General features: G+C 40.1%; 8 protein-coding genes across 14 annotated transcripts in view; 4 read left to right on the top strand and 4 right to left on the bottom strand.

Moving 5' to 3' along the window:
- Positions 1–7, top strand: part of LOC119734600 (NMDA receptor synaptonuclear signaling and neuronal migration factor-like) — a 10,295-nt gene extending 10,288 nt beyond the window's left edge. The window contains exon 14 of the mRNA XM_038208135.1: positions 1–7. This exon is cut by the window's left edge and continues 747 nt beyond it. The gene's annotated coding sequence lies outside the window, so the exon portion shown is untranslated.
- Positions 3–12,054, bottom strand: LOC119734606 (peroxiredoxin-6-like). Its single transcript, XM_038208141.1, has 6 exons — positions 11,740–12,054; positions 9,140–9,296; positions 3,421–3,558; positions 2,356–2,429; positions 2,104–2,176; positions 3–1,462 (listed from the first exon to the last, which is right to left on the bottom strand). Exons 1-6 carry the CDS (start codon positions 11,823–11,825, stop codon positions 1,331–1,333), a joined length of 660 nt encoding a protein of 219 aa, XP_038064069.1. The 5' UTR covers positions 11,826–12,054; the 3' UTR covers positions 3–1,330.
- A 582-nt stretch (positions 12,055–12,636) lies between these two features.
- LOC119734605 (phospholipid phosphatase 6-like) lies at positions 12,637–14,411 on the bottom strand. The gene is made up of 2 exons (XM_038208140.1): positions 13,942–14,411; positions 12,637–13,611 (listed from the first exon to the last, which is right to left on the bottom strand). Exons 1-2 carry the CDS (start codon positions 14,258–14,260, stop codon positions 13,241–13,243), a joined length of 690 nt encoding a protein of 229 aa, XP_038064068.1. The 5' UTR covers positions 14,261–14,411; the 3' UTR covers positions 12,637–13,240.
- A 553-nt stretch (positions 14,412–14,964) lies between these two features.
- LOC119734221 (protein FAM78B-like) lies at positions 14,965–43,430 on the top strand. Of its 3 annotated transcripts, none has more exons than XM_038207589.1 (3): positions 14,965–15,068; positions 21,833–22,136; positions 40,275–43,430. In XM_038207589.1, exons 1-3 carry the CDS (start codon positions 14,999–15,001, stop codon positions 40,810–40,812), a joined length of 912 nt encoding a protein of 303 aa, XP_038063517.1. In that variant the 5' UTR covers positions 14,965–14,998; the 3' UTR covers positions 40,813–43,430. The 3 variants fall into 3 exon arrangements, with proteins under 3 accessions (XP_038063517.1, XP_038063516.1, XP_038063515.1); XM_038207588.1 differs by lacking the exon at positions 14,965–15,068 and adding an exon at positions 19,101–20,330 and having other exon boundaries at positions 20,479–22,136; XM_038207587.1 differs by lacking the exon at positions 14,965–15,068 and adding an exon at positions 19,101–20,336 and having other exon boundaries at positions 20,479–22,136.
- A 13,848-nt stretch (positions 43,431–57,278) lies between these two features.
- LOC119734311 (nuclear pore complex protein Nup214-like) lies at positions 57,279–89,289 on the bottom strand. Of its 3 annotated transcripts, none has more exons than XM_038207741.1 (35): positions 89,182–89,289; positions 86,845–86,911; positions 86,076–86,208; positions 85,280–85,351; positions 84,441–84,595; positions 84,105–84,303; positions 82,893–83,018; positions 81,938–82,035; positions 80,689–80,795; positions 77,729–77,925; positions 76,563–76,712; positions 75,750–75,816; positions 75,067–75,427; positions 74,746–74,959; positions 74,072–74,592; positions 73,792–73,941; positions 73,331–73,599; positions 72,730–72,906; positions 72,034–72,113; positions 71,807–71,884; positions 70,890–71,183; positions 70,040–70,340; positions 68,798–68,897; positions 67,960–68,590; positions 67,437–67,814; positions 66,936–67,247; positions 66,118–66,744; positions 65,602–65,730; positions 64,106–64,213; positions 63,855–63,929; positions 63,575–63,652; positions 63,250–63,436; positions 62,361–62,479; positions 58,981–59,023; positions 57,279–58,720 (listed from the first exon to the last, which is right to left on the bottom strand). In XM_038207741.1, exons 2-35 carry the CDS (start codon positions 86,887–86,889, stop codon positions 58,684–58,686), a joined length of 6,618 nt encoding a protein of 2,205 aa, XP_038063669.1. In that variant the 5' UTR covers positions 86,890–86,911; positions 89,182–89,289; the 3' UTR covers positions 57,279–58,683. The 3 variants fall into 3 exon arrangements, with proteins under 3 accessions (XP_038063669.1, XP_038063671.1, XP_038063672.1); XM_038207743.1 differs by having other exon boundaries at positions 67,437–67,811; XM_038207744.1 differs by having other exon boundaries at positions 74,749–74,959.
- A 60-nt stretch (positions 89,290–89,349) lies between these two features.
- LOC119734315 (vesicle-associated membrane protein 4-like) lies at positions 89,350–95,306 on the top strand. The gene is made up of 7 exons (XM_038207749.1): positions 89,350–89,478; positions 89,579–89,722; positions 90,229–90,338; positions 90,634–90,734; positions 92,410–92,489; positions 93,524–93,575; positions 93,840–95,306. Exons 2-7 carry the CDS (start codon positions 89,657–89,659, stop codon positions 93,872–93,874), a joined length of 444 nt encoding a protein of 147 aa, XP_038063677.1. The 5' UTR covers positions 89,350–89,478; positions 89,579–89,656; the 3' UTR covers positions 93,875–95,306.
- Positions 95,303–99,422, bottom strand: LOC119734314 (calcium load-activated calcium channel-like). Its single transcript, XM_038207748.1, has 6 exons — positions 99,236–99,422; positions 98,247–98,324; positions 97,830–97,889; positions 97,565–97,679; positions 97,017–97,161; positions 95,303–95,979 (listed from the first exon to the last, which is right to left on the bottom strand). The coding sequence occupies exons 1-6, from the start codon at positions 99,294–99,296 to the stop codon at positions 95,887–95,889; spliced, it is 552 nt and encodes a 183-aa protein (XP_038063676.1). The 5' UTR covers positions 99,297–99,422; the 3' UTR covers positions 95,303–95,886.
- A 2,882-nt stretch (positions 99,423–102,304) lies between these two features.
- On the top strand, positions 102,305–142,119 carry LOC119734312 (retinoic acid receptor RXR-alpha-B-like). 3 transcript variants are annotated; one of them, XM_038207746.1, is made up of 8 exons: positions 102,305–102,500; positions 114,544–114,591; positions 124,280–124,666; positions 129,390–129,569; positions 137,574–137,725; positions 138,313–138,439; positions 139,161–139,385; positions 140,997–142,119. In XM_038207746.1, the coding sequence occupies exons 1-8, from the start codon at positions 102,479–102,481 to the stop codon at positions 141,245–141,247; spliced, it is 1,392 nt and encodes a 463-aa protein (XP_038063674.1). In that variant the 5' UTR covers positions 102,305–102,478; the 3' UTR covers positions 141,248–142,119. The 3 variants fall into 3 exon arrangements, with proteins under 3 accessions (XP_038063674.1, XP_038063673.1, XP_038063675.1); XM_038207745.1 differs by having other exon boundaries at positions 137,559–137,725; XM_038207747.1 differs by lacking the exon at positions 114,544–114,591 and having other exon boundaries at positions 137,559–137,725.
- Positions 142,120–144,179: the final 2,060 nt, after the last annotated feature.

Here is a 144,179-nt window from a genome sequence, read left to right as displayed (position 1 = left end):
AATACAATCTTTTTGTTTTGTTTATTAATCTCACAACAAACAAGCAAAAGATGCATTTTTACATCAAAATAATTATGTCCATAGACCTACAATAGCAATACAATCCAATCAATTAAGTTTCAACTAAAGAATTATGACACTTTTTTATCAGAGAAGAAAAACAAGCTGCTACCATAGCACACAGTGCAAAAGATATAAATGCATAAACAAATTCCACCACCATTTAAAAAATTAAGGATTGGGAGTTAAAGGGAATATACAACATTTGCAAACATCGAAAAATAAAACTACCAAGTTTTTACGAAATACCTTACTAGGATGTTGGTAAATGACAGTCTAAAGCATCCTGTAAAATTATGGCACATGGTGTGAAGTCGTTTTCAAGAAAATGGTATTTTGTATACATTTCCAACAGTGGGCGGCCGACCACCGTTGGAAAAACCTAACTATTTTTCAACTACTGCTCCTAATTAACCATTTTGTTTTTCAGTCCAAATTTTGTTTGCTATTGGTTAGATGTTCATGAATGGGTACAGGCCAGCTACTGGTTCCCTTACCTTACAATTTTCTGGCATCTATAAATTGATCGATTTTATCCTTAGTGGAGTCAGGGAACCAGACTACTTGAACATTTTTGTTTTTTCTTGGTTTTTCCAGCATTTTCGAACACAAAAATTCAAACATGTCAGTGTAAAACAATATTTGACCTATTATACCAACCCCTCAAATGTAGTTCATTTCTGAAAATTACAGCAAAAGCCAATGATGTGCATTCCCTTTAAACAAAAATATGGCTTGTTAGATTGAATGAACCACTGTGACAGGAAATATGGAGCCTTGAAGTTATATTCGTCTCAACGGAGCAGAACCCTCAAATATACATGTATTCCTCTTTTTTGACATGTCGCCGAAAAGGGAAAATTGAATAGGAAATCAACTTCTTGAAGAACCAGCAGAATGCCCTATAGAACAGACTATAAAAATAATGCGACTCGCTTGCTATGCAAATTTATTGAAATAATACCAGCTGAAAATGAGCTGTATTGCTTGATTTACAAAAATACACATGTAGAAAAATATTTTCTAGTTAGCGATTCAACAGTTCTGGTCTGGATAAAGCATAATAAACTATATCAATAAAAGCCAAAGATGAAATATAATCAAAGTTGTTGATGCTATATGAGTAACTAGATTATGATTACATGTTACATGTGTACATCGGAGCATTATTTGTAAGATCTGGTGGAAGGTCATCCCTCTCAACATACAATGAGGTGAACCCACACACTTGCAGTACACAATGAACCCTGTCTTCACTAGGTGGGCCATTTCACTCTGGCTGAGGGGTGATTCGGAGGTACTTCTTGTTGGAGGGGACAGGTTTCATTGTCACCCCCTTGGGGAAGAGTTTTGGAATGTCCTCTTGCTGGACGGAGGGTAACACCATGCAGTCTCCTCCTTGCTGCAAAGATTGATAACAAAAAAATGATGAGAACAAAATCAAGTCATTTGACTGTAGGTTACAAATGCAGTTTTTATTTTGTCTCTCAAATACGTAGAGATTGGTTTCCCATTGTGGAGAAAATAATTTAAAGAACTCCCTCATGCTGTGCTGTACTCTATTTGATATTGAACAAAAAAATCCAATCCCATTTCCTTTTTAACCTCCTTTTTTAATCACAAGTAGATTCAAGATTTGTCATGTGATTAATTTTTTTGGGTGTTTTTTTATGTCTTTGGGAGCAATTTTGAAATATTTTATAAACTTGTTAGATATTGTTACTTTAGCAACGGACAAAACCATGGGCGTTGCCAGGATTTTTTTCTAGAGCGGGGCAAAGCCAATTCCCCCCCCCCCCAAAAAAAATCCCTATACTTTCCAGCATTTTCCCGATTGATCATTTTTTCAAGGGTGGGCACGGATATTTCCCCCCCCCCCCATTAAATTAAAAACAATATGATTTTGCGCCTTGTTTAATTTATTTTTTCCCTTTTTTTCTCCTTTTTTTTTGCTTGTCCAGGGGGGCAAGCACCCAAAGCCCCCCCCCCCCCCCCCCCCCCGATGCCCATGGACATTACATATATATCTAGGGGTCATCTTACCTTCCAGTTGACTGGTGTCGCCACTTTCTTGGTAGCGGTCAGTTGTAGGGAATCTATGACACGTAGAATCTCACTGCGGGGAAAAAATGAAATGAGGTCAGCATTTGTCATTAATTGATATCCAGCTGATCAAAAGTTTGTGAAGCAACAACCCTGAACACCAAAAAAAAAAAATGTCAATATGCTTCCCCCAAATTTGACCCCGGATGGCCAACAAGTTGTTTCTTTTATTGCATTTTTGGTCACACTTACTCAAAGTTGCGGCCGGTGGTTGCCGGATACAAAATGGACAGCTTGAGTTTCTTGTCGGGCCCGATGATGAACACCTAACAAATGCAATCGAAAAAAATGAGAGAGCTATTACTGAACGAGCAATTTTATTTTTAACTCTTGAAGGGCCTGTTACAACCTTTCCCAAGTCAACCTTCTCTTCATTAGGATCTGACTTTAAAAAAAATCTCCTGTCTAGGGTTAGTGTCTAGGTCTTTGACAAGTACACTACATGGAAAGATTTAGACAATCAATCAATCAATCCATCAAAAGAAATTTATAAAGCACCAAAATCAAAAAGTTTACTCTAAGGCGCTGATGGGGCACCAAAGAGAAGAAAAATTATTGATGGTACACCTCCTGAAACAGGTGAGCTTTCAGGAGTGTCTTCAATGTATGCAGTGAGGTGGTATCTCTAATGTATTCTGGAAGTTTGATCCAGATTCTGGGGCCGTATACACAAAATGATCAATCAGCAAAAGAGACACAATGGGTTCTAGGCTCAACAAAGTGTAGTGAACAGGAGGTTGATGATCGAAGTCGTCTCTGTTGAGAACTAATTTGGAGCATGTCCGTGATGTAAGCGGGAGCTTGTTTCCAGTACGCTTTAAACATAAGAATGATGACCTTGTAGTTGATTCTTTGTGGGATTGGAAGCCAGTGTAAATTGATAAGTTCAGGAGTGATGGAGTCGAACTTCCAATGTAGCCGTAGCTCTGCAAGCCTGTTTCTGCCACGGCCTTAAACCCATCAGAGTCATGAAGACATTGGTGAGCAAAGAATAGACAGTAGTAATGAGCTGTCTGATTACTCCTTAACCCTAACTCCCTATAATGATTTACTAGGAACCATACCCATCCTGGCAAATTCCAACACCATATTGGAAACTGCACACACATACATGTATGTCTGACTTTGTTTCTGGAGGTGTGCCAACCCAATGTAAAAGACTGTTTGTTTAGGGGTACCGTACCCATCCTTACAGATTCCAACAATACATGCTGTTGGGGTTTGATGGGTTGAGTTCTGTATGGGTTAATGACTTACACAGCGAGCTGTCAGAGGCATGCCAGCCTTGTTCACCTCATCCGGGTCCAGCATGCCAAATTTGACTGCCAGCGTACGGTCGTCAGCAATGATGGGGTAGGGGAAGTCCCCAGTCAGCTTGCTGTTGGCCTGAATGTCCTGCAGAAAAGCAAAAACAACATTGGAATTTAACATAATCCTCTTTGGGAGATAAGGGTTGAACCAAGTTGCTAAGCTGTAGCTCCCTACTGATTTTACGTTACCCTGGGGAGGGTTACATCAAGGTTTAAATAATACAATTAAAAGTTCAAATCATGACATAGGAGTTAGCTAAGAGCCTTTTCATTTTAAACTAACAAGTGGAATTTCTTTTCGTTTTTTTTGTACGATATGCTAATTGGCTCGTTGCAGCACTTACGTCAGGTTACGCAATCAAGAATGTTCACCTAATCTCCTTTATATAGAGCTGCTTTAGTTCTAAGCATTCATTCTCGGTCAAGCGACACACCCTGCTACACCAGACTTGCCCACCCTTCCCAACCCATTTAAATTAACTCAATTAATAATGGAAATCGGTTCAGGGGGAGTGCACCTCCGCCGAGGGTCCGGGTTGCACCCACGTTTCCCCCACAGGGGTTTTTTCGTGGCCACCGAGTAGCAGGCCAAAACCTGTTACGCCGACACTCGGCATCGAACCGATAACACTCCTCAATCAAAAATATTTCTTTCAACAAATAAATAACTCAATAAATAGTCTAACAGAACTCAACATGACTTTGTTCTTCGATTCGGCTATTTGTTGCCAAAAAATTGCCGATTTGCGGCTATTTGCACAATTTGTCGCTTTAAATCCAGGCACTGAAGAAATGTTTCTCTTTGAAATTGTTAACGTTCCATTTTTGCAGGAACATATGTTTATATAAACAGACGAATTTGTTCGTCATTGTTACCCGTACTGTTGGGTGGTCTTTTTCACTTTTCCCCTACAGAAATATGAAACAACTATACATCTACCCTCCGCGACCCATCCCTCCGTGAACTAGCAAACAGCACACTGCCGTCTCTCTTGATGTCAGCAAAGGCCGAATCCACCACGACCAAGTACAAGGCTTCATGGACAAAGTGGGAGACCTGGGCTTCATCAACACCAGAGATTACCAAGGTCCCGGTCAACCCATTCCAATTTGCACTCTACATATCGCATCTGTCATCCACCGGATCCAAGTCCACCGCCGAACTCGCTGCAGCAGCAGTCAAATGGGTGCACAGTTTGGCTGGTCTACCCTCACCAACAGACAACAGCATTGTCAAGATGGCACTGCAAGGCTTTAAAAGGCAGAACTCTTCACCGACCATCCGGAAAGACCCAATCACACCAGACATTCTGACAAAGCTGCATATCAACCACGGTCACTCCTCAGCAACACTGGCAGATCTGCGCATCCTGTTTGTTTGTTTCATTTCCTACGCCGGATTCCTTCGCTTCCATGACATAAGAAACATTAGCAGAAATGACTGTACAATTTCTTCAGACCGGCTTACCATACACCTTTGCAAATCCAAGTCTGACCAATTTAGGCAAGGGACAGATGTCGTGATCGCTAGAACTTTCAAACCGACTTGCCCAGTGCTCGTGGCTGAACGGTATTTTTCGGCTCTAGGCGATTCCAACAACTCAACCTTACCGGTGCTTCGCAGACTTGTTGCCACCAAGAAAGGCCTTACATCGTCCACCAAACCACTCAGCTATACACGCACACGCGAGATAGTACTGGACGCTCTACGACCCATCGTCCCCGATGTTGCCACCTACGGTCTTCACAGCTTGAGATCAGGTGGGGCATCTGCTGCCTTCAACGCAAACGTTCCTCCATTCCTGATATCCGAACAGGGCAGGTGGAAAACGGAGAGCGCCAGGAATGTATATTTTCAGTTAGACAACAAGTCTAATTTACTTGCTACTAGGAACCTTGGCATTTAAGACACAAGCCTCTTTTCCGGCTTAAAACCGATTTGCGGTTGGAAACATGTTCAAGTCTTACTTATAAGTATTACAAAGGCTGATTGAATACTGAGTAATAGAAAATTAAATTAATTAAATTAAATTAAACATTAAATTTAGTCTTGCAAGTATAAAAAAATAAATAAATAAATGAAGCACGGAGAAAATAATCCGATGCACAAGAATAACTTGTTGCTTTGATTCGTTTATCTAATAGAATGCTTTTTCTCGAAGATTTTGTGGAACTGTTAAAATGCTATTACGCATAATTTAAATAATAAATTACGATATTGAAGAATATTAAACATTGTTCAGAAGATCTTGTAGAAGAAATGTTTAAAACGATACCGTGAATAATGTTATTAATGGAATTATAATATAGAAGAATATTAAACAGCAGGGTTCGCTCACGACCGATCCCAATGTTCACCAAAGCAAACCTAAAATTGTTGTCATTTTCCTTTTTGTCCAATGAATCTTCGCTGTTCACATGAGGTAAAAAATAGAAAAGAAATGTACTTTCTGACGGGAGAATGGAGGAAGAAAGATTAATATCTTTTAACTTAGCCGACAGAAAAATGAACTTTGCTAATCAATGCATAATATTAATTAGGTGAAAAGATCAAGTCCGCAAAATCCATCACTGACTCTGCTTCACATAATGCTTCAGGACCAAATCCGCCGAAATCCACCACAAATCCACCGCTGCTATAGATGGATTTCGTTGGACTCCTACTCATGGCTTGCCCACCAAAATCCTCCAAATAGGGGATGGATTTTGATGGAGTTGGGAAGGTTAGGCCAAAAAAAAAAAGTCTCCAGTTTCTGGTATGCGCGTCGCCGTAGCCATGTTGGTTGGCAAAATTATTATTTTTTTTTTCAATGTAAAATGGTGTCTTAAAACTGCCAACGCACTGGTTTAATTGTAATCCTGCTGCTGCACAATTTTAACGTGTTTTTAGATGGGGTTACGATCGAGTATAAGCTTTATGTGGCCTCTCTTGGCTCCCATTTATTTTGCATTTGTTTCATTTTCATTCATATTTGATTCTTAACCACAGTCCAGTCACCCAGGTGATGGCTTAATCCTTTGAGTTTTCCTTGGATAGATGTTATTTAACCAGCGACCTAGGTTGAACATCCTTGAGTGCATGATGCGTAGGTAATGTCCGTGCACTGATCGTGACGATAGCCGACCCACACTACTGTACATTTCAAATTATGCTGTCGTCACCAGAAGTGCCTTCAGATAGGAGAAATGTTGTAAGAGCTTGCCGACTTATGCGACCAAAAAATACTTGTGTTGCCTGTTTCCCATCCGAACTTAGAAAATCATGCATTTTTTCATAAAGTGGTCGACAGTGCGGTCTTGCTGTGCCGTGCAGGGAAGCTTGATCACAGCACGGGAAATGCAGAATGAACAGTTAATTCACATGGTACCTGTTACAAATGCCGGCGAAAATAAATTGACTGTCATCCCACCCTATTTTTCTGGCTTTAACCACTTTGAAGACCCCACCCCCCCCCAAAAAAAACCCCGGTAACTACAATTTATCCACCCACATTTTTTTGTTAATGTAATAAGTCCTTCTGATTTGAAATCACAGGCGTGTGGAAAGCAGCACATCTGGATTTTTTTTAGGCGTGTGATTTTTCTAGGCCTGTGATTTTTTTCTAAGCGTGTGATTCTGTGGTCCAAGCTGGGAATAAAAACTCTTGTATTTTATTAAATAATATTTATCTTGGCTAGAGCCGAGGTGTGCGGTACAGAGGGATTCAGGCGTGCGAGTATTCTCACTTCTCGGGCATGCAATGGCGTGGAGGTGCAATGGCACATCTCAAATCGCAAGAACTGTGTCATAGGAAACACATTTTCCCTCCTTGTTTAGAGGTCTTACCAGACATTTACCCAGCGTGGTTCAAGCATCCAGGGAGCTAACTGTTATACACACATACTTGTGTTTATTGCAGTGAGCTGCTAATGATGCACTTGGGTCTTATCAAGCTTGTGTAATTGGCTATTCATCCATTGACATTTTGTTCAATTCAATTACATTTGTACATGTACTTCAATTGACTGTGGGAGCTCGGCAAATTTCCTGGATAAAACCTCAGTGAGTTCCTTGTGATTTTCCCTGCTTGCGTAACAAATTGGCTGCGTAATTGGATGGCATAGAGGTGAGGTTCGGCACTAATTTTAGAAGGCACAAAAGCATAAAAATTCAAATATCTATCGGGAGAATTTTGGTGGGTGAACAGAAATTATCATACTACAAGTGCTTCAAAAGTCCAGATTATTTCACCTAGTGGAGTAAAAAAAAGTGTCTTTATACAATGTAATAAAGAGAAGGAAAAAAACAACCTGGCTTTTTTACATTAAGTTTACATACAATAAGCAGAAAACTGAATTTGAGTCTTTAATTATATTAAAATTCCAAACTCACTACTCTCTTTTAATCACTCTAGCTCTTTACACATGACTGTACACCCATGCAGGGAAGGGCTTTGAAAAATCAGTGTTTTCTCTCATTCGATATATCACACTGTGCCCTGGTCAAATTGCCTTTAAATGACAAGAGAAGATCCAAGGTGACCCACTGGCATTTAGTGCCAAAAATAGTTTCAAAAGATATGCAAGTTTTAGAGCACAAAGAGTTGACATGGTTGAAAAAGATTGCATAACAATGGCCAAAGCCGTAAGAGTGCTAGCCCAGAGAGTTATGCTTGGTCGTTGAGCTGTGTGCAGGGGTGGGAATATTTGTCAAGTGGCTATCCCACTGATCCTACAGCAGGGAATAGACAAACACACTGCATGCAAACTGCAACTTTGCAGCATCAGTCTATTGTATCGGAACTACCGCCGGCCGGGAACTTGAAAATCTATTACATGTACACCTCGTCTACCTGCCTTATTGGATGATTTGAACAAAGACAACAACGTCATGCCTGAAATTCATGGTGGGGTGACTTGTTTGGAGTACGGGGGAGGGAGGGGAACTTCCATTTATATTATTCTGAAGTAGGATCTACAGTAGAGTGTATACATATAATTACAGTCGAACCCTGATAAGAAGAGCACTGTTAATACAAGGTACTGCTTATAAAGCAAAATTCTGGTCCCAAGTTTTTCTTTGTTTCTCTTTGTTTTCCGTTACTGTTAATACAAAAGGTACCTGTTATAACAAGGTAATTCGTAAAGTCCCAAGGACCTTGTTATAAAGGTGTTCGATTCCCTTTTCCTTCCATAACCCTAAATCCCTGAGTTTTAGTCCAACTTTTCTGGACTTGCTATTGTACAGTCTCTTGTTGTTCCTATTTCACAAAGAATGTGTCTGCCATGGAATGATAGATGTTCCTGGGCAAGATAATTTACTTCAATCGCTTTTGTTTTCGTAAACTTTTAAAGCGGCACAATAATCTCGTGTGGGTAGACTATATTGCATGTTCATAAAGGGATAGGATTCAGGATTGAACAAATCACAAAGCAAAATTGTTGTTACCAAATTTAGTTTTAATAGATTAATTAAATGAGGCAAAAGCGTGTATCTAATGCCAACTAAACTCTTACTAAGAAGACAATATCTTGTTGCTACTTCATTCACCATACATAACCTCAAAGATAGGTCAATAATTACGAATATGATATCTGGACTTTGAAATGTTTCCCATGTTTCACCTTCCCAACTTCCCTAACTTGTTTCCTTCCATTTTCTCCGCCCGATCATCTGAATCACATACCTTGATCCATCCCAGGTGACTTTCAACACTGTCCACGGAGAGGGCGATCATTTTGACGTTCCTCTTGGCAAATTCACCAGCCAGGTTAGCAGCTGCACCCAACTCTGTGGTGCAGACGGGAGTGTAGTCAGCAGGGTGAGAAAACAAGATGCCCCAACTGTAGAAGGAAATAGGCAAATCAAATTCATTTTTTTTACAAACAGGCGGTAGGCATATTATGGTAATCCTTACTTTTAGGACCCCGTTCCTATATAGGAAGGGAAAGACTCACCAAAACAGTTGACTAAATGACACTCAAATTGACATTCTGATACTTCTTGGCACATCTGAACAATGACACCTTCTTGAATATCAGCAGGTTTAATTTTGTGGAAAGAGGGCAGGGCTTTGATTTATGAGGGAAATTCAGGGGTAAAAGACGACGATGACAACCAGAAAACAGACTCAAAAACCAAGATGGCAAACGTGAAAGCTCAATTCGATGAAAGCTCGATGCTGATTGGCTGATAAAAAATAAACATCTTATTTATTTTTAGTCTGGTTCCCAGACCAAAAGATTCAGGAATAGTCAGAATCTTAAAATTAATTTTATTAGCAGCCAATCAGCATCGGGCTTTCATTATGTAGGGCTTTCACGAGTGTAAGAACTACAACATGCACGTCTGACTGCGAAAAAAGGTAGGAAAGTCACATTTTCTTCAAAAGTGCTTTCAAAACTACAACTAACATGAGTTTATACAAAGAAAAAAGACTGCTTTAGCCTGCAAAAGTCACTTTGGTACTGGACAGTCATCTGCAAAAGTCAGTTTTGAACAGAACTTGTAAAAAATAGAGGTGTCCTAAAAGTAAGGATTACCCATATGATGTTGTTGCACACATGGATGTTAGGCCAAGCGAAAAAAATTAACCAGTTTCTTGACCCCACCCGCTTCCCTTTTTCCCGGCGGTCTCCTTTTCTACATTTTTATAATTCAAAGATTTGCAATATACTTTACACATTTATTTGTCAATTTGTTTCCAACACAATTGTAGCTTTGTAGAAAGGATTATGGCTCCTTTGGATACAATTTTGTATGATCAGCAAAATATTCCAGAAAATTAAAGAATCTCGGGGGGGGGGGGGGGGCAAAAAACAGTGCCTCCTTCATTTAAAAACAAGGCCGGATGATAAACTACTGATTTTTGTACTTGGCCTTTACATGAAGAGTAAGACACTAAATATTGTCCTGTAAATTCTGTCCTTCTCTTTCACCTGTACAAAGCGCACCTCAAATTCCTTTTCACTTTTACTAGTTTTAGTTTTGGCACCTTATCCATCTGGCTGTTGACGTCACCTCTATACAAGTTCCCAGTTTAGCCTAGCTGGAGTTACCCAGCCCTGAGTTTTATCATTGGGTTGTCTATTAGGGCTGGAGCGAATTTTCTCGTAACTTGTAGTATAGGCAAAATTTTTTGGAAAATGTTCAATTTTGTCCCCGTTACACACTAATTGCAACTGCAACTCACCCCAAACTTGCCTGGAATAACCATTACACAGGTCCTTAAAGTAAAAAACGATCCACGATGAAGATTCAGCCTACAATTGCAGTGAAAACAGGAGGAATAACCGCTAACTTGACAACCTTGCTGGATTGGCCAGGACCGCAATTGGTTTGTGCACAAAAAAATTGTGTACAATGAATGGCGGTCGATTAACAGGCACAGAGAGCGATCGCTGTCAACTACTCGTTTTTGCCGGCTGCGCTGGCTGTTGGCGCATGACGTCACGCGGAAGCGTAACACCCGATGACTGTTTCATGCACTATTGGTTGCGGTTCCAGTACCAAAGCTGTGATGCGAGTGGTAAACCTTATATTAGTGCATGAAACAGTCATCGGGTGTTACGCTTCCGCGTGACGTCACGCGCCAACGCCAGCGCAGCCGGCAAAAACGAGTAGTTGACCGCGATCGCTCTCTGTGCCTGTTAATCGACCGCCATTCATTGTACACAATTTTTTTGTGCACAAACCAATTGCGGTCCTGGCCAATCCAGCAAGGTTGTCAAGTTAGCGGTTATTCCTCCTGTTTTCACTGCAATTGTAGGCTGAATCTTCATCGTGGATCGTTTTTTACTTTAAGGACCTGTGTAATGGTTATTCCAGGCAAGTTTGGGGTGAGTTGCAGTTGCAATTAGTGTGTAACGGGGACAAAATTGAACATTTTCCAAAATTCTTTGCCTATACTACAAGTTACGAGAAAAATTCGCTCCAGCCCTAGATGACAACCCAATGATAAAACTCAGGGCTGGGTAACTCCAGCTAAGTTTAGCCCAAATTGGGTTACAATGGGATAACAAGTAAGTACCAATTAAGTACCAAAATAACTCCAAAAAGTCAAATTTAGAACTTGTACAATTACATGTAGTACTACTAGTAGTAGTAAAAAATACATTCCTGCTGAGGAGCCGAGGACAACCACAGCACGGTCATGATTATCTGACCATGGACTGACCATGGAGGAAGGAAACAGTTTGTGTTCCTTCTTCCACGGTCTGACCATGGCCAGGCGGAACGCCCGTAGGGTTTGAATGAATTATGAATACATTGACTGATTTAGCCTACCTGACACCAAGCCATTCGTGGAAGTTGATTTTGCCCGTGCTGGTGTCAGCCTCAAAGTCGGGGAAAATTTCTCCGAGATTCACCATCTTGACTGATTGAGAATGACACAAAAACCCTGTGTGGACAAATGGTGTAGAAAGGCTGGCAACAGGAGTCAGTACACACCCACCACAAACGGTGTAGTCAAGAACTAGAGTGGAGAAGACAGTCGAAACTTCCCGTCACGTCACACGGCGATTGTGCCAAGTCACCGTTTGTCGCATGCAAGAGCGACCAAGAACAACAAACCACCCTCGAGTCCTTGACCACATGGGGCTTTAATAGCAAACAATATGGCAGGTGCCTGGATGCAAAGGGATTACAATAATGCACGAGGAGTCTGGGTGTCGTACTTAGAATAGCTCGCCAACTTACGTCGTACGTGCTGCGCATCACGTGCGCCACATCAGTTGGCAGTTGCATCATGGTTGCACGTATGCACTGATGCTTATCTCAAAGGATTAAAGCATGGCCATGATTTAACAAAGATATGAAAAAATGGTGTAAGAAGTGATTTTTGGTATTCTCTTGAATTGAAATTTTCAGGAGTCAAAATTTAAATGCAGCCAAAATACTCCCTCCCCAAAAATCTATGGAATGGTTCGAATATATTTCAAATTTCAAACAATGTACGCAGGGATGCTGGCCGATCATCACAGCCAACACTTCATTTTTTTATTGAATAAATCCAACACTGCTTATGGGGGATTCATACAATGAGGGAAAAAAGGGGCTGTTAAAACCTTTTTAACATAAGAGAGTAACATAGCCCCCACCCCCATCCGGCGAAAAAATCCTCTATCCCCACTTCATCTTCAGTCAACCCTTAAAGAGTAAAACATAACACATAAACCTGTATATGCAACGTGCTGAGAAAATAGTCCTTTATTTCACTGAAAAGTCTGAATACAAATTACATAGTAGAGGCTAAGGAAACAATCATTCTCCAACTCAGTGCATGTACAATGTACATGTATTTCATTGTGTCTTCAGTGTATTTAGTAATTATTCAAGTCACACTGATCAGTTTTTGATCATCATTCAAATTGACAACACCCGCTCTATATCATCAGTGGATCAACATTCCTCTAGTAATGGATGAAGAGGTCTCACAAATTGTTCATAAAAAAAAAACTGGTATAGAAATAACAAATATGCATTAATCTCTTCAATACCTGGTGGTGAAATCCAAAAAGATACCAATAATAATAAATTGTGCATCAAAAAAGAAGTGACTTTCGATATGTACTTTTAACAGAGCTATTTTCTCTAAAACCAGACGATAATTGTATGCATCTAGCCAAGTCAAAACAGTACATATAATTCCAGCATGCATATCTATGCCCATAATTACAAATCAATTTAGGCACACTTATATCTTTACAATACATGTACATGTACTTTGCTTTTAAAACACTTACTAAAAGCTAATACTCTGTTATTTAAAATTCCATGTTTTCATTTAAGTAAAATAAGTCTTCAGATAGTAGAAATTTTCAACAGGCATCCAATAATGCTGAATAAAGATTCCTTGTAAAAGACCTATGAGTATCCCACAAGTAACATCGGTGACATAATGACGACCTAAGCAAAGTCTAGATGCAGCAATGCCTACAGTCCATAGTAAATACAGTGCCATTTTGAACACTGTGAGATTGAGGTTTGCAATGAAGAAATACGCCAGCATGCCGACGCGTGTGCAGTGGCCGGAGGGGAATGAGAATTTGTTGTCCACTGATACTGCAAAGAACATGTCGTTCTGGTTGACGGAGGGTCGGTGTCGCCTGACAATTGCTTTCAGAATGAAGCTGACGAGAAGATCTAGGAAAATACCTGACAAAAAAAAATTAATAGATAAAAGAAAACAGAAAAGTAAAATTAACTTATAAAGATTTGGGTTTACATAAACAAGATGAAACCCAAAAAAATGTATATGAAAGATCAAAATGTTATAATAAAATAACTGGTGAAAATTAAGTAACTTTACTACTTTGGAATAGGATTGTTAATATTATAACATTGAAATCTGTTGAGGATGCTTTCTCCAAAGTCCAACTTTGAAAGTCTACCCTTTTCTTTGCCATCATTTACATATTAACAGGCAGTTAAAAAAAAATCGAGTCGTTTACACAGGCTTACTAAGCAACCAGAACAGTGCCTAACCTGCCAAAAGATTCAACAACAGTTCAAGCAGCCACGGGTCGGCAGAGTAACACATCAGGGCGACGGGAATTGCAATCCACGGCACACCATGGCCAGATATCTCCAGGAATTGGAAGAAATATCTGAGGTAGCCAGAGTCGGATGAAGCACAGATGCTGCATGTCAGTGTGGCCGCCCTGTCCCATTCAATCAGGCGGTGGATGAAACTGCTGCTGCCGGCTGATTTTGCATCCGCTTCATCTTTGCTATTTTTCCCTTCGGAATTCAAGGCTTTATCGCCGGTAGATTTCAGTTTACGTGATCTCAGTTCAGACACCATCTTTCGAGCAATATGTTTATACTCTTTTCTCTTTCTTAAGTCCCAAAATGATGTTAAAAAAACCCAAGGAATTTCAAGTGTGGAATACAAATGAAAAGAACTTGATCACGGAGGTCGCCATCTTTAAATAGATACATTCGCCAAGCCAGAGGTGGCGCCCTTCAAAAATCATGGTCATTAATTAGAGAACGAAAATCTGACGAAATGAGACGCGGCGCGTCTATTCGCGGCGCTTTGACATTGCGTAGAAAAACCAAAAAAAAATCCGATTTAAACCATACCCGTTTAATTGTTAAACCTCTGGGAGGATGCTCTGATTTTTATCACTGTATTGAAACAGTTTCATGAAGGAATTATTTTGCTGAGCTGAGGGGGTCACCAAGCATCTGCGCACGCGCACAGATCTTTCGACCTGCGCGCACGTACGTGTGTAAGTGTGCGTAACGCGTTCAGTGACAATTTCTCGGTTGTGACGTCACAAATTGAAAAATATCCGCGAAAGCCGCGTAACACACGTGATCGACTGCCAAACAACGGCAAACCAGTAACAAAATTTGTACTAAAACACCTCACACAAAACACATGGACATGTACGCATTTTTGGCCACACAACTTTTTATTCCTCCTAGAATTCAAATTTGGGAGTTTTTTCTTTGATTTCAAAGTTTATGAATTGAAATGTATAACCTGGGAAGAAACAATATGGCTGATAAGCGCGGGGATGATCGGCTGGCGACAATGAATGCGTGGTGTCAGGACTCGGATGAAGTGTCCTTTCAGCTTACGGACTGGGAGGAGGAATCGAACGGTAAGGCGGCAATGTCAAGAGAGTTGTACAAAACCTGTGAAATGGCGTGAAACTCAGACACAAATTGTGGCGAGTTGCAAGCTGACTGAGGACAGACGCTAAATACCACGACGTATTCACCGACAACGAAATTGATTTTACACAAAGAAAACAAACATTACATAAAACTTTTTCCTGAACATAACGGGAAAACACTGAAAGCAGAACAATTATTCAGCCCATTACGGCAACGGCAAGCAAGAAATTGTTAACAAAGTGAATGACTCTGTGAAGGTTAGTGAGGGTAGTGAGGGTAGTGGTGAAATAATCGTGAGAAAATGTGTGGTTCGGAAAAGGGGGTCTACCCGATGTTCCCCAATACCTATGTTCCCCAATACCGATGTTCCCCGAAATCCTTAGGATTAGGGTTAGGGTTAGGGCTAGGCTTAGGGTTATAGGGTAAGGATTTCGTTGAACATCGGTATTGGGGAACATCGTTATTGGGGAACATAGGTATGCACCCCGGAAAAGTACCGGTTCGTTTTTAAAACCACACATCTTCTCAAAAGAGTTATATTCTTCCACATGGTGTCACCGCAAACCCTCACTAGTTTACACTAGCGCCATGCAAAGTTTCAAATCTCATCGATGAAGGTTGCCTTTGATCTAGTGTGAAAACTGACCCTGCAATTTTAGATGAAAACAGTACATTTTTGCATACCGTAAAACTTTTCCAATGAAATTCTTAGGATAACGTTTTGTGTGTTTTTGGTTTTCATTGGCTATCACAACTGTATGTGGAGCTTATTTTAAAACAGCGCCCTCTATAACAAAGGAATTAACGCTAGCGAAAAGCACTCGTTGAACGGACAATACAATAATTATTGGTCTCCTCGTTTGGGTCACAGTCCTGTTTATAGTTACTTGTTGGTTATGGATCACACAAATAATTCCTGTAATCAACCTGTCCCTACTGAAACATGAAGGGAGAATGGTCCGCTCACATCGACAGCCAGCCTATGCTGTGGACCCACTTTCCATGTTAACATTTTAACTAACTGACTCTACGACAAACGAAAAGTAGGCTAATAATTTGTTTTGTGTAAAAATGAAATAGATTAATCCACATACAATTTCTACACCCCACGTAGACAAAACCGCACTTTTTAAACTGAAATACTTGCGATCGGGTGATCCTTTTCATAAAATTATAAAGAATAATACAAAAAGAACTTAAATTAAAAATTTCAGTTCGGAACTAAAATCAATAATCAACTTAAACTTCAATTTCAGCACACGTTTAAAGCTTACAAGATACCGATCTAAACAATATTAGTTTCTTTCTCTAGAAACAATAACCAAATTAAAGTTATTGGGCAGTCAAACATATCAGCCTTTCTGAAAAAAAAAACCCGGTTTTTTTTAATGCAAACCAAATCAAATACATTGCATGTGTGCTGTGGACCGCGTACAAGCTGCACCACGAATGCCTTTGCCATCAAACTGTTTATGAACTCGAAAAGATCGCACAAATTTGAATGTACAACACCGCGCACGAGTCCGACCGATATCTGATCACACCGATATTCATCTTTTTAATAGCGAGCGCACGCCAGCACCGCGGGCCGTGTTTATTGAATCACGGTCGGTCAAAGGGGTGCCGGGGAGGTCTTAGACGACTCGCGTGCATTCCGTTCTCGCAATTCAACTCCAATCGAATTGGGGCATCACACAGAGTACGCCCCTGCTGTCAGACAGGAACCATATTATTATCTCAACATCGGTTATTTCTGGAGATAAATTGCCGAGAAGACTTCCTAATAACTAGGAGCGCAACACTTGTGATGCTGGTTGAGATGTCCAAAACTAATTTACATAAAGTTTAGTAAAGACACAATGAAAATGTGAACGACAAATTAATAAAAATTTAAATTATAATTCGTGAACGCGATAAGAAAACGAGATATTTCCTGTGTTGGCATAATCATTTCAAATTAGTGATAACCAAACGGCAACCTACAAGAAATTTACCAAACGCGGAAAATTAACTAAATTCTTGCTCTGCGCTAGGAAAACAACAGAGAAACAGAACGTATAAACACAACTCCAAGACAAACAACCCGACAGACAAATAGAAGGCTTGACTGACAATCGGACCACCCATGATAACTCATCAATTTATGTCTTGATCTGCTATACAGTGAATAAAGACTCCTCACACGTATACCAATGATGCAAGCACAGCATCCTGTACGAGCCCGTATGGCAATGTATGAACTATTTTATTAGTCTGGCCTCCAGTCGTGGAGACAAATTATGACCGTCATCAACTCGAACTTCTCAGCACGAGCACGCGACCTCCAGCTCGCTCCCGGAGATCGCGCGTCACGGCGGGGGAGGGCATGGTATATACACCAGATGTAAATATCATTTGTTAAGATTGCTGGCCTAGAGAGCAAGTGAGATTGGGAAGAGAAAAGAAGAAGATGGGCCAAGGACAAGGTCCGTGTGGATGTATTGCTGGCCTTTATCGTGATCTGTGGCGTGACCGAGCTATTTCAAACATGTCAGCGATGGGGATGATAACTGGCTAGCATCTCTTTGGAACACAGAAGACGTCTTGAAGCTGAAGTTTATGTTCCTCAACATTGATGTGCGAGTTTTTCATCCAATAAGATGCTATTAGATTCCTATTACACCGTTAGCGGTATAGTGTTATGAATCCGAAGAGGCAGTTTCTACTTCAATATACCGCCGAGATTTGCGTACACACAGTTCTCTGGCAAGAGTTTTCCCGAGAGCCGAAGTTTACATATGGCAAGATGATGTATGGATCGTCATGACGCATGAGGCACACATCCTTGCCAAACAAGATAACCCGTTTCTCCTCCTCGAGCTCCAGCTCCCTGGGTTGCATCACTGCAAAGAAGATGAGACAGTTTACGCCTGATGATGGGATGCCGTCCGCTAGCTTGCTTATATCATCTTTCAATAAACAACATGAATGTTTTAATAGGTCGGTGCGGGGCGTGAGTTACGAGGGGTGTCTTTGAGAAGTCCGTGGTTTACGGGGAAGAAGCTTCGATGTCATCGCCGGGGTTTCATCGATGACGAGCACGGTTAGCACTTTAGTCTGCGTGTAGGGATGGACGGGGTGAGTTGTTATCAACCCGGAGGTGCAACATCCCCAAATCACGAATTACCAAACAAGACTGGATCCTCTAGAGGCACGACTGTCAACAGTGTACAGAGATGGGGGAGAACATGCATCAACTAATGAATGCCTGGATGGAATTTTGACTCTTATTTGGGATAGACTCGGTTGTGCTTACTTTCTTGAACGGATTTGGCTCGATGGAGCAGTCAGCACGCCGTTCAACCATCAGTGAATTTACTTGATCCAAAGCCAAAGTTTCGACCCCGAGTTTTGGTCAAGATTTGCTTCGACTCGTCTTCCACTCATCGGGGCAGGATTTTAAGGAATCATAAATAACTTTCCTTTTGATCCTATTTTGGGTCAACGCTGATTGGGGTCGGAAGACTTGGGAGTCAACTTTGATTTGGATCCAGAAAATGATATTCATTTCCTATTTTGCCTTGAATACGGTCACTTGGAACTGAACATAATAAACGGAATTTGCTGATTTAGATTTTTTTTTTAGTTTTCTCTGACTCAATTTAGTCAAAAGGACGATGGATCGAGTTTCTTCTTAAGCCTCAGTTGGAATTGTTGGACCAGGCGTGATCTTAGAAAAAAAATCTGACGTTCCAAGATGCTGTGGACATGAAATACCACCGAGGATTCACAGTCAACAACATGCCGGCTCTTAATGATGACAGATCTTCAAATTAAGAAGCCGGCTGTGCGAATTCATCCATATTAAGGGACCGCATGCACGACTGAGGAGGATAATTCTCATCGTCATCTGATCAAGCCAGATCGCATTAAAGCCTCTGTGCCGCTCGCTAATCGTATTTGACCGGCGTGCGAAAACACAAGTTCTCATTACATTACGCGTGGGACTAGCACCACAAGTATACATGCGAGCATTGGATGGATGAAATTGAAACTCATGTGTGCGATGGTGCGATATTTTTTTATAACGACCATTAAAACACTACTCATAGAGCTCAGCGCACTCTATACAGGCACATTGCCACAGGTACTTCAGGGAATCGTCAAAAAGCACACAGTATACTGCACACGACCTAGTATCAGCGTACAGAGAGGTTCTTGACATGAACTTGACCTGAATCTAACCCAGGCTCAGCGTTGGTTCAACCAATTCAACTGCGTGGAAGTGGATGGTATAGTTTGCCGAGTTGCTACCATGTTGAAGGCTCGTGTGCATGTTACCCGGAAATGCTGTATTGCTACTGCGGATCCACGAACAGCACATCAACCACGGTATTATGTAATGGTGTAGTTCTGGATGTTTGTCATCAGATATGAATTGATTACTAATTAATTTGCACACGCGCGTTGCATGCGTAATAAGCTCGGCTACACCAGACATTATAAATCTTGAATTCATGTTCTAGAGTTCGATGATGTGTGTTCGCTGAATTGATACGATGTGGTGTGTTTGTACAATGCATATGGTTTCTCGGTTGCTGAATATTGCATGAAGCCATGCGTGTCATTCCGTTCCTATAGCTACCAGTATTAAAAACCGTGTGCAAATAGACACACTGGCTATCGAGACCATCAAAATCCTGCTGCTTTGTCTGCACTGTGCAAGTGTTTATATTGGAATATGTTTAATGATAGTCAATAGGCGTATACACCAATGCTGTGGTCTGCCTCATGCCTCTTAGGCTCTTGTTACACGGTGATGCTAGCGAGCTGAGTAAAACAATACACTTGAGAGGAAACTAGTGATGTTGCTCCAAGATACAGACATCCAATGTCTCCTGTACAATTTATGTGCTTCTGTGGACTTGGCTCAAGCAGTGAAACTTTGAGGACCAGCGAGTGAACCCAGTCAAGGTCACCACATGCGACAACCATTATGCACTGATAGTTACCCCGTGTACTATTTATGAACTGTGTACTTTCTCCGCTCCGTGAATATCCCAACCAAAAAAAAAAAAAAACCTCTCGGCCTCGCCTCCACCCACGGGCTCCATTGTTGCCATCGTGGGCCGGTCTTTTGTTCCCTGGGCACCCGACCGAACACACAGAGCACAGCCCATGTTGTTTGTTGCCCACGGAGTCTAGAAACTGGTACACGTAATTCGTGTATGGATCATGCAATACAGCTCAAAGATGGAGGACTGCGGGTAATGGTACGTACGTTCTTTGAAGAACTCATGCTCGTTTGTGTGAGGATTGTACGGGGGAGGAATATTGGGGTGTTTCCTAAAAAGGATTGATAGCTTATTACTCATAATCATATAACTGTTTTATAATCTCTATGCTTGAATGTAGGCTTACTGAGTGAGGGGTTGAAAAGTGCAGCAGGAACTTATAGCACGCACAATGACGCAGATGCTACTCCACTCACTTCTCGTGTACACGTAAACAGAAAAAGGGTACTACTTAATGCACGAACGGAACCTGTGTAGTGACTTGGTGGCTATAGCTACTACTTTGGCCTGTGAGTTTAAACGGCCTCTGTAAAACTGAGCCCACTCGACTGGGCTTCCTGGACATATTAGCCAAGGAAAACATGGCCTCCCTGATGCTTCCTGTACATGGTCTGGTAGCCGACATTGGCCGGATGCTGGGAATTAGTATCAACTCTCCTCTGACCAGCACTAGGATTGGTAGTGTTCCAGCTCTGAAGCCGTCGGGTTCGCGACTCTACTCGACATTGGCTTCCTGCACAGGCTTCTATCTCCTGATCCACCCGTTTCCCCATTAACGCCGGTGGAAATGACATCAGAGGAAATACCAGTTTGTGGCTCCTTCGACAGTTGCTGCTGTAGCTGTGCCTGTTGTGTACACCGTCAGAAGCTGCTGGATCCCGGCCCAGATCTGAGCAGCCCACCAGACGACCTAGTCCGCGCGCTAGGTTGGCATCGGGAGGACATAGGGAGATTTGGACTCCGAGGACCCGCTAGCCTGAGCGTGCCGTGTCGCTACAATCCGGCCGAATTAACAAGGCGTACCCATTCTCAAAGGGTACCTCATCATCTCCACAGTCATTGCAAGAGTCACCCGGAGTGTCCAGCAAGGCTCGTTGTTTGGCTAGCTATTGTAGGGCTGAGCCCTCTTCTACTTTCCGTGATCGCAAGCTTGCAGTTCCTGTGCTATCAACGAGTGCAGTGCTTGGATTTTATACGCGAACTTTTGATAGGTGTTTTCTCCGTGTTGTTTCTAGTCCCGAGAGACTACGGTGAATCACTCCAACACACTTGGATCCCGTCGTTTGTACATGTGTTTCTTGTAAACTTTGACAAGTTTTCCATTCGAGTTGTGAAGCCCGCTTTCGAAGCGTTTACGTCGCTTACTCGTGAGCTTAGAGTGTTCCTAAGCTTCATTCGCCTTCATGATAAGCTCCCAACTTTGGGGATCTCTCGCAAACCTGGATATACCAGTGAAAGAAATTGTGTTAAAACTAAACCACAAATATTCTTACCACCGCTGCTTCAAGTTTACAACATCGAAATTCCACAAACTTTGACCAAGTTGTGGGATGACAGCTTAACTTTGATTTCAAACGTGTGTGACATAAAGACTAAGGCGCGGACTTTGACACGAGAGCGCCTCGAAAGTGGCGTGTTTTGTCGTTCCTCTGTGCCGTCACTGACCACCATATTTCCCCTGGTCGCCACCCTAGGCCGAGCAAGTTACACCCCGCGACTCCTACAACACTTGCCGATGGGGTGCATACTGCCCAAACGCCAGAAGAACCTCGGTCTTGAAGGCGACATCAAAGTCTACGATCTGCACGCCATCATTGACCCACACCCGACCACGCTGATCGAGAACTCGCCCACCGTACTCAAGTATCAGACGCCGCACTTTCGTGCCTCGGCCAGGGTTCGATTCCCGCCAGTCAGCGGCAATGACACCTGGCAGATTGGATGGGTTCAGGGATGCAGTAACATGGACTTCAGCATTTCCTATGGAAACCTGGGAACGTAAGTGTATAACAATTATTATCCTCTACTTTGATGCAATTCAGTCTTTAGATATACCGGTAGATATGTCGATCGTTGTTTTGATAGAATAGCGACCGTCAGTTTCAAGTTTCGCAACTTGACAAACTATCTCAAGAGTTCATTTAGGACCTTATTAAACCGCCATTTAAATTTGTCTCGACGGAGAAAGTCGAGAAAATACACAAAAGATATCAAAGGACCTACGTTTGGTTCCTTCAGTTGTTAAAAAATATCAATTGTTAAAAAAGCCCCTTTAAATACATCATGGGTCACACTTGTTAATTTGCATAGGAAAATATTCCTGATTTCCTTGTACGTAATCTTTACTAATCTCTTCATCCCTGACGTGCTGTAAATAATACTATTCTTCCTTGCCATGAGCGTAGTTTATATGAATGCATTGAAGTTAAAAAAAAAAATGAGGTTGAAGGGACTTTTAAGGTATAGCAACTTCGGGGTTTGAGAAAGCGCATACAACGAGTGGTTTGTCCTTATGGATTTCGATTGTTTGCTTTGTACAAGTTTTCGAACCAGATATTTGGGCGTCAAAGCTGGGTGATACTACTTTTCCAATCAGTTTACCCGACTGTATCATGTCGAGTGCGTGTTCAAACTCGCTTAAAATATTGGTCATTTCCCGGATGTTATAATAATGTTTCCCACCAGCCATGTATTTATATATGAGGCGGTTCTCAAGAATGTCTTAAACTCTCGCAAAGTCTCGTGACTTAACGAGGTCAAAGTTCAATTTGTTTGTTTCATTGAATGACTGCGGTGATCTGCCTCGTCATTCACCAGTCCTACTTGTACCTCTTAGAAACTGTCTAATTTCTCATTTCCACAGCTGGAAATGACTGTCCCTTTCTGTTTGCTGATGATTAACAATTTAGGACGAGCTAATAATAAGCTGCAACACCATTTGGTAAAATGTGTTTTGTGCACATCTAGAGTAAGCACGACATTTGGAATGGGTGGGTCATATTTTAGGCCGAATTCAAAGTAGGTCAATTTGTAGATTGCGAATAATTTCTCTCTGAAGACATTGGAAATGTGTTCGCTTTTTGTTGCTGCCGCTAATGTTTGATGACGTCAAGTATACGTCAGCCTTTCCCCTATAGATTTAAGTGACTCATGTTACTGTGCAGAAAGTTCAGGGGAAAGTTATAGCATATTTCTGTAGAGCTAGGATCCATTCTTCAAAGGGGTTTACGTGTTTCGCCTCGGCATTTTTAGCAGCCGCAACTGTAACATTCTCACTAAGTTAGGCATATTGGTCGCTACAATATGCTCGCATATCTGCCATCGTCTAGAGCTATAAAGACCCGCACGCTAGGGAACAATCTGCCCAGCTGATTTCACCGTATGGGATGTGATAAATTACAATGTAAATCTGTCTAAATGCAGATCGCAAGTGGCATAATGAGTTGCAATTACGCGAGCTGGTGATTACCAGCTGTTGACGGGATACCAGGCTGTATTTGTTTTCTTGGGTAAAGGTTACAGAGCTCTGTGATTACTTCAGTAATTAAAGAATTAATAACTTGACTGAATCCGTTTCTCGATAATGCATCAGATTAGTAGACATGTGCGGTACTTATTATTCTGACTGAGTTCTTAGTTTTAATATACGCGTCCGTATGTCTGGTACCTCGGGTATGTCATGACTATCATGCTGCTGGTAAAGCTTCGTCATCGGGGCCGGGCTATTTTCCCCCAGCACATTTCGCAAGAGTTACAAAAAGCGACAAGTTGAAGGTCGATCTAAAATTTAAAAAAAAAAGCAATATTTTTGAACGAGTTAATGCGAAAGGTTTTACAAAATGATTGTATGGAACCTTTTATAATTGACACTACAATATTGGCACCCCGGGCAGTATTACGTTACAACATAGTTACAATACCTAGCTCAGATCCTCAACAAAACGTTACAGTTGCTCTATAATTTGTTATGTATATGGAACCATCTGTTTCCTGGTTTTCGAAGAATGTTGCTTTAAATAGTACTATAGAGAAATGACACATATAATACGACGCGAGAATGACTACACGCGAATTTTCACAATGGCTTTTTGTCACCCGGCCTTGAGAAAACAAACTGTATTAAGTACATTAACATAAATGGTTGCGCTTAATGTGCAGGACAATATGGTAGGCAGCATTCAACATGTGCCTTGCTGTACAACATAATGGGTGTCCTATCTCGATAAATTTCGTCGTAATATTCAATAAATGGCCCTTTAACGTTTTCAGTCTTATGTATAGCAGCGCAACTCAGCAATCTCTGCTAACAAAATTAGAAACACGATTATTAAATTATATCTTATACTGGGAGCAATACAGATAACGAAAATCGATAATGTGATAAAATGAATCATACCAAAGAAGTATTGCGCTATAAAACCCTTGAATGTAATATAAAACGTGGATCCATAGCTTTCAAATTGTGTTTCACGAACAGGCAAAGTTCCCTACCATTTAATCAAACTGTTTTTAGAACTAAAGTTCAAGTTTTCGGCCACCAAATAATGATTAGATGTCGAGCTGATGTTACCTACGCTAAATCCCGACAACACCAAAACAAGTCACTGGTCGGCAATACTGTATATTGAACACACAATGGGTACTCATGTTGTGAATGGTTGTTGTTGTTTACCAAGTTGTCTACCGCCAGGAACTGTTCAAATATGACACTTTGGTTTGCCAAAAAAAAAAGGTAGCAACCCAGAGGGCTTGGGACCATTATGTGTATAAGGGTTTTTTTTTATCTGTCGCGAGTTCAAGTTGTAATATTCCATGAGCAATCATGCAGACTCTACCAGCCCCACCAGCTTTGCGTGTGCCACTGCCCTTTTTATGCAGTCCATTTTGACCAACACATTTGGGTGGTGCCAAATGGGAAAATAAATAAAATCTCCAAGTAAAATAGAAAGCAGAGGTTTTCGTGTTGACGAACCGTGACAGACGTTCCAAATGGAAAGAAATACACATGGGAAATGAACTTCTGTGCTTGAGGGTGATTAAAGTCGATGAAGTTTGAATATTTTCCCGAAATCTCAATCAACAATATTCTATGCAAAGTTTTCTCGGATGACTCGAACACCCCAGTTCATCACCGCACATAAAACGAATGTCTTACATGTGAAAGAAAAAAAAACTGCCAGCATTATTTATTTTAACTCGTTGGTCAATGTCCTCATGCGCATAATGATTTCACGTGCGTCTGTTATCGACTTTTATACTCCGTATAGTTGTCTTCGCGAAGCAAGTTTTCCGTGAAAATTTTAAATCATTTAAAACAATACACTGGACACCGTTGACCTCACGGAGTGAAAAAAATAGTAGCAATTTGATGTCAAGAATTTAGACGCAACCTTGTCAGAATTTAGACGGAACTTGTCACAAAATGCCCAAGACTCGCTTTAAATAGAGGAAAATCATGTTTACAGCGAAACAAATCAAATTTGAACAGAACGTACGTTGCCAAATTGTATTTCCCGAGTACTGCGCACTAGTCAACCATGCGTTTTTAGATGCTACACCGGGAAACCTGCCCATCACCAGCAGGTGGTTTCCAGCAACCCAATGAAGATGTCGTCAATCTCTGGAGTGTTTTTGCGGTAGACTGTAACATTAATGACGCAGCGCGGGGTTTGTCTGCAGACGCTGATAATGATGTGCTTGACCATTCCACTAACTTATTTTACCTAGTGTTGGTATTATCCAATGTGACGGTTGGGCACGCGCATGCGCCTTTTATCCGAGGGTAAATCCATCCCAGGGGAGCTTTCAGCAATGGACCTTATTCACAAGTTGGCCATTTTTGTCGAGTTTCCTGAATGTATTTCATTAATTGTTAACTGTTGAATGGGATGGCGCCAGACTATTTATGCAGGCACAATGCAGCCTTATTTTACTGTATTTGTTTTTTTTTTAAATATGGCTTAAACATTAGGGAATATTTAATTACAAATTTTAAATTATTCATTGAAGCAGACTGGAATTTATTAAAAATTAATGCTTTCATTTCTCTTCGCAAGTTCAAAAAATTAAGATCTTACCTAACTTTCAATTCAATATGGCCGATTCGTGCATAAGGCCCATGGACCATGGTTCACGCTCGGACTACTCTGGCCCACTTTAATAATGTCTGAGTTTGCCAATCATCATTGGGTAAAGACCAGGTAATAATGGTTGTCACAATATTAAACTTTGTTTTGATTAATTCCATGGCAGTTTAAAGACATGCGTCCCACTGCGCATATTACGTCCACCTCGAATAGTAATATTACAGTGCTAGCACTGAAACAACAAGGAGTGTTTCAGTTACTAGAACGGGCTTTCTAGATAGCGTAGTGATATCGACGAGAACGAAACAGCTCGCGAGACTGATAACATTGGAAGAAGTATATTCAGTGTGAACTGATAGGATAAACGATATTTATTATGTATCAAATTAAAGATAAATAATGAGAACATCAACTGTTTTTATTTTAAAACAAAATGTTTAAAACATATTTTTCAAAATTCAAAACAGCTAGACATTTCCTAAGGTTTCCTCTGAATACGGGTCAGAGAAAAGCTACATTCCCGCAACATTAGAACCGAGCTCAGCAAGAGATTGTACGGTATACAACACGATAAGCAAAGGTAAAACGGGGTTGAATCTATACACTTAAGACGTAAAATGGATTCGCGAAGAAAAAAAAGAACATTTTCAGCAAACGACCATGGAACGGTCGACATAGAAAACAGGAAACACTTGTGCGTGAGCCCGAGGTTCTAGCGCGGTTTTGTTTGAACAGAGCGGGGATGGAGCAGGGACTGTACGGGGCCCGGGGCTCCAGAGACCCCTTGATCTCATTGCGCTACTCGCTTACAACACTCCCGGACAATTTAGCAATTTGCTCCTTTTTTTGGGCTCGCCACCCGGAGGCACAGCGGCTCTAATGAATAAATTAGGCAGGCCGCGTTGATTTATTACCGAGCTATTAAGAAAAATAGCAAGGCACACCAACCAAAAAGCGATATTCACGCAATTTCTTTTTACCCAAAATATTGAAACAATGTTTTTTAAGCACTGCATTGCTTGAATCTTTGAGTGAGATACGTCGTCTAGACAGAAACCGAATCGTGTTTGATGAGCACTCGAGAAGAGATATCCACATTCAACAAAAACATGAAGTGGGGCAAATATTGATTTGAAGTAACGCGAGATCCAGGATTGACATACGAAAATGAAATCTGGAAGTAGACATATACAACGCAACATACATTAACCTTTTGATATACTCATTCATCCTCATAACGATGCCACAGATTACATGTTTGTGTCGGTGCATGATGGTGTTGCAGATAGTGCATTCATCCCATATTAATATCCGCGTATTCGCAAATCATTTAGATATGCAACTGGCTGAATATTGAACTTATTCAAATCGATACGTCCACAATTCAGACTAGTAACATAATTAAAAATACTCTAATTCTTAGAACGTGATCAACGGTTGGAAAAGAAGTAGGACGCATTTGGGCGAGCTTATCGAAGTTTTGTTTATCGTTCGTGATGGTTCAGCCCGTTTTGCAAAACACGCTCGGTTTTCGGAACTGTTTTATCGCTTACCGTGACGCGTTTACTCGGACGAGCAAACATCAAACTCGTGCGCGGACATGCTTTATGAAACGGTTAAACATCGTTTCTTTTGCGGCAGCCGGTTTATTTGTTCAACGCTGCCACATCGCCAAGAAGCGGGAAATCAGTGGAAATGAAAATGTATATGCTGTGTGCTTGGATTTGATGTTGGGCAAGCAGTTGGAGGCATTTGCGAAGGCGAAATCTGTGGATGTAACGGAGGCTTTTTAGTTAATTAGGTTTCAGAACGGAGTGGGCACTGGCTGACATAGAGAGGAATGTCACGCTATAGCCTCTTTTCGTGCACCCCGATTGGTTGAAAGACAAATCCTACACAAGTCAAAGGCTTGTAAAAGAGGCTAGCGCGAAGCTCCTTTAAGTAATGATCGAAGTGCTTCTTTCGTAGAGGATGTTTACAGAAATGACCCTTCCTTATCCTTTTGCCCCACGGAAAGGAATCACATTTCCCCTTTTGCAAGATCACACAATATGAGACCAAGATAAAATTTTGAAAGATGGGATTTTTTCCTTCTAGTTTTGAAAAGAAAATGCATTAACTTATGCTTGGACTCCATGCTAAATGGAAATATGATCCCGCACATTTTCTTTTAGTGGTTATTAAGTGTATACTGTCCACGCTCCTGTGCCATTTCAAAAGGAACGGGGTACGAGGAACTTCATTGTGAGAGTGGTAAGAAAATCCTTGCAGTCCATGGGTTATAGAAAATGAAACTAAATCCGAAGTAAGGAAACACTGCTGAGAAAATTGAATTCCCCATGTACTCCCAAAGTGCAATTAGGCTTAATAAAACGTAAAGTCTGGACTTCTAAAGCCACATGCATACTGAAACAAACAAAAGCAAGCCCGCATATTTATGCCCCAATTCTGTATAGGCCTAAACATGTAGTGCAGTTAAACACAACTTCAGGCACCTGCTGCAACGACGACAGAACACATGCAACAAAAGTGATTCAGCAATCAGCGACATGGGAAAAACATCGTTGGCGACTGCTAGTCTGTCGCTGGCTGCTACAAATTATAATTTCCCTAATATCCAGAAATAACACGGTGTCTTTAATGGTCCGTCTCACTTTTCTCTGCATGCCGGTGATATAGTTGGCATCATTTCGTGTCTGATTCCCGCGCTTTCTTCCCTTAGCCTCTTAATGACACGTGACACTTAGACTGGCACCTGTTTCTACTTATCGTCACTCGTCATTCTTATAAATATATATTTATATACAAATCCGAACATTCGGTAGACTTTCTTCTAGTCCTATGGGTGAATTAGTGCTCCTGATATGGGATGGTGTTCTGTGCCAGTTTCAATAACCCCAGCCACAAAAGCTAGCATTTCGCTGGATTGAAGAGTAACTGTTTTGTAACGTGGCCCTGGTCATTGGTTTTAATTTGACATTTTGCTGCTGCGTAGACCGACAGAGTGATCGATTCTGTCAAGTCTAAACTCGAAAGTCAATCATTTTGTCATTAGAAAAATACTGAGGGGCACCTTTCTGCTTCACTTCCGTTGTGTAACTGGTTTGAGAAAGTCTAACTTAACTAAATTATGGCACTTGAATGCAAAAACGGCTCTGTCCTTCAACAAATATAAACAAACAACACCAACTGCAGACTAATTTAATGTTACCTTTTACAGCCACATCTTTTATACGGTACCAATAAAAGGTGTTACTAATATAACCTACTGAACGCAATTCAAGTCCACGTCGCCGTATTGGAACAGTGTTTGTGATTTGGGTAAAAATATCCCAGTTATCCCGCGCCACTGTTTACAAATGTTAACAATTACAATCTGCGACCTAAAAAATTGCTTTACCTGACAGCTCATTACATGTTTAGACATGTACCATGATTCAAGTTAACACACGGTCTGCTTTCAAGCGTTATGTGAACAAAATCTCCGCATGACGAAACCCAGAGACAGAAACACTTCATCAATCATGTTTTGCGTCTGGAATTCTGAGCAGTCATGTTTCTTGATCGTGGTCGAGTGGCACACATAACCGTGCACGAAACGAAATAATTGGAGACCTATATAGCATCGCTCATATCGGAAATGATATATGTTTGTGTGTGCTGCCAGAATAGGGGGCGGATCTAGCTTTCAGGAAATGGGGGGGGGGGGAGGGGGAGGGTGAGAGTGCTAAGGGGTCCGTCACTGCACAGAAAATAACCCAAAAGATCAAACACACACCGGGACTTTAATCTCAACCGAATGTTGGATCCATGAAGGCACCTGTTCTTACTCTGAATGTCACAAATCACCTGTTGCAACTCCCCAAATCAAGTGTATCAACGTCACACTTAAAATATTGACAATATTCTCATTTAAAAAAAAATGTGAACAGAAAAAAACACACCTTAGTTTACATTAAAAAACTGATTTTAAACTAAGCCCTACAGAAAACATGGTGGTTCACTGTTTTGTACATAATAAGACTCTTTCTCTATCCCACGAGGCAAAACAGTAGATAATCTTTCGAAATAAAGCTTTCCAGTCTCAAGTGTCTTGATGGAACTTCATTTCTTGGCTGCAAAAAAAATCCCCAAATACCAATCCTTCATCAGTCCACTGAGGATCAGATTTTGGGTTCCACCTCCCCCTACAATCTCTCTTTAAGCTTCGCACTTGGTGCATTGTTTGTGTTGTACTCAACTATTTCCTGCTCGAACTCTCTGCGTCTATCTGTAAATCACCAAGCAGTCATAATTACCCACCGGACAGAGATTTAGTGCCTCTCTTCAAGATGTCCGTGTCGGTTGTAAACGCTCGGGATAAATTTCATACCGTTTTTTTTTTACTGGAGGTCGGATGAAATATTTTTGCCTGCTGATTTTTCTCTCATTGTCTACTTTGTTTCACACGTTTCATTTTGTTTCACATGTGTCATTTTGTTAGCACTTTCTCTATGATTCAACATTAATAATTAATTTAACTGTTATTCTCATGGTTTTTTTTCTTTTGAATACTGGTTGGATTTCTTGAAGGGGGGTGTCACAGACAGGGCAGGGTTATAGCTGAAGCTTCTTTATGAGAGAACTAGGTTCCATGGATAATGAGGACAATGAATTTTCCAAGTAGGGTTTAGTAGGTATGCTTTTGGTTTTATTAGCTCTTGGCACTGAGGGGACACCATCCGAGTAAATAAGACACATATTACCCGCATTTTCAGATCTGACATTTTGATGATGTTCGTACAGTTTTACCAACTGTTTAGGTAACAACACTTTATGAGAAATAATTTTGCTACTTAAATGGTTTAGTCCACTCCACTTACATGTAGCAGCATTACTTTTCTGCTTTGAGATTCAACAACACTGTCGCGGGACTGTTGAAAATAACCTCAAAGTTAGGCACGTCATAAAAAAAAGGTGCAGGTCGAGATAACTCAGCTGTCTGTAACGAGATTTGAGTTCCCCTCTAAACTGCTGAGCCAACGTCTCTCCTCAAATAATGACACGGTGGGTGCACTCACAGTACAGTTCACCCCCAAATCCCAGGCAAGGAGCTATATGTGCAGCACTCTGAGTTGTCAGCGTCCATCGCAGGGAAGTGCCCAGCATTGATCAAGTTAGCCAGTTACATCCAATTGTGCGGGAATCCTGCGGAAGTGCCGTCCTTTTTCGGTTCCAAATATAGCAAGGACTGAGACAATTCCTACGAGCAGCGAAAGACTGCAGTGAGCATTAATTTACAGTGGGTCAACATAAAACAATGTGATGCAGCATTTTTCCTTCGCCTCGTGTTAAAAAAATTAGAAGTTACATCAGGTGCTCTTCCTCTTGACTTCATTTTCTGGGGGTGGAGGGTGTGATGGGAGGACTTAATTGATGTTAATGTCTAAAAGGTTTCAAGACATGTAAAAAAAAAAAAAATTGCTGGAAAGGTATTCAGCATTTGGTGAGACACCACATTCTTCCTGTCGGTACTTACAATCATTTATAAATCGGATAAAAACCTACATGACTGTCTAAAAATTTACCCAATGATGGGTTTGATCATAGTGCTGGCTGTGCTCTAGCATAACATACTGTAGTTCCGTTTACCATCGCTTGTAAAACGTCAAAACACAAATACAAAGTGACTTCGCTTTGGGGAAGTGTGTGTTACAAATCACGTTTCATTCCATTCGCCGACCAAAGACTTGGCTTCAGGCTTCAATTTGGAGTCGCCAAACTAGGCGGACGCTAGATTGGAAAGAAGAGTAATTTTCAAATTTGATTCAGCACATGCTATCTGACAGAAGGGCAATAGTTCAGTTCAGCACTTTTGAATATTATAAGAAAATTTGCAGGGATTTTGTTGTTGTTGCATTACAGTGCAGCCTGACTGAATCGGAAAAAAAGTGCAGCGAGGCGACTAGCCGACTAACCGAAAGATATTAGAAGTGGGTTAGACTTGGTTGAATGAGGCCAATCTTGTAATGCAGCTAACCTAATAATTGAGGCCGGTCTGCCCTGCTTGTGTCAATATCTGATGGACTTAGCCTAGCGGTAACCTTAACCACAGAGCAAGGATGCAAGCCTGTAAGCCTGTGCAGGGACATTTATGTTGCAAGATCCTGTAGTTATGTCCCCGGTTTTCTTAAGGGTGAGCTTCGGTTACGATTCTAGAAGAATCAGTGCAACGCTCAAGGAATGGTGGCATTTCAAGCTCAGTAAAAAAGGACAATCTTGAGGCAAGGTCTAATCTGAGTGATGTATGACATTACTTGATTGAGGCATCCTACTTAATGGAATAGACCAATGAATTGCTGGGGGCTAGTATTTTGTAGCATGCACAGATACTACACCACTGAACTATGTGAGATATGAAATGAAAGTGGACAAGTATTCATGTCAATGCTCACAGCTGTGTTGATAATCACTTAGTCTTGACACCAGGCTCTCATTTGAACAATGAACACTCAAATGAGAACATTGTTGGCCTATGAAATGAGACTAGCAGCATCAGACCACAAACAGCCTGCTTGCTTTCCAAACCAATATTACAAGTGCAAGAAGCTGACTTATATTCTCACGTGTCAACTGCTGAGTTGTGCATTTTCCAGGGGGGCAAAATCAACAGTAACTGAATCTGTGGAAATGGACAGTGCCTTTAACCTCATGAGAGCCATGAACCTTTGCAGTGCAGGCCTACAACGATCCTTCCAGCATATATGGATTCTTGTGTGTTTTAGTAGTTGCTGCTGGCGTGTCACTTTTTGAGATGCACCTACGTGTAAGAGGACTTGACTTAGCAGAAGATGTATTGATTTTACTCTCTGACATTCAGGGAAAAAAGGTGTTATGGTTTTCTGGAGTGAAAATGTCCTTTTTTGTGCAACTGCATATCAGCTGCAATATACCATTCACCTTTTCCTTGTGGGCAAATGAATAGTCATCTTGTGATACAAGTAATATACCATGACAGTTGCAAACATCAACAGCCAAACTACAAAATTATAATAAAATACCTTACTTGACTGTATCAATTTCCAACGATGGTCAGCCGACCACTGTTGGAAAAAACAGACATTTTTCAAACACTGCCAATTTACCAAATTTGGTTAGTCCACATTATGTTTGCAATCGGTTACACATCCGTGAACGTGTGCGAGCCAGCTAGTCTGGTTCCCTGACCTGACCATTCCCCAACGTCTATAAATTTCTCCATTCATATGAAGTAGGGTCTGGGAACCAGAATACAACAAGACCAGCATTTTTCCCTTATTTTTTCCCCCGCATCTATGAACACAAAACTTTGAACAGACAATATTTGCTGTAACCTGTAACTTACCCCAAATCCGTCCATTTCTGAAAATTACAGCAAAAGCAAATGCTGTATATTACCTTTAAAGGGAAGAAACAACATTTGCAAACATCGAAAAACGAAATGATCAAATTATCACGAAATATCTCACTGGATTGTTAGGGAATGACAGCCTAAAGCATCCTTCAAAGTTGCGGCTCCTGGTGTGCTGACATTCTCAAGAAAAAGTGTATTTTTCCAACCCTGGTTGGCCGACCAGCGTTGGAGAAAACTGGCTTTTTTTTCAAAAAGTACTCCGAATTTTTCATATTTAGTTCGTCTGCATTTTCTTTGCAATTGATTACACACCTGTGAAGACTACGAGCCTGCTAGACTGATTCTCATAATCTTACAATTCCCTAAAGTCTATAAATTGCTCCGGTTCATCTTAAGTGGCGTCAGGGAACCAGACTACAAGAATATGATTGGTTTTCTTGGTTTTTTCCAGCATCTACGAACCCAAAACGTGAAACAAGTCAGTTTAACAATATTTGCTATAGCATACTAATCCTCCAAATCCATTTATTTCTGAAAATTGCAGCAAAAGCAAATGTTGTGTATTACCTTTAATGCTTAGATACAGACCTATTCCAGTAATTACTCAGTGTTACGGACTCAGCCTTGAAAGACAGACAGCCACTAAACAGCAGGAAATTGCCCCTTCCTGTGGAACTGTGGGACGTATCATATCCATGGGTTAGTCATACGCAGACATTAGGCGCATGATCATCAGGTCACAGTTTGAGAAAGAGATTTTTTCTTCAACATCTGACATTTTGGCACTGAATTTAAAGGGAATACAATATTTGTTTTTGCTATAATTTTCAGAAATGGATGGATTTGGGGGATTAGTATTTTATAGTAAATGTTGTTACACTGACTTGTTTGAAGTTTTATGTTTGTAGATGCTGGAAAAAGAATCATGTTCTTGTAGTCTTGTTCCCTGACCCCACTTAAATTGAAATGGAGCAATCTATAGACGTCGGGGAATTGTAAGGTCAGGGAACCAGTGTAGAAGGCTTGCACCCGTTCATCTAGATGCGTAATCGATTGCAAACAAAATTCATACCAGCTAAATATATGGTGAATTGAGGGCAGTATTTGAAAAAAGCCAGGTTTTTTTTTCAAACGCTGCTGACCAGAGTTGGAAATTGATACAAAAATACCACTTTTCTTGAACATGTCATTACACCAGGTGCCATGATTTTAATGGATGCTTTAGACTGTCGAGTGTCATTCACTAACTGTCCAGTAAGGTATTTCATAATAATTTGGTATTGTTTTTTGATGCTTGCAAATGTTGTATATTCCCTTTAAGCACATATTGTCTTTGTTGTGGGGTTCCTTCTGCAGATTGATTTAAAAATATACATGTAGATCCTATTCATATCTCACAAAGCTTGGCAAAGCAAAGTCAAGGAAATGGAGTGAGATATGAAAGGGGCATTCCCCTTTAAGAAGTACCACATTGCCTCGCCTTTTCTACTGTGCCATGGATAACAATGCACTATTTTTGACTACCAAATGTTAAAGGGCACTGTACTGCTGACATCCATTCAGGATGCCAGTACCCATCTGCATACAGATTTAGCCAGCATCCACTTTCGTTTTAAAATGTCACTGGAGTCAACCAAAGAGTTTGTTGGACAAGGTATCACAGGTTATTTTGTGAATGGTGGATTATTTTGTTAACTAGTCTGCATCAGCACACCTACGCCCCCCAAAATAAATATTGGATCATCTGATATTGCAGTTTAAACATGATTATCAAACAAAGGAAGTCTGTTTCTTTCACTTTTTACTTGTTATGTCTGTTGGACTTTGGAACAGAGTATGTGTGCAAAGAGTCGACTCCAAATGCACTTATAAAGTAGGATCAACCCAAAGATGTTGTACATTATTAAACAGCGATATATAAAGCGTTTTATAGCTCCATGATTAAACCTAACAAATTGTGTTATTTACAATACAATGTGGTTTTAGAAGAAGGGATAAATTACTAAATCCCTTCATGTTCGATCAGGCTTGAAACACAGCTATTTATACCAACAAGAAACATCTGTTCATGAAAACATAATTTGTTACTGTCTGACATTTTTAGCTCTCATAATTTGAGAGCTTGGAGGTCATACCAGGTAATGTAACACAACAAAAGAAAGTTGCACAAAATGTGTCCCTAAGAAAAGTTCATCTCCTGGCCTCTTTAAATTTCATGGATCAGTGTTTGCCACCGTTTGCAAAATGCATATCCCTTTATAGTCGTTCCATGCATATAAATTACATGTGTCTTTAGAGGGACAACATGCATAATTTTAGATTGGCAAAATTCCAATCTGCGTCAAGTTACATGTCATCATTTTACACAAAATACACACTTGCTGGCACGTACTGTTGTGCTATGCAAGAGAATTGTGTAGCAGACTGGATACCTAGTTCTCTCACAAGAAGTCTAGTGTGTCGTCAGTAAATCATTCTCAGAAGTGTCTAGATTTAGTGTTGTCATGGCAGAGGTGAAGTTAGACCAACAGACTTGAAAGATTCTTGGAAAATATTCTCAGCTTTGATTTGAAAAATGTTGCACATTTTCTTTATGCCAATTATTCAGAGATAGGGTAAACATTTTTTTATTCGGGGGGGGGGGAGGGGAAGGCAATTTGTTGGCACAGAAATCAAACTGAAAAGCTCTGAACCACGATATTAACGTTGAAATATATAATAATTACATGCTGCAGCTTTTTAATAGGGAACCGATAAAAATCTTAGTAACAGATGGATGCACCTTTCGGAGTGCTGTGCACACACTGTCAGTGAAACATTTATGTCGTCCATCCAGAAATCAGAACTGCCAAAATTTCCATAAAAAAAAGCTGACTTATTAATCGCCTGGCTAGCTGTCGGTTCTTTTCATGTGGGAACGATACTGGCGTGTATGTTGTCTTGGTTTCATCACCTAGTCATCCCCCGTCATGCGATACGCATTTGTTATCGTCTCCTCAATCAGACCGGCCCTTTTCAGATGCTCCACAAACACATTTTCAAAGGTGTGATGATTAATTCACTTGATGCCATTCCATTTCCGAGGCGCGAAGTGGACAGTTTTGATTAAAGCAGTGGTAGTGCTGATCACAGTTCACTTTGAATGTTTGCATTCAGATCTCCCCTCAAGAAATTTGCAACAGCAACACGGAAGGGCAAGGTCTTTGATTTTATGATTCAAATAATTTCAGCTACCACCAAAAACCATTATACATTTTTGGCTGTACTGTGACTTTGATGACAATTTCATTGAGTTGTGTATTGCAATGAGGCAGACAGCACAATAATTGGATCGGTGTTGCAAAAAAAAGAGGAAGAAAAATAAAGGGATATATTATAAGTCTGGTCTTGATACAATAAAATAATCAGCAGAAATCCTTGAATCTGCGGAGCAATGCCAAGAGAATGACTGATCCAATCAATGCTGCCAATTTTACAGATTCCAGTTGATGAGATTATGACTACACCAAGAGAGAGTGTCTGTGACAATGTCTAGAACCCTGTCATTCTCAAGCCTGCTGACATTCAATGACTATAGAATGGACTAGATATTTTGTTCCTAGCCAATACATCATGGCAAAAACAGGACTGACAAATGTGGGGTGAATGCCTTCGAAATATCTGATCAGGAAAACGTGCAGAGTTAGGATTATGGATGAAGTTGACATATCAATGGAACAACATTTACAGAAACGAAGATGAAAGAAGATGACAAACTGATCGGTTTAGATGGAGGAAATCCAAGACATGGTACAAAGTGCAGCCACAGAGTCAAGCTGTGACTGGGAACTCAATAAACCAACAGGGTCAATCTGGGTGGGATTCGAACCGGGGTCACCAGGGGTGGATATGTCAAGTCCCCTGCATCAACCATGTACGAGCATTCCTTCCTTACTGAGCCATTGCTACCAGGTGCATATCTATGTTCCCCAATACCTATATTCCCCAATACGTATGCTCCCCAGCCCTAACCCTAACCATCTACCCCTAACTGTAATCCTAACCATCTAACCCCTACTAACCCTAGCCCTAAGGATTTTCGGGAACATAGGTATTGGGGAACATCGGATAGACCCCATTGCTACCACCCTCATTACCTCACGAATCAATGACTGTTTTTTGGACGGACTATGAATCACCATCCTGAGGAAACTCCGTACACAGTTGCACCTGACACTGATCAAGAGCTACATGCTATGCCCCTACCCCAGAACCCAACCCCCTTCCCCCTCACTGCACAGTCAGACTCACACTGAAACACCATTTGCTACGACTTCTCATAACAAGTGCAGTCTGTGATTGGTATGCAGTACCCATTAGCAGTTGTGCTATCAGTTGTAGATTTAATGGTTGGAAATGGTGTCTTGGCCGAATTACAAAGCACAGATAATCTTTCAATCCACTCTGCCCACAGTGTGGCCCCTAGTAGCCAGGTGCATACAGTCTGTACTGAGGGACTCACTCTAGCCTGGTAGATATCAGTCTTTAATTTGGTGTGTGATTGAACCAGTTGAGTATCACCTCCATTTACTGCTTACGATGCAAGGTGAAGAGCGCCCTCAATTGCTTGTGCACAGACTGAATAGTGCAACTCTAATTCAACTTTGTTAAAAATGTATCAAGCAGTTGACAGTTAAACTAAGAAATCTCAAATAAGTAGCTTTTTGTGAGGTCTATCGGCAAGACACTAGTCGATAGATTGAACAAATCAAACAATATGGATTACGATTAGTAATACAGACATGTTAAAATACCTTTTAAAAGAAAATATGAAAAATGGTAATGTTACACAACCCCATTTGAGCAAGTATAATTCATCACACTTGTCCCCCCCCCAAAAAAAAAAATTGCGACAGGATCTTGAGTGAAACCATACATCAAGATATTCCCATTACTGAAATGATGTACAGCGGTGCGTTTCTGCATGTCACCCAGAAAATGAGCAGCGCACATTTACAAAATGTATTTATGTTTGCCTGGAGCAGTTTGGAGTTTCATCTCGAGTCTGTCGTTGATGTGCATTTCCATCAGATGGAGTGTAATGGTCTCAGCTGGCTTTGTCGGATGGCGTGTTGAACGAAGATTAATGCATACAGTGACCTGTATAATTGAGACAGTGCTCGTACCAGTCCCCTACCTGTAGTATTGATTCCCCTTGGGTTGTGTATTACTGCCAAGCATACCACAGTTGATCTTTTATTTATTTCGCTCACAAATTGCCAGCTGATGCCATATCCGATAACACTAAATGATTTGTATAATTGGCCATCAAGATCTAATGAGCCTGATTCATCAATTCGTAAATTGCCTGGCACCAAGCTTTTGTTGTTTTTTGACTTGTGTCATTACTCATTAGCTGTGTACTATGTGTGCAGACTTTTAATAACAGGTGCCCTCTATGCATGTTATGGTGTGATAACAAGCGGTGTTTGTGCAGTGCAATTTACCACGAAATGCACTTTAAAGGGAATATACAACATTTGCAAACATCGAAAAATAAAACTACCATGTTTTTGCGAAACACCTTAATAGGATGTTGGTAAATGACAGTCTAAAGCATCCTGTAAAATTATGGCACCTGGTATACTGTCATTTTCAAGAAAATTGGTATTTTTGTATCAATTTCCAACGCTGATCGGCCGATCAGCGTTGGAAACAACTGGCTTTTTTTCAAATACTGGCCACAATTGACCATTGCACTTGTTTGCAATCGATTACAAACCTATGAACGGGTACGGGCCAGCTAGACTGGTTCCCTGACCTTACAATTCCCTAATGTATGTAAACTGCTCTGTTTCTTCTTATATGGAGTCAGGGAACCAGACTACAGGAAAATGGTCGTTTTTCTTGGTTTTTATAGCATTTTCGAACCCAAAACCTCCAAAAAGTCAGTGTAACTATAATTGCTTCATATTTCCAACCCCCCAATTCCATCCATTTCTGAAAATTACAGCAAAAGCAAATGATGTATATTCCCTTTAATATATGCCCCATTCACAGTATTGCAGTACAGGTTGGTGTATTGTCATGGGCTTTCAGCAATACGTTGAGTCTCTGGCATGGGTCTGAACCCTACACAGTTTTTTTCCCGTTTTACTCATAGTCATATCATAAGTGCAATGGTATGAAACATTGTGTTATCAAAAACCATGGTAACACATATAAATGTTTCATCCAGGATGAAAGTAAGAAATCATTGTAAAGTGGTTTGCTAAGGAACACACCGGACCATGATCCTCTGGCATATGGTCCTGACCTACATCTTGCTACAAAGATGGGGATTCTCAAGCTAATTTGAATCCAATTCCTCACAAAAATGTGAATTAAATGTGACTAGAGTTACTTTTAGTGCCAAGTTTGGTGGCGTAGTGCATAAAGCACTCGCCTCTCACCATTGTGACCAGGGTTCGATTCCTGTCTCGTGTCATATGTAACACTTTTGATCTGGCTGTGCTCCACAGTTAAACATGGGTCATATGGCGTCTGCCTAAGGCACCATTACATGCCTTCGGCTAGACCACATTATAGCTGTGTCCTTTGCAATTCAGCTTCTGCTGCGAGTAAGGAAGATTAGCTCTCCCTCCATTATTATGTTTGATTTTTCTAATAAAGCTGTCTTGTGTTTGCTGCCCTCTTCAGGTCCAGTTGGGAGATTCCCTCCCTAAAGAGCAACCAGCAACGTTTTGTCAGCGATTCCGATGGCAAGCACTACCCATGGTATGGCTGCACCACCGAAGTAGCCACCATCCCCGGCCCCACGTCATGCTACAGCACCTTCCATCTACGCATGAACGACAACTTCCATCCTTCCATTACCTGGGATATCCCAGTCAGGAACAGCCACCAGGTCCGACTGACTCGTCTGGCTAGGGACCAGAGCTTCACGGTCTGGCTCATCGCCATGAACAAGACCACGGGACAGAAGTTTGTCCTGCGGACGATCAAGTGGCGTATGCGGATTAACATTGCAGTGGATGAGACGCAGCCGTTAGGCCGACGGGCGCGCCTACTGGACCCCATCATCCAGGAGCAACCGCACATCCTGGAGCCGTGGCAGAATGAGGTGGCGCCCCCAGAGGCGCTGCGTGCACCCAATGCCAACAATGCACAGACTCTAATATGGCGACCGACGAGCGGAGGTGAAGTCGTCATCGTTCCTCCAGTCAGCCACCACTAACCACTCCCACTTCATTAAAAAAAATAATCATTAAATAAATTAAATAAAGCAAAAACATTGAAAATAGAATCAGCATCCAAGTGCCTTGACTTTAAGAACAGTACTCCTTTTTGATCGGGAAAAAGCGAGTCAACATCATCATGAACTTTGAAACAAATTATATGGCAAAATCTCTCCATTTATTATAAAACATATTTTTGGAACAGAAATGTTTATTAACAGAACAAGTGCAATTTGTGTGAGTTGGACATATTTCAGCCATCGAGTTCTGCCATATATATTTTTTTTCTTGGGGCATTTTACCGCGGGACACCAATGCTTATTGTGAGTTCTGCAGTCTGTACATACAGGAGTAATTACATAGACCATTTATCAATGATATGCAAATTAACTTAAGATGTCATCACCGCGACTGTTCTCCAATTTAAATACACATGTTAACAACCAGCATTATTATCTGCTTTACTTGAACAGAAAGCTGACTCATGAAAAAAAACTAAGCATTTAGGAATGTTACGGAGTGATTCAGCTAAACCGGTCAGCTAGAACAAAATGCCAGCCAGCTATAAAATCTCCCCAAGGTTTTTTCAGTTGACAGGGTATTAAACAAGAACAAGAAAACATTGAAAATGTTCTGCCTAAAGCCTGTTACTTAACATACATTTCTGTAAAGGACCAGCCAGTGTAAAATAAATATTTATAGCAATCTATAGGATAAAACTGAAAAAGTTGGTGGTTTTGAAATAGTTGAGAGTTATGGTGTGGGGAGTTAAGATGAAAGTTGTGGATAGTGCACCCTGATAATATATTTTGTTCGGAGTATTTTGTTTTTTTTTGAAGTTTTGCCAATTTCATGCAGCAAAATTCAACTGGTTCAAGTAGAAAGGACTGATTGCTCAATTCGATGAAATCAGAGATGTTAGGATAAATCTTGACTTTTAAATTACCCACATTAATCAATACAATAAAGGTCCTATCAGCATCCCTATGTGCCAAAAAAAATTAACTTAAGGGAAAGAGTAAAATCTTGAAATTTATTTTACTCAATAACTAAAATGGAGTTTCGAGAACTACAAATGTAGCAGCATGAATGGATTAGGATAAGGCAGCAAGAGTTATGAAATTTGTACGAGGTATCCTTGAGATATCCTTACAATGTACCTCACACACGAGTAAAAACTAACAAAAATCCTTTCAATTTCTGTTTTATTAGTTTTAACATTTCTCTGTTGTCGGAGATCGATGGCAGAAAGATGCTGAAATGTCAAAAAACTGATAATTTTCAAATCACTGGCTCTTGGTAGACATTTTTGAGGAAGTGCTGTGAAATTTATGAAATTTGTGAAAGGATGAAGTGAGAAAAAGGATTTTGAAGGGGGAAAAAACCTTTCTTGTTTGAGACGGGGCTTGTGAAAATGAAAAACAGAAATTGGAGCATGACGTCGTAAATTTGAGGTTTGCTGAACACCAAAAAAAGATTGTTTCATTTCCGAAATAACACTTTGGAAATTACCCTGTTTTTATATGACATTAGTGTTACATTTTGTTCAGTAAAAATTTGAAACATAATCAGTGACTCTAAAGTTTTCTCACAGAAAAATGTGAAAAAAAAAAAAAAATCAAACTGAAAGTGATATTTTCATTGTTTGATAGTTTCTTCCGTTTCTGCCATTTAAGCAACAATTTTAGTTGAAATGATATTGATGAGGTGATCTTGTACATTACACAGAATGGAAAGTGAAAGTCAATTCTGGCTAGGATAAAATAATGAACCTTAATCGAGATGTAAATATTTTATCTTTATGAACAAACAAAAATAATATCTCACGAGTATATCCCCAGAGATTTCTAAAAACTAATCAACTGTTTTTCGTTTTCAAATATTATGCAAAGAGACATTGTACACCCACAGCATTTTGTTTTTTTTACGTTTCTTTTATGTTTTGTACATTTTGAGTTTCTTTTTTGTATATTTTTGTACATCGGGGTGTTACACACAACAAACGTTATATTTTCTAGTGAAATGTTTATTTTGTCCCATTGAGTAGAAAAAAAAAAACTTCTAAAACACAAGTAAACAGAGTTTTCTTTTTTTCAGAAATTTACTGCAACGTGAATTGCCAATTTTGTTTTTACAACCATCAGGGTGTCAATGAATAAAGAAGAAATTGTTTGGTTTGAGATTAAATCATGCAAACATCAGACTCATTTTACTTTAAACAAAACCATGTCAATTTCCCTGCACATTTTACTTTGTTCTGTTCTAGCAGTGCAATAATTTTTCTGTTGTTTTTGTCCGATTTAAACCCCCTTCTTCTTTGAAATAAAAAAAAACACCACTATTTTATCCCCTGAACAGGCAATAAATTGTCATGACAAAAACAAGGAAAATATGATTAACAATGTTTATTTTGTAGAAAATATTTTGTAGTGGATGAAACTGATGTGAAGTTGTACAGAGTAAATCATGCATTATTTAAATCAATAGAGGTTTAAGGATTAGTTGATTACAAATGATTAAACACCGACTACTTTCAAATGAATTATTATTTAACAAAAAAAATGTCTCCTGAGAATTGAATAAAAAATACAAATATTCACTGATTGATGACAAGTAACTTTTCTTGATGTCTTCTGTGTTCTGTGTACTAAGTGGTCATTTGCTGTCTTATGGATTTGGACTGACTCGAGGATTAATGGATTAATTCTCAAGGTGACTGAGACACAAAATTGGATTGATTTGCTAAATTCATGATTTAAATTTTTCAAATGTCAGCTGATTTACTGAAAAGTTTACAAGACTCTTGTATCAATGACGTAGTGGTGGAAATAATTGGCCTTATCAATTTTACTTATAGATTCATTAAAAAAATAGAAGGAAATTTTAAATCCTTAAGGTGATTGTAATCAATCGCCCTAAGGATTTTGAAATTTCCAATTTGATAGATTTGCTAAATTCATGATTAACAACTTGAGTAAACAATTAATTGTCTAACTGATTTTATTGAGCAAAAAATGACAAGATTCTTTTACGATTGACAGAGTGGTTGAAATATTTAGCCTTATCAATTTTAACTCCTAATTTAAGATTCATCTGAAAAATATAAGGACATTTGAAGGAAATGTTGAAATCTCATGGGGTTATTCCTATGTAATTTCCTGCATGATCAAGAGGGAAATCCAATGAAAATCCTCATTTGACAGACCACTTAAAAAGAAAGAAGATTCTAATCTCAAGTTGCAATTCAATGCAAAATCCGCGATTCCTCCCACTGCATTTAGGCATCCAATCCCCCCTCCCCCTCCCCTCTCAATCCCAATTTCCTCGGCTGGGTCACTTGCACAAATCTCATTCCTGATCCTCTCAGGCCCTTAAGTTCGCGCCTCTGACCTTTTCCCACAGAAAGGAAAAACAAAACAAAAAAACTTGACAGATAACTGAATGTTCCATCGACCTTTGTCAAGATTGAATTTCTGCCGTTCGTTTATCAGAAGGGTATCTGTTTTATAAATAGGTGCCTGTTTTTGTCCGTTGGCCTGGGGGCCTTGTCATGCCGTCGACATTCCGATATCGCCTGGCCAGCTCCGGCTCGCATCCGATGCTTTTAAAGAGATGCTTAGGGTCAGGGAATGAATAAAGGGGCCCGGGACTGACGAAATACCGGAGATATAAGACAAACAAACACGGGCAGCACCGCCGTACTGCCAGAATGTTACCACAGGCTATCCCGGAATGGTTGGCCTGATATGCGATATCTCACTTATTTCTTGTGATCACTTTGCTGCTACGGAAATTACCCTGTCATCATCATCACTATCATGGTCTGACTGAGGCAATGTACGTCTTTTGTCGACGGGAAGGGATTTACAAAAAGATTTTCACATTAGCTACGTGTAAACAAGTGGAGATAAAGATGTATCGTAATTCATGTTTTCATTTCTTGTGAGGGAAGCCACATATTTGTGTAATACTAGTCAATATTAAAGTTGTCACATCTGGGAAAAGGTAAATTCATGCACATAAAAACAACTTGTCAAAGACCCCTTTCATCTAAAAAAAAATTGGGATAGATGCATAACTTCAAGCATCAATAGAAGACAGTGCCTGAATAAGCTTAAAAGTTTCCAACTTTGAAACCCCAGTTAATCAAGTACAAAACCAATTAATGCTCTTGACTTTCTGATGTTGCTTATTTTGAGACATCCTCCTTGCTCAACCAATGCCAATTTGGCAACATCCAAGTGTTTGAACTAATCTTGCATCCTGTCTCTTTGAAAGACTTGATGACACTGTTGCAGACAATCTGGCGACCCTCAGTCCCGGCTAATATGACGCGCTCTTGGCTTTTTTGTTCTGACACGATGTGAGACTCAAGCCCTCAGTGAGGATGAAGCCTCATTACTTGGGCTTTGTGTTAAGCAAATAATCATGCCCAGAATTTGCAATGAGATGAGGACAGAAAGTTGTCTCCTGAAAGGATGGAACAAACAGTCTTCTATTACTTGGCACATCATGCTCAAGTGGAGAATCATGACTTTGGCAACACACTCTCGTACTTGCCAATACCCCCAAATGAGAGTTTCTCTTATGAAAGGAAAAAGGGAGATGGATCACCCTGGATGATGATAACATCAAAATCATGCCAAGATGAGGTTGACTTGATTAGAAGTTTGGAATTTTGTCAAATATTTGGAAACACATTTGCAGGCTTCAAATGAACCATGGGAAAGGTTGGACATTTGTACGATTATGAACTGTTGAAATCCATTGTTGAGAAAAAGAACAAAACAAAGTGAAGAAACATTTTTATGAGGAGACCATTTTATCACAAACTCGGGGAAAACGATACTGGGATATCCAAAAACACAATCTGCAAAGAACTACCACTACTGAAGTCAATACACCACTGAATCACAAGTTCTGCAAATCAAGCAACGGATCAATATTGTCGGAAGAAGTCTGATTATTGCAACCGTCTTCAATTGAAATATTTCCGATGTCGGGCTGCGATACTTCAGTTTGGCACGAAGTCTTGGTTTCCAATAACTCCCAACGTTCATTATATGAGTCGACATGTGAAGTAGCTGTCGAATCATTGTGGTTGCATTCATGTTTGCTTTCTGTAAATCATTATCCAGATGGATATTGCACAAATACGCCCCCCCTCCCCCACTTAAAAAGAAGCCATATGTGTTGTTGAATGATGTTCCTTTTTTCGTCACGATGTGCCTCTACGAGAAACTGTTTGTAATATAGGTTTGGCTATATTTATTTGTTGATTCATATGTTTTGCAATAACACATTCCCGATGACATAAGTCAAGATCCATCTGGCGTAACGGCATTATTGTGGCTCTATACATTCTAGTCACACGTGAGTGAGGGAGTTATGAAATCACTGATTGTGAAATGTTCAAAACAGACTGCCTGCTGGATTTGATACATGAACGTGGTAACTACATGGTCCAGTGGTTACGGTGTTTGACTCATGTACGATGGTGCGTGGGTTCGAACCCTGCCAGGAACATGGTGTTTGTGCCCTTGGGCAAGACACTGAACTACAACTGCCTCTCTCCACCCAGGAGTATAAATGGGTACCTGTGAGGGTCGAGGACCGATTGAGCGCTGATATCGGCTGCCGCGTGGCCCCATGGCCTGATGTAGGGGGTAATAATTGTAAAGCGCTTTGAGATTGTTGATACGATGGAAAGCGCTAGATGAGCACAATTATTATTATGTATTTGTCAAAAGCGAATTATCTGGATTTATTATGGACTAGGCCTGGGCGACTAGTAAATTTCAGTAGTTGCGACTAGTTACGATAAAAAGTCGCAACTTTTTGCGATAAATAGTCACGACTAGTTGACTAGTCGCGACTAGTGACACATTATTTATCTAGTAATACAGCGCATGTGCAATAAGCATTTGGGGCAGAAAAAACACCACTGGTTGTCTGGGTACTACAAAGCATTAAGCCTTTGGTGTGCTTTCAAAGTACATGTAATGACCAAATAATGTGTCTACACATCATTCACTGAATAACCCTGATTTACTCAGCTGTGAGTGATCACATTAGAAATTACACTTTCGCCTCTGAAATTGGCATTCATGTTCTGTCTTGTTACTATTAAATCCTTAAAACATCTTTATTGAGCCATTTTCAAATTACTTGAATTACAAAGTTTTAGTCATGGGTGACTAGTGAATTTCAATAGTCGCGAATAATTGCAATAGTCGTGACTAGTCACAATGGGCAATTCACGGTTACTCACGTTACGTTTTTGTAACGTGAGTAACCAATTTTGTGCGTCTTGTTCATCATACATAACACTTTTTTCTGGATGTCATCATTGGTGCTTAGGTAGGTCTAGGTCTACTCTATCTACCATGGGGATAACAGTTATTAAACCTTTTCAGTAAGGTAATTACAGCCCAAGGAAGCTCAAAAGTACATCAAAAATGTAACGTGAGTAACCGTGGAATTGCCCCAATGCTTTTTAGTATTGGTGACTGGTCAACTAGCCGCACTAGTCATACACGTCAATAATGGACTTAACCTTTAGTTGTCAGGAAAGGTTGGGATAATATCCACAATCCTGCCGTCAAACTTATGATTAAGAATGTAGGCATGCACTTGATTAGATATTACGAAAAAGTGAAGTTTATCATTTCCTTTCCATACTTCCTGACTAGAATGTGGTTTTGGATTTTGGATTTTTTTTTACATTTAGTGGACTGTGAACTTTACAACTGCCTTCTCGGTAGAAAGGAAATTAAACCAATCAATTTTCCTGTCCAGGAAGTGTGGACGTTATCAATTGTACACACATTATTGGGTCTTAAGAGTGACACACTAAATGAAAATTGTGACTTTGGGGTCTTCATATAGGCCTATATATATAAAAAAAAAAAATTTAGTTTCATCTAAAGAATGAGAAGAATAAGAACTTCGATGCAATGGTTGTTAGATGAGTCTTCTACTCGGCATTTTTCAACATCATACAAAGATTAAACGAAGCAGAACATTCCTCATTTTGAGCTCAGGCTGTGTCTACATTTTTACTAGGATTTCCAAGTGCCGAGGAAAAGGAAGCTAGAACGCTGATATCGTAGATAAGAGGAAGCGGGTGCTTTATCATCCTTGGATGGGTCAGGGATGGCAGCAATACTCAGATAAAGGTTCAAAGCCATGATTACTGCTGAAAGATAGAGATAGAATGGGAATATATCGCACATGTTTTTTGCAGAGATAAAGTCCCAAGTAAGCTAATGTCCATACTAGAATGATGGAATAAAGCCCAATACCAGTTGGTGCTGACAAACAGTTCTTTGGCCGAGAAAAAAGTTGTGTGTTTACAGTAACGCCCTAAAAATTATCCATGTAGGTAGGTAGGAAAATGATTAATTATATATTTTAAGGTTTGTGTGTCGGTCTTTTGTGCTGACTGTGTTTACTTTAGGATACCTCTAACATCATTCAGTACAATTAACCTGTTTAATTGTTTAATTAACCAAAAGCCCACATAAACTCTTAGGATGGCCTTTTATATTTTAAAAATAAATTTTATTTAAAATGTTTGGTCTAATATTGGAATAAACAGTTTGAGGTTGGCAATTTGGCCTAAAAAAATCCATGTAAGTAGGGTTACCATCAACACACATATTTTTTTTCAGGCCTTATGGGGGTGCCGGTTGGGGGGGGGGGGGGAGAAGGGGGGGTGGAAAAGGGGGGAGAAGGGGTGGGGGGAGGTAGAGAAGGGAATGGCAAACATGTCAATTCAAATTTGTTTATATTTTTGTTTTGTCGGGGGGGGGGGGCAATTTCGCATCCCTCCTCGATCTGACCACTATTAATACGTGTAACTGGATGACACGGTATGGAAAAACAATTCCTCAAACTTAATTAGCCATTTGACCTAAAGATGAAATCAACACTTACATGTATGACAAGCCTGTACAAGTCCATGTACTAAGGGTACCTAGTTTGTTAGTATCTTGAATATTGAAGGGACTTTATAACAAGTAACTGTTTGTGTGACGAGAAAACTACTGGAGTGTGTTACAAAAGATGCGTATTTGGAAATTTCCCCTCAGAAATAACCCACAAGTACGTTGGGACCAGGCAGGCAGCAACGTCTGTCCCCATCCACACAACAAATCAATGGACCCTTAAACCTTTTCAAATAAATTTAAAAATAGAAATGGTCATGTAAAAAATTTCAAGCACTTTCTTTTTTTAAAAGTCAATGAGCTTGCCTCTTTAATGACAAAAAAGGAAATGGTTTCATCATTACGATGGATGGCCAGTGGACTGCTAAAAGCACTGAAAGACAGATAATGATGATGATGATGATGTGCATTTCACGCATTAGAAGACATCATTTCTCCAAAGGTCGGGAGTATAAAGCTGATGATGTATGAGATCAATTTCTTTCCCTTCTCTACATGGGTGACCAGGCAAGTATTTTCTCAGAGGACTTTTTTTCTTTAAGACGGTGAATATTTTATGACAGTTGCATACAAGGGGGTGTCAACCACACACAAAAATCACTGAACTGGCTCCTTGGTTGTTTAACAAAATATATCCCAGGTTTTGACTTGGCTGAAGCACTCACAATGCAGTCATGCGAGTGTTTTACGATTCCAATCGCAGATTGTGAAGCCTATTTGAAATACAAATGATTGATGTTAAAGATTTAACAAAGAAAATCTTGATATTATTGATGCAGTTGGTTCAGTTCTGAATGTCAACTGATCAATATCGCCACAAAGTACAAACCACACCTCGGGCTGTCTATTTTCTTCAGGCTCTGTGCGATACAGAGGCTCTTGTGAAAACAAGTGGGAGTGCACAATAAGCTCTGGCCATCTTGCACGAAAGTCTTGCATGAAATCTATCAAACTGATACCTGCCAGAAATGCGATGCTGATGGCACATATGGAACACCATATTTTAGATCTATACCTAGATTTACAGCGATTTAAGATAAATACCACGCGACTTTAACATTACTGGACGTATTTTGCCTCCTTTTACAATCTTTTCATAAACATCTTTCTGAATTTTTGTTAAGCATTTAATTTATTCTGTTTTCTTTTTTTGAAAATTAAAATTTTGGTAGTTACATTTTATGGGAAATTTAGGTGGTTTATTTTGGTCAATTTTCGGGGACAGACATATTCAAAATAAATGCGCATTGATTGAAACAAAAATCGGTGTCCCAAAACCGTCAGCAAGAGTGTATGTTATGATGACGGCATGGCATTTGGTCCATTAGTCACCCATGCGTATCGATCGAAACAAAATCGGTGTTCTCGAAATCGTCAAGCAAGAGTGTATTTTATGACCACGGCATGGCACTTGGTCAATTAGTCAATTATTTTTGGTCAAGTTTTCAGGGACAGACAGACTGACCGACTGACCGCTCACCAAGTGACATGTAGAAGCTCCTGCCAGAGCTTAAAAATATAAAAATTAGAACTCAACCTAAAGTTATAACCTTTATATCAACCTGAAGTTATAACCTTTGTAACTTCAACAGTTCTTATAAGGAGTTAGCTCATACTCGACTTTCAAGACTCCCAATTGCGTCGTGACTCCACCGACGTGTCTCAAACTCAGAATTGACTTTTGTGTCTTACAACTCAGATTAACTTTTTGTGACTCAGACATTGAATTGAAATTCCTGACATTGATGAGGCCCTATAACTCACAACTCGGCCTCCCGCAACATGACCTCCAAACCTCTCTGACCTACTTCGATCCACTTAGGAAAATGTGAAGATGTGCTTGGCCAATGCGCATATGAGAATGAGAACACGGCTCAACTTAGTCCGCAGGGAATAAAGGTGAGAAGGGTCATGACAAAAAGTCACGGCTTAACGACCAGGCGGGTAATCACAATAATGCAAATCACCTGAAATGCTACACCAAGGATGCCGCTGTCCCCCTATTCCCACTCCTTGCACATCAATAGCCTCCCTTGGGGTGAGGGGGGGGGGGATAATGTACCTGTTCCACAGAATACAAAGCGAGCGATACTAAGTTCAACAAGATACCGTTAGACATCCTACGTGACGCTCACACTTACGGCCACTGATTCTGGAAGTGCCGAGATAAATCATGTATACGGCCGTACCTGAATTGAGTTTACATATGCAACTCCTTGAGGGCCCCGTTTACCCAAATGGCAGAGTAAACGTGAGAGCTCAAGCCTGAGGAGGGAGTTAGGGTTATTGTGGGTCACAGAAGCCAGTTTTTGTTCTGTTCAGGGAAATCCAGCGGTGCGCAGGGACATGAAAATTAATTACGCCGCACAAAGGGCTACGGCAAATGTAATTTGTTAACCTCATCAAATTAAAGTGTGGCACGGGGCTGGCGATAAGGTGTCCGACAATCAATCCAGGTCTTCTTTCATTATATCGTAGATATGTATGCACTCGTGCTGGATATATATTCTGAGTGTGAATATCACACCGATGTTGGAGATCAATGCTGAATCTCAAAGAGGGGTCATTCGTATAACTACGCAAAGAAGGTACTGGGCTTTTGAAGCTGAAATAAATAAAGATCGAGGAAATTCTAGGAGAGATAACTGCCCAAGGGTGGTGCTACATTTTGTCCTGAATCAAAATTTGAACCTAGATTTTCATAAACTACAACAAGACCCATTCTGATAGTTACCACTGGGCTAAAACAATCCACAAAAATGACATAATCTGTGAGCATTCTCTGTGTGTCGATTACAGCAATATACTCTTTGCGATCCAAACTTTTTAGGAAATTCATTCTAGCTGAAGTACCGTTCTTCCATGACACATTGGTAGTCAATCTTACACACTCACGCATGATCATGTTCTGCAGAGTGGCTCTCTCCACCTGCAATCCATCGCAATTTAATACTATGAAAATATTCAACATGCAACAACAGGAAATGCCCTTTAACGCTGCCCCACCAATAACAGGAAGATGACATATTTCCTTTGTTGCAAAATGTTTTGCTTAACTCCAAAACAACAGTGCACGCCTATTAATACGAAAGCCAACTCACGACTCAAAAATGAATTGATAGAAGATAGATGAAGTAAATTTATGTTTCCTCATACTGCGTGACAAACCAGTGTTACTATCAATTAAATTTCTGCGGCAGTTCTTACATCCAAACAGGCACAGAAAGATGGTTTCCCGTGGCACTAGGCCAACCGACAAAGTGAACAATTCACAAGTACATGACCCAACAATGGTTGCATGCTGTTAAACTGAAAACGGGTCAGAGTCATTAAGGTTAATATTCAATGTGTGTATTTTGTTGGAACATCCAGCATCGGGCAGTTATCTGCCATGCATAATGAGTCTATCGCACAATAGGTCTCTCTCAAAGACGGCCATCTCTGTAGGAGAACTGCAACTGCGTATTTTACGCAATCAAGCACGCATTGCGCAGGGTTGCAAATGTTCCAAACACGCGCGCTTGTTGTTCGAAATGTGTTTGATATACGACGCAGCCGATGCGCCTTATGCAAGTTGACGCTCAAAATGCCGATGCAAGTGGCTGGTCTATTGGAAATGACGTCATTTGAAAGAGACCTATACAGCCACTTCACAAAATGTCAAAGTGTTTGGCACATTATTACCCCTGACCGGTGGGCCTACACATGTACATTCCTAGGTTACGCCTCCATACGGAGCATACACAGCCAACCTTGGACACTTTGGATTTTCATTAACCAAACTTACAACAACACTCTGATTAACAAGTTCCCCTAAGTACTCATGGTTGAGAAGCAATTAGGGCAAAGCATCTGGCCCATGGACACAAACACTGCCATAGCAGGATTAGAACCTACATTCTTGATGGCTCGACTACAAGAACCAGCCTCCTTAAACTCTTAGACCACAACACTTCATAGAACAATCCTAAAATTATCAAAAACCAGACAATATTATTGGAACATGAAAACCACTCAGCAACCACAAACAATGGTGCCCTACTACCACACATCAATTCCGATTAGAGTGCCCACTAATCAGAAAAAAGTGGGCAAGGTCAAGTTTGTCTGGTTACATGTACAATGAATCAAAGGGAAGTCCCACTTTCCTTTGTTCATGGATGCATGACCAAAACATCTGTAGTAATTGCTTTCCCAGAGAAGACAGGGCACGGACTGACAATGCAGTGAATTGTGCCAAAACAACCCAAACCTTGACAATCCATCAAATTTTGCCTGCGCTTGTTCAATTTAATTGCCCTGAAAGGACTGAAGGAAATGCTTAATTGCATGTACATGTACTTCACAATGTGTCCCACTATGTACTGGAAATTGATGGTCAATCAGCCTTTTATTTGCTCTAATTTGTAACAGAAAAGTTGAGTCATTGTACCAAAGACGTGAACATCTGGATCTGAAATTTGCAAAGTCTGTACTTATTTCCAAAAGACACTGCCACCTCCTCCCACCAGAACGGAAATCTATTTATTTGTCAGAGCATACTTTAAGAAGCACACGGCAGCTAGATAAATATATGAATGAGAACTCAAAGATACATAGACTCATGACCAGTACCATTCATGGTGCAGATGCTGAATTCAGCATTCTCATAACTCATTTTAGGCTAACTCTTAATCCTATCCATCGTTTTACTGTAGCTCTCTTCATATGCTCTTATTTCTGAAGCCCCTCTTGCATTTGAACAATTTGAACTTAATTTGAATTCTGGGATGCTTATGTTAATGCTTAGTATAAATTTGTAAATTTTATTGCAATTTTTTTGTAAACCAACTTAAAGTCTTTGACTTTTTTTTGGTGGTGGTTTTTTATCCAATAAACCAGAACTGATTTGAATATTGAATTGAATTGAATTGAATGTTAATTAGGGCTCTTACGCCATAATTTGTTTCTGCCTTAGACAAATGATATTTTTTTCAAAAGGAGAGTTTAAAACATGTTTCCATGAAGTCAGCAATTGGCCTTATGTCTTGCAGGTACATATGATGGCGTTCTTTGTTGTTCCAATACAGAAACAATGAATGTACACAAAGCAATACTCATGCCAATCCTAGCAAAAACAACTTCCCTCTAACTCTGCTTAAACACATGTCTATCTAGGCTAACCTGTGTTGGCACTAGTATTTGACTACCACAAATTGGCAACCTTTGGAAGGCCGACGTTGCAAAAACAAAGAATATCAATGCTTCCAAACATTATCATTGGATTGTTGAAAATAGCAAATAACCAACAAACAACTACAAAAAGACTTAACAAAAATGCCTCTTCCTTACATAACGAGGATGTTAATATGCAAATTTGTAGTAAAATCCGTTGCCAACCAAAGCTTAAATTTACACCCTTGCGGCAGCTCATACAAAATGGCGCTCAACGTTTACAAATCAAAGAAAGATCTCTATTCCTCAGTTTCCTTGCATTTAAACAACCTTTGTTATTGGTAAAACATCCAGTTTTATATTTGTCAAATTTTGTCAATTTTTTTCTTCACAATATGAACAACAAACACTTGTTTCATCCCTAAAAGTGCAAGGTCACTCCAGCTCATAAATAACTTCCAGAACCTGCCAGGAATCATTAAATTGAATATCCTCAACATGAACTGATCCAACTCTACAACATCATCAGCCCCCCCCCCCCACGCCTCCTCATCCCCTCCAAAAAAATAACAATGGACATCCACCGTCGTGACATGCAAGAAACATAATGCGGAATTTCCTGAACAGAGTGATCGCAACCTGCTAGATTTTCACAGGCTTTGTCAGAAAATCAACCGACATTAAAGGGCCATGCAGTTCATTGGCTACCCAAAAGGTTTCATCTCTAGGAAAATCATGGTTCATTTCTCTGGAGAATTCAGGATTTTTTCCCTGGAATTTCCGACGACGTCACACCGGACATGTTGAAAATTGCTCTTGATACAATGTACTCACAAAATGGATGTTTTTTTCTTTTGGGGTTTTAAGGACATGATGTCCGTCTAATTTTCCTCCAAAATGCAGCTGCAATTTAGGCACTTCCCATTTGGGTTCCTTACGTCCAAGTTGTCATGGTAACCACCATGTCAACACATCTTTCTTGGAATTCGGCCGAGTAGGTCGTTCGGTTCATGTCTGTTCCAATTAAGTGGGTTAAACATCTCGGAAATTAACCTCTGGAACACAGTACTTTCTTCTTTTCTTTCTTTTTGGAGAAAAAAACCTCACTGACATAATGTTATATTACAAGCACTGTACGCTTTGTGCTTTCAGTGAGCTTGCGAGATAAATTCACAAGCTTGCGTAGGCAGGACTCGAACCCAAGACCTCCTGCACACAAGTGCAGATGTCTTTTACCGCTCAACCACCGAGCTTGCCGGGGTCAGTGGCCCAGTTTTAATCTGAAACACAGCAGTGGGTACCACAAATCACTACCAACATTGTGGGGGAAAAAATGAATCTTAAATTGGCCAAAATGTTATACACATGAATAAAGTGCTATTTATTCAGTTTTTTTTCACCACAAACGTCTGAATTAATTGCTTACGTTGACTTAAAGGGGATTTAAATATTGTTTTGAACAAAGAAATTTACTGCTCGTTTAAAAGTTATCTATGTTCTTGTCAATGCTTATAAACAGTTCTTTATAAGTTTGAAACTGTACTTATCATACAATCAGTCTGCACCTGTTTATCGTCGTCAGACGACAGCGATGAATTGGGGCTTAAGTAAAAGTCCGAGTTTCCGGTTGAACATCTGAATCATCGCTCAAACGCAGTATGGAAGATTACGAGCTTTTTAAAGGTGTATACAATCCCAGTTTTTTTAAACTACTATTTTTTTTTCTTCCTCCAAACCAAAGGATATTGACGACAATTTTGGTACTTTTATAAAATATTTTGAAAGGAGCAGCAACCATGAAAATTACCACTGCCATGGAAATTGGGAACAGCTAAAAAAAATCTGACCTTGGGTATTATACTGCATACTTGTAGGTCCGAGTACAATATTTATTTTATAATAACAAAAAAGGGAATAAATTTCCATATCTGGTTGGGATATACATGTAATATGGCATGCAAACCAAATGGAGGGTATTAATAGGCACGGACAGCTCTGACAGAAATTGACCGAAAAAGTCAACCAAATATTCAATCATTATGAGCAACCCCAAACGATCGTTCAAAGATGCAAGCATAGCGCACAGATTGCTGTGCTTGGATTCTGTTTTCCCGGCTTCTCTTGGGCAATCCAATCAATGCGTTAGCTCTAGTCTCTCCTCAGGGCACACATTTGTTTGGAGAGGAGACCAGACAGATAAATCTGGCATTCAAGAAGCAGGAAGGAGTAAAAAACCTCTGGAGAATAGTCCACACCAGAGGATGAAAACCAGGGATCAATTCAGCAACTCCAGTGGGAATTCGAACTCGGGAATTGTTTTTTTCTTCTTTTACCCGAGGTAAACGGACGTGCCATTACGTTCAGAGTTTTGCAACAGTGCCATGATTGAAAATTCTAGTCAGAGCTGGCCTGCCGTATAGCATGCAGGTAGTTCCATGGTGTTCTAGACGTTATCTCGCCCCAAAAGGGAATCAGTTTGATGGCTCAGAGGCTTTTTACAACAAAAATAGATTTGTTTTGAAAACATTCCTGATAGTCAGAATGATAAAACTGACCAAAACAACGGTTAAATCTTGCGGGAGATACAAGATTTTTTTTTCTTTGACCGATAACAGTTTGTGTCTGACTGTATTTGACTAGGCCTCGGTGCAAATATATCCCTTCTCCACTTTTTGTTATTCGTCTTCCGAACATGAAAAATGATACACCATTTGAGGCCAGAACAGGCTAGAACACCATGAAATGTAAAAAAAGGAAAGCAATTTCACAATTTCACCTGGATTTTGATGAACAATAAAAATCATGCAATAACAAATAAAAACTGAACAAAACACAGTGACTGATGTATTTAAAACAAGAGCCAACATGAACAAATGAAATAAATGTGAGTTAAACTCCAATTTCCCAGGTCTATTCTTGTCCATGATGGGAATAACAAGTGGTTGCACTTATGTATACCAGTGTGTTGCAATTTCATTTCATTTCACTGAAATGAATTTTAATAAGCCTTTAGAAAAATAAAACACTTTAATGATATTTTAACCCTAACCGTCCTGAATCCTTCAAAATCCTCTTTGCCAAAGCGGAGGAATTTGGAGGATTGAGGTAACATGGCAAAAGTGTGTAACTGATTTCATAGGATGCACTTTGTCAAGGTCTTGGGTTGACCTTGTGTTGTTTTTGCTCATCCATGCATAAATATAGGCCTGGATTAAGCTTGAAATCCTCCGTACTGCTCCAGGATGTCACTGGCCAAGCCTCAACATAGTGACAGTCACTGCCGCAGTATTCAGGCAGTGGTCACCCCTCCACAGACCATATTCAAGAAATAATAGAGGAATTTGCAGGATTGAGGCTATATTCTATTTTTCCATGAGGCCAATTGGAGGATTTTGCAGGATTGAGGCTACATCCTAGCAAAAAGGCCTAGGGAGTTAGGTTAAACATTTTTTTTTTTACCATGCCTGCACTCTGACAAACCTATCTTTGACCGTAGAGGAAAAGCAAGAATGACAGTGCTGATGCCCTTATGTGTGACACAGAACCAAAATGTCACACTTGTCAATTCTAGTATGAGTATATGTGGTGATGTCAAGGTTCTAACACAATTATGCCGACAGTGAAATGGCAAGGACCTTTTCTCCTCCAGTGATGATAAAATTAAAGTATGTTCACCCGTCAAGACTCCGACAGCAGAACAGCTGAGTAATACTGATGGCTTCACAACTAGCAGCTTAGCAGCGTAAACCAGACTAGATTAAGGAGCCCCAATTAATGATAGTGATGTGATAGCCAGCTGCTGCCTATCTATGGCCGTGAAATCTTGGATATCCGGAGCAATGACAAAAACCCTAAGCTTTCAAGTTTGTGGAAGTGACCCTCAAAGCAGCTCCTTGTGTAAACTCCAACTTGGCAAAGACTAAAACACGCAAACAAATTTCCTCAAATTTAACGTTAGTGTTGGAGGGTTCTGCCTTTTTGTGGCACAAAAATTAATCGCAGGAAATATCCAGGTAATATCTGATTTCTACGTGGTTTTTTTTGGTGTTTTTTTTGGCAAGGGTAAGGAGTTTCTCTTGAGAAGGCAAGCAGGCTCAGCATTCCTAGAGAGGGATTCTGTATGATCGAAGAATCCCAATTTTTAAGCCCGTTTTAGACTTGAGAAATGTTCTCTTTTATTTAAGCTTTTCTGCATTGCTGTAGCACCACAGTATGGTATATCTAAAAAATCTTGCCTTGATTTCATATTTATGTTAAATACTATTGTGTCTGAGCAGTGAGACCATTAAAATAACTAAGTAACGTAAGACAGCATGCATATGTCCATACACCAGTAAAATCCAGGTGAAGATGTGCATTGCAATGGAGAAGAATGCATTGCAGGTCTTTTTCCGGCAAACGTGTAATTTTACTGATTTCGTAGCTTCTACTTTTCTTACATTAAAACACAAAGTTGGAAGTGCATGTCAGCACTTGAAACAATGGCATTCATACAAAAAAAATACAAACCTCCGATTTTTTTTCCAGGGAATTTGTAAATTGTATGGCGTTCCCAGAACAAATACTATATTATTCACTGCCCTTGTTTTTATCAAAAACAGAACTGCAATGCAATTTTCCTCTAAAATCTGTAAACGTAAACAAACCAAAGTAAACAACAAATTATGTGAACATATGTTAACTCAGCTTTTCTACGAAGCTTGTTGAATGCTGTGCGAGGCCTACTACAGCATCATGGGGCATCTCAGGGTCAGGCCGGGGTAGATTTCAGCGATATTGAGTGAACGACGAAGAACCCCCAAATCTTAACAAGACGGGACGGGAGAAGACACAGGAAATGAGGCTTTACAAAATTACCATGGGGTTATGCAACATCAACATCAATAACAGATAGTAAAGTGCTATTTTCTTTTTAAGTTTCTTGACTTGTTTTTTCCCCCAAACTATGACTTTGCCTGTTTTGACAGATAAGTTTGCCCTTTAGCCAAAGCCAGGTCCGAAAAATCTTTATTTAAAGATTTTTAATTTTTTTATTTATTTAAAGCATTATTTTTTGAAACTCACCCACTGGATGTATTGTTACTCTGACCACCACCACCACCAAAACCTGGGCAAAGAGAATAAATGCAAACTGTACGATATATCTTTAATTTTAATAACGTCATCAAATTCGGTTTGTTCCATGAGCAGAAAGTTGATATAAATAGTGAAAAAAATAGTTGCAGTTCTTCAGTGCCTGTTGCTCAGTTACATGTGGTCATTCTACGAATATTGCATGCATTATTAATGCAATGCATATATGTTAATTTAGACCATTTTGGTGTAAGATTGTACATCAACACCAAAAGTAAAGGATCAGTTGGATTAGCAGTGCCCTTTGTACGTGCCTACAACAATACAAAAAGCCGAAATGTTTAAAACAGTGACATTTACAAATGGTCAACACACTGCTTTTCTTAGTTTCCCCAAAATGTAAAAACATGTATATCATGTAGAGGGAGGAGATCTTTTATGGATTAATCTCAGTCGACAAGTTTCCAAGGACCTGAAAGACAATCACACCTCAAATAATCTAAAATTGAACTAAGAAGGGGCTCTATTACTGCTTCCAAATGACATGTATTAAAGTAATAATAGCAAGGTGTCGTTGCAAATGCCAGACCTCCATAATGAAGACACTCAACTGAAATTCGACCAGCACGGCCGTATGCACCATCTTGTTCCCATTTCATGAAAAATACATTATGAAAAAAAAAAGGCATGCACGGATATGTCCGGTGTGGATTACACCGACCTGTGGGTTTTATTGGCCCGTTGCAATGGAAAGGTGACACCTACAGCACCCGCCAATATCATCACAGAACAAATCAACGACGGAGGGCCCTATATCCCACAACTACCCTCCGCTGTGACTTAGCGCATCAGTTCAGTTTTCTGAATATCTTCAGGTGTTTTTTTTTGGGGGGGGGTGAGGTGGGAGGCAGAGAATAATAACGATCATGTTTCAAGTGCCTGTGCCAGGATGTAACACAATCCCCCCTTGATCCCTAGGGTGGAGCAAATATTTTCAGAAAGGATGTAGATGTTGGTATTTTTGGACTCGCCAAAAACATAACTGAGATGAATAATATTAATAATGACTGATTTGTTTCCGTTTTTTTTTCTTCTGGTCGTAAGTAGGAAGAAAAAAAATCCCCAAAATATTGATGTTTTTTTAATTTATTAGGATTCCGATATTCGAGAAATCACGACGACGCTGAATGGTGGGGATTGATTTTAGAGGATGTAAAATGTAAGATGTAAAATTTCAGAATATCCTCAAAGGGGCTTTGTCCCAAGTGGTTGTTCCTTGCTTGCATCTGCCTGCCCAAAAATCCATAAAATAAGCAAACTTTTTGGAAAAAAATTGTCCATATAAATAAATTCTTATTTTGGGGGGAAAACAGGCAGCAAATAAGTTTATACTGCTTCTCTTACATAGTAGATGTTTTCAAAGGAGACCGTTTTCAATGAGCTTTAGGCAGTTTGCAGCAGTTTTACTATTTCAGCTTTAATTTTAAAGATATTATTATAAATTTTCTTTGAATAAATTTAAATATTGTTAGTCTAATAATTACAGAAAGGCTGCGAAGATTTATAGCTGCTACTTCAGGATACTAGGGGTGAATTGTGTGCCAAAGATAAAATAGCCATAACATATGGATCGACCCAAATGAACAGGGTGACCACAATGGACAAGGTGCTATAACGCACGGGTCACCCCAACACATGATGACACGATGACAAGTCTCTGATGACACCTGTCCAGGGTTCTTCATCACAGCATACACTACAAGACCAATATCAGTTTCCTAATAAACGTGAGACGTGACATCCGGGGAATGGTTTTCAGAGAGCGACCACATGCATCAGCGAACCGAAAAACAATCATCGGAGGTCCCACTTGGACGCAACATGAGACCCACGCTACAGCGACGCGACACCGCGGCGTGTCGGTACTGTCACCTATGAGTAGATCACGGCGAAATGCAATCTCGCTGTTCATGTTACACTGTCAAATGTGTGATGTTCTTTTTTATGACAGGTTTGTGCATGTGACAGAAACCAGTTCGTCAGGAGAGGATTTGCAAACCGAGCATTCTGGTTTAAAGGGTGATGAATTCTAGGGACCGTTTTTTTTTTTACAAGAAGAGGTCATTTTCTACCTATTGCTCTTCTGTTTCAACTTGAGATTTTACAGTGACCTTGGAATCAGAAAAATCAATATTTTAAAGGAATGTTCAGCACCTTGAGATAAGAGTGGAGACCAGATGTAAATACATTACAACCATTAACTTCTATTTTATTCGAAGCATAAACAAATCTTAAACATAAAGTAGATCATTTGCCAGTTTTTTTTGGAAGCAAAAAAAGTGCTCAGAATTTAAAGACGGGTGTTTAACAATTAACCTGATGAAGTTTTAGCTCTGTGAATGCAGCTCGATTTCAATTCAAAAGTTGCCGAGTCAGATTTTGAATTGTGCCTGAGATCGGCATCTGGAACACGTTCTCATTCAGCCAATTACAGCTACGCGATATCACGTAGTGAACTGATGAATTATAGCAACCGCGTGCGCGTGCATCGTGTCAAGGCTTGCGTGCACCCATTCACGGATTCGCCCATTTACAAACCAACTACATTGTACTAACAGAAATTTCCAAAAATGTGTCACTTGACTCATCTTTGGAAATGACTTTATTAGATTGCTTTCTTCAAAATGACATCACACCAGCAGGAATAATTTCACAGGGAGTTTAGTGCCATTACTATCTTTAAACCAACAAAGATTTTTAACAATAATTTGGTCGGTTACTTTTTGGATAGCTGCAAATATCTACTTTACCTTTAACATGTAATTGCTGAACAAAAATATTCCTATGAAAAACAAAAACTCCAGGATCTCCCAAACAAATCTGCAACATATTGAACCCTCTCATGATACAAACCAGACAGGGCAAACTACAAATTCACTGTCTCCCTTAATGAGTTTCCCTAACTCTTTACTTCCCGTTCTGACATCATCGTCGGAACTTTTCAAGGTTTCCTAAACTTTTTGTGCCAAGTTGTGCTTTCTTATTGACGTTATGTACCTCGTCCCTAAATTTAATGAGACAAAAACCTCAGTTCGTTACAAACAAGACTTGAACATACCAGGACTGTTTTGCAACATACGTTTTCAAATTTCAAGGGTAAAATTGTTAAACATATATGTAAATTTGCAAAAGCTGGACCTTTTTCTTCAAATCCCTCAAGGTTGGGTAACTGTACACGCTTGCAGATCCCACACCTAGGATGAGGAACTTAATGTACATGTTGATTGGAACTAAAATTTGTGGAATTCACTACCAAAATGTGTACTGAAAAAGTGAAGAGACTTTTCTTTCTTTCAGAGCTTGTGACTTACCAGTTCCACCGAATCCTGACTGACTTGATCCCGCTCCGAACCCTCCTAAGCCACTCTGCTGGGGCTTGGTGCCGGTGCCGGATAGAGCGCCAAACGTTGGGGTTTCCTGAGAGGCGAACCTACGTCAGACGCAACAAACATTGGACAATAAAATCAACAAATTTGTTTCAGAGCCAAAAGAAAAGTTTTGAGTTGGTGGTTCTTTAGAACTATGTCAAATTCCCGGGCGCGGTTTAGTAATTCATCGGGACAAAAATGACCCCCACCTTGCTTCACAAAATAGGCTCTAGAACAAAAACTACTGGACCGAATCGAGCGATCTCGGTTTCATTTTTCTTCTAAAAAGATTCTCCATGCATTGGTATAGGTGGTTTGAGTCTCACGCTAAAGGAAGCATGAGGTTCCATTTTTTTTACCACACCGTATAAATGAGAGTAAACACCTTTACATTAAAATATCAGGAATTGCAGATTTCAAAAGGGATACTTAAAAAAATCCTGAAATCAGGAAAAATCCCCGACAAAAAATCCTGAAGTCAGGAAAAATCCTGACAAAAAATGCTGAAATCAGGAAAAAATCCTGACAAAAAAATCCTGAAATAAGGAAAAAATCCTGACAAAAAGATCCTGAAATCAGGAAAAATCCTGACAAAAAATCCTGAAATCAGGAAAAATCCTGACAAAAAATCCTGAAATCAGGAAAAATCCCGACAAAAAATCCTGAAATCAGGAAAAAATCCTGACACGCACAGAGCCCATATCTTTCTAAATCCTACAAAATTCTACAAACCCCTGGTGGAGTTTGAAGGGTCTCGGAGAGTTAGCGTAAATGTTCTTGACTTTCAGGGGACGCGAGGGGACTCAACTCCATGACTGACTGAGTTTCTTACCCGCTAAAACCCCCACTCATGCCACCACTCGCTTGAGGCGCCCCAGCTCCGAAGGCAGAGGCCTGCCCGAAGGGGGAAGGTTGCCCCGCCCCCGAGGATCCAAATGCTGAACCCCCAAATGCGGGCGTGCTGCCAAATGCCGCTGTGCTACCAAAGGCTGGAGGACTCCCAAAACCACCAGCTGATGCTGAAAAAAAAAAAAAAAACCATAATTTACACAACATCATGTAGTACAGACAACATAATTTGTTGGTCACTTTTTGAACTGACAGTAATAAATTTTATAGTTTCTCACACACTTTTGAAAGTTGACAGTGCTCCTTACCACTAGGTGGTTGATTGAAGCCACCAAAGCCAGCCTTGGCCACGCCACCCTCCGGACTGCTGAAACCACCGCCAAATACTGCAACAATCCAGACAAAAATTGTCAAATGAGAAGATTAACAATGAGAAGACTCTCCTAGGAAACCAAGAAAAATACAGCACTGCATCTACTGCAGACTACTCCGGTGAACCAAAGTAAAACCCATTGCACTGCTGACTTGAATGAATACTACAAGAAAGTAAGGGAATCACACTCAAGAGACTACAACAAGGAGACTTACCAGAACCTGCAGGTGAAGACGCTGTCCCAGTTCCGAAGGTTGAAGCACCCTGACTACCAAACAGAGTTGAACCACCTAGAGATACACAAAATACAGGCACCAGTCTATTCTTAAGAACTTATGACACAGGTGATTTGAGTACTCTTTACTACACTGCTGTTCACAGTGATATGCACCAAAAGAGAACAAAGAGATTGACCAATGAATTGTCTTTTAATAAACACAAACTAAACTGAGCAAACCGTCCTTACCAGTGGATGAGCCACCAAACCCAGGTGCAGAGACGGCTGGTGAGCCAAATGGGTTCGATCTAGCTGCCTCGGGATTAGGACGACCACCAAGACCACTGAAAAACCCTCCTGAAATATTGCAAATAAGAAAATATTCCTCGTGACATAAACAGATTAAGGCAGTTGTGAGGCTAAAAAAAAGTACAGGGTGAGTAAAAAAAAAAGAAACCCAAATGTCAGGACCATTGTTTTAGTGAAGTTCTGCATGTAGCCCTTTCAAAATCTAGGATATGCAAGCCCAATTCATAGGCTTTATTTTAGTACAAGAATCATTGAAATCACTTGGATACTTTTCAAGTTACAGAATTTTATACACAACCACCGTTTTTAAGTTCTGTCCAAGGATCACAAGAAGGTAAGTGTTCTTTCAGCAAAACGAAAACAAAATCACATAGGGATGTGTGTGAATTGTTTTCGTTTTGCTGAAAGAACGCCACCTTTTTTGTGATCCATGGACAAAACTTTAAAACGGAAGTTACGGTGGTGGTGTATAAAATTACGTAACTTGAAAAGTATGTGAGTGATTTGAATGATTCTTGTACTAAAAGAAAGCTTATGAATTGGGCTTTCATACCCTAGATTTTCAAAGTGCTACATGCAGAACTTCACTAAAACAATAGTCCCGAAATGTGGGTTTCGCTTTTTTGACTCACCCTGTATAACTATAAATTGTCTGCATTACAACCCTTTATACTTCAAACAGTGAATTGCTTTTGAGAGCGATTTCTTGTTTGTTAAAACTGGATATTCTGAGAGAGCTAAAACAATGTGCCAATAGACCATGTTAAAGTCTCAGACGCCAGTCCACGTTCTCTTTTTATGTGAACGTCCTGGTACCAAATACTGACTAGTCTCATCACTGCCTCCCATGATTGACTTGTTTGTTATCTGCGTGATCGATTGAACAGAAGTTGAGGTCAACCTTTTTTTATTTTCATATAATAGCCGCAATATTTTCAATATGTTGTAAAAATTGTAATGCTTTCTGTTCTTTGGAAATACCTGTCCATTGTCGTTGATTGGATGGGACCAGTCAGGGCACAAAATAAATGCAAAAAAGGATCACCCCATCAAAGTTACATTTAAATCCATCAAATTTTGTAGACAAAGAATCATTTGAAGCATATTTGAACAATGACATCTAATGACCCCTTCATGAACTTTGACCTCAGTGATCCATGAAAGCACATAGATGTTATGCATTTTCCCCCAAAAATTTAACCTAAACTTTAACATACAGTTACACGGGGGATACGGGGATGCAGAATTTAGGACTGTTAAGTGTCCCAAAAAACTTCATTTAGGCGACACAAAAATGATAGCTCTCTCTGAAATGCCTTTAAAAAAAATTGGAAATTTCAGTTTGAATCTCTTGATTAACCGAGGGTTATTTTTTCACAAATGACTACAAATTTTGGCAAATCCAAATAACTTGAGCGATGATTGTTTTATTTTACCTCCTCCATCGCCACCTGCACTACCACCAAAAATACCGCTACTGGAGGGGGTGGCTGCTGGTGTCTGACCAAAGACAGAGGGGCTTTGACCAAATGTGGGACCCGCAGAAGATGGTCTCCCAAACACTCCTAGACAGGGACAAAAATAGCATTGGTAACAATGTGTGGACGACAACCGCATTTGGAATTTGTATCAAATAAATGCAATTCACGATTACAAATACTGAATAACATAAAAGCAAAATGTAACAATGTTGTTCATTGAATGCTACATGTAGTTCAGACTTCAACACCCGATCTTTGATGGGATTGGTTTAATTTCCAACTCCTCTTAAAACATTCACAGATGCTGATGTTGTTTAGCAATCTTTGTGTTGCAAGAGAAGCAATTTCAAATTAGCATCTTCCCAATGATGCACATCACCACAACTCTCAAGGGTTGATGAATTGTAACTCTGCAGAGTAGGCCTTACTAAATTGAAACGAGCGGACAAGAGGAGTTTGAAGGGTGCCTACCTGCTGACTGTTGCCCGAAAGTTGGGCCTGATGATGATGTTCCGAAGACTCCCCCCGACCCAGAACCTGCCTGCTGGAAGGGAGATGAGGCGGCTGGAGATGACTGTCCAAATATCCCACCGCTACTCGTTGCAGCTGGCTGTCCAAAAACGCCAGTGGTTGCCGCTGGCTGTCCAAAAACGCCACCGGTACTGGTTGATGTAGCTGCTTGTCCGAAAATCTGTCCTGTAGATCTGGAGACTGGCTTGCCAAAAAGTCCACTGCTACTGGACGCTGATGTGGCCGACTGACCGAAAATCCCACTGGACGTAGTGGTAGACTGGCCAAAAGGGGAGGCACTTGTCGAAGTGGGCTGGCCGAATAAGTTCTTGCTGACCGAGCTAGAAGCTGTTGAGGTCGTTGCTCCAAATGGGGAGCCAGAAGCAGATGATGTTGGCTGATCTTCTTTGAGGAGACCGAACAACGTGGAAGGCATCTTGGGCTTGTCTGCCGCGGTGCTGGTAGCTGCTGTAGTTGCAGTCGGGGAGGAGACAGATGGTTGGGTGCTCGCTCCAAACTTGGGAGCTCCGAAAAGTCCGGCAGATGGGGCGGCTCCAAAGGATGGCGCACTAAACCCAGCTGCACTTCCTATAGTGAATCACATTTGGAAGGCCATAAGAAATTTACACTTACGATGCACTTTCACCTAAGGATCAAAATCTTACCCTAACCGAATTGAACAACAACCAAAGGGATATTTCTGATTGAAAATACACTCGTCCAAAGACTACTATCAAATGACGTCACCCTACGCTTGGACTTAGTACAAAAATACATACCTGATGTCGCTGGCGTTGCCACAGTAGCTGCAGTTGTTGCTGCCATTCCAAAAGGAGCCACAGATGCTGTTTTTGCTCCAAACAAACTGCCTGAAGTGCCGTCAGTTGGTGTTGCCACTGGCTTGCCAAACAGCCCTGATGCAGTAGTCGCTGCAGAAGTTGTTGGCTGTGCTGCTGCAGGTGGTGCATTGTCGTAGGTGTCAGAGGCTTCGATAGCGGCAGCTGGTCTACCAGTGCCAGCTTCATCTTCCCCCACTGTCTGGCTGACGGCGGAAGATGCAAACCCAGTGAATTGAGGTTTACTGGCTAGACCTGGTGGAGATTGACAACATAGCGGCATGTCGTGACAATGTTTCAACAACACAATTCAACTCAGTCAAAACAAAATGAAAAAAAAATCATATACACAGGGTGGTTCAAAATAAAGGCAATCCACTATTGACAGCAATTTCCTCTTCTATTTAAAAAAATTATTATGGTTTATAGGGCTTTGAAACTAACCGGTGCCTGCTTCGTCTTCTCCAACAAGGAGCTGTTTCAACCCTCCCTGGGCAGCGCTTACAGCGGGCTGCATACCCATCCCAGAAAACTGCTTGATGCCGGCATCACGGACCCCACCAGCATTGCTGGTGCTAGCCGTGGGGGCTACAGATCCTGTGGGCTGGGCGGGTTGGACGGCCTGGGTAGGTCGAATGGCCTGGGTGGGTTGTAGGGCCTGGGCTGCTGGAGGCATGGTGATGAGTGATTTGACACTGAAGTTAAGGTTAGACGTCGGTTTGGAAGTTGAGGCTTCAGTCGAAGAGATGGTGGTTGCTGGCGAAGTTGTCGCTTCCGGTACCTGCTTGTCTTGAATTGGTTCTTTCAGAGAGCTGGTTGCTGCTGGCAAAATGAATGCGTGATATAGTATTAAGAAAGTGGAAGGATTTGCAAAATAAGTTGGGCCTCTACAACTGACCTTGAAAAAGCTCATATTTAAACAGATTTCAAAATGAACATAGAATAAAGGCAGAAATATGAAACTTACGAGACACAAAGAATCCCCCAGGAGTGCTGGTGCTTGCAGCAGATTTCTGATCCTTGAAATCAAACAGACTGGGTTTGACCCCAGGGACAGTTGCTGCCGATGACCCACCGGCTCCGACACTAGATGCTGGTTGAGCTGTTAGAGAAAAGCCTGAGCTTGTTGAGGTCTTGGCTGCAGAGGTCGTAAAACTTGCTCCTCCAAACACTGGCTTCGAAGAGGCCGTGTCGGACATAACTGGCAAGGCGGACGTCGCTGTTGGTGCAGTTGAACTGGCGATGGTTGCTTTCGCTGATCCAACTCCGCCGGCGAAAGAAAAACTAGACAAGCCTGGTTGGGTTGCGGTGGACACCGAAGTTGAGGAGTCTTCTTTCTTTGCTCCAAACATAGAACCAGACCCGCCAAACGTCAGCCCAAGACCGGTGTTGGATCCACCGAATGTTGGTGGTGATGTGGTGGCAGCTGGTGGGATAGCTGATGCGTTGGCAGGCAATGACTGGACCACAGGGGGCTTGGAGGCACCAAAGCTGAACGCAGTTGATCCACCGCCGGCTGCTTTAATTAATATTGGCATGGAGGGAGGGACAGGTTGGACGATGGGTGGAGGCTCGTCTGAAAAGCTGATCTTTCTTTCCTGAATTTTGTTTAGATAAATGTAATCAAGTTTTAAGTAAAGTTACTTGAAGTGGAGTGCTAATTCTTATTATCCTTACTACTATGAAAAAAAAACCCAATCATACAGGTGAACAAATGTATGAAACAATACAAACATTATTCAGAACACTACATTGACGGAGAATGTTTAATAAGAAGGATGGACATTGGGGGGAAAAAAACTTACCGCTGTCTGCTCGCTTGCTTCTGGCTGGGAGTAACCACTGGTCTTTGCCATCTCAGCTAAGACTTGATTGACTACCTTGACGGTGCCTGCATCCACAGAGCTAAATGGAATTAAATGTAGATTGAGGTAAAATTGGTCTCGAAAATACTGCGATATAAATGAGTAAAACCAACCAACCAGCCAGCCAGAAAGCTATCCAAACTCTGGGGAGACTGCCAAACAGCAACCCATACAACCAGCCAGTAAGCCAGCCAGCCAATCAGCCGGGGAGCCAGCCAGCCAGCCAATTAGTCACCCAGCCTGCCAGCCAGCCAAGCAACCAGTCAGCCAATCGGGGGGGGGGGGGGGGGGGGGGGGGGGGGGGGGGGGGGGGGGGGGGGAGGCAGCCAGTCAGCCAGCCAATCAGCAACCCTGCCTGCCAGCCAAGCAGTCAGCCAATCAGCTAGCCAGTCAATTAGTCACCCAGCCTGCCAGCCAGCCAAGCAACCAGTCAGCCAATCAGCCGGGGGGGGGGGGGGGGGGGGGGAGCCAGCCAGCCAGCCAATCAGCCAGCCAGCCTGCCAGCCAGCCAGCCAATCAGCAACCCAGCCTGCCAGCCGGGGAGTTAGCCAATCAGCCAACCAGCCGGCCAACCAACAAGCCAGCTAATTAGCCGGCCAACCGACTAGCCAGCTAATTAGCCAGCCAAACAGCCAGCCAGCTACAGGCATGCAACTTTAAAGACACAAAAAACCTTGTACAATGTTTTCTATTTTTATGGCACACATGGGAAGTACAAACAGAGGAAATCAGCTGATCCGAGGAAAAGTTGCATGCCTGCGGGGAGCCAGCCAGCCAGCAAGCAGCCAGCCAAGCAACCAAGCAACCAACCAGACAGTCAACCAGCTAGTCAGCCAACAAGCCAGTGATCCAACCAATCAGACAATCAGCCAGCCAGCGAGGCAGCCAGCCAGCCAGCCAGCCAACCAACCAACCAGACAGTCAACCAGCTAGTAAGCCAACAAGCCAGTGATCCAACCAATCAGACAATCAGCCAACCAGCCAGCCAACCAACCGACCAGACAGCCAGCAAACCATCCAGACGGCCACCTTACTCAATGTCTGTAGTCCAGTGAGCCGAAGTCAGTCAACAAACTACCTAATCACTAAGCCAGACAACCAACCAACCAACCAACCAACCAACCAACCAACCAACCAACCAAACACCCTTTAAGCAACCCAAAACCCAAACAACACACTCACCCATTTACAGTTGCAAAGCTCACTGGTGGTGGAAGCCTAGTACTCTGACTGACATCCAGATTCTTGATGTTCACGACCGGTGGCAACTCGGGCTGTTTCTCAACTCCCTTCCTCAGCATCGCGCTCGTGGGTGGACATCTGGTCGCAGGTGGGGTCTTCAAGGGGGTTGTCTGGGTACCCCAGACGACCGTGCCACGCCCAGAATGGGTGAAACTAGAAGGGGACGTGGTGGCTGCAGGGAGAGGCTGGCTGGAGGGGGGAGGTGGTTCGGGGTATGCCGGTGGTGATTCAGTGGGTGAGACTGGAGAGGGGAACATGAAACATATAGTTTGAAGACTTTAGGTCAGTTAATTTGGTGATCAATTTCACTGTTGCATCTTTATCATACAGACGTTTGCTACCTTTACTGGTTGGGTGTTTGGATCCTTTTAACCAAGTTCAGTAGGAGTTATAACATTTGAGGCCCGTTAAGAAAAGACAAAAGCGAACAAACATGAAAATAGTGAACCCTTGAATACGGTGTACAGACGATACCCCAATTTACTCAGGTGAATTGTTCGTTGGGTTGGGCTGGGTGGAAGAGTCAAAACATATAAAATATTGTATTTATGACCTTAGTTCAAGTCAGCTGGGTATCCACAGTCCTATCTGTGTCCTTCAGCAACCTACTTTACCATAATTGTTTTAGGAGAGGCAATTGGGACATGTGACAGTGACTTCTTTTTGTGTGTTGCTTCCTATTACGAAGGTTTTTGAAAATGTCATTCAAATGGTGTGACGGCAGAAAGTCATAAGCTCGAACATAATGAACTTGCAAAGTGGCCGACGCAAAAATGAGGCTCATATTTACCTGGTGTGTGTTGCTTCGGTTCCACGGCTGCACTGCTCCTAACTTCCATCCCTTCCTGCCGCCGGCTAGCCAAACCCGCCGGTGCCATGATTCCACTTCCCAGCCTAGCCTGGACAAAGCCTGGTACTGTCCGGATATACGGGGCATCTGCTGCATCGCGAGTCTCTCTGCTAGCCGGCTGTGCCACTGTGGATTCCTCGTCTTGGTACTGAAGGCGACGGTTGGCAAAGACCGGGTAGAGGTTTTCATGAGACCCGTGGCTTGGGGCTGGGGAATCAATGAGGGATATATCCACTGTGGAGAAAGTGACGTCGGAGATAATTTCATTATGATGCAGCAACAGAACATGCTTATATTTTTCTAATTTTGCAGCTTTCCAAAAAGTAACTGACCAAGTTATTGGTAAAAAGCTTACTTGGTTTAAAGATAGTAATGGCACTAAACTCCCTGTAAAATTATTCTTTCTGGTATGCTGTCATTTTGAGGATAACAAAAGAAGGTCATTTCCCAAGATGAGTTAAGTGATGCATTTTTGGAAATTTCCGTATCAGTTTGCTTATAATTGGGCAAATCCGTGAATGGGTGTGCAGTGTTGACACTTTGCAAACGTTTGCTATTATTCATCGGTTCAATGCGTGGCATCACGTAGCTGCAATCGGCTGACTGAGAACGTGTTCCGGATGCCGATTTTGGGCGTAATTCAAAATAAGACTCGGCAACTTTTGAATTGAAATAGAGATCCTATAATATTGCTTTCTTCGAATATACAGCATTCACAGAGCTAAAACCTCATCAGGTTAGTTGTTAAGCACCCATCTTTAGATTTTGAGCAAAAATGACAACTGATCTACTCTGCCTTTAAGGAACTCTACAAGACCTGTACCAAGGAAGAGAAATTCAGCAATGGGACTATTTACCTCTGGATGCGGTGCGTCTTGGGGTCGTGGCTCTTCTAGACAGAGCCTTTCTCAACTGGGCTTGTTTCTTGCTGGAAACTGTGAAAATAAAACAGGAGTTTTATTTACAACTTTGATTATTGTAATTATTTATGATAACCCTGACAAAAGAACAATTTCAAAATATTCGAAATGTTCAGGAAATTAAGAATACACTTAAGTTAATATGAAAACTGGTTGTTTTTTACCTGGTGTGCTTATGGCCTTGACAGGGGATGCAATCCGAGTACTTGATAGTTTAGCAGCAAGAGAAGTCAGGTCACCAGACCTGCGCAAGAGAAACACATCCACACAAATTTGGGTATATTTTGAGATTGTCGATGGCTACAGCTTTTCATCGCAGTGTACCAGTAATAGCTGAAGCCATATTTTTTTTATTTTTTTATTTCTTATTTTAACTGGGTAGCCCATTCAGTGGAATCCACTGATCTCCCATGGGGCCCAGTAAAGGGAAGACAATGTGAAGAAATTACAGTTTTAGAGGTGGGAGGAAAAGCCCAGAAGAATATTCTGAGGAAAACTCAGGGAATCAGGTAGGGACTGAAAACCCAATCCACATATTGGCCCAGGTAGGAATCAAACCCGGGTCACAGTGGTGGAAGGCGAGGAAAGTACCGCTTTGCCATAGTAGATACCAACTACTCAATTTACACATTGCCCAAAACTACACATTGCTAGGACTTTGAACCTCATGAAGCAGATTCTGCAAATTTCCAAACAGGGCTGAATTTCCGACAGCAATTTGGAATGTTGTGCATCTGGAAACCAATTTTCTACTTAAATTGGAACCAAATCTGCACCAATTTAGCCCAAACTTTGCGCCTTTCAATTTCAGTACAACCAGTTGCCAGGCTATTTTGAGAATCTCTGCCGACAAGTCGTACCTGTCTGGAGGTGAGGCTAGTATGCCTTTCTCCCACGGTGCCTTAGTGATGTCATAACGTCTTGCTTGTATCAACTGCTGTCTCAATTCCTCCAGTTTGCCTCGCTGGGCGATCATGATGTTGTAGTGATGACTCAGGGTCTGATAGATGGTGTCCATTGTTGGGGTACCGAGCTTCCTGAATTGTGAGACAAAATATCTTCTGTAAACCCTATATTTTTGTTGTGTCTCAACTGATGGAACTCCTCCCACAGTTTAACCAAAATATGCATATTCATAACCGACTTACTCCCTTGCCTGCCACTCTCCATTGGTGAATCTCCTCCCACAGTATACCAAAGAATGCATATTCATTGGCACTCTTACTTACCTTCCCTGCAGCTCTTACACTGATGGAACTCCTCCCACAGTAAGTCAAAGATATGCATATTCATTAGTACCTTACCTGCCTTCTCTGTGGCTCTTCCACTGATGGAACTCCTCCCACAGTAAACCAAAGGTATCAATATTCATTTGCCCTTACCAGGCTTCCCAGCTGCTCTTCTACTGATGGAACTCCTCCCCATATACACCAAAGACATGCATATTCAATGCTTTCTTACCTGCCTTCTCTGCGGCTCTTCCTTTGATGGAACTCCTCCCACTGGGCATCCAGGCATCCGTTCACATCCCCAAGCCCCGTTTCCAGGTAGTGATAGTTGCTTTGTATATTTCGTAGCTGTTGTGACGTCTGTGGGTCTAGTCCTCGTATGCGAAGCAGCTGCAGGTAGCGCGGGTTGCTGTTGCGCTGTTTGAAGGTGCGGGCGTCCTCACACTGAGCGAAGGTAGTCAGGAGCTTGCTCTTCAGTTCATGGATTTCCTCATTGTGAGACTGCGAGTAACCAGACAATAATTTTTCTTCCACTAACGTTCAACCCTCAAAAGTTAAAAGTGCCTTCTAAAAGGCCTTTTAACCGAGTTGAGCAGGGGTAGTAACATTTGAGGCCCATTAAGAAAAGACAAAAGCAAACAAGCACAAAAATGGCCAACAAAATAAGGCTTAACAAAATAGTGCAGTTATTACCTTAGTTACAACCCGTACTTCAGCTCTAAACTTGACTAAGTCATCGGTGTTCTTCTTGATGTATTCATGTTCTGAGCGCTCTCCAACTCTGAAGTGCGTCCTCCTAGTGTGGCTTTGTAGCTCTGCCAACTCTTTCGTTAGATGCTCCATCTAATTGTGAACAAGAAAATCCAATTTTGTTTTTGCTACTTTGCATACAAGTAAGTTATCGCACACTGAAAGGAGAATTATAGTTTCGGAAAGTACAGCCAGTGCACAGTTTCTGTTCAGAGTTCTTTACCTCTGCACTGATGTTGGAGAGACAGGCTGCCTCCACATGAGTAGCATCGATGGAACCACTCCCTCTGGTTCGGCCTCCAGTCCTTGCAGTAGATGCTTCAGTAGATGGTGCTTGCACAGGGGGAGGTGGTTTGGTCTCTGGCACAGCCTGACGCTGAGGCTGGCTGGCACTGTATGCCGGGGGAGGGGGCTTAGAAATGGCACCAGGAGGTGCGACTTGATATGGGTAACCCTGCTGAGGGGCAACTTGGTTAGGGGGCGCACCAGGGGCGACTTGGTTTGGGGCAAAGCGTGGGGCGATTTGGTTTTGGGCAAAGCCTGGAGTGACTTGATTAGGGGCCGGGCCGGTACGAGGTGGAGCAATCTGATTTGGTGGGGCACCCCCCGGTGGAGGGGCAGTTTGTGCTGTGGGGAGGGCTTGGCTAGGGGCAGGCTTCCCAGAAACAGGCACTTGTCCAGGCTGTGGCTGGCCAAATCGAGCTGAGCCGGAGGCCTTAACACTATCTGTTTGTGGCAGCATGCCTGTTAATGGTACAAAAAATACAATTAGAGTCATTACAAGGAAAGAAAAAAAGAATTTGCTACGATTCTATGTACTGTTATTTGTTTCTGTATGTAACATCTTCCCTCCGAAATGGATTTTTTTTATATCAAAGAGTAAAAGACGTCTCTCACCACCACCACCAAAAGTGCTTGCAGCATCTAAAGCAGTCTTCTGTTGAGTGATAGCAAATGCAGAGGCTGGAGCAGTGGAATTCTGGGTACCAGATGCCAATGGCGAGACACTAGATACTGATTGGCCCGGCAATCTGAACTGGGGTGTGGCTTGGGCTGATGCCGGTTGCTGGATAGGTAAGCCTTTCTCTGTTGTGTCTTGGGCTCCGGGAACCTGATTTTATTTGGAAAAAAAAAAAAAACATGCCATAAAAAAATCACCTAAGGAAAGAATCTCTTTGGTCCAAACGGCCAGATAGCATTGGAGAAGTAAAGACATACCTTGAATTGGAAAGGAGCAGCACCAGGAGAAGGTGTCGTTGGGGCCAGGTTCGTACTAGCAGGGGATTGCTTGGGCGGTAGGAACGACGCGCTTCCACTCTTGCCGTCTGCCGTCTTACCAAACATGAAGGAAGCGTTACCGCCGCTACCACCTGCATCAGGTCTGTTGAAAATCCCGCCGGAAACGAAGCTGGGCGCCGCAGGGCTACCCAGAGGTTTTGGGCCAGCGAAGGAGAAACTGGCACTGCGATCGGAAGAGCCAGTGGGGGTAGAGGAGGAGGAGGAGGAGGAACCGAGGGGGAAACTACCCGTGCTGGAGGACTTGTGGATGGGGAGGGCGGCTGTGAAACTTGTAGTCGGCCTGGGGTGAAACAAAGAACATTGAAATTTCACTGTCAATCAATGAATAACATTAGCCCCAACCCAACCTATAACCAACAGTACATGTACAGGATACTCCGTACCACATCCTCATTTTAAAACCAAGGCTGAATGGGTGCAAGCGAAGAATAACTTAAAAACATTCAGCACCGCTACTTTTTCCAGCTTGAAATATTAATTACTTGCAAAGAAAAATGAGCACTGAATTTCAAGTAAATTTATGCACGTTATTTCGATGAAAAGAGAGACCCTGCTAGGCCTTCAGTAGAGATTTGAGAGATAGGCATCAGAAGCATCCTTACTTTGCTGTGTCTGGAGCAGCTGCTGGCTTGCTGGCTTGAGTCTGACTAGGTAGGCCTACCGCTTGCCCTGCAAACCAAAGCAAAGAAATACTAAGTACAATCAAACGTATGCGTAGGTTTGAGGTTCAATGAAAATGTGACATATCCTCTAGTTAACCTTGTCTGATTATCATCCGTTCTCCACAGAGCCCTATCTTCGGTCAAACGTCTGATATATCTAGGAATGCAAATTTATGCGACGCCGCGTGCCAGCCAATCGGAGTTGACTTTACTAGTTTGTCACATCATTTCATTCCCAAATCAGGACTAAAACTGTGATTGGTCGATTTGGATGCAGTGTCTACAAAACCTAGACACGACTGTGATTGGCCGGCTCTATTATTGCCAGCATATCTGTTACATATTGTTACAGAGCGCGTGACCGCAGACTCTTTTTGCTCAAATCACAGTGTGTCTAGGTTTTATTTATAGATATCCATGATGAGATATAGAAAGCGCCTGCTGATTGGTCAAAATCTAGAGGTCAAGAGGCCAAGAGGCGGGTGTCTTGCATACTTAATCAGTAAAATATGGGTTAAATATGGTAATCAACTAATTCAAACTGTAATTATTGCAACAAGTGTGTTCACTTTTGTCATTATCCATTATAATTGTTCAAACTTTGCAATGAAAGGGACTCAACTAAATGCATACTTTAGTAAGTAGAGTTATCTTAAATTTTAATTTGAAATTTTGGAAATCAAAGAAAGCATTTGTTTCGGTACTTGCATAAGGAAAGTAAAACTACGGATTTTTTGGTTTCTTGTTACCCACCACTTGCAACTCTCTCCCCCTCTCGAGGCAATGGTTCAGCCTTGCTGGTGATGGGCACTGTTGCATCAGAATTCAGAATGTAGAATGGACACAGCACACCCTCGGTGGACAGTACCATAACGATCGGAGGGGCTTGGTAATTCGTCGTTCCTACACAAAAAAAAGGAAAGTGTTTCACTTCATCATTAGAAAAAAACACCAAATAACTCTTAATAACATTAAAATCATTCTATATTTTCACTATCTGCACAGTTACAATTTAACCCTTACCTTACCAACTCCATCAAAATCCATCCCCCATTTAGTTGGATTTTGGGGGACTTGGTCCTGCTGGCCTGGTTCGACTTAATAGTGATGGAGTATGATGGGCTTGGGCCAGGAGGCCTGAAGCACGGTTGGGGAATTAAATGAATTTTGCCTAGCATCCAGTACTGCTGTTGTCATATAAGCTGCTGTAGTCATATGTGTATGAAGTCCATCAAAATCCACGAGCAATTCAGTGGTGGATTTTGTTATGTCATGTATGTGAAGCTGAGCGAGAGATGCATTTTTGATGGACATGGTCGTTTACTTAGTAAAAGTAAGGAGAGAGTTAGGGCTTATAATAAGATGTTAATAAATAATAGAGAAGGATTTCCATAACTTCTAATGTTGTTACTTTTTGTAAGAGAATTTAACAGTACCCATTTTAACAAGCTATCAGGTAGGGGCCATGCAGAAAAGTCAGTGTTAAAAACTGTTGATGATTTTTTTCGAAATTGTGGGTGGGTCAAAGGAAATAACTGAAAATCGGAATTCAGTTTTCAATTAAAAAAATAGGGAAAAAAAAAAATAAAAGATGAAGGGGAAAAAAATCCAAAATACCCAGTGGCCTCTTGGAGATTGTCTGTCATGTCTGCGTTGTTCTGTTGTCATCTGTTAACCTTGTTTATAGTCGACCTCCGCATCCCTAATTGAGGCATATTTTCATTCTTCAGTGTATAGGATATATTGAATAGTCATTCAACATTTAAACATCGAAATTAGGGGTGGGTGGGTGGGTCAAAACAATTTTGAAAAAACATTGACATGTTTAAACATTGACTATTCAGAATGGCCCCTTAAAATAATTTTTGTTTGGGGGGGGGGACCTCCAAAGGTTTGAATATTGATGAGGTTGAGCTCACCAATTTTGACATCTGTTTCTGATGATAGGTCCAGTGCTAATCCCATAGGGAATGTGTCCTCATCGTCCCCACTCAGGGGCATCTCAATGCGGGCTGCGTCGTCCACCGTCCAGATCTCCCATGATGCTCTGTCCTCTCGCGACTGACCAATCACGGCCGCTTCCATAGAGTTGCTGGACGTGGCTAGTATGAAACTCCTGTCAACCGAGAAACCAAAAGGACAGAAGCCTTGAGTCAACTCATAACTGGTCAATAATAAACTCAAATAGATGCAACCTGCATGTGGACAATCCCAGCATTATGAAAGGAAGTGTAATGTCCATGACAGAGCCAATTAACCATGATATCTAATTAACCCTCCTATGCAAACATACATTCTGTGCAAAGTGGTCCTTGCAGTCAAAATCAAACAAGTGACTGTTTTCAACAGTTAAGAATTCCCAGCCTACATAAAGCAGGGCCCAATTGCATGGCACTGCTTAACAGTAAGCAGGAAAGTTGTGCTTACTACCGTAATTTCCTGCGGATAAGACGCGTCTTATCTGACTTTCCAGACCACAAAAACATCGCTGCGCCTTATCTACAGGTGCGCCTTATCTGGTGTCGCTTGAGTTCCAAGTGACGGTCTTTGTGTGAAGAATTCTTTCAATGCCGCAATCAATAATGCGGTCAACCGAGGCTCAACTCTCCAGACATTGTGACCGTATTTTCATTCCAACAATGCCGCGATGTGTTGATCCCCCATGATCGTGCTTTCCTTCCAACAATGCCGCAATGAGTTGATCCCCTTAGTGATCGTGCTTTCGTTCCAACAATGCCGTCATACAAACGTTTTTCTTTGTGGCCGTTTTTTCATTCCGAAAATGCTGCAATCAGAATTACTTAAACGTTTGGAAATCGCATTCACTCAAGTTCTATTGTGTGAACGTTGAGGGTGTTTATTGTACAGGATATCTTCGAAGTCTGCAAGCCTGAAGATCAAGATGAAAACAGTGCGAGTCGGTAAAAGCGGCTCAGGAAAGCGTACTTCCGGCCCGAGCGCCAGGTTATGCATACAGAGACCGCGCGAACCTCAGTGCACGTGTGGCCGAACATTTTGTAGAAACACGCTGCGGTGTATCATCAAGTCCGAGCGGTAAAATCTCGTTAAAATATATATTTCAACGGACAAATACATACACAGAGAAGAGAGATCACGTTCTGAGAATTAATTTGCGGAAATTCTCTTTCTTCACCGATGTATGTTATTTTCTACGATCCAAATTCGTCCTGATACGCTACTGTAGTCATGCACGGAACATCATGGTCCGGTACCGTATGTAGGCCGTAGTCACTGGTTCCTGGCCCACATCATAGCTTCGATTCTGTAAGCATGCGATGGGAACCAACGAATACTGATGGCACTGCTGCCGCACGGAATATCGTACAGCGGCATGGCTTCGACGACGTGCATCACAAATCCGTCAGAATTACAGGCCTTTTCGTCAAGATTTAGCGTGTCAAGATGAAATAATATCGTGTAAACGATTATGTTGTGCATGCAAATGGCGTGTGTAATATTACTGTGCGTATCGGCGGCTGAAAATGTGATCGGCAATTTGTTTTCTGTGTACGGTGAGTAATTGTACTGACACTGTGACAGCTCGGTTACTTCTCCCACGCGGTCTGGGTAAATTTGCGGACAGTGGTCACATTTGACCATTTCTCATTTTACTATCGTCTCGGTAAAACCTTCCAAAAAAAAAAGTCCAGTGCGGACACGGCTTAATTCATCCTCCGAATAGTGTGATCGTTCTAAGGCAACACAATGGCCCCTTTGTGGCGATATACCGACACCGGGTGACGCCTGGTGTTCTTCTGTGTGCGGTCAAACATGCGTCTTATGCGGCGGTGCGCCTTATCTGTTGGCGTTTGAATTTTTTTTGGGTGATTTTAGGGACCTGCGCCTTATCCGCCGCGCGCCTTATCCGCAGGAAATTACGGTATAGCAGAAAATCATGCTGCTGCTTAAGCACTATTTCATGCTAACGGTTGCACCTGCATGGAGATTTCTATTGTTACGTCACTGATTTAAGCAAAGTTTCCTTCTGGGGTTAAGCATGCTTTTGATGTGCTTACTGCTTAACGGTCCCTATTAAATAGATGGAGGCTCGGTAAGCACAAAGTCGGCTGTTAAGCAGCGCTATGAAATTGGGCCCAGGATTCACTGGTTGAGACTTATTATGTAACTTGGTACAGCTTTGCTTTGGCTGGGTGTAATTGATAAGCCAGCGGTGCCCACAATTGCCTGCTTTGTCTGTTCATGTCTGTTGACTGAGTTTGACCAGTCACAGTGCTTGCTTGACATATGATCTGACAGCTGATGACTAGCCTGCGTTAAAAGTATAAATGGGGAAGTGGATGGAAATTTTGACTGTCTGTGACTGTTTAAATAGCAGGAGGGTTCGAGATTCCAAGAAATGATCCAAAACTCCTGGTCTGTAATCTCCTTGACCATTACTAGATGATGGATGTATAGGGCTCGCTCAATGATGGCTATCTCTGTAGAAGAACTGCAATAGCGTATTTTACGCAATCAAGCACGCATTGCATGGAGTTGAAAATGTTCCAATCATGCGCGCTTGTTGCTCGAAATGTGTTCCAAATACGACGTAGCTGATGCGCGTTATGCAAGTTGATGGTCAAAATGCCGATGCACGTGGCTAGTCTGTCGGAAATGACATCATTTGAACGAGACCTATAAGATTGGAAAAACACATTTTCAGGTGTACTCACTCAGCTTATCAAAGCTCTGTCACGGACATTACATAACGCTTGAGTTGCCCATGTACATATAAACCAAAAAAAACTGCAGCAGTCTTGAAAATAACTGACTTTCCAAAACGGCGAGTATCAACCCAAATTGAATGCTACACTAGTCTGTGTTGTTCAACATTCACAGGCCGACTGACACTACTTACCATTTCTCCAGCAGTCCAGCATTTAGCAGTTGGTACTGTGCAGTCCTGGTTTCCCCGCTGCCGTAACACACGTCTTCAAAGTTGGAATAGGTTGGCCGGCCTTCTTTCTATAATGAAATGGGGTCAAAGAACAACTATCACTCACTTCCAAATTAAGATTGAATGCAGAGTAACTGTTGGATCAATTAGTTTCCAGACATTTAAAGACATCTTAATGGGAGCATGCAATGTAATAAGCAGTTTCATGGTAATATGCGCCATCTTGTTCACGGGGCAAAAAAGAACACGCATTGCTAGACGCGAGCGCATTTTGGAATGACCGCATGATGACTTGGAAACGCAAATGTTTTGCATTGATGATACATACACAGCAACACGTGTAAAATTGCCCCGTTGACAAGATGGCGCATATTGCCATGAAACACCTTATTTTTATAATGCAATCCCTGAAAATGTACCTTTTTGTGCCAGTTAACCTTATTTTCAATTTTGGTTTTGCCATTTTCAAGGGTATTTTGGTGTCTTTTTGTTTTTTGATGCTTAAGTGAATTTCCATATTCATGAGCATAAATGTGATGTCATTTCAGGCAAAAACCTCAATGTCACCCCTATATTCAGAACAAAAAGTTCCCAGAACTTTTGGATATTTGGCTGCCATGATTTTTTTCTTTTCTTTGGTGATTCGATGTTGTGTCAGTACATGGCACTAGGCCAATGAGCAAACTTTTCTCACATAAGCAATTTTTTGATTCACAATTTGAACAGAAAACCCCTAACTGAACAGTGTCTTCCTGAAATGACATCGCAGCAACAGCGCCCTCAGTTGTCCAAAAAAAAAGAGCAGGGAACATTTAAAGAAATGCACTTTTCAATAAAATTAACTGAAAAAGGGATGTCAAATTGTTTTCATACATTTAAGAGGAGTAGAAAGAGGGGCACAAAATGTGTTCCCAAGAAAATTTCATCTCCCTAACCCTGCTGAATCCAACAGGATCCAACTATGTCACATACCCGATGGAGCCTGTTGGATTGAGCAGTTAACAACCCCTTGTGTACATTCCTCATGCAAAATGTTGGATTCAGCAGGCAACTGAACCGCATTATAACGCATTGTTGGACTCCGTTGGATTCAGCAGACAACTGAAAATGAGGCACAGTGGATTGAGCAGGAAAGTCTGGTTGGACTCTGTTGGATGTAGCAGGGTAGTCCTGAGGAAGTACTAGGGGGTTAGGGTTGATGATTACTTACAGGTGCATTGACAATGGTGAGGTTTGGTTGAAGGGTCTCTTCAGCATCAATGTAGGCCACGGCAAAGACGTAGGTGGACAGCCACAGTATATCCACAACTACAACGCCAAAACAAAAATTCACTAATACTAAATAACGTATCTAAAACAGTATGAAAAACAATTGAAACTAGACTTATGTTTGTGGACAAACACAGGGCTGTTTCGGTAACTTTTTGTGACATGTGACATGTAAAGTTTCAAGTATAAGTTCCATCAAGGAAGGATGTGCAGTTCTGTTTATAATAAATGGTGGCATATATTTTGTGATTACATTCTCATAGGGCTTTGAATTATGACGTCACATGTTACGTGATGATGTCATGATGACATCACATCAATTTTCAACTATAATCATCTATAACAATCTGCTGCTACAGGATGCTTCAACATTTTATGACGTCACCGTTATTTTTTTTTTGTAAAGAACAAATTAGCCAGAGCATACATCGTTGAAAGCAAGTTCGCATCTTTTACCAATTTTATATTACAAGGCACTTATGGTTTCAACTGGAAGGAAGGGTCACGTGATTTTGGACGTAATATCAAAAATGAAGACCCTAGATTATTCTAAAATGTTTTTAAAAATAGCTGTTTCCCTACAATGGCAACATATTCCAAACATCTTTTAGAACGTATCCATTTAAGTTGTTCTCAGTCATAACGGAAACCAGGGCAGCCAAAATACACTAAGACTCTACACCTTCTTAGCCAAACTTTGACAACAAAATAAATGGTTGCCCCATTTCCTGCACAACATATTTATGAAACTGCAACCATGAATATTCATAAACTACATTCACTCTGTCATTGGTCAAATTAAGCCTACAATAAAGCAACTTATTTGCATAGCTTGAAACAGCCAATGACCCATCCAGCTTGATTTTGACATGCAAATGAGTGATTTGAATGCTCACCTTTGGTTGGTTCACTGAAGTCTGGAGGGGATATCAGCTTTTTCTGCTCTAGTTTCAGATTATACTGAATCAGTTTACCGGATGACGTCCCTACAACGATCTGCTTGCCCTTGGGGCTCCAACACACTGTGTGAGAGAATCGAGGAGTAAACTCAGCTCACAGATTAAATGGGAATTATTACACTACAGCTTGGAAAAAAGTCAAGAATAATGAAACTAGAGATAGTGGTTGTAACTGAACAACCACAAAGCTGTTCCCAAAATGTTTTTGATTGTCTATAATTGACAGTACAAACTTGTTTAACCTCAACTCCCTCGGTATTTTGCTAAGATGCAACCTCAATCCTGCAAAATCCTCCGACTGCCTGCTTGTAAAAATTGCATACAGCCTCAATCCTGCAAAATCCTCCTTTATTTCTTGAATGTGGTCCTTGGAGGGGTGACTACTGCCTCAATCCTGCAAAATCCTCCAGCAATCACTGTCAATATGTTGAGGCAGAGCCAGTGACATCCTGGAGCAGTGCGGAGGATTTCAAGTATAATCTAGGTCTAAATTTATGCACAGCTGAGCATAAACAACACAAGGTCCGGCCCAAGACCTTGAAACAGTGCATCCTCCAAAATCAGCCACACACTTTTGCCATTATAGCCTCAATCCTGCAAAATCCTCCATTTTGCAAAGAGGATTTTGGAGGATTTGGCAAGGTTAGTGTTAATGACTATGCAAAGTTTAAAGTTGTCATTTAAAAAAAAAGGAAGTTCCCAAAATGGCTTGTAGAATGAAAACGGAGGGAAAAATAATGTTAACAAAAACAAAACCTTTTTCCAATTGAAACTGAGAACAGCTAAAAAATGGATAGATGGAAATAATATTCACAGCACATTGTACATATGTTAATTCAAATAATAATTTACTGATGTCAAATGTCAGGCGGTTGGCAACACAAATACTAGTGCCAGAAAAACATAGCTTTATGCTGCAACTTTATAGAAGTTTCTTTAACAAATTCAATTCTATAAAGAATAAAGGTTATTTCTTCTACCTCAAGGTAACTTTGTTTAGCTGTTTTTGAATTCGAAATACATGCACAGAATGCAGATAATTTTTACCGTTACATGGACGAAATTGTCTGGTTAAATTCATCAATTTAGAATTGAACAGCATTTGTAGAGGCATGAACACGTTTGATTGCATATCTTGACCAAACTTACTTGCGGTTGGCTCAACATCACTAGGTAGCAGATAAGTCATTTGCAAGCTGTCCCCCGAGTAATCCCACAATGCCAGGTTGCCGTCTGACAGGCATGTGGCAAAGAAGGTTGGGTTGCCTGGATTCCAGAGAAGGTTGACCAATTGGCAGTCTGTCTCCTTGGAGAGGGTTGCCGTGGCGAACGGTTTTGCATTGATGCTCTGTAACGACCAAATATGGTGAAAATGGGTGTGGTTCAAACCTAGTCATACACTTACATCACTGCAGGATTGTTGGAGACAACAGATTAGTTGTTAGCATGTCACTGAAAAATGTCTTTGTGCCTTATTATATTTACCTTGTACACTAGAGTCCGGACGTCAAACAGCGCCATCAAGAGGCCACTATCGGTCATGTAGCATACTGACAATATGAGATCATCGGGGCTCAATGCCAAGTTCACGGGTTGAGCGTTAGCGCTCAGTGTGACCTTCAAGCATGGGTAATCTTTAGCTGAAAAAAAAAAACATGACAGAAACCTTTCAAGTTCAACAGCAGAAGGATCTTTGTCAAAGACAGCAACAGTTTCACATAATCTCACGCTTCGTGATAAATTCAGGGATGAAACTGGCATATGGGAGAACAATCAGAAAAAAGCGTAACAAAAATACATGTCTGAAATCTGGGCCGTGTTGCAGTTACACATGTACATGTACACTCATGCTTACACAGGCATAGAAGTAGGGCACTTCCTTTGTTCTCGTGTACTAAAATTTTGCAATGTCGCGCACTAATTTCAAAATGCTCTTATTTTAACCAGAATTAATTTCCTGGCCTGAAATTCGGACTTAGTATCCCTTTTCTTTTTTAAATAAAATCACATATTGTGAAAAAATCGGCGGAAACAAAATCAAGTTTTGTGGGACAAATCATTACAAAATTGGAAACTTGTTGGGAAAAGTCAAAAAGTTGGTTTTCGGATTAAAATCGGAGGTTTCATCTCTGTAAATTACAAACTAACCACATCTGTTATGTGATGCATTTGAGCATCCTGGTACCTTCAAAGTGACACAACTTGCTGACGACAAATTACATTCATTACTGTTGCTGAGTGAAATTTGAATTAGTGTTTTTGTGAAGCTCAATTACACGCAATTCGAGACAGCAAAATGTGGAGACTGGACGTAACAAACCCACCTGCAGTGTTAGGACTATCCTGGTGTTGGTCACTGAGTTTGCTGATGTCGGCAGTTTTCAGGATCTTCAAACCTGACAAAGAAAAATTCGAAATTAAAATGCTGGACTGAAAAAAAGTGGCCAATTTCATAAAGCTATTAAAGATAATATAGAACATTTGCAAAACATCGAAAAACAAAACTACCAAAAATTATGAAATACCTTACTTGACTCTTAAGTGCATAATAGTCTCAAGCATCCTGTGTAATCATGGCACCAGTGGTGTCATTTTCAAGAAAACTGGAATTTTTGTATCAATTTCCAACGATGGTCGGAAAAGACCAGACTTTTTTTCAATTTACTAAATGTAGTTAGTCCACATTTTGTTTGCAATCAGTTACACATCCGTGAGTGGTTGAAAGCCAGCTAGTTTGTTTTCCTGACCTACAACTTGCTCTGTTTCGTCTGAAGTAGGGTCAGGAACCAGACAACAATAACAGCATTTTTTTCTTGTTATATTTCTCAGCATGTATGAACACAAAATTTTAAATAGGTCAGTGTAACAATATTTGCTATAAAATACCAATCCCAAATCCATCCATTTCTGAAAATTACAGCAAAAGCAAATGTTGCATATTACCTATAAGCACATAAATTGGTTTAGCACATTCACGTTTTGCTCAGCAAGACCGACAAACTCATAAAACTTGTGACTCACTATTAATCACAGTTTTTCTTCGTAGCATGCAATTTCTTTCAGCCATAATTTACACCGAGCAGAACCATATAATAAGAACTGCAGTGTCACCAGTCTTACCTGTATCACAGCCTACAAACGTGAAGCCATATTTACTGGAGACGGCCAATAACTGACATCGTTGCTGAGGCGTCAGTGTCTCTGGTTTCTTGTCAAATATCCGCAGACGAGTGAGCTGATGAAAGCGGAGATTCTATGAGGAGAAAGAATATTGGTATCAAGATTATAAATGAAGTTCAAGGATTTACACTCTGTCCGTTGTAAACATGAAATTAAAACAGACAATGAGATGTAGACAAAACCTGCGGGCAGCCGTTTTCTGCAGTGGCACTATTCTCGCACGAGTCGTGTTCAGGTAGTTCACGCACACTCCGGGCTTTTTCGACAAAAAGGAACACCAAAATGCGTGTGCGCCTCGTCTACAAAAACGCCTGCAGCATGTGCATGAGCGTGACACCACCCCAGTAAAAGCTTCTCATTCTGGTCGCCGGATTCCACTATATGTAAATTCCTGTCGCTTTGGACACACTTCAAAGCTGTGTTGATATTTCTTCAAATTCAAAATTTATCAGGTTCTATGTACAAAATAACAAGTACGAGTGCACAAAGATCCCTGCCAGAGCCGAACAATGCGACGCTGATGGCATATATGGAACACCATACTTTTGGTCAATTTTCGGGACAGACAGACAGACAGACAGACCGACTGACCACTAAGTGACCTGTAGAAGCTCCTGCCAGAGATTAAGAAGGATAAATCCAGCCTGATTTTTTTCCCCCAGAATACATGGTTTTTTTTATCAAATAAAATGGTTTTCCACAAACTTACTGTCACTTCCCTTTCTGCAGGACCTGCTTCTGGCTCAGCCATCATACATGTAGATACGATTGCCTATCTGGAAAAGTAAACGTGCAGTGTGTTAAGTTAACTCAGTTCAGTGTGCATGCTGGTATGGACATTTTACAATTTATGAAAACCAAAACAAAATGGAGACGTACAAGTTACTGCACAGGGAAAAATGGTAAGTTGTCCTGATGGATTGTGTGTCTTTTCACCCAGTTTACTTTTCAATTTCTAGAAAAACGATTCAATCATATTTCCATATCTACATTTTAATCCAGGCAGTGGCTATTGTTACGGCAGTCGCAACGCAGTTTTCAACTGCTATCGTTACGGCATTGCAAATACACCTTTGCCAATCTATATCAACCGTCTGGTTCCCTTTAGCATTCAAAGTCAGGATATTTGGCTGTTGGAACCAGACTATCACCTGAATCGTTCTTGGACTTTATTTCCCTTTAAAAAAAATTCTCTAAAGCAAGTGATTAAAAAAAAAAAAATTAGAAATCTACTAAAATTTAAAGAACGATTTGATTAAAAAACTTAAAAAGTAAAGGACATTATTACATCAGAGAGAACAAGGAAAAAAAATTGCGGGATGTCAGACAATTCGACCAAGTAAAAACGACTTGAGACAACTTGACATTGCTGCATGTACTAGTTGCAGGAGTAACTTAAATATCTCAATAAAACTTCAACAGAGCCCCACCAATCATGCTCACAGAATGTACTATATCTAGCTGATATTCAACATGGTATCGTACTCTTAGTGAACTATTTACATCACTCCACACACATAAAGTGATTTTTCCTGCTTATATCACAGAAAACAGTTTAGGTAATAAGTCCCAAAAACTAGAATGAAATATGATTACCAAAGAGGTGGCGTCAGGATGCAACATTCTTTCCAAATACACAGTGCAGGATTCGATCCCTGAACCTTTAGCACGCTTGAACATTTAAACTGGCAATGCATGCAATGACAGGCAGAGATTTGCAATGATGTTTTTGCAACTATTAAAATGCCATAGCCCTAATCAACCATGTGCCAATCACATAACATTTTACAAATTTATACAGATTCTCCAAAAATAGAAACATATGCAACAGTATGCCGTGGCTATATTTTTAAGTACATGGACAAATATATTTGAAATGACCCCTCCATCAAAAACATAACAAAACCACCACCCTTTCTAGTATAACAATGTTCTCTGGCATTTATAGCTCATTCTAATACACCTGCGATCAATTAATCAATTATACAGGCGCGCGAGCCTGCACGCGGTCGACCATACCATGGCCGATCATGCCGCCTTGAAACATGGTTGCATGATACACATCATTTAAAAAAAAAAAAAAAATAGGTATTTGCCTACTTTTTGGGTACTTTAAACATTACGATTAGGTCTTATTCCGACAGAAAATTTTCAAAGCATATTCATTCCAGCAAACAACTTGGTACCGAAATTTGCATCTCAGCGAAACAGATCATAAAAATAATGACGCGATATTATAAGGCGCACGTCGTATTGGTGATTTCGTGCTACTTAATTCTGATTATGCCCTCTGTTGTTTAGTGAAAGTCGACCGAAGTTGTCTTTCACGTTTCGGGGTTGGACGGTGACACTGATTGGAAATTCGTAGCGATGTTTTTTTAGTTTTCTGGGCCATTCAATGTTACATTTTGTATCTAGTCTGTAGTCAGTACGGCAATAATTGACTCTCTCTTTTATTTCTTTCAAATTACTTCTCGGAAAAGCTTTTGATTTCCGCATAACTCATTAACTGCATTGAGAAGATAGGCGATGTGACGATCGATCATCGACGGTGATTTGACGTCGGTCCGTGTTGTGTGAAGAAAGATACGAGCCGAGAAAGTTGGTTGCGCGAATATTAGGCTGCGCGAATATTAGGCAGCGCGAATTTGGGGCACCGCACGATAGTCGATCTAGGCACAATTTAAATTTTAATACAAATTTGATCATTTACATCACCACCTGATCACTAGTTTAGTTCAGTACAATTTTTGATTAATTCCATTTCTATTGTGTTTTCCACACTCTGTTATACCTCCAGATATTTCTTTTTCGGAAAGATTTCCATAAACGAAGTTCACTCAACACCCTGTGTACAAACCCTATGAGATTGGACTGAAAAATTCTAAGTGTTTTCTAAGAAAATGCTTGTATTTTCTCACTGCTCAAATTGACTTTGATGACATGAAATTGCTATCTGGAGGCTTGTTAGTCAATACAGAGGAAAATTAGTGAATTTCTTATATGGAAATCTTTCCTCTTTTTCGATTAAAAAGTTGTAGCTTACCCAAATTTGTCTTTCCTGTTGAATTTAAACGCAATATATTGGGAAGAAATACATTTTTGTACTGCAAGTGCAAGTTGCAACTTTCATAAATTTCACAGCATGGCCCAGAATTACACAACAGAGGGCGCTATAAACAACCTCATGCACGATCTCTTTCCACGAGCGGTGGCGCTGTTTACAAAAATAGAGTGGAGGAGACTTGTCATGAGACTTGTGTAAATCACTGAAAATAAAATGTTTGACTTCAAGAATCCACTTTATTGAGATTTTTCTTACTCAGGGTCTGCATTAGTTTGGGTAAGTTGAACAAAGGGTTATCGTAATTAAAATGTGTATTTATTTGCGATGGCGCGGCATGAGCACTAAATTTCATAAAACAATGCGTCTCTTGTTTCAGGAAATTCAGCAAGAGCATCGATCCAAATGACACGGAGAATATCAACTTTTTGACTTTGTCATCGCGAAGTGAGTCATCATGCCACCCAAGTTTAACCGGCGATTACGAGAGTCCGACTATAAACAGTCTAAAGAACATGAAAAGGTATTATTGACTATAAATGAGTTTAAAGGAATTAAAATTTAAAGAATGAATGAATGAATGAATGAATGAATGAATGAATATGAATGAACATGATGAAAGTGAATAAATTGCAAGTTTATTATTAATTTTGTACTAATACATGTATTAATAAGTAATATTACATTTGTAAAAGTTTCAGATAAGTTTTCATTGTGTTCTTATTCCTACATGATGACGATGGTAAATCGACTCACTGAGCTGAGCATCATAACTGTCTGGGCCTGCTGTTTTAATAACTTTTGATGATAGCGACGATGATATTGTAAATTCAATAATCAATATTTCATGATGATTATGATGATAAAAATAATTGTGAAGACAAGTATGCATTCTATATGAACATTTTTCTGAAATATTGAAGACAACAACAATGTATTAAATGAATGATTACCATTGTTGATAAAGATGTGAAGCGCAGACAATCAGACTTATTCCAGATCTGTAAATTTAATTTGCACTCTTTACAGGAGAATCTCCTAGGGGAGTACCATGACGATGTCAGTGACGAGGAGGATTTCTTTGGAGGCAAAACTCCGCCTTCAAGGAAGGTTATGCAGCAGGATCCAAAGATTCAACAGTTTGTATTCACAAATTTCATTAAACTTACTTTTGGAGGATCTAAAATGAATTTCTTTTTATTTCTCACTGTAAAATCTTGAAAACATCAAACAAGCATTTATAGTTCTAGAACCTAGATTTATCATTTGTATTGAGTTAAATTATTTGGATGGTAAGTAAATAGTATTAAAAGTAATGGCTTGAAGTTCTTACATGTTGTGAGAATATACCAGTTCCCTTTAATTCCTGATTATCACTCGTGTTCTTTTTTTCATTTAACAAATGTTCATTGCTTATATTTTTCCCCTCTACAGTGTACAGAGGCAAGTGGAGGAGGTGGTGGACATAATGCATGATAACATTGGCAAGGTGTTGGACAGAGGAGAGAGACTAGAAGATTTGCAAGAGAAATCAGGTCTGATGTACAAGATCAAAATAAAACATGGTTTGAGGGTGGATAGTCGATATTAGCTCCCCGAAGTATTGGAAGTTGACAAACTAGCTGCACAAGTCTGTCAACTTCCAATACCGAGGGGAGCTAATATCGACTATCCAGTATCCACCCAAACTAAACCATGTTTTATTTGTTTTACTAAACCTCATACATATTCACAAATTTCATGAAGTTACGCGTAAGTTTTCTGGGCAAAATGTTGTTGTGCGTGTGCCCCATTGTTTCATGTAGCTGCTGCATGCTGCGAAGGCAATGTTCGCGCATGCCCACTAGCCCTGTGCGCTAGTTCCACGGTTGCTTTGTAAAGCCAATGCGTAGTAGACTAGCGCAATGGTAACCAGTGCGATAGTCTTATACACTTTCGTATTTAACCTGTGCTTGAAACCTCGCGTGCGCGCTTGGTAAACAACAAAAATAGCATCTGGCACGTGATGATGAATGGACCAGTTAGAATTCGGCTCTCGATCATGAATATGTATGAGGTATAGTAATATAAACTATCCTTGGCACAAAAAGTTAAGTGAACATGAAATGACAAATGTCAGTGATTGAAAAAAGTAGATGTAATTTATGTTTGATAAGACGCTGTACGATCATTCCAACTGAAAGTACATTGGAATTGGGAACAAAATTGGAGGAATTTGAAGATTTTGTTCTTTCTGATTTTGAGAACAAGTCATCTCTCCAAAATAAGATAAAATAAATATTGTGTCAAATGACAGTCTAATTGGAAAAATAAGATAAGTATTTTTTCCAACTTTCACTCGGGAGGTAACACACTGAGTATACAGTGTTTAAAACGTCGGTGAAGGGCAAAACCTAATTTGAAGATAAGTATAGTTGAACAAGGGCAAAATACGGGACAAGAAATTGCCTATTGATTGCTTCAACAGATAAACCACATCCGAAAATTATTTACAAATTGCACATGTGGTTTTAAAGTACATGTACATAATATATTGCTTTGTGCTTGTAATTATTCATACTATACCCTCATATTTAATATCTGTTGAGAAATAATTTATACAGAATATCCATGTATGTTCAGACATGCTAACTTGTTTGTCCGTGAATAGTGAAGGTTAGACTTTACATATTCATTCATTATTCATTCATTACGGTTTATTACACAAGAATATCAAACAGCATGTCAAAAGACTAACAATGTCTGATTTACAAGTTAAAAACAAATTTATACAAGAGTAAAACAGTAATGACGAAATAAAACAGAAAAAGTTGGCTTACAAACAAATTGTTACTACAATATTGCATTAAAAATACAATTACACATTAAGAACAATCATTCAACAGTGTGACCATGAATGGAATCGGTAACTGTTTATACCTCTGGGTCCTTGAACGGGGGAGATCGAGAAGATGAGAATGTCTAAGGTTACGACCAGACACAGTTTGACAAGTTGATGGCAGGAGATAACAATGTCTTTCAGATTCCAATAAAGAGTCACCAAGGCGAACAATTCATTGGTTACGTCTGAGGGAAACAAAGTTTCAAACAATGTCATTTTACACATCCATTACAAAAAATTACAAAATCCATCACAAAAATGTACTGTAACAAGTGGAAACATTTGTTTTATTTTGATGATTTCAAATTGTATCTATTTTTCAATCTCAGATGATCTAGCCTACAGTGCCAGCATGTTCAGGGTCAGTGCTAAAGGCTTGAGATCACACTTCTGGTGGCAAGAGTGCAAGGTAAGAGATTAGGATAAATGAGATTTAGTCTGGATTATGGAGAGATAATCCCGTTCTGTGAAATTATTTAGGGATTTTCATTGAGGGGATTAAGAGCTTGGCGAGATACTATATTACAAAATCTACATATGACTTGTTTTGGAAGATACCATCTATGCACTTGAGGGTAATTTTTGCCGGACGAAATAGGATCATCATCGTCATCATCATCATGTCCTGCAGCCTGCGGTCATTGGGGCGACCCTGAACTGTTGACTATGTGGCACCATGCTTTTCTGTCCTCCGCGAAGCAGATCAGGTCTCCGATCTTCCATCCCGTCCAATCCTTGATGTCATCAATCCAGATCCTCTTCTTAGCTAAGCAGGCTGTCTTGGCGTCCGATGTACTGGACGACCAGCTCTCTGACCTTGATGTTGGTGGTGTTGGACGTGTAGTGTATGTTGAGAAGTCTTCGGTAGCAACTGAGCTCAAACACGTTGATTCGTTTCTCGGTCTCGGCATTCACCGATGATGCTGCTGCACACAGACACACTGAGATCACCAAAGATCTAAGCAGGTGGAGTTTGGATGGCATGGAGATGTTACGGTCAGGCCGTATCGTCTTCAGTTTGGCTAGGGCAGCTGCAGCTTTGATAATTCGTGTTTTCACCTCCTTGAGAGATGTGCCGTCTTCTGTTTGAGCAAAACCAAGGTAGACGAATTCTGCCACTTGTTCTAGGTAGAAGTCCCTTATGCACACATCGATCTGCTCCCCTCCGCCAGATACCATGGTCTTCATTTTCTCGATACTGATTTCTATGCCATATCTCCCACTGTTTTTGTCAACCTTAAGTGAGTTTTCAGTCTGGTCTTTTAGTGAGGATAATGAACAGATAATGGTTGGCTTATCCAAGTTGTCTTCAAACACACAACAAGAGTTGTCTGTAGCCTTAGGATCAAGTTGGATTCAGATTTTGGTTTCACAAAACGTGCGATTTTGTTGGAAATGAACTGCACTTATTTGAATTTTCATTTTATTCTTTTCATTCCATAGATGAGACTTCTGTTACTGATTGTGGTCGTGGTGATTCTTCTAATTATATTTAGTAAGTAAATGCACTTTACAATATCTTTTTTTCTTATTCATGTATAAGATTTTTTTTCCAGTGATGAAAATGTTTTACAGCAAGAGACTGTATTTTAAAATGAAATTTGAAAATGAAATCTCAAATATCGTTGCTATTCAAAATGCCATGTTGTTGACAATCTATATTCTGTCTGCTTGTAGTCCCAAGTGAAAAACGTCAGAAGTGTATTTTTAACTTAAACACCTACATGTACCCTCACATTTTGCATCTGTTTATCTACAGTTCCAATAATTGTGAAGAGTACCAATCAAAACTGAGACCTCTACAAGAACAGACGTGGAGTGGTATTCATCAAAGACATTGGATCATGAAACTTAACGGCACAGTCTGCTCAATTTCCAAAGCTGTTGTGACTTTAACAGTGCCTACTCCACTGTTTTACTTCAAGCTAGTTCTTGAAAAGAAACACAAGCAAGATTCACAAGGTGCAACTAAATTCCAAGTATGTGATAAGGAAAATTGTGTCTACATTTTTAGTTGCACAGTAATACCAAGTTTTATGTATTGTGCCAGTCCCACCAGTTTTCCATCGTGAGAGAAGGGTCCACCTCACTTCGTATCTAGGATGAGCTGGGGATAAGTTGCAGGTAGAATCATTCACTTTCGTCAGAAAGAAGCTCTGCATTTGTCCCAGACATGTTCCGGGGAAACTTTCATGAGCAACTGCTTCATACTGATAACTTCATTGCGGGAAGATTGCTGGGAAGTTGTTCAGAATCCTGGAACTTATACCCGATACAGTGTCCGCAACTTGTTCGGAGCTCGTCCCAGATATGAAATTAAAGGCCCTCAATGTCATCAGGCTGTTTGCATTTGTTTCTGATTATTCACAACTTTGCCAAGCAGAGTTCTGGTTTTTTTTTTTCTCTCTCTCTAACCTGTTCTTATGTATTAATTGACAATCCGTGGTAATCTGGATCTTAGCTAGTTTGGTAGTTTAACTACATTTTCATATTTATTGGTGGTGGCGGGAAGTTATTGATAAAGATGGATGTTCACTGTAAATACTTGTGCATTATTATGACATGTACAATTATTGTAATTCAAGCAATGAAAATTCCATGCTTCACTGTATTAAGGAAACCAATTATTTTGTTACTGAAAGCTTTTGTGAAATAAAAAAATGGGAAAATAAAGTCAGGTATTTTGTTTTTATAAAATTAATGATTTTCAGTGTTTTGGGGGTTGGTCACTATTTCTCCTTTGTGTATTAACTTGAGTCTGTTCTGAAATAGGTATAAAGTACTGCTAAATTGACTTAAAAAGCCTAAAGTTTTTTGTCTGCAAAATCTGAAAATTGTTTGCAGATAGCAATGGTTGTGTTTGATGCAGAACTTTCTTTTCTTCAGTAATTTAAATTCAGGGAAAGGAAAACTTGGAGAGCGAGCAAAAATGTCTTTACCTTGAGCTGTTTTTTTTCCCCAAATTAATTTTTTGGTTATAATTTTGATTGGTACTTAATTGAGAAGAGACTTGATTTTTATTGATGCATTTCTGGATATTTCAAACATAATTGACTGGGGTTGCCATTTTTCTATTGCTGTACTTTCAAATTTTCTTATAATTTAATGAAAAGTGTAAATAAACGGCACTTTATTTACTTGTATCACATTTTATGTCCACCTTATCTCTTTATATATGTACATGTATGGGTAATTATTAAAAGACTAATGTAGCCATTTCAATCATTTTCTGCTTGCAAAATTTTATTACTTAAACAGCGTTTAGAGTACATATTTTTTAAATGGAAAATGGATGAGTGTAAAATTTCAATTGTAATTTTAAACGTTAAACAATGGAGAATATCACTATCTAATTTTCTCGTCAATTACTCGAGTCCTGCCAACTGACACTAAAATATTGAGGGTGATGCATCTTAAAAATTCCCCCCCCCCCCAAATAAAACCCACGAACTTCACATTTAAAGAAAACTACAAATAGCTGGCAAATGTAAAACCTGAAAATGAGCCAGCAGTCCCCATGACCAAGTGCAAACTGCAATAAATACATGAATTCCAGTAACCCTGTTACCACAAATTCACTTTAAAAGGAAACGGCATGTTCAGTATCTCGAGGTCACAGATATGAAAAACAAGACGTAATTAAAATTCAGTGGTCACAAATGATGCAAATCCTATCGGGTGTTATATGGAAAGAAGGCCCAAATGACCTCATGTCAAAGTTCAAAGGTTGAAGTAAACATTCACTGCTGTAGAAAACATGTTACAATAGAGCTTCACCGTTGTGCAGAAAATAAAGAGTAGTTGATTTATTTTGATGTCTGCATTTGCTGTCCAAAGAATCCTCCAGATTGTTTGGCTGCGGCCCTAGACGGTGCAAACCCAAGCAGCTTCTGGATATTCTGCAAGAAAGAATGAAAAAAAAAAAATATTAAATTTTGATTGAAGATACATTTTTTTATTTACATTATCCATAAGCTTTTGGGAATAAAATTTAGATGGCATAAAAAATTATGTCGGTTTCACTTCGAATGTTTGTGAAGATAAACAACACGAGTGCATTGATGCATTTTTAAGGGACCATGAAATGTAATTTTTCTTAGGAACATATTTTGTGCAACTTTTTACTTCTCTTAAATGTATGAAAACTATTTGACATCCCGTTTTGGTTTATTGTATTGAAAAGCACACTTCTTTAAACATTTAAAATTGTCCATGTTTTTCCTGACAACTGAGGGCGCTGTTGCTGTGATGTCATTTCAGGAAGACACTGTTCAGGGGTTTTCTGTTCAAATGGTGAACCCAAAAATGTGCTCATTGAAAACATGTGTGTGAAAAGTTTGCTCATTAGCTTACTGCCATGCACTGACACAACAAGAAGTTACCACAGATAAGAAAAAGTTATGGCAGCAAAATATCCAAAATTCTGACAACTTTCGGTGCTGAACTAACTGTAACATTAAGGTTTCTGCCTGAAATGACATCAACACTTTTGCTCATGAATATGGAAATATGCATTAGCATAGAAACCAAAAAGGCATTAAAATACCCTTGAAAATAATTGAAAATAAGGTTAAAGGGACACAAAGGTGCATTTTCAATGATAAAAAAAAATACATGGCATGGGCCCTTTATTATTATTATTTATTCGGCCAAGATTTGCAACAAACATATGCAGAGAATATGACAATGTAACTCCAGAGGAGACAAGATTACAAGTATAAGAAGTCATGAAACAATACAAATAAGTGTAAACAAAAGCAAGGAGGTACGAATAAAGGCAGTAATGATAACAAGGCAAGGCTGCTTTAAAGCATGACAGAAAATTTGACATTTTATTCCTCGGTTGTGGTTATGGGTAATCCAGTTTTAAAAAAATGGTTTAACAAATTTGATATGAATGGAAAATTGACTGGAAGTTTGGATTTTCCTTGACTACCTGTCTGATGGACATTGTGCAGAGAATGTAGAGGAATATGAAGGAGCAGTCCGTGTAATCGCTGCCGAGAAGATTCCGATGGGAGATGCCATGTAGCCAGGAGATTGGTTCAAATGGTAACTTAGCAACATTCCTCCCATCAAATCTAAGGTCAAAAGACAACGCTGTCAACAGTCATACAATGCTTCATCTAGCATTCATTTTCAATTTAATTTCACAAGTGTGTGAGGTTTGAAACATAGGCCTACCTGTCAAATGTCGCCCTCCCCCATCCAGTGAACCCTTTATAAATCAAGAATTTGTCACAATTTTATGTCTTTTTCAGTACAAAAAAACTGACAATGTTGCCCTAGGGGTGGGGATAGTCTGAAAATTTGGGACTCTCAGTACTGTGTATAAGAGTGCCAAAACTTGAGGTACTGAAAACATGCAATACAAGAAAATAGACTGGCACATGTCAGTCTCATCAAAAAAATGGACACGTACCACAGTCTAGTCTTAGGCTTCAGATTAAAACCACTTAGCTTCACTCTCAGGTTGTTACTTACATGGAGTTGAACATTCCCATGAGCGATGTGAATGTGAAGGCGATGACGACCATTGATTTCATCTTCACCATGGACAAGTCTCTGCTGTCGTTCTTAAGTTTCTCCTCCTGACGTTCTATGGAAACAATGTTGCAGAAAATTCCTTATCTCCAATTTAAATAGCTGGAAAGTTATTTTTGCAGGACCACTATTTATGTAGAAATGTGAAGTATTTCTCTTAAACATATACTGACCCACCGGACGCAAAGACCCTAAGTTTACTCACCTAGTTTCTTTTTCTGTCCCTTGTCACTGACCTCACCATACTGCTCTTTCGTCTTTTCCACTGTTAATGAAAAATAAAAGCAAACAAATTCCTGAGTGACAAAGATTACAATCAGCTGTTCCGTCACCAGGATACACGATTGTCTGAATACAAACAAATTGTGTTAAATTTTATGTTTTGTTTATTTTTGAATTCCTCCTTCGTATTGCTCTATTTTTGTCATCAATTCCAAAACAGACGACATGCTAACACTTTTATTATTATTGTTATTATTGGACTTCCAAGTTCAAGAAAAATCTGCTGGAGCCTTGTCAAAAGTCAGGCTCTCCATATTTATTGGGATATGTATGTATATTCATCGATGTAGGCCCTAATACATGTAATATAAATCTTTTATTTGGTTTCAGTTTTACTTACATTTCTTGCTTTGCTTTTCGACCTCAGCTTTCAACTTTTTGTAGGTCTCTGTTCGGTATACAAGTACATACGTTATTCCTGCATGAAATAGGAAAGAAATAAAGGAAAAAATGTTGCAACCTGATGCGACTTCAGCGGTTGTATACAAAGTCTATGGAGAGTCAAGACATTTTCTTAAACAGTGGCTATCGTTACGGCAGCCGTAACGCATTTCCCATTTTCTATCGTTACGGTAGTACTGCAACTTTTATAAAAACATGAGAAGAAAATATAAAATTAGAAGGAAAAAAGTGAATTTGAACGATATGAAATTAGGACTGTATTGCCCTTTTAAAAAAATCCTCCAAAGCCTAGAAAAGGAAAAGTTAGAAAAGGAAAAAAAATCAAGTGCAAAACTGAGATGCGAACCCGCAACCTCGCGGTGCAAAATCCTACCCTCTATCGACTGAGCTGTCACACTGCTCGCTAAAACGTGGAGGGCGCTAAACAACGGCTGCCGTAACGATAGCCACTTCGATTTTCTTATTCTTAAGTCATTGTATGTAAAATTGTACGCAGTGGCTATTGTTACGGCAGCCGTAACGCATTTCCCATTTTCTATCGTTACGGTAGACTGCAACCTGGCAACTTTTATAAAAAAACGTGACAAGAAAATATAAAATTAGAAGGAAAAAAGTGAATTTGAACTTTATGAAATTCGGACTTTATTTCCCTTTTAAAAAAAATCCTCCAAAGCCTCAGGTTAGAAAAGGAAAAAAATTCGAGTGCAAAACTGAGATCCGAACCCGCAACCTCGCGGTGCAAAATCCTACCCTCTATCGGCTGAGCTGGCGCACTGCTCGATAAAACGTGTGGAAACAAATAATTATATACCTGCGTGCGCACCAAAAAAATATCGTAGAGGGCGCTAAACAACGAGTGCCGTAACGATAGCCACTTCGTAAATTGTAAGTACAAAATTGGATTTTGAACTTCAATTTTCAACAAACCTTCCGACAGCAAAGCTGTACACACCGATATAAACACAATAAGAATAGTGTCAGCAAACATTTTGATGAGCAGTTACGAGAAACTGTGGCAGCGAGCCGAAAAAAACGGACAAAAGTTAAATCATGCAAGACGACTCTGAAAAAACAATTAACCCGGCGGATTAAAGGTCCGATTACGAATCCGCATCCCGCTTGATGCACGCTGAAGAATAACACATACAGTGGAGGGAGAAACCAACTACGGAGTACATGAAAGGACATTTCTAAACAAACGCATTATTTTTTTTTTTTTTTTTTTTCAAACGCATTATTTGTTATGTCCATTAAGTCACAGTGATGCCTTTGTTTAAATCAAGATTTTTTGGATGATATTTGAGGTTTTGATATTATGTCCCAGATTGGAGTACCATGCAGCACGTACATTGATGAGCAAAATCATCAACATGTCATTTGCAGATTTAATAGGGGGCTGCTACAAAAAAGTGCTAGGAAGCTGAGCACGGTGACCGCCCGGCACCGCTTGCAAATTGTGGCTCGATCCACTTGCTGCATGTTGACTTGTTGATTGATTGAAGAGCTGTTGATGATTGTCTTGTCAATCCCGTCTGAATCCGTCCCTATGTTAGAGATTTTTTTGATAAAGATGTTTTATTAAACTGGTATTTCTTTTTTTGGGGGGGGGGGGGCAAAACCTGAGCATATTTTTTTCAAAGAAAGAAATTTGGGAAAGTGGAAGCAAGCTGAGTTATATCAGGGGCGGATCCAGGAATGAGAGGGGGACATATACGTAATTATTATTAATATAATTGTTATAAGAAAATGTCAGAGCGGGGGGGGGGGGGGGGGTTGGATCCCCAAAATTCCCCCTCTAGATCCGCGCCTGCATGTATTTGAAGCTTTGATTTTGTCATAAGATTTTCACCAAAAATAAGAATACAACCTTTCCTATTCGATAAGTTAATTCATAAATAAGTAAGTCAAATAAAATAAGTTGAATCCAACAATGAATAAATCAGCAAAATAATACCTAGGCGGAGTAAGTTGCCCAACTGCCGTCACTGAAACAACACAAAAGCTGGAAAAATTGAAACCTCATAAAAAGTCAAGCCAGCTTTGGACTTTCGGAGATCCCGTACAACGTTCCTGTCAGGTAGTGCATACGTTCTAGAGATAATCGCGCGGCTGGTAAAATTGGGAATTGGGAATGGCTATCTGTGTATACCGCCCTCTTTAACCTGAAAGAATATTTAACTTTATGGGTTTTTTTCTGACCTCCCATGGCGCACGCACGTCAACAAAAGTATAAAAAAAAAAGCGCAAAAAAATGAACTCGTGTGCTATATTGTAACAAAATCGTGACACTGGAGCATGGCATTTGGGTACCATGGGACCAACAAAAAAACAAACAAAAGTTCAATGTCATAAAGTGCACGGTATGTACGGCGGTAGTGAATAAGTGAGTCATAATATATTGGATATACGCAATGCGCCAGGCATAGGCTATTTACGTTGGGGCTATTTTAGGATGTCTTATTTTTTTAAAGACAGTTTCGGCCCCTATCTCAACGTTCACCGATTCTTAACTGAAGGTATATAATCCTTATTAAATTAATTATGTCAAGTTGCCATCTTACGTGCATCACAACTGCATCATTCTTTTGAAGTTGACCCCGCCTTCTTCAAGTTATTTCCCTTTTTCGTTCAAGAATGAACACGTTAAGTTTGAGCCTGCTGAGGGAAATCCAGGGTTCCTCTTTTATCCCGGGCCAATTGCCGGGGGTATAATTTACCCACCCCTTTCTGCCATGTGTATTTTCCTGGCCTGCCACCTTACTCGACACCACCACCGATATCACTCTACAGGACCTCCCCATCAAATTCCCCCGGGGCATCGTGGGCGGGGCCCAAACCCTCTCCAAGGGCGGCTTGACCTGATTTCAGGCAATATTGTTACTCACAATATCCGGACCGTAGTATACAGTAGCGCTGTCACCAAATGTACGCGTAAACTTTTAGGCGACTAGCTAGCTAGAGAAAACATGAAACCGCTTATTACCTAATAAATTGAAATGGACATTTACTTCCACCCACCCATCCGTTCAATGTTAACTGGAGGTTGATACTTAAAAAGGGGGAAAAAATGGTTGACACTTGTTTTTCTCCCTTTTAACAGAACTTCTGTTAAGATTAGATTTGCGTGTTTGACTCATAACTATTAAGTGTATCTTTCAATAACCTTAGATGATTTTTTGTGTTGTAATGGTTCAATTTGGTCCCGGTACGTGCGTTTCAGTGGTCGGGTCGGGGTCACAACACACACCCCTATAGAATTAAGTACCCCTCAAGTAAATTTAAATCCACTTTGTGAGGTGTGTCTGTTTATTTGTCACGGTAGTGAGACCTTTATATCTTTCCCCACGATTTGGCTCGAGACCCCCGCCCCCTCCACCCCACCCCGATGAGGCCACTATTTTGAATGTGTCCGGCGTAGCAAACAACTGGACAAAAATCACATTTTGAAGACATTGCGTGTTTGAATATTCGGTAAGGTTAATTTTAAAAGAAATCAGTAAAAAAGTGGGCTGCTGTGTGAGAAATAAATGTACATAAATAATATTCCAAATAAAATCGGAGTTACGGGCGGGTCTGGCGTTAGGAGTGCATCGAAAATCAGCACCCCATGCACTACGTATCAGCCGCTGAATCGGTAAGATCACATCGTAGGAAAACAAATTTATATATGCTACCAGTACTCGACCCCTATACGTATTAATTACAAAAGGCAAAATCGGATCTCACACAGAGTCTAGCAACACATTTTTCTATTTTGTTGACAAATCCAATGTGGTTGGATTATTATATAATCTACCTCCATGGTGCAACACACTGTTACAAAAAAAGATGAAAATCGAAAAATCTCCGGGTCCTGTATGTGCGTGGGAAGCCAATAAATTTACACAGCACACGTAAATTTTTCAACACCGACGTATCGGAACCAGACTTGACCTATTTTTAGAACAATTCAATAGTGGACACATTTCATGCAATTATATAGTCGAGTCTGCGACCAGACTTAGGTAGACTGGCGCGAGGCATCGTGACCTGGCACAGCGCAAGTGGACGACAATGTGAAATTTTGCAGAAATACATCCCTCGAATTGCTTTATTAATTGGCAATTTTCACGTCATACATTTTGGAATTAGATCTTACACCAAGGCAGAGGCATCTGCAAGGCATCCATCATGGACGGTATGTCCAGTATTGGTGAGTGTGGTTGGTTAATTGTGAGTAAACTCTGTGTTGTTTTGAGAGATGCTGAATTTTGCTGGTCTTCGTTTTTGGGTGATGTCGTGTGTATGCGCATACTGTCGTTTACGTGCTGCAATAACCATTGCACGTACGACGGGGTCATGTGAGGTAACACAATTAGCATCGCCACCGCCATAAATCATAAAACTTTTGCCTCGTCTTCCCTCTAAATAACGGCACAGAACCCGGTTTACATGTCTTATAACCTTAACTGTCGAATGACAAATTTCATACATGGAATCGTGTACCGAATTTTGAGAATATTGGCCGTGTTTTCTCGGCCAAATATCGACAATCGGCAAAATATGTGTCCTCGATTGAACCTGCAAGTGTGACTGTGTTTGACCTTTGAATACCAAAATGGAGTGCATGTACTTTTTCAGTGCACTTATCTCCACACAGTGTTGCACAAGATGTAGCAAAATGACACTGTGCACATACCCAGTCTTACATAATGTAGGTCATGTACATGTAAGTCTACACATGCTACATGTTCTACCAAACCTGCAAATTGAACTGGAAGTATTCATAATGATATTTATGTCGATAACTTAGTTAGTATAGTAAGATTTAATAGTCCTAGTTGCCAGGCACATAACATAATTGAAAGATCAGAGAATAACAAAAGGGAAAAAGTTGCAAACTGACGCCACTTCCGCGATTGTGTACAAAGTCTAGGGAGAGTCAAGAAATTGTTCTAAGTATTTCCTAACAAAATTGAAAACATTTCTGAGTCGCAGATTCATGTCTTATCATCATTTTTGCAATGAATGACCTTCATTAACCCTAACTCCCCAGCATAATTCACTAGGAACCGTACCCATTCTTGCAAATTCCAACACCCACATGGGAAATCGTACACACACACTGTTGGACTTAGTTTCTGGAGGTATGCCAACCCCAGTGTAAAAGACCATCAGTTTAGGGGTACTGTACCTATCCCAACAGATTTAAACAAAACCTGCTGTTGGGCTTTGATGGGTTGGGTTCGGTTAGGGTTAAGATGACATATGAAGTTTTTGAAGAAAAAATGGCATCAGGTTGCAACATTTTTTTCTAACAAAATAATGTCAGCAACTTGCATTATCTGTCATGTCTGTTGTTAAAAACAAAATTGGTTGGATAGTGGACACTTTAAGATTTTTCTCCCCTTTGAAAGTTAGTAATTTTTAGTAGTGGATACTGGGGAAAGAATGTTGCATCCTGACACCACTTTTTTCATCATATATTATCTCAATGAAGGTCAGTCACTGTAAAAATGTTGACAAGATGTATGAATCTTGTCAAACATTTCCAATTTTGTTAGAAAATTCTTTGAAAATGCACTTGACTCTCCTTAGACTTTGTACACAACCAAAGAAGTGGTGTCTGGATACTACATTCTTTCCGATACGAGTACTACAATTTAGCAGATAACTCATTTATTGAATTTGAATTAACCTTCTAGAGGCATATTACTACATGTAGTATTCATTTTGGTATAAATACCATCGCTTGATTTTAACTGTTCATCACACTGCACCTGCTTGCTTTCATTTCAAAATGTACTTGTCATTTTTCACATACAGCACATCTAAGCTGTGCTATTCATGAACGATTCCCAAGCCTAAAAATGCATTACTAATGGCAAACATTACACTAATAACAGCTCAGATGTACATGTAACATGAGTACATGTAGATATTGATGCCATAACCCTAACGTCCTAGCCATTACTTTCGGATAAAGAACTGAGTACATGTACTACAGAATACTATGAGTGTTGTGCACACAGTGCTAGTATGTTGTAGCTTTAGATGAGGTTAGGGTTAAATATTGTGTCTGCCACCCTGTTTCACATTAGCCCAGGGAATATCATGAACATGGCGATTGTGTAGAACGAAAATCCACAACAGAAATGTCATGGATAGAGGGCAGGGTTTTGATTTTTGGGGGGAAATTTTGTGGTAAAACCGACACGAAAAAAAAAAATTGCCATCACTGCGACGCACCATGAATGCGCAAAACCTTGTTGATTTGCATGGCTTCAACTGAGAAGTGCGTTTAACTGAAAAATTTGTAAGAAAATTACATTTTCTACCAAAAGATGCTGTTCAAAAGTGCAAAAAAATAGGGCAATTAGAAATAAGAAGGAGACTGTTTCAGGTGGCAGAAGTAATTTTGGAATGGAAAAAAAAAAGATTTAATTAAGGACCAAAAAAGATATAGAGGGGCCCATAACTTACACAATTGCAATGAACATGACATTATGCAAAGTACAAAAAAATATGTAACAAACGCCAGGAAATTTAGCTTCATATTTTGCTGAAGAAAAACCATTGATTTAACAAATAACAATCATTCAGTGTTGGGTTTTTGCACTTCACCGACAAAAAACAACCCAGTATTGAATTTACATCAGCCCAACCCCTAATGCTACTTCTATTCTTATGAATATTTAACAATATTCTTTTTAATGTAAGTTGTTTTCATCCATTTCCTCCAAACACTTCTATTGGTTCCATAATAGGCTTCCATTTTCATGTGACTTGTGAGTAATTCCGGTAGTTCTGTTATAATCTTCACTTTCAGCAGGAAATTTCTGGCCCTGTAGAGTTGACACACACATTACATACAAGAGCCCTTCCTCTGATAAACTATACATAAGTAGTGTGGGTTTCGAATCAAATCTCAACTACAATGTTTCCAATAAAACCAGTCTTTCTTTCATTTTTTTCAACTCAGAATGGTGAATTGGTATTCGTGTAGAACTTTCAAGACCACACAGGTCATGTGACTTCAAGTTAATGTCCCCCTTTTTTATCCATCAAACAAAACACAAAACACTAGTCTAGCCATGTAATCCGATCTTTGTCTATGCCATCAATTATCTTTCAAATTGTTAGGCATCTGTTCTTTCATAAGATCAACTCATAATAGTTAACCAGTTGGCAGCTATTGGTCAAACAGTTCAAACAAAACATTGAGAAAACAAAATGAGCTCCAATACGATGTATCTTAGCAAAATCCTCTGGTCTTCCTAAGTCAACTTTTCTGAATTAGAATAAATTACGACAAAAAAAATGGGAATTTATTCCATGCTTTTGTGTCTGCATACGTATGAATGATGAAACAAAGTGAGCGGTGGTCATAACAAAATCAACAAGTATTTTCTTTAGCTTTATCATCAGAAATTGAATTGAACTGAAATAATTCAGTGATGATGACACCACTAGACTATCCCATTGAGCCTCATGAGTGGGGGTGGGACTGTACCCTCGTACCCACTGACCCATGAACCCAAGATAGGCAATCAACAAATAAATCACCATTGAAGATTACAAGATATTCTTATGTCACAAGATTGTACGGTATATTACATCATAATATCACCAGCTTGACCCTTTGAATATGGTAAGCTGGTGTGTTGGTTTAAAGTGGTGCAAGCTGGAGACTGGGTGCCTTGTATTCTATCATTTGCCATTTATTCAGTTCTGTTGTCGAAGATTTAAGGGTCCATGAAATGAATTTTTCTAAGGAACATATTTTGCGCAACTTTCTCTTTTAAATGTATGAAAACTATTTGAAATCCTTTTTTTTGGCCATTTTTTTGTGCACGATCATATGGAGGCGTCTGCGTGTTGTCAAGGGTAAAAGGTCGAAATTGATGGTTTTCGTATTTTTCCTCATTTTGCCCATAAAAAAATTAGGGTAGGGGCTGTCAGAATAGGTTAAGTAGGGAAACTGGACGCAGAACTATTTTTTTTTTGGCCTTACATACATGTATGTAATTACATAGTTTTGATCCAAAACAATTGGATTCCATTACACATGTATACCGGTACATTGGTTTTTACATTTAAATGATCACCAAATATTTGAATGTCAATAAAAACCTTAATTAACAATTTAAACTACTGGTACATGTATCGATGCTTGTGGTATCAAACCATGTTAGGCCAAGTAAATATACAATTAATTTCTTGTCCAAGCATTTTGAAAAAATTGAGGAGGCAGGCACTCCCCCCCCCCCCCCCAAGATGGCGGATGGATTCTTCCATTTTCCCAACTCTTTTTCCGATACAAAATTCTGCCCAAATGAGCCGCATTCCTTTCTACATACCGGTAGCTACAAATTTGTTGGAAATGTATTGACAATATAATGTGCAAAATATATTGCAAATGTATGAATTAAAAAAAGGGGGGGGGGAGTTTAGTGGGACAAAAGGAAGCGGGCGTGGACAAGAAACTGATGAATTTGTTTACTTGGCCTAACTGATGCACGTACACTGTAAGAACTTGAGGTTCCTTCAATAGGTTTGTTGGGAATGAGTAATTGCAGAAGTTATTGCATTCATTTTGACCACAGAGGTCAGAAGGTCATGGATAGAACCAGAGCTTGTACATGTACTAATCCCTCAGTATGCCCCCCCCCCAAAAAAAATGGCCATGGCAAACACAATAGAGGGTTCTCAATTGTTCCCTGCAAGTTTCTCCAACTTTAATTCCTACATCAACACTGCTTTTGTGAACCTTGCAATTGTGTGGCCACTGCCTATTTATGGTACATGCACAATACATGTGCATTATTTAGTGTACCGTAAAATTATATACATAATACGTACTATACACGACTGTAAAGGTGTGAGTTTTACAAATCTTGGCATGCCTGTAGTTTTCCATTAACATCTGATACAGGCAAGCATTGTAATATCGCTTGTAGTATCTCTTAAATGCTAATATGTATATGTAGGGATTAAAATCTCCCACACTGTTCCGAACATAGGATTACAATTTACATTACATGTTTTTTTCCAAATGTTTAGCTCGAATATATTGCAGTGTGTACTGTACTCTCAATTGTTTTCATTCCATGTTCTTTTTAGGATGGCGAATTTGAAGGCTTTTAAAATTTTTGACTTTTTTCCAAATCTCAGTGTCAAATATTGATCTTAGCTTTTGTTGATAATAATATTTACATGACATTTTTTAGTGTTTTTGTCAAGGAACCGAAGCTTGCAATTAATGTATTCCTAATTCCCCACCATGTGATCTTGCAACATGTTTCAAGTACATGTACCGTACAATCAGTTTCTTAGACGAAAAGTTGATCAAAGATCAGGGCGTTTCATTTTGGAGTAATACGGCAGCTCCTTTAACACGGCCAGAGTGCAATGACCCCGATTTCTGGACATGCTGAGGAATTTAATTTCGTAGTCGGTGAGTCACGTCAGCAAGTCACAAAGTTCACTTTGTGATTGTCTCACATTGAACGTACAACAAAGTCTGCAATGTCATGATCAATGGGTATGGTGAATGTACACGTAGCTTAAGGCTGCACACTGATATTAGAGGGAAATTAGCAATTGACAAGTCGGCCACACGGAATTAATTTTTGGTTTATCATCTCCGCACCTCCATGTCTCATTTTCCTGTGAAATTAGCAACTTTTATTGTATCTTTGTTTCCCTAAGGAAAACTTTACCTGCTGTCTTGGTGACTTTGCAAACATAACAGAGATGTCCTAAATTTCCTCTTTTTGTAAATTTTCCACAGACATGACAGAAGTAAACACATGTACCAAGCAAATTCAGAATGTTGAGGTTACTACTATGGCTTAATATTTTCATGGTAGCAGCAGGGTTCCTCATCTCAAAACCACATACATACAGTATATTGTTTTACACTCAAAACTCTTTTATAAAATCATATTACTCTAGTAGGCGTATTTTATTTAAATATTAAAAAAATTGATATCAGCATGCAGTCAGTTTTGAATTGGACAGTACGGTTTAAATACAAGCATTAACCATACATGTACTTCTGAGAAGAAAAAAAGCCAGTGAAAAACCCCAAGAATTCCACCACAAAACCTCCTCAGAACTATGGCAGGCATTGCTGGAGTTGATCTTGGCTGGGTACCCAGCCTCAATGCATGTCACAAGGGTGTATAATTGTCTTGGCGTCCAGTGTCTGAGCATATGGCCTGCCAGGCAGGGTCTGGTGGTGGACCACATGGAGCCTCCTGTCAACCGGTAGTCACTAGCACTTTGCTGTCAGAATGTACAGAGATCCAGGCATGGAGTATTGCACAGATTTAGGGCCCACTGGTGTGTATTTCCAGGGAAAAAGATGAAAAGTTTGCAGGAATACGGGTACTAATGTTGAATTGTTTTTGTGAGTGAAACTATAGCTCCATGGTGAAACTGAAAAACATTTAAAATCCCTGCAGTTCATCATTCTTGACCAACAACAACTTACATGTGTACTTGTATCTTTTACGTGCTGTGCGCGTGGAGGTATCCCCATTTATTTAAGTTTTAAAAAGCATTTTTGTTATGTTCTCTTATATTTCCAAATTATACAAAAACCCATTTTACTGTGACAGCACATGTAAACATGCATAGTACATGTACATGTAAAACCAATAATATTTATGGGAAAATGTTATTTCCCCAAATCTTTGTTTTACAGACAGCACCGGTACATATCAATTTATGCATGTTTGTACACCTACATGTACACTAAATCGTAAATAAAATTAATTACCTTAGCATACATTATGTACACATGTCGCATCGGAGGAGAATTTTCCCGAGTTAAAGAGGTTGTCACCACACATTGGTACAATGTATGGTTTTCAGCACTGCATAACAGTACCAGCCTTGGGTGTGTCTAAAATGGGTACCCAGACCTACATACAGTCAACGTCACTCACTACGATTGTCAACTGACCCACACAATGTACCGGTACATACCACTTGCCAGTAGCGTTAGACAAAGAGAAGTGGACACTAACAGTTATTTCAATGGCATTTATAGTGCAATCTCAACATTGAATTACTGATACACATGTAACCATCCATTGATTGACCCCCAAGTTGGAATGGGGTCATGCATGTGTACAAACATGTAACTGACCTCCTTGACCTGAATGTTAGCTTGTCAACACCAGTCCTGCATTTTTGACCCAGTTACAGCTGAAGTTTACATTCTGTAAATTCAGTCTATTTCATAGAGACCGTAAGCAGTAAGTGCAGCAAAAGCTTGATTAACGCCAGAGGACAAAGGTGCTTATTAATATCAGTGATGTTACAATAGAAATATCCATGCGCGCGCAACCATTAGCACGTCCATGCCATGAAAATGTCGCAGCACGATTTTCTGCTATTGTAAGCACAACTTTTCTGCGAACTGTTAAGCAGGGCTATGAAATTCGGCTTAGGTGATATAGCCAGTTACACAAACAGTGGAGCATTTATTTGTGGATTTGTATCAAGAGAATGAAAGTTCACCTGAACAGTGTCGAGGCCATTGTTGGAATCAATAGCACATGTTGGCCCAGTTTGAGAGGGGATTTGGAGCCTGAAATGGGCCAAAAACAGCTTCTTGGATGAAAAAAACAACTAGGTCAATTTATGTAGTTTGCAGACTGCATGGCTGAACACAGTGAAGTAATCTGGCAATAATATAAGCAGTGTGTACATGTACATTTACATGTAGATCTCATGATCTGAAAGACTTGTTTATCCATTACAAAAGTGCTTGACACATACTTGTGGTTTTGTGGGTTTTTTATTTGGGAACATATTAACAGATACAACCAGGAATTTCAATTCACTACTTATAAAGTGTTGGGTTTGAATTACCCGTAAGTTCTAGGGCTGTCCTTTTCCGAATAATTTAGTATTTGTTTATTCGAAAATGCATCTGCCCGAATATTCGAATATCGAAACTTGTAGATCAAGTTTTACACATTTGCCACCTACAACAGTGTGCGGCGCCGGTCAAAAGTTGTACGCAAAGGGCACTAGTTAAAAAACTTAAAATATGTGTGCTTCATATTATGGGCCAATGGAGTGTATTGCAGTAGGCCTAAGTATACCGGTAACTGTCAAGGGCTTTAACCCGCAAAAAGTATGGGAACAGTGAAACGTCGTTGACAAAAAAGTTACCATCGACAAAAAAGTGGCATCTGACATTAGAGCGCCGCACCTTTACGATGAAAACAACATCACAGTGCGTGTGTACAAACGTGCTTAGTTTTCTTTTCTTTTTTTAAGAATATTCGAACCGGCAAAAAGCTTTTCCAATATTCAGTTGTTGATCGAATATTCAGTACAGCCCTTGTAAGTTCTTGTATTTGAATCAAATATTGGATCTTCCGATAAACCCTTTAGTGTTATACATCTAATAATTAATGCCGAAGTTGTTTGAAGAAAACACATGTGTGTTAGTTACACTTTTAGATAGATGTGTCATTCAACAACTATGAGAAACTGTATGGAATGAACCAGATACCGGTACCCTTTGTGTATGATTTGCCTCCCTTTTTTATTCTTTTGTGCTGGGCCCCTAGGCTCAAACAGCCCTGTCCCAGATTCGATTGAATGAAAACTGGACAAAAGATTAAGTTCTCTTCCGGTTTATGATTCAGCCCACTTTGGTTTTCCTCAAAAAGTCTGAAGTTTGAAAGATTTGGAAAGAAAGTGTTTTGTAGTATTTATTTGCCCTAGAGATACTGTTGTGATGCATGGATGGATACATACATGTACATGTGCATGTGTTTTTATACATGATGAATGGTAATATTAATACCGTACACTTTATGTGACAGTTTGCTTCTTCGTGGAACAATGGGCCCTAAAATGTATACATGTAGGTGGGCATTAATACCCTACACCCCCCTAAAAAAGAAAGAAATAATACTAACTTGTACAATTTATGTACAAAAAGAAACGGTTTGAAAAAAAAACAAGTAATTTTCTTTAAAATAGATGTCTGTTTTAGTTTTTCCTTTTTGTTAAACAATATTTTTTTTCATTGATTTTTGTTTTTAGATCTTTGGATGTTTTCCCCAGGCAGAGGTTTTAGAAAATGAAATAAAACTGAACAATTTACTTTGGTATTTCTGTCGTCTAACTACCGGTATTCTGACAATACGTTGGGTGAAAATCGCAAAGACGTTCGGACGCATATGCTAATTTCACTTATTACTCCCCCCATGATTGTTTGGCCTGTCAGTCTTTCCTAGAGTATTTTGTGGCCGATTGGTTTTGTTTTCTCATTCCTGTCGTAACGAGTCTCCTCTGTGGGCGAGATTAGATTGACTGGTTGCCTTTTTTCCCTCACACTTCCCGCACGTGCGAGTCTTGTCACATGGCCGTCACCACTCATCCGTTAAACCCATCCACGTGTGCCGCCGTCCAGAAACTGGCAAGGAATTGATCAAGGAGTTTTGAGTTTGAGCCATGTGCGGCGTGGCTCACGCGACGCTGTTTGTCAGTGCCGCATCCGTTGACGCATACGAGCCATGTGAGGAGAGAGCCTTGTGAATTTCTTACAAAATTGCCAGCGGTGTTTTTGTTGTGGGCACTTTCATAACCAGCTCCGTGTCAACCGTATGCATTTTCTTATATCGATCTCCATCCATGTGTTTTATAGCTCATGGTTAGACTTATAATTTGAATTCCTGTAAACCATTGTAAGCTGATTTTCTGTTTATTTGAATTGTTGTGCGTAGGGGTGTGCATTTACTAAGGTCAGCACGATAATACTGCCACATCGGTGTCTCAATGCTGCAAGATACAAGTGTGTACAGTGAGATATAGGGTAGCTTTATGGTGGAAACTGCAACTTTTGCGCACGTCATAAACGTGAAATATGTTTTACGTTTCTACATAGAGCTATATTAAATTACTAGAGCGCTAACTCGTCATTCTGCGCGCGGAGACGCTTTGAAGCCGTCCTGGGCGCAGACATTTTGAATTCATGTGCGTGTTTGTAGAACACAATTAAATTAGATGGATTGAATTTTGTGTACTCTACATGCAACGCGCAAGTAAAAAAGGGCAAACAACTTAAGCGCATCATGACGGTTAAAAAAACGTGAAGGCAAAAAGCATCTGCAGCGAATACGTGCACATGTTGCGCTGTTTGCGTAGAGCAAAATGACATGCTCATTTGCTGATCGTGCGTTTCGGTTTTGGGCGTATTGGCTTCGGTAACGCACCGGTATGGAATACAAACGCAGATATGCAAATGGCTGTACAAAAGCCGTACACAATTTCTAGGTCTCCATAGGTTTGTGCACAAACATGGATGCGCCCAGCAGGCATTACTTTGTACACGAAGTTAGCGCTCTAGTAATTTAATATAGCTGTATGTGTTTCTATGTAGCCTGACTTTCATTTTGAAAATCTCGACAAATGACATTCACAACCTTTATTTTTCATAATCTGAGAAGTTACTCCATGTAAGTTACATGTATTTGTAATGTTGGTTACAAGTACCCGATCCCATAATCTGTACCAATTCCTGAAATCAATGGTCGGGTACTCGGGTACCCAGTTCCACTGCACAGCCCTAGCTGTGCATATTGTACTACACAGGTAATTTCAATTTGTTGACAAAATAATGCACATCAGTAGAATATGGCACAGTGGTGGTGTTGTGGACGTGTTTGTTTGGAAGGAAAGCCTTCGGGTACATTATACATGTACACGTACAGTTACTTACATGTGTGTAGTCATTTACATGTACCTCTACTACAGGAGAGTAGGGTTGAATAGTAAATCAGGGATTATCTTTATCCCACTAATCCATCAGCTTGCTAATCTATTTAAAGCTGAGGTCACATGCAATTACTGAAACCCTTTGCCATTTATCATGCCTAATGAGCCAATGTAACAGTTATACGCTTGTGGTCAGCATGCTTTAACAATGCTTGTTCATTAGAGCTAATCATCTGAACATTACCAAGTGCCCTTGATTATCACAAACAAAAAGCTCAATTAAGTGGTCTGTCTAGTACTAGGCATTGATGTGGACCAAACCAGATTGAAAGGTCTATTTTTATCTTTGGTTATCTACATGTATTTTTCTTGATTGGGAATATCTGCTGACAGGCGATGGTTTCTGAATCGGTGTTTTATTGAATTACTTCAATATTGATACGTTTTTGACACACGCTCTTATAACTTGCATATCAAATTTGCAGACTTGAAAATGCATGTCTTGTACATTTATGAGAATCTTTCAATTTAATTATGTGTCTCAGTTTTTATTTGTGGTTTCCAAGCTTGTAAACTCAAAATCATCTGAATATTTCAAATTTCAAATGTCATTTTGTTTCCACCACAGCTCATAAAAAAACCCACTAAATATCACAAGGTGTCACCAAGCTGACAAATTGTGCGCTTTTAATAGCTTTGCCATGAAATGCACTTTGTGGTAATGTAATATTCAGAAGAAGACAATTTTGTAAATGCTTCCCTAAAAGCACATTGGAGTTTGATTGCATCATTCAAAATGGCCAAAACAGTTGCTGTCTGCAGTACATTGGAATGCTCAATGTCAATGAGAAATTAACAGAATGTTCAGAAAGGCTTCTTTTTTTTTTATATATCCTGGGTGGATTTGTCCTGTCCACCTGCCAAAAATTCCCGGCTTTTTAAAATATCACCGGTTCCCATGGAAAAGGGATTAAGCCGGGACAATCATCTAAATGTGTCACTAAATGAAAAAAAAACGGCTGTCTCAAATTTGTCCTAGTTGTGCATACATTGTACATTCATTGTTTGTACTTGGGAAACATTTTTGTAAAGGCTCAAACTAATCCTCAAGTACAAAGATAACGCGGCAGAGACCATGTGTACAAAGATAACGCGGCAGAGACCATGATGCACACGTTAAAAGCATCTGCTTGTTTGTATCAAATTCAAACACTCTCTTCTGTGGCAACTTCCATTCTTGTATGCACCGGTAGCCCTTTTCATTGTTGGAGCCCCGACATTTCCTCTTTTCAGTCTGCCAGTAAGCCGAGTGCTCAGAATTCATCCTGACATTTGCCAGCAATATCCATATCTTTTGTTGGGACGAAACAATTCAATGTGTGCCCTTTGAAAAAAACATCGCTTGCTTAACATTTTTGATGCTGTTTAACCCGTGAATATGAACAAATTGTACATTTTGGTCGATGGTTGTAACATTTCTGACTTTATTTGTCTTATCTATGTAGGTAAAGGTCGCCAATCACCTGACCAGTGTTCACCGGGATCTGGATACTGTACGTGACCCTAATTTATTCTCTCTACCCTATTTTCCTTTAAAAAAAACAAAACCAACACCACGCACCATAAAATTTGTTGTAATTTCTAGGTTAACTTTTGGCACCTAGGTATTTGTTTCATCCACGTAGTTTACTGTCTGTAACATCCTTATCAGTTTCACATATCCTGCACATGCCTTGTCTAAACAATGCGGGTTGGGGGATTTAACAAACAAGCAATGACAGAAATTGGACGGGAAGTCGTAAGCTGGCATTTCCAATATTGAAGGGATGTTGACCTTTTGTCTATTTCCACCCTGTGAATGTGGAAATATCAGTTTGTATTTATCCTCACTTCTGTGACCTATTGGTGCATGTTGTAATTGTTTTCCTCAACTGAAACACTTTTTTAAAACGTATTGTCCATCGTTTGTAATTTGTGCATTTTGTTCGTTTGAAGCACCAAACGTGCTCAAAATCTAAAGAAGGGTGTTGAACAACTAACCTGATGAAGTTTCAGCTCAGCTTCAGCTGTATATTTCGAGAAAAAACAAATTCTAGGATCTCGATTTCAAATCAAAACTTGCTGAATCATGTTTTGAATTGGGCCTGGAGTCAGCGTCCGAGACACATTCTCACTGAGCCGATTGCAGCTATGCGATGTCACGCACTGATCCGACAAATCATAGCAACTGCGTGTGCGTTGTGTCAATGCTTGCGCAGGCTTCGCCGAATAAAAGAAACGAAATACTAATGGAAATTTCCAACAGTGCGTCTTAAGACGCACCGTTGGAAAGGCCTTCTTTCATTGATTTCTTCAAAATGACAGGTTGCCAGAAAGAATAATTTCACAGGGAGTTTAGTCCCCTTACTATGTTTCAACCAAGTATGTTTTTCAACAATAATTACGTCAGTTACCTTTTGGATAGCTGCAAATGATGGACTGTGAGAATAACGTTGTATTATATCGGCAGTAAACAGTTTTATGACACAAGTTTTACACTTTGTTCTCGAACCGCACGTGCTTGTCAGAACCTTGCCCAATCATAGCCAGCCAAGCTCACATTTGTCCACGGACAACCAAGAAGCTGGCCTATGTGGTCAACCTATGAACAGCCCATATGCAATGCACTTGACACATAAACCTGGTCATTGTGGCCATTTGTGCCTTGTGGCCATTTTAGTTGGTCCCAGATGTGGCCACTTTAGACAGGTTGTCTGCATCACATATTTTTTATTGCATTGATAACTTGCTTGATAACGTACATATCTCATTGATATTACTGTCAACTAAACAAAAACAAAACAAAAACCTTCATATGTTGCACAGCACTTTTCTCTCTGTCAGTTTGTGCAGTTAATTTTGTTTTGGCTACGCAGACGCTTAATGAAATGACAACTTAAAATTGGCACTTTTGGTTTGCAATTTTTCCACATAATAAATGAAATTAATTTTCCATGAATTCGCATCACATTCATAAACCTACCGGTATGAGTAATAATGTCAATAATACATTTCTAATAAAATTTCACTCATTTACAAACCTCATATGGGATGTACATGTACAGGTCTTATACATGTACTCATACATACATTTATAAAAAAGTACTTACAAATAGTCAGACACAATGGGTATTTCTTTTTCCATTAAAAAAAAAAAGCGACTGATGAAAAATGCCAAATGGTTGCATTGTTGGTCAAATCAAAAGCAAATGAAATCATCCGTCAGACAATTTTTGTTCCTTCTGCAACTGCAGTCTACCCTTCAGGCCCCTCACACAGCACATTTCAGCTTCTCCCACTTTGAAAAATCTCCACGGACCGTGCATTTCATATATGTACAAAAGATTTTAGCTTTCCATTACAATTGTGTTTTTGGAAATTAAACTAGCCGTGACTGGAGGCAGTTATAGGGAGCACAACTGCAGGTTATTATATTGTAATGTGGAACCGATGCTGGCAAAAAGCCAATATATATCTGCTATTGCAGCGTTATTTGGTTTTTATTAAATGTCAGTAGGCATGGACGCTGTGCTCAGTTCTACCGAGGGTTTGGTGTGATTTTTTTAATGCAAATTCTGGCATCTTGTGTCAATCTCAGGCGATGCTCAATACCCATGTACTTCAAAATGACTGCACATGTAGTGCATGTGGCACCGGTGGGAATTTTTTAGGCTAGAATATCTGTATGAAGAAATGCATGCAGTGGTACATTGTACATGTATCTTTTGACTAAAAATGGGGAAACCTACATGTGTACATGTACATGTAAGCAGTCCTTCATTTTTAAGGAGCGCGATCGCGCAGGCGCTCCTACTGCGCTCCTCGACTGTCTCGAAGGAGCGCCAAAAATAGCGCTCCTCAGAAATCCAAAAGAGGGCTCGTCAAACACGGGAAGTTTAAAAATAAGAAGTGATAAAAACGCAAGGATTTTAAGTCTTAAGCTACACGTATTTTTCGTTGGTATAATGCCCAAACTCACGTTAATATGCCGCTGGACATCGCTAAAAATGAACGAACACCGAGCTCGTACGCACTGTATAAGATCGTGTGTGTACAGCGGTTGTATACTGTGCGTGCACAATCTGCAAATCGCATAGAGCTGCATGAAAACACGTGGGCCCGTACGTGCGAGTGCAGCAATGACTGGTTCCCGCTGCGCCGCGCACTAAGTCCCAATGAAGGCATGATGAAAATGCGGTAACCAGTCAATGTAAAAGTCGCGGGCGGTGCAATGCACTGCCGTACAGTGTTTTGCGTGCAGGCCGGACGGAATAGACATCGTGAATGCCAAGAAAACAACGATTGAGAAGGACGATCTTTGCAAGCTTATTCACAGAACTTGATCTTTCTTGTCTGTGTATGTATTTCCCGTGTTCATAAATTTATTTTGAGGAAGTTTTACTGGTATGTGAAGTGAAACGATGCAGCGTACGTGTTTCACCGAAATCCTATACCGTAAAACGAGTCTCATTGCCGGCCCACCACACACAGTGCATCACAAACGCTCGTACTAGTGCGAAGTTCAGACGTTGTTAGCCAGTTTCTCGTCGTGACTAGCATTGTGTATATGGCATACTTGACCTGCATTTTCCATTATTTTTAAGATTATCGACGGCAAATATTTTCGATAAAACTTAAGGCAAGTTTGTGTCATTTTGAGGCCCTTTTTGTATAGCTTTCGTAGAGCAATTGAAATAGTTCTGGCTGAAAATGTCATGTAATTTTAACGAATCTGAAAGCAAATATTCAGTTGCTTTATGTGCTGTTTATTAACTCTCCATTTTCAAAGTATAATCAAGTGATGAACCAACTGACAACTGTATTAAAAAATGAAAGCCTAAGCAGTAGTCAAACCTTTTATTAATCTCCATTTAGTTAGTTTTTTAAAATAAATTTTACCTTGTCTTACAGTTACAAAAACGAAAAAAGTAACGCAACTTGAGCATATGTTATTATGCAAAAACTAATAATAATGCAGCCCCTTGAATAAATCGTTATATTCAAAATAAAACAAAAACAATGGTAACCCGTCGTTTTACCGCTGTTTATCCGTAGATTTTAAGGAGAGCGATTTGCTCTCCTCAAATATTTGAGGAGAGCGATTTATAGCTCTCCTGGATTTTCTTTAAATGAAGGACTGTGTAAGCCTATGCATGTACATGTACATGTGTGTCTCTCCCATTAACCCTAACCTTCCAAATCCTCTTTGCAAAATAGAGGATTTTGCAGGATTGAGGCTTTATGGCAAAAATGTGTGGCTGATTTTGGAGGATGCACTGTGTCAAGGTCTTAGGCCGGACCTTGTGATGTTTATGCTCAGTCGTGCATAAATTTAGACCTAGATTATACTTAAAATCCTCTGCACTGCTCCAGGATGTCACTGGCTCTGCCTGAACATATTGACAGTGATTGCTGGAGGATTGTGCAGGATTGAGGCAGTGGTCACCCTTCCAAGGACCACATTCAAGAAAAAAACGAATGATTTTGCAGGATTGCGTTTGCATCCTAGCAAAAACACCTAGGGAGTTAAGGTTAATCAAATTTGTAGACATGAATTTGGAGGCAAATTTCAGCCAGGAGTTGAACCCGTAACCATTTGATTGTGAGGCCTCTATACTTTCACAATATCCTCCAAACGATGCACACATTTTGTTGAAATCCTTAACTTCAGTCAGAGATACAGATCAATGCATATTTTTCAAACTAACAAGTTTTACATATTGATTCATCGGGTACATGAAACTATTTTGTACGATTAGCCCATGTGCATACATGTATGTACATGTACATGAACATGAATGTACCCCGGTACATGTACACTGAAGGGTGTATATAATTATATGCCGTTCACCTCCCGGAAAATGACAAATTGGCCGATGGTTTTTCGTGGAAGAGTGAAAGTGGTTGCTTGGAATCTGCCCAGTATTTATTGACTCAGCGGTTAGGTCCTTGTGGCCTTTGCACCTATACACATCAGGTATACGCATTTCACTGAAAAAAATACATAACCAGGAACACTGTAGAAAATGAGTTGAAAAAGAGGCGAACACATAAGTACATAATTCCTGTTTCATATTCATGTATTTTTAAGGATTTTAGCCTGACCTAGAAAAGGTTGGTTTCAAATGTCGCTGTGAAGTGATGTACATTTACATGTACCTGTACTGGTCGAATATATTAACTTGAGTACATGTACACTGGTACAAGATTAGGTAAAAAGTGCTAGAATATGATTACTACGTACATGTACACGTACCATGTGCAACACTCAGTAGTTGGTTGAAATGGTTGAAATAGTCCAAAACTTGGAGAACGGGCAATTGATTCTAAATTTGCACTTATTCATGCACATCGCATCATAAATTACCCAAATGTCTGTGATACTCAAGTTCGATAATTAGAACTGACACGGTCGCTCTGGTGATAAATCACGTTGGGAGTTTTCTAAGCACTTAACAGGTTGATCAAAATGTCACACGGAGATTTTTGGGTATGATTTATTTCCCTCACTGGGGACCTACAGTATCTAAGCAAACAACTCAATATGTGTAGGTCTATTTGCCTGTATTTAATGCTGTCGTTATTTACGGCATGTGGCATAATGATGTTCGCCCAGCAGTGACATTCACTGGCAGGCGGCAAATTCTTGTTATGAGGATAATGCATTAAAGAGACATGGGAACCAGTGGAATTGGAACCCCTATGGTTTGTGTATAATACACTCAATGTCATGTACATGTGTGAATGATCCAAAAACTAGCACCCCCTAGTAGCTGCACACTTCAATGTATTCAAGAACTTAACTTTTGCATGTGATTGTAGGCCCCTTTGGGCCCCATGTGGCTTTGTCTCTGTACATGTACACACACAAACACATCTAATGTACATATGGATGCCTATAGATCCTGTTGGTCAGAACTTCAGTGTAAGCCTAGGCCGGCAAACCATGGAGGAATTCTTATTCCTCCATGGGCAAACTAAAGTAAAATAGTACTAGCTCACTGGGTATTGATAGCTGAGCGTTCGTGCGATGCACCCTCATCAGGGCAATTATGTACATTTATGATTATGTACATGTACTGGTACATGTGCATATCATGTATATTTGTACCCATTCATGGGCATATTTACGTGTACATATTGTGCTATACATGTACAGTATGTATGTTAAATATGCAGTCATTCACCCATGGAAACACAAGTGAGACAACAGGCACGGTGTTCTCTTCTGTTGAGTCGTATAGCAATACATCTCAACAGGAGTAAAAAGGCTTTGACAAATGATGACAATTACTGGTCTGGTATACCATTGAGTGTAACATAAACCACCATATTGCTTCTCAATTACATTAAGTACAATATGATCTGTATTACTACTCCGCAATATGTTCATTTTTTGTTTGTTCTTTGATGTCATCATTTGGTATTTATGTCATATTTGCAAATACTACTTAAGGCTGTGTACTTGTTTACTTGTCTATACTGTACATGAACCATAATGTGGACTTTGAAAAATAAAAACGGACAAATGTCAGACACATACAGGGCGAGTCAAAAAAGCAAAACCCAAATGTCAGGACTATTGTTTTAGTGAAGTTCTGCATGTAGCACTTTCTAAATTTAGCAGAAAGCCCGATTCATAAGCTTTCTTTTAGTACAAGAGTCATTCAAATCACTCATGTGCTTTTCAAATTACGGAATTTTAAACACAACCACTGTTTTAAAGTTCTGTCCACGGATCACAGAAAAGGTGTGCGTTCTATGTGATTTGTGTTCGTTTTGCTGAAAGAACACTTACATTCTTGTGATCCGTGGACAGAACTTTAAAATGGTGGTTGTGTTTAAAATTCCATAACTTGAAAGGTACATGAGTGATTTGAATGATTTTTGTACAAAAAGAAAGCTTATGAATTGGGCTTTCATATCCTAGATTTTGAAAGTGCTACATGCAGAACTTCACTAAAATAATGGTCCCGACATTTGGGTTTCGTGTTTTTCTACTCACCCTGTACACGCAGTAAACAAGTTGTAAACATGCAAAATGCTTACAGGTTAGAATTTCTCAAAAAATAACCATGTTTGGGAAAATGGCAAAATAAAGAGGGTTTTGTGGTGGGAATATCGGAGATGTTTAAGGCAGAGATGTAAATACATGTACCATCTGGCCTGCATGTACATTTCTGTACAATCATCTGTTCTGCCCCATTTTCAACGGATATTAATAAATTATTTGACATCTGGGTAGATTCGCTCTCATGAATTTCTTGACTATAATAGCAATTGGTTTATGGGGTTTATTATGATACCATCTCTTTTTAGGGCTCAACAATCATAAGCCAATGCATGTGAATTAGTCATATAATCTTCATTTTCCCAGTTTATTGGGGTTTTTTCTTTCCTTTGCCAAAAGTATTTATGACCGTATAAATATCTGACCGATATGTCCTGCATTTCTAATTTGATTCCACTTTGCACAATAATACCTAGTGTCAGAACCAGAAGAGAGTAAAATTATATTTCAAGTGATAAGAACTGGAAATTCCATTTTAAGTAAAATATAGAAAAAAAGAAGAAAAGAAGAACTATTTCCAAACAATAAAACCAAGAATAAAAAGTATGACCAAAAAAGAGAGTTAAATTTTGTATGAAGGGATTTTTTTCCCAAAATGAGTCAAAACAAACAAAGAGTGAAACTATGTTTTAAGTGATAACAACTGAAAAATTCCAATTTAAGTAAAATGAAACCAAAAATATGAACGAAAAACCAAAGTATTTCCGTTTAGTGTTGATGGATTTTTTCCTCCCAAAAATCAAAACAAAAAAGAGAGAAATGATGTTTCAAGCGATAAAGCGATTGAACAATTTCAATTTGAGTAAAATGAAACAAAAAAAAAAATGAAAGAAAAGCAAAGCATTTCCAAGTAATAAAACCATGAGTAAATATGTAAAAAAGGTAAAATGTATTACTGAGGGATTTCATTCCAAATGAGGATTAGGAAGATAAAATTCCTTCAAATTATGTATCTTGACTTCCACATACAGTGTTCTGTTATTGTTAGGTATGCAAGTTGTCTTTATTACATCATCTACATGTTTGGCTACTTGTATGTAGGCTTCGCCTCGTTGAATGGAACATTCAATCTTTCAGCTCAAGAAAATATTCTCACCATTGCACTCATAAATATTCATTATTTGTATGATAACCAATGTGTTATGGTGTACTAGTAAATTTAGTAAATTTAAAAAAAGAAGAAAAAAAATAGTCATGACATTGGGAAAATCTTGTACGTTACATTTATGTGACTTTGGGCCACATAATTTCCTGCACACGAACTTGACATACATGTACCATCAAGCATTCCCACATTATACTGTTCATCAACAGTCGTTGTCAATTGTCCAGGCACAGGCGGACATGTGGAACAGATTTTTAATGGAGCGTGGATGCGCGAGTACCGAAAATGCATCCTGCTGCTAGACTGTGCATGCACTGACGGTGGGTTAGGACGAATGGTGTGTACATGTAAATAAACATGTACAGCACTGTACACATACTGTGCATGTTGCACTCAACAATGTACATGTACGTTACGTACATTGATCCTACATTGATCCTACTGTCCTACACCGCACACTGTACACTACTTTGTATAGTCATACTGATTGAAATCTGCTCACACAACACACACGCAGCACACAGCACCCAGAGCTGACTGTCTGGACTGTCTGTATTGCATTACCACAGGTCACGGTCAGGTCAAATGCACGTCTATTTACATGGGGAACCCGCTAGCGGTAGCCATTTTGTCTGACTTCACCGAGACCTTTTTGTTCATGTGAAAGAGCACGCTGCGTGCCCGAACAGACATTTGGACAGACCTCGTCCGGGAGGCATAATTGAAATACAGATGTTGAGGTTTTATTTAAGTGCTCTGTTGATAGCCATGAAATTGTATTGACACATTTTTGTTCCTATGTACACAAACGTTGTGAATTATTTTAACATAATCTCTTCATAAATTATGTATGCTTGAGGAATGAGGTTATTCAGATACACAGGGCTTGAAATATTAAGTTGCATTAAAATTAGCCCCATAAATGTGGCCTATTTACTGGACTACCTCCGTAAACATAGGCCACACATCCACATGTACAAAAACGTGTCGCACTTTGCCAAATTTTGATTTTCACATTTAGGCTTATTTTGTAGGTTTTTTTGGCTTTAGAAGCATACTCACCCTCTTTATAGGCTAATCAGAAAGTGCTGCCTTTTTCAGATGTCTATTTTTCGTGAAATTTCCAGATTCATTTGCACACGGTTTGCGTATCAAAATTTCAACATGAAATTTCACAAAAATTAGACATCTGAAAAAGGCAGCACTTTCTGATTAGCCTATAAAGAGGGTGAGTATGCTTCTAAAGCAAAAAAAACCCTACAAACTAAGCCTAAATCATGTGAAAATCAAAATTTGACAAAGTGCGACACGTTTTTGTACATGTGGAAGTGTGGCCTATGTTTACGGAGTCAGTCCAGTAAATAGGCCACATTATGGGGCTACATTAAAATATAATGTACATTGTATACATGTACATGCATGCTACATTACACTGTACATAATGTGCCATGGTTATCTTGTACGTACATTTCATTTCATTTTGGGGAAGTGAAAGAAAAAAAACAAAGATTCATGTAAGAGTGAAAATGATATTTTGTGGAATTTAAAGAGTGCGTGAAATTGCTAAAGAGTAGTGCCTGTAGAAAAGATACCATTGCACATGCGAAAACGACATTAAAACTATACATGTAGTTGTTGCACGTGTAATGTGAAGTCATATTAAGTTCACATTTTCTTATTACCTCCGTCAAGGAGGTTACGTTTTCATCAGATTTGGTTGGTTTGTCTGTTAACAAGAATACTCAAAATGTTGTGGACGGATTTGCATGAAATTGTTGTTATAGGGTCGTCCACAAGCACAAATCAATTAGATTTTGGAAGTGATCAGGATCTGGGTCTGGATCCAGGATTTTTTTTAAAAGATTCTTCACCATTTATGCAAGTATTTCTTTGGGGTGTACTGACAATGTGGCGGGGAATTGTTTAGCCTTGGCGGAGGTTTGCGCTCTCTGAGTGCTTTTTAGTTGATTTTTATTTTTATTTTTGCAAGCAATAATTTTGTTGTTGTTTTCTTTTTCTTGTGCAGATTCGATCAACTCCATATCGTCCATCCAGTCCCCCACCAGCACCATGGGTTCCCCACCCCCGATGTCAAACTCCCGCAACATGGGCTCCCCACCCCTCATCACCTCCCCACCCCCTCTCCACAGCGGTATGATGCACTCCCCGGCAATGCAGTCCCCTACCCTGAGCAGTATGGGTGGGTCTGTGTCCTCCGTCTCCTCCCAGGAGGACATCAAGCCTATGATTGGACCCTCGGGGATCCCCACCCACCCGATGTCTCAGTCCATGATGTCACACATCTCCTTGTCCCCGTCCTCAATGCTGAATCAGGGGGCGCACTCCCCGCTAGGAATGCCGGGCTCCTCCTTGAACAAAGGCATCTGTGCAGTCTGTGGAGACAGGGCCTCTGGTAAGGATGAATTGTAGAGAAGCCCCCCCCCCCCTCCCCCTTAGAAGAGACCTTGTGATTGGTTGAAAGATTTTCATGGGGGGGGGGGGTGGAACAGACTAATCCAGATACCTTAATTAGTAAGCATGTCGGACATGGAATCCAACCCACACGCATCACAGGTGTTTTTAAATTTGAGGCATGCGTTATTTTTAGCCACCCTTTCCAAAGGAGCGTCGAGTGTGTGCGTGCATGTGTGATACAAGCTGCCAATGATTGTCATACCACCTCAGCACATGGCCTCTACCTAAGGTTGACATATCAAATGAAATTGTCCATGCCAATGGGCAATGAGCATTTTCGCAATCAAATATTTACGAATGTGCCGACTACATACATTTGTATACATGCACAACTCGCAATGCAATATTCATGTTTTGGACAAGTAATGAACAACATATGTTGGATATGTACCGGTACATGTATGCACCTAGAATTGCTTGTGGAAATTCAGACGTCAATCTTCCTGACTTTTACCACAGTTATTGGCGAATTGCGTCTCTGTCTTAAACAATTTCATGGATTGGGATACAGTCATTACAGTCCCCTGTACGTGTTTTTTCCTTTTGGAATGTCTTGTACGTACTCCGTAATTTTTCTGACAGTTGCCTATTGTGTGGTGTTGTAGGGATGACTTGCAAAATAGGAAAAGAAAAACACTGAAAAAAAAAGGAAAAACACCTAATTTTAGCTTGGTAAAAACTACCAGATGCCCGAAAGAAAGAACTTGATTGAAAGGTTTCGAAGCTGTCATCTTCAGATTGCCATACGTACTGCATGTAATTGACTTTGTCTCCCAGTTAGTGTCTGTCATGCATGGGTTTTGAGGCACGGTTTACTCTCCTAAGCCTGCTGAAAGAAAGAAAATGATGTTCGGGAGAAGGTTTTGTTTTGTATGTGTTCCAGCACAAAACAGAATTTTCGCAATAATTGGGAATCAAAAATAGACAGTTTCGAAATTGAAAGAGTTCCCAAAGCTATTTTTGGCGGTCACGTCAGACTCTTATGTCCATACAGTTCCCATGGTAACACACCATTGATATGGTTTGAGGCTTAAAATGAGGAAAAATACAGGATGACCACATGTGGAAATAATGCCTTTCATTGTCCATCCGTGCTGGTGTGTCCTGCCTTGTTAGCGGCATTCTTTAGAACCCTAAGCATCTAATTGCATCCCCTCATTAAACTTGTTCCCATGGTTACTCACAAAGTCTTCATCTATTAAGACTCTTACTTTTGTGCACAGCCAAAAAGCGTGCAGTGATAATTTCTTCATCGTCGACATGATCAAGAGGTACACATGTGCATCAGCAGATGAAATGACCCGACATGAAAAGTACGGTTTGGAATAATTGTGCACCGAATGCTACTTGGTTTGGTCCTCATCATTTCAACAGTTTAATATTTTATCTTATCAACATTTTCGTCATAACAACAAACGTTGGCATTCCTTCTTATCTGGTCTGAATATCAGTCGGGGCTTACCAACCTGGTTATTAAAACAGAACACTTGTTAAATAGGACCTGTACATGTACATGTATACATATGTTTGCCATAGGTTTTGCCAGATTTACTTGGGGGTCGTTCTTTAAATTTGGGATCCAATTTTTTTTTCAGTCCACATCTGACATCTGTGATTTTTATAATTCTGGGTGCACTCTTTAACCCTAGCCTTCACAAATCCTCCAAAATCCTCTTTGCAAAATTGAAGATTTTGCAGGATTGAGGCTACCTGTACATGTACATGTGCATATGGCAAAAAATGTGTGGCTGATTTTGGAGTATGCACTGTGTCAAGGTCTTGGGCCCGACCTTGTGTTGTTTATGCTCAGCAGTGCATATATTTTAGGCATAGATTATACTTAAAATCCTCTGCACTGCTGCAGGATGTCACTGGCTGTGCTTAAACATATTGACAGTGATTGCTGGAGGATATTGCAGAATTGAGGCTGCTTGCAATTTTTACATGGAGGCAGTCAGAGGATTTTGCAGGATTGAGGCTACATCCTACATGTAGCAAAATGCTTAGGGAGTTGGGGTTAAATGAACCCTAACCACCCCAACTCCATCAAAATCCATCCCCCATTTTGGTGGATTTTGGGGGACTTGGTCCAGAAGGCCTGGCGTGACTGAATAGTGATGGAGTATGATGGACTTGGGCCTAATGGTCTGAAGCAGTGCTAGGGGTATCTGATTGATTTGCCCAGCTTCCTGCACTGCTATTGTGAAGCCATGTGTAGCAAATAAGTCCATGAATGTCAACCAGTGCGTCAGTGGTGGATTCCATTATGTCATGTACAGTTTTGTATTGGACGCACACTGATTGATGGATTTTGATTGACTTGCTTCAGTTCCTAGTAAAAGATGCTAGGGAGTTAGGGTTAATGCAGTCGTCCTCCAAGAGTGATTATGAATAGCAAACTACCGAACAAACAAATACGAAAAAAGTATTTGAAGTCATTCTTAACCCTCCTGCTATTTAAACATGCAGTCATAGACAGTCCCAGTTCCATCCACCTCCTTTGCTATACTTTTAACACAGGCTAGTCACCAGCAGTCAGATCATATGTTAAGGAAGCACTGTGACTAGTCAAACTCAGTCAACAGACCACGAACAGTTCAGGCAAAGTTGTGGGCACAGCTGGCTTATCAATTACCCACAGCCAAAGCAAAGCTGTATCAAGTTACATAACAGTCACAGTCAGTCAATCTTGCTTTATGTAGGCTGGGAATTCTTAACTGTTGAAAACAGTCACTTGATTGATTTTGACCGAAAGGACCACTTGGCGCAGAATGTATGTTTGCATAGGAGGATTAATGATACTTGAATGGCAAATTAAAAATTTCAGAGGTAGCAGGGACAGGAAAAATGTCACATTTTGGAACCCACTTTTCCAGAATGACCCACGTACCAGTACTGCACGTGTGTGTGTGCATACATGAAGGCGCCAATTTGCTGTCTAGGATAATTTTATGACTACATTTAACAACATACATACCGGTATGTACGGTACCAGTACCAACACCAATACGTAAAAACGATAATACGACACAAAGCAGGCACTAAGCTGATGAGAATGACTTTTTGGAACCCACTTTTCCAGAATGACCCACATACCAGTATTGCACGTGTGTGTGCATACATGAAGGCACCAATTTGCTGTCTAGGATAGTTTTATGACTACATTTAACTACATACATGTACGGTACCAGTACCAGTACCAGCACGTAAAAACGATAATACGACACAAAGCAGGCACTAAGCCGATAAGAACGTGCTTGACATTGAAGCGAAACCGCAGATCCGAAAAGCTCTGTCCTTGAATAACGGCTATATCCTTTTCACAAGCCGAAGCCTTGCTTTCTGCCAAAGAGCATTAATGTGCACGTCTTTGAAAGCACTCGCACACACACACACATCACGTTATTAATGTGAAGCAATTTATTAATATTCTGCAAAGGCCAAGGTCGCATCTCTGTGGCTGTTTGTTCATTTCAATTATACTGGTAGCTGATAAATGGATACAGCCAACATACATGGCAGTTTAGATGACTCTCACGGATTGTAAAAGTCAAAACGCACAGAATTTCACTACTGCTGCTTCTAGGGTTGTTTTGGCAATTTAATTAGGAGAATGATCTCTGGCTGTACAGCCAAGATTAAAAAAAAAAAAAAAAAAAAAAAAAAAAGTGGAATACTTGTGAAATATTTATATGTGGTCGTGCTTCTGAATTTATTAATTTATGTCTTGGAGCATGTCAAGGGTTCTTTATAGAAGAGGAAACCTAAATCTCTGAATAAGCCAGGAATTTGCTGAGAATCCCTTCCAGGAAGTGTGATAACATCTTATCACCGTCTTGGGGTGTGAAACTCAAATCTGTTTCGGAAATTAATGAAATTCACTAAAGTGCATGTAAACAGGCTGTTCTTCATCAAAGATGATTTTCTTCAAAAGGTTCTGTGGAAATTTAAACGGAACTTGCGGGCGTGGATGCTGCGCTTCGCATAGGGTCAATCTAGCGGGGTGAATCTTACAAATGATCAGTGCGCACTCCATTGATGTATTTTTGAAAAGGGGTTCATTACACAGTCAACTTTCGAAATGCATATTCATATCGTATTACAGCGATACATGTGTGTTTTTGGAGTGTTTTCATAGGGATAATGTTGTAATATTTATTTATTGAAAGTGTTAAAGAAACAAATTTACTAACAAAAACAAAACCAAACAAACAAACAAACGTGTCAACAGTGACTTCAGAGGACAGTGAAATTGGAGCATACCATTTAGGCAATACATACAGTAACCAAGCCTCTCCATTAGCCTTTGCATTTTGTGCATGGGCACGCTCTTCAGGCCTTTTACAAAAAGTATGACATATAGACATCAGACTGACAGACATCAGACAGACAGACATCAGACTGACAGACATCAGACAGACAGCTTAAGATCTTTTAATATACATAAAGGATTCCTTCAAATTGTTTCTAGGGAGAAAAAGATGGAATAATTTTTGAAACGGATAATTCTCATTTTGGACCTTTTTGTCACGGCTACATGTAATTCCAAAACAAAAAAATTGTGCCAACGTAGTCATTTCTTTGGCAAACATGCTCTTGACACAATTATGTGGTATGTTTTTTCATCCCCCTCTTCTGTTCTCTCCCCCGCCCCCTTTTAGGTAAGCACTATGGTGTCTACAGTTGTGAAGGCTGCAAGGGGTTCTTCAAGAGGACAGTCAGGAAGGAGTTGAGTTACTCGTGTCGAGACGATCGGAACTGCATCGTGGACAAACGTCAGAGGAATCGCTGCCAGTACTGCCGCTACCAGAAATGCATTGCCATGGGCATGCGCAGAGAAGGTAATGGGGGTCATTTTATGCCCTTTTCCTGGTCCATCTCACCTGCATTCATTTCCAGGCTAGTTTATACTTCACCCGAAGGCAGATGCGAAATGAGTTTGATGTCGGGAATCATCGAAAATCGCCAAATGTGTTCAACGTTTGCGAATTCGCAGCGCAGAAACTTGACGTGATTTCATAAATTCTTGCTAACGCAAATTTATGCGAAATGATCTTGACCTCGGGAATCATTCGCTGCGACAATAGCAAATGTGTTCAATGTTTGCGAATTCACAGTGCGGAAACTTACCGTGATGTCACAAATTCGCTTTCGCTTTGGCGCCGAGTATAAACCAGCCTTGAGACCTGTGCTCCATGCTCAACCCAAATACTAGTCCGAAAGATTGGGACTCTCAAGACTGTGTAGTACAGTCCCAAAACTTAAGAAAGTAAAAACATGCAATACAAGAAAATAGACTGGCACATGAAACGACCAGTCCAACACCCTTTTAGTACGGCATCAATCAACTGTGTCAAAAGAAACATCTGGTACCCAGCCTCTATTTTTACACATTTTCATAGTCGTGCCACCAGACTACTGAAGGGTCAATCTTCTCAAAACGTTGGACATGTACCGGTCTAGTCTTAGGCTTCAAATTGAAATCACTTGGCGTCACTCTCAGGTGCAAAATGTTAAAGAAAAGTCGCCTTTAAAGATTGAATTGAGACCTCAAACTTGGCTGGTGAAATACTGAGGACCTTGTCTTTGCCTCATGAAGATTTTGGAGAATTTTGTTGGCTAAAGAGTGAGTAAAGTCGGCCTGATTTTATTTTGCATAAACTCAAGGTCCCAGGTGCCCAAATACATAGATTGTTCTTTCAGACAGACGTGCTTTATGTGTCAAGTTCAATTGACTAGATTTTGATGTCTCTCCAACTAAAAAGCTGATCTTTTGGCAGGCGCGGATCAAGGCAGGGTGGGGGGGGGGGGGGTGCTAAAAAAACCCAGCTCTGTCCAAAAATATTTTTTTTACCTAGAAATTCATTAAAACAATGCGAACCCCCCCCCCCTTGCTCTGACTCCCCCCAAAAAATTATACTGGCAATAATGTCCGCGTTTGGACAAAATACGGACAGAGCCAGCTTGTTTAGGGGATATTTGTACGGTACTAGTCTGTGATATAAGTGATAATAATCGTCGGATTTTAACAGCTCCCCCCCCCCCATTGAAAGTATGGTATGAGCAATTTATACAAAATTGCTTGAAGTCTTCTTAATGACAATTGAATGGCAAATTACAAAGTACCAAGGTAACAGGGACAGGAAAAAGGTCGCACTTTGGACCCTCAATTAATAAAATGACCCATTTTCATGCATAGATGGGTTTGAAATTGTCATGCCGAAAATGTTCCAAAGAGAAAAACGAAATACTTCGTCCAAAATTCAGCCAACATCCATTTCTTGGCAGATCCTGTACAGGTACCGTAGTCTCTAATTCCCAAATTTGTGTCCCATTATGACGCATGGCATGTTCGCTCTAATCATCGCAAAGAACGAACAGAAACCAAGGTCAAAGTCACATGAAAAACAAGAGCAGTGCTGACGACAGAACTGACGTTAGGCATGCGTCCACAGAAATGAGACTTGAGCATGACATTTAACGTAGACAGCTGTGGTTTGGCGACAGTGTGGTGGCATAGGTGTTGGTCCATAGCTGTCTCGCAGCTGCCTATGCACCTAGCGCTAATACCAAGCTGTTTATCACAATACATTCATGCAAGTGATGCAGCTCTTATGCATTTCCGTACACAAACCTGACACTGATATCAAGTACACAAAAATACATGTAGCTGTATTCCAGTTACTGTCAAGGGCAAACAGAAAAGTAGCTCAAAATGTGATGCGATCAAGCTACATGAGTCGTTTGTCGGGAATTTTCATTTGGAGATTCAGGCCAAAATAGGGCCACTTCATTACATCATTTAATCACATCTCTTGGTGTTCCGACTTCTATAATTTTTGAACTAAAGATGGTATCAGCATGAGGTTTTCACAGCAGTAATGCTAAGATTGTGCTCTTTTCAAATCTGTAATAAAATTTTTTTTGACCGGGGTCGACAAACGACTCATTTAGCTTGATCCCATCACAAGTATTTTTTTTTTTGGAAGTATTCAACCGAGAATCACTTAAAAAGCAACATACGTCGGCTGATATTTTGACTTTACATGTGTTATTGCTGAGTAAATTTGTGCGGTGAAGATCTCTCCGGAAATTAGCCCCATGGCAAAGTAATAGGGCTGTTCATGATGTCTCCTTTCAGTTGTACTACAGCTAGATAAGTCCGACGTTCATCTAGAATTAATTGAATATCCTGACATTATTCAGCAGTGTTTGATTGTAGGATCCTTGAGGGAAAACTGACCAGGACAGTGCGTATGCCAATTTCCACATTTAGGATGTAACGTTTACGTGTTTAAAATGTTTAAACGAAAAACAGGCTAAATCGGTTTACAAATTTTCCAAAACGTTTAAACGAAACGTAAATTACAAAAAACAAGAACTTACCTTCATGCAATCTTTTTTCCCCCAAATACTGCCCCCAATTTACCAAATTTAGTCAGTCCACATTTTGTTTGCAATCGGTTACACATCCGTGAAGGGGTGCAAGCCAGCTAGTCTGGTTCTTGACTTGACAATTCCCCAACGTTTTTAAATTGCTTTGTTTCGTCTAAAGTAGGGCCAGTGAACCAGACTACAAGAAAAGCATTTTTTTTCCTTGGTTTTTCCAGCATCTATGAACACAAAACTTTACACACGCAAGTGCAACAATATTTGCTATAAAATACTAACCCCAAACCCATCCATTTCTGAAAATTACAGCTAAAGCAAATGTTGTATATTACCGGTACCTTTAAACTCCTACAGTCCATCAGGAATGTCATTGACTGCGTTTGTGATATCAGTAACATATGAAAAATACAAATTATTTTTTATGTTCGGCCATAAAAAAAATTATTAGCACAATCATAAAATGTAATGATCTCAAAATATATTATACAAAAGACACCATTAGAAGGCCTGCAGTTTATTTTTTTCTGAATTCTTTTTTTTTTTTACCAAGAGACATCATCCATGCTCCAAAAATCGTATCATCGCCGTCATTATCATCAGCTCTTGTGTCCTGAAGGCACAATACCTCCCATGCATGTTTGTCCCAATACCCCAGTTTCTACTGTCCTATTCATTCAGAATCCGTCTTCTGGGCGATTCACATTATGCAGGCACCCCACGGATATTTATTGCCATCAGTCATGGTGTAACATGAATGAATCGGTGACGTTGGCTGGCTGGCATTTAGGACTGTTCAATTTTAAATATGTGACCCGCTCTGCAAAAATGAGTCTGATGTCGCATAATTTGAATTCAAGCTTTTGCCACTTTTAAATGGAAACAGTAAACATTTGCTTATAATTTGGACTTTTTGTTTTTGTTTTATTTTGGTTGTTTGATAGTTTTAGTTCAAATATCTTACGCAGAAATTTAAATATTGTAAGAAAAAGACTAACAAAATTGTGATTGTTGGTGCTTTTCTTGGTTAGTTACAGTGTATTTGTCATTTTTCAAACCTTTTTTTCTCCATTGAGACCTTTCTAGCTTTTCAAAACCTTGACAGAATTAAACAAGCACAACAATGCAACCAAATATCCTAGAGAGGTCCCTGATATATCAAATGAAAGCTTATTTCATTCCCATTTTATTAATGTAGTGAACTCAAAATGTCAGTTTTGCCACAACAGACTCATTTTTGCAGAGCGGGTCACATATTGATGTCTGTCCGGACGTCTATTGTGACAACACGCAGAGTGGTGCATTGTGAAAGGTTATCAGTCAAAATATTGAAGAGACCCACAATCATGACAGAATGCTTTAAAGGCATATTTACCATCCAACATGGGAGAATCATGTCATAAGCTCATCAGTAGAGTCCCGTTGGGAAACATCTTGGGCGACATAAAGGACCTTTAAGAGCGTTTGAATGAAAAATGTAGCCACAGAGGCCTCCTTTCTCTTCTGTATTATTAAAAATCTCTTTCTCAAGGTCAAGTACGTTGTACCCTTCTTACAGTCATGTTTTAGTACTTGTACATGGAAAGTTGAAATGTGTTTTGTTGTTGTGATATATTTTCGATTGGTTATCGGTCTTATTTAATTTTCTGGCACTATATTTAGTCATTGCAGTTCTTGCGCTGTGCATTCATGTTCTCTAAATTTTATTCTCTGGCTGATAATGCTGGGGTGAAACCCAATTTAAGGGAAGTTTTATTGAATCACGTATGTGTGCACGTAGTTGGTCGTTCAGTAGGACATTGACACACTGTATGAGGCACGTACATGTACATACACGTAAATATTTTGTCTAGATGTGTTCGATCTCAGTGCACATTCAGCAGTCAGAAGACACTCCCAGCAGATTTTGAACACATTGTAGGCATCTGGCCACGTTGTGCCATCTGCCATGTAGTTTGACATCTGCTGTACATATTCACGTCAGGCGTTCTTGAATAATTTACCCGGTCATACATGTACATGTTCACATGCAAGATTATGAATACTTTAAATGCATTTTTTTCCCAGATGTCCGCAATATTCATGTTCACTTGTTCTAAATAATTAGCATCAATCTATTGGCCAATTGCTCCATTTCCTTTCAAAATTATGCAAGTGTCCCTGAAATTAGAAAAAAACCTTGTGATTCTTCAGAGTGCACTGCAACTTTTTTTGAAACAATTAAATGCATTCATAAAACTGCTGAAAAAAATATAGTTCTTCAAATGTGTGTTTTGCCGTTTCATGGCTTTACCAAAACACAACAGTTTTCAATTGACTTGTCTTACTTGTGGTCCAATAGGCTCGTTATCAAACTTCTGAGAGATTATCCTCATTTTCACCAAAACAGCTCTGAACCTTTTTTTGTGTGTGGATATACATGTAATCTTTTCCATTCATCTCTTGATTTAAAATGTGACGCGGATACACCTTGCTTTTGTCAAAGGGTTTAAATTCATAGCATCCCCTTTGGAACCGCTATCCTATTTGTGACAGATCTTTCCTTAAACACCGGTAAGAAAAATTGTGGACATCTGAAAAAAAAATCCCGAGAGCATTAAAAAAGCAAATCTGGGTGAATTTCCTACAGGTGTTCAGCTCCCTGGGTAGAACACTTCCGGTACGTCGTCGGCAGAGGAAATCTAATTTTTTTTTTGGGGGGGGGGGGAGGGGGTGAAAAACGAAGAACCAAACCCTTGACGTAGTTATTGTGTCAGAAAGTCTGCAAAGTCGCATTTGTACCACACGTCCTTTGAACTGTTTTGTCAGATTCCTTCCCCCCCCCCCCTAAAGGAAAGACCTAATTGCTTCCATGGAATTTCAACAAAGTTTTTACACTTAAATGCAGTTGCCAATCTAGGTGTGTGTTAGGGGGGGGGGGGTGGAGGGGGTGTGCAGCCACTGACTAATGTTATGATACTAGTAAAATGGTGCTAAACTTCCTAACATTATGATTATTGGTCAATAGAATGTAGGAGAAAGCAGTGTAGACGTTTTTGATTTTCCGTGGGGGGGGGGGGGGGAGGACCTTCCCTAGGAGGGCATGCCAAAGGCACACCGTAGACTCATCCCCTGAAAGCTACAATCTGCCCAGGCTGTGTATGTGTGAAAAAATTGCAAATATACTTAATGTTGAATAAGTCTTGATGTTTTTCAGGTGTCGTGCTCTGTACATGCTCAAATTACTTACATGTACCGGTACATGTAAAACATGTATCACGTCTTGTCAGATAATAACCCCTTTTGATGGTTTATAGGGCAAGCGTTTTTGATGTGATTTGGTTTAATAATTGTTGAGAGTGAAAAATCTTACCGGTACCTCTGGCATTGTCTAGTCAGCATTGTGCAAAATTCAAAAGGAATGTCACAGGATTTTTGGACCATTGACACTGATGGTGTTGGGATTGTCGTATTAAAAAAAGGATGTGAGAAAAGATGGTCAAAGTGGAACTATTTAGATTCCATTGCTAGGCAGAAATTTTGGGCAGGTGGGTAGCAAGCCTTTTTACAAGAAAAACTATTACCAATTGATTTCAGGCGCTTATCACTGGGTTCTTACGGTGTACGCATGTGCTAATTGAGTTGTAATTGAGTCAATCGCAAGTCAATTCGGGCAATTCACAATGCAATGCGCCACCAAGAGTTTGCCATGGAGAGTCCATTTTTCTAGTTTACGGTCGACAAAACATTTGAATGAGTGTCAGTAGACAACTTGAGCTAATTTGTTATAGATTGGGGCGTAGCGTTCTGCCGCCTCACAAAAAACACCACATTGATAAAAAGAAAACAAAAGGGCAAACAGATACTCGAAGCAAACCTTTACGAAACTACTGACTGGAAAAACGAACAATTTCAAATGTCCCGCGCTGCGAATTTGTTGACCATCTCCCACAATACACTGGGAAAAATGAACTCTTGGTGGCTAACTCTTGGACTCTTGGTGGCGCACTGCATTGTGAATCGCCCGAATTCACTAGTCAGGTCAGAAGTACCATTTTGTTTCAATAGCTTGTGAGTTGACTAGGGACTAGATGACTTGTGATTGACTTGTGATGACTTATGACTGACTCACTACAACTCTGTACAGAACGACAGTGTACAGGAAAGCATGCTGCAGTTACAATACATTTGATATTGGCATATGCTTATTAAGTAAGATTTGAGGCTTTGCATGGTGGAGATACTAAATAATGAAAGGTTTGCGGAAATACCATGTGCGAATAATTTCTCAACTAAGAGAATGGTTCTGAAAAGAACCAGAGGTATAAACTCGACGTTCCGGTCAGTATGCTCTGACCGTCTTCAGGAGAGTAGCTCTGACCGTCTCCTGAAGACGGTCAGAGCATACTGACCGGAACGTCGAGTTTATACCTCTGGTTCTTTTCAGAACCATTCTCTTAGTTGAGAAATTATTCGCACATGGTATTTCCGCAAACCTTTCATTATTCATATGCTTATTGTTACACAACTGTGTGCTACTGGTACATACAACTGTACGTGTACATGTAGCTCACAGCTGGCATGCCAGCTTCACCGAACTACAGGGTGTTCCAAAAAAAAACTGTACAGTTTTTCAGACACAGATTTCTCAAAATTGGGGAGACAAGTTGAGATTTTGTTAAGATACCGGTATTCCTAAACTACTCGGTACAAGATCTTGGTGATGCATACATATGTTGAAAATAAACTAATAAAGCGTAAATTAAGAAATGCCGGCCATATACAGAAACAAAGTGTGTGTTTCCACAAGTGTGTATGAGATATGGTCATCGTTATTGCAGGTCTTTGTGCATGCATTGCAGTTGTTTTGACCGTCTCTCATAATCGTAGACCTACATGTGGACAAACTGGTTTTGGACCAGTTTTCTGTAAATAGCCGCCATTTCTTAATTTAAGCTTTATTTTCAACGCCATTTTCATCATATAACACCAAGATCTTGAAGTTTAAGATCTTAAAACAATTTCAACATGTCTCCCCAATATTGAGAAATCTGCGTCCGAAAAAGCATAAACTTTTTTGGGGGGGGGGGGTAGGACCCACCCTGTAACATGTACAAGACTTCTGGTGTCAATTTCAAGGAGATGCCATTAGAAAGTATCGCTGAGCAAATCTTTAAACTACGTACGTAGTAAAATCAGAACTGAGCACCAGTCACTGTCAATACAAATTGCATGACATCTTGGCTGGTGACCTGTTTTTGCTGAAAACAAATTTCTGTTACGCAACTCCATGAGATTGGCCCCCGGAGTCAATTTCCTTTTTTTTCTAAACCGAGGCCATTACGGTCTAGTTCCTCGACTCCCACCTCATGAACACATACATAACATTCACACACATTCATGCACACACCAGCCACCGTGTTATGTATTTCAAAGCGTCACTCTGTGTTCATTTCTCGGAGCTGTGTGTCTTGCAGCTGTTCAAGAGGAGCGACAACGGAAGGAGAAGTGCCAGGGGGAAGGGGAGGTTGAGAGCACTAGCTCCGTCAACAACGACATGCCGGTAGAGAAAGTGCTGGAGGCTGAACTGGCTGTGGAACCCAACACAGACACATATGTCGACACACCGGTGAGTTAGTAAGGCCAAAGAAATCCAAAGTTGTGTTTCCGGTAAGCTGGTGTGACAGAGAGGACTTTGTTGGAGGGAACTCTTAAACCATTCAAATTTAATGAACAGTACTTACGTAATTTGCATATTAGAGTTGTAGATTTCATTTACAAGGCCTTTGCATGGGCAAAGTGTATACAGAATATGTACATGTGCTTAGTTTGCTGTACACTCTTTCCAAAAGTATCAAGGAAAAAGACGCTCACGGGCAGAACTTGAGAGCCCAAGACTTCTTGGCCAACACAAAAAATCAGCCCATCGAGCCTCACGTTGAATGCTTTTACCACAAGCAAATTTGGGTGTTCAGTTACCCTTGCTTGAACTCACTTTGAAATCTGAAAATGTTTTTACAACCTGTCCCAAATTCCCTCCAGCTGTTTTGGTTCTCTCTGTCAAGCTGGCAAATAAAACCAATGTCTTTGTGACTGGATGTCTAAGATGCTAGAACATTCCATGTTTCATTCTTGTTCTCATCTCTGTGTTCACCTGTGTGAGACATTGGTCATTCTCATTCTCATCATCAAACTCTTCCTCACACACTTGAACAGCATGACCCTGTTACCAACATTTGCCAGGCAGCGGACAAGCAGCTCTTTACGTTGGTGGAATGGGCCAAGCGAATCCCGCACTTCACAGAACTACCTCTGGACGATCAGGTCACACTCCTCAGAGCTGGTAAGCATGCCGTCAGAGTTTGTTTTAAAAGTTCTAAGCACGCAAACATACTGAATACAGAAGGGAATCGGTATCTTTCCCATGCTACTTGCGATGAGTCACAAACATATCACAAGGCTCGTTTACAATTAATATCACAAGTCAATTCACAAGTCCAGTCACAAGTAACCAGAGATTAACAATGACAAAGGAATGTCTTTGGCACAGTTCCTTAGAATAGCTTGTGAGTTGACCAAGGACTTGTGACTGGACTTGGGACTGGACTTATGAAAGAACTTGTGACTGGACTTGTGACTGGACTTATGAAAGAACTTGTGACTGGACTTGTGACTGAACTTGTGACTGGACTTGTGACTGGACTTGTGAAAGGACTTGTGACTGGACTTGTGACTGGACTTGTGACTGGACTTGTGACTGGACTTGTGACTGGACTTGTGACTGGACTTGTGACTGGACTTGTGACTGGACTTGTGACTGGACTTGTGACTGGACTTGTGACTGGACTTGTGACTGGACTTGTGACTGGACTTGTAAAAGGACTTGTGAAGGACTCGACTACAACACTGGCACATGCATTGGAGCCAAAAGTTTAAAACTTAATGAGATTCCTAGATATTGACAGAGCCTTTTATCAGAGGAAAAATGTGATCACTGGGGCTTGAATCTGACAATGGAGTCACTGCATTTGACAAGTAAATCTCTGTACCCCTTTTTTCTGCAGGCTGGAATGAGTTACTGATCGCGGCGTTCTCGCACCGTTCAATTGCCGTCAAGGACGGCATTCTCCTGGCCACTGGTCTGCATGTGCATCGGAACTCCGCCCATCACGCAGGCGTGGGCACCATCTTTGACCGGGTACTGACGGAGCTTGTGGCTAAGATGAGAGAGATGAAGATGGACAAGACGGAACTGGGCTGCCTCAGGGCTATTGTCCTCTTCAATCCAGGTTAGTCACAGGGTCCGTGAAGTGAATTTTACCCTGGGGCATATTTGTAGCAAATATCCAGTCCTCTGAAAATGTATAAAAACTATGACGCGCCCCTTTTTGGTGAAAAAAAAGTTTGCACTTTTTAAAACTTAAATGTTTCATGCTTTTCCTGACAACTAAGGGTGCTGTTGCTGTGATGTCACTTTTTGGAACACACTCTTCGAATTCAGGTTTTTCTCTTCAAATTGTATATCCAAAATTCTGTATGTTGAAAACATTCGTACATAAAGTTTCTCATTTCCTTACGGTCATAAACCGAATCAAGAATAAATCACCGAAAGCAGAAAAAATAACCTCAGCAAAGCCCTAAAATTCTGGTGACTTTTTATGCTGAACCTGAAGTTTCTGCCTTGAATGACATCACAGTTTTGCTCATGAATATGGAAATTTTTATTAGCATGAAACCTGAAAAGGGCACCGAAACGCGCTTAAAATTGCAATATGAAGATCAAAAGTAACGTTTAATGGAACACAAAGGTACATTTCAAGGATTGCATTTAAAAACAAATTCATTAAATGGACCCTTTAATCTGGACCTACTCATATCCTTCCATGAGAATTCGGGTGACTTCCAGGAAGGTAGAGCCGATTTTACTATACATGAAGCTTGGAATCCAATGGAAATTCGAGTAAACAGAACGGGCCGCTGTTTCCTATTCACAGGCATGCAACTTTTCCTTGGATCTGCTGATTTCCTCATTTTTTACTTCTCACGAATGCCTTTACAAATTGAAAAACACTGTATTAAGTCTTGTGTGGTTTGGAATTTCCTCGTTTTTTTTCTCAATTCTCAGTTACATGCCTGTATTCAGCAGTAGAATTTCAATGTTTAAAAAAAAATGAAAAGACATTGGAGGTAAAAGGAATGGAATCATAATCCATAAACATTGGCATTTTTTTGCAGCTTCTTGTTTGGCTTTATCCATCTCCCTGAGCTTTACTGTCAAAATCAAATGGAAAGAATTCAAACTATGCCTTTGTTTTATTGGGTATATATATGACATTTGGATATTATCCTTATTTTGTGCCGATGGGTGTCCCAGCATGACTTGAACCAATCTTCCCATTGGTCACTGTAATCTTCTAGTTCAAGAGGTTGTGAGAAGCTTGTGCTTTTGATGTGTTGATCAGCCTGTAGTGAATGCTACTTTGGATTTGCTAACAGTGGTCTCAACTTATGAAAAGATATGAAAAGGTCAGGTGATAAGTTTGAGGACCGTCAAATAACGCCATGGTCAAGTGGTTATGGTGTTTGACTCATGTGCCAAGATGCGTGGGTTCGAATCGTACCAGGAACATGCTGTTTGTGCCCTTGGACAAGACACTTAACTTCAATTGCCTCTCTCCACCCAGGAGTATAAATGGGTACCTGTGAGGGTCGAGGACCGATTGAGCGCTGATATCGGCTGCCGCGTGGTCCCATGGCCTGATGAACGGGGGAATAATTGTAAAGCGCTTTGAGATCTTTCATACGATGGAAAGCGTGAGATGAGCACAATTATTATTAATTATTATTAAAGACTAAGGTGGCTGACAGGTGCTGATGTCTTTTCCAATTGTGTTGAACAGATGCGAAGAACCTGAACTCAGTGCAGAAGGTGGAGGAGCTGAGGGAGAAAGTCTATGCCTCCTTGGAGGAATACTGTCGGATGCAGTATCCAGACGAACCGGGCCGCTTTGCTAAGCTGCTGCTGCGTCTGCCGGCGCTACGCTCCATCGGCCTCAAATGTCTGGAACACCTCTTCTTCTTCAAGCTGATCGGGGACACGCCCATCGACACGTTTCTCATGGAAATGCTGGAAGCCCCTAGCAACAGCTGAGCCCATTGGCTGACGGGAAGACCAAGCTTTGTATCCGAACAGTCTGTGGTGGTTTGTTTGTTTGTTTAATTGTTTGTTTTGTTGATGTCTGGAAAGAAAAAACAACAACAAAAAAATGTGATTTGTGGTACACAGATGCAATATAGAATACAATCTGTAAAAGGAGGAAATTTGTCTAGGTACTTTGGGAATTTTTTTTGCAACACAAGTAGGGCCCTCTTATGCACATATTCTCACTCTCACAGCAATTACACTATTTCCACACTTGTAAAATATTAGAAATATCCACATGTGTTGTACTGTTCAAATTCGGAGACTCCTAACAGCATTTTGACAGCTGGGCTTTGAGAAATGTGACATAACTTTTTTTGTCAATGAAGAATTCACCCACAAAGGATCATGTTTTAAATCCCTACTTGTGCATAATTTGTGAAATTGTACATAGGCTAACCCAATTCATGTTTCAAAATATTCGGTGAAATTACTTTCGTTAGATGCTTGAATTCAGTTACTTTTCCTAGATTCTATATAGAAGCATGCTTTGAATAACGTAATGAAATCAACTTTGTGTTCTAGTCCATGGATCATTGGTTTTTTTTGTAACAGAAAGTGTGGATTTGCTTTTCAATTACACAGCATGGCTTGAGGAGTTACTTCGTACAGAGTCACTCTTAAAATAATGCTCAATTCAAAAGGTTCCCAATTTTAGAAGTTGAAATATTTTCCATGTTCAACTTTAAACTAAACATAAAATGTTATCCAAGCCTCTATTTTAAAATCTGAATTGAATTTTACAGCTTGATTGTTTCTGAATCCCCAAATGTTTAATTTTGCCAAAGTCGAAGCAGTGAAAATTTAATGTGGAGAATATGCAGAAAAAAAGAATGATTGAACTGTCTTTTAACCCTAACTCCCCAGGCATTTTTGCAAGGTTGCAACCTCAATCCTGCAAAATCCTCCAACTGCCTCCATGTACAAATTGCATACAGCCTCAATCCTCCAAAACCATCCGTTATTTCTTGAATGTGGTCCTTGGAGGGGTGACCACTGCCTCAATCCTGCAAAATCCTCCAGCAATCACTGTCAATATGTTGAGGCAGAGCCAGTGACATCCTGGAGCAGTGCGGAGGATTTTAAGTATAATCTAGTCCTAAACAACACATGGTCCGGCCTAAGACCTTGACACAGTGCATCCTCCAAAATCAGCCGCACACTTTTTGCCATATAGCCTCAATCCTGATGAATCCCGCAGAATCCAGTAAAGAAGATTTTGGAGGATTTGGAAAGGTTAAGGTTAATCAATGGTTAGTTGCAGCAAGAACAGACGGACAGATATGGAACCGTCTGTCAAATTCACCAACAATGAATATCAACTGAAAACTGCTTTGAAAGACTAAATATTCCTAGTGGGTTTCGACAAGGAGATGCTTTGGTTGCTGTGAACTTGTTCTGCAAGTGCATCCCTCATAATCGATGCTACCTCAAATACCACAGGCGCTGAATATATTCTAAACAGTGGTTTGACCAACCTGCCATCAGTTTGCTAGTCATGTGACTCAGAACTTTGTTGTCATTGGTGGATGCTGCTATCATGTGATTTTGTCTTTAAGAAAGAAACTAGAATTTGAAAAGGACAGTTTTCAAAAATAAAACTAAAATTTTAAAAATAAACATGTAGATAGTCATCACTATTAAAATAAAGTGAAACATGTTGTATGTATAACTGTTATTTTTACTTGATATTTAACCTATTTAGTATGTTACTGCATGGCTGAACAAAAATAGGCTCATCTAAATTACAAAGTCTGCAATGAACCCCGGTTGTAGATAATTCAAGTTGGCATGCATGTGTAAATTTATCCTTTAGACTATAACTAAAGGCGGGATAACATTGATGAAATTAAACTTTCTATTTTTACCCGAGCCCAACTTAGTGGTAAAATCCTAGACATTAAAACACAAAAATTGCCATTTCTTTAAATTACTCCTCATTGACAAATTTGGATTGTGAAAAGTTAAGAAATACAACAGATTTTTGTTTTCTAAGTCTTGACTTAAAGAATGTAGGTTATCCTGTTCCCACATTGCTATGATTATGTGGCCAGGGCAAGTCCAAGAATTGCACACGCTGTGTCCCATGCGTAATGGAAGTTTAACTGTCGAAGATATTCATGAATGTCAATGTTTGTTATTCTACTGGTGGGCATCTACAAGGAGAATACCCAACAAGAAATTGTATGTATAGTCTTTGCAATGATAACGTAATTAAAGTTAACATGGTGTTGCGTATGGGTTAAACAGGGGAACTTTTCTTGGACGCATCCGCTTATCTTTCAGTTAAAGTTTTAGGATACCCAAATCGTCAGAAATGTAGCCATTGTCCAAGCTTTAAAAAGGGTTAACTTTTTTTTGTTTGTTTACACATTTGGCTCTACACGGTGTTTCCTGCTCAACATAATGTGTCTAATCACCAAAAGGTTGTTTACACTCGTCAGACGTATACAAAAAAATAATCATGTTTGTTGTAAATTGTGATTTTTTTTTTTACACTTGTGCTTTTAAGTTTGTCCATGGCTGTTGGAGTGGACTTTTCCCAACTCTTGACTATTTTTGCAGACTGGGTGAAGCCTCACCCATTTTTTTCACCAAAAAGACATATTTGTGTTTCATTACCGATTTTTCGACAGGGCGAATTTTCGAACAGGGCGATTGGGGTTGATTTTTTTTTTTTCTTTCACAAAGTAGTTTTGGAAATACTTTGTTCTTGTTGTGTTCATGCTTGTGGTACGTAGTTGTACCACTAGAGAATATATTAGATAATGACTCAAAGTTGTTAATAGTTTGTTTGTCGTGGTCTGCTTGTATTGATATACACAAGGAGTTGAGAATAAATACATTGAAAAGCATTTTGATTAGCCAAACAAAACCATCA

The sequence above is a fragment of the Patiria miniata genome, unplaced genomic scaffold (assembly GCF_015706575.1).
Source record: "Patiria miniata isolate m_02_andy unplaced genomic scaffold, ASM1570657v1 HiC_scaffold_27, whole genome shotgun sequence".
NCBI classification, from domain to species: Eukaryota; Metazoa; Echinodermata; class Asteroidea; order Valvatida; family Asterinidae; genus Patiria; species Patiria miniata.
The sequence above is the reverse complement of the archived record's forward strand: the minus strand, read 5'-3'. Positions and strand labels throughout refer to the sequence as shown.

What these genes read in the sequence shown, in the direction of transcription:
- LOC119734221 (XM_038207588.1), top strand. Translation starts at nt 20,926, where the DNA reads ATGACATCAGAGGAAATACCAGTTTGTGGCTCCTTCGACAGTTGCTGC. An exon ending in TCCTATGGAAACCTGGGAAC is followed by an intron (nt 22,137 to 40,274) that starts GTAAGTGTATAA and finishes TGCCCTCTTCAG; the next exon opens with GTCCAGTTGGGAGATTCCCT.
- LOC119734606 (XM_038208141.1), bottom strand. Translation starts at nt 11,825, where the DNA reads ATGGTGAATCTCGGAGAAATTTTCCCCGACTTTGAGGCTGACACCAGC. An exon ending in CACGAATGGCTTGGTGTCAG is followed by an intron (nt 9,297 to 11,739) that starts GTAGGCTAAATC and finishes TTCCTTCTACAG; the next exon opens with TTGGGGCATCTTGTTTTCTC. An exon ending in GTCACCTGGGATGGATCAAG is followed by an intron (nt 3,559 to 9,139) that starts GTATGTGATTCA and finishes GCTTTTCTGCAG; the next exon opens with GACATTCAGGCCAACAGCAA.
- LOC119734605 (XM_038208140.1), bottom strand. Translation starts at nt 14,260, where the DNA reads ATGGTGTCTGAACTGAGATCACGTAAACTGAAATCTACCGGCGATAAA. An exon ending in GTTGTTGAATCTTTTGGCAG is followed by an intron (nt 13,612 to 13,941) that starts GTTAGGCACTGT and finishes TTTTTTTGTCAG; the next exon opens with GTATTTTCCTAGATCTTCTC.
- LOC119734312 (XM_038207745.1), top strand. Translation starts at nt 102,479, where the DNA reads ATGGACGGTATGTCCAGTATTG. An exon ending in GGACGGTATGTCCAGTATTG is followed by an intron (nt 102,501 to 114,543) that starts GTGAGTGTGGTT and finishes TTATCTATGTAG; the next exon opens with GTAAAGGTCGCCAATCACCT. An exon ending in CTGTGGAGACAGGGCCTCTG is followed by an intron (nt 124,667 to 129,389) that starts GTAAGGATGAAT and finishes GCCCCCTTTTAG; the next exon opens with GTAAGCACTATGGTGTCTAC.
- LOC119734311 (XM_038207741.1), bottom strand. Translation starts at nt 86,889, where the DNA reads ATGATGGCTGAGCCAGAAGCAGGTCCTGCAGAAAGGGAAGTGACA. An exon ending in TCACCATTGTCAATGCACCT is followed by an intron (nt 80,796 to 81,937) that starts GTAAGTAATCAT and finishes ATTTCATTATAG; the next exon opens with AAAGAAGGCCGGCCAACCTA. An exon ending in ACCGAAGCAACACACACCAG is followed by an intron (nt 70,341 to 70,889) that starts GTAAATATGAGC and finishes TCCCCTCTCCAG; the next exon opens with TCTCACCCACTGAATCACCA.
- LOC119734314 (XM_038207748.1), bottom strand. Translation starts at nt 99,296, where the DNA reads ATGTTTGCTGACACTATTCTTATTGTGTTTATATCGGTGTGTACAGCT. An exon ending in TACAGCTTTGCTGTCGGAAG is followed by an intron (nt 98,325 to 99,235) that starts GTTTGTTGAAAA and finishes TATTTCATGCAG; the next exon opens with GAATAACGTATGTACTTGTA. An exon ending in CGAAAAGCAAAGCAAGAAAT is followed by an intron (nt 97,890 to 98,246) that starts GTAAGTAAAACT and finishes TTTCATTAACAG; the next exon opens with TGGAAAAGACGAAAGAGCAG.
- LOC119734315 (XM_038207749.1), top strand. Translation starts at nt 89,657, where the DNA reads ATGCCACCCAAGTTTAACCGGCGATTACGAGAGTCCGACTATAAACAG. An exon ending in TCTGGTGGCAAGAGTGCAAG is followed by an intron (nt 92,490 to 93,523) that starts GTAAGAGATTAG and finishes TTCATTCCATAG; the next exon opens with ATGAGACTTCTGTTACTGAT. An exon ending in GATTCTTCTAATTATATTTA is followed by an intron (nt 93,576 to 93,839) that starts GTAAGTAAATGC and finishes GTTTATCTACAG; the next exon opens with TTCCAATAATTGTGAAGAGT.